The sequence below is a fragment of the Astatotilapia calliptera genome, chromosome 4, assembly GCF_900246225.1.
Source record: "Astatotilapia calliptera chromosome 4, fAstCal1.2, whole genome shotgun sequence".
NCBI lineage: Eukaryota > Metazoa > Chordata > Actinopteri > Cichliformes > Cichlidae > Astatotilapia > Astatotilapia calliptera.
In genome coordinates, this window is record NC_039305.1 from 22,132,408 (window position 1) to 22,246,331 (window position 113,924).

Sequence of the window (113,924 nt, forward strand, 5' to 3'; positions counted from 1 at the left end):
AGAGTTTTATTTAAACAAACTGAGCACTGCAGGCGTGAAAACACTCTTAGTGTTTCTTCTTCACTTCCTCACTATCTGCAGTTAAAATCTTGTTATTATTATCCACAGCCTGTCTTTGGTCTTTTGCACATGACTGCCCACCCTTATAACAGAATCGTCTTCCCTTCAAAAGGGAGTTTTTCCTTCCCACTGTCGCCAAATGTGTTTTCTTTGCATTATTGTCGGGTGTTTATCTTACAGTATAAGTGCCTATATAAACAGAGGTGAACTTAACTAAATTGAACACCATTTCTATTTCAGATTAGTTAAAGCGCGCTGCTTCTATTGGAGCTGCCACAGCAAATGAGATAATGTTAATAGTTGACGTCCCTCTCCCTCTCTCGCTCGCTCGCTCTCTCTGCTGTCAGAGCGCTTTGAAGAAAAAAGGAGGAAGCAGAGGGGAGGCAGTGTAGCGGCAGCCGTCTGCTCAACCGGAGGACAAGACAACTTAATCAGAGAAGGAAAAAAATAACCAAACTACCGAAAACTATCCATAAGCTGGTCCCAGCACCGCCGACAACACCTCCTCTCGGAACAACCCACGAAAGAAAGACTTTCCGCCTCTCCAGAGAGCGTCTGTTTCTGGCACCTGCAACTTGAGGTAGTTCATTTCCAACAACCATTAAGGCAGCTGCTTGAAAACACCGGGAGAATGGCAGACTCGGCGGCGGCCAACAGTGATGGGGAGGACGGACCCCGCGAGCCTATGCGGGGCTTCGCGCGCCAGGGAGCTCTCCGGCAGAAGAACGTGCACGAGGTGAAGGACCACAAATTCATCGCGCGCTTCTTCAAGCAGCCCACCTTCTGCAGCCACTGCACCGACTTCATCTGGTGAGGAGCTGGAACAGGGATGGACCTAGAGTTCATATTTATTTATTTTTTTAAAAAGAAAAAGTATTTAACTTAAGTCACTGCTTGTGTTGGTGCTGTTAAAGAAGACGGTAAATCCATTTACTGTGTACAGATAAGGCACTTTTTATTTATATAGGCTAAGTGAGTGGTGCAAAAGAAGGAATAAAAGGTAGGGATAAATAAAGTAGGGACAGAAGAATCGGTATCATGATGTATGCTGTTTTTTTTAAAGGAAGAAGAAGTGGGAGGTGGACTTGATTTAGTTTTCGCAAAAATAAAGACCGATTTCCGTCTTATTTTTGTACTTGTAGATACTATATGCGTTAGGTAGGGCAGAAAGGAAGCTAGAGAAATATATGTGGGTAGCTCTAAAGTTTTTTTTTTATATATAAAAAGAATAGCTGCAGACCACTGTTTGATGCTATTAAGTAGGCAGAGGAACTGAGAGAAAAGAAAGCAGGAAAAGAAAAAAGAGGAAGGAATGAAGCGCTGCCAGCACGGATAACCTGAGTGGTAACAAGAAAGTGTTGCCCTGACACAAGTCCAGCCTTCCGCCTCCTCCCACTCCTTCTCTTCCGCCTGCAGTTTCTTCTGTCAGTCACCTGTGCAGACAGGTCACCCTGCAGCCCCCCCGGGGTTTACTAGACCGTGAGCCCCATACTCCAGGGCTATTTATTATCTGTTCCCTAAAGCGTTTTAAATTTGTCAATGGCCAGATGATGATCTATCTATCTATCTATCTATCTATCTATCTATCTATCTATCTATCTATCTATCTATCTATCTATCTATCTATCTATCTATCTATCTAGGTCAATAAGCACAATGATAAAAGAACAATGGGAGCACCAAGTGATTTCAGGCCCTGAGAGATTATCTATTTCTAGTCACTGTATGAAAATCAGCTGGCCTGGGTGTGTGTTTGTGTGTTTATGCATGTGTGTGTCCACCTGTGGGAATCTCAGCGTTTCACATACCACTGACTAGGTGTGGTGTTTGTCAGTGTCAGCATGTAACCTCAGTACCTGCCCAGCAAACTGTTTACATGATAATTAAACGACCTCTGTGCTTGCAAACCTCACTGCTGTATGTGTGTGCATGTGTGTGGTTGTGTGTGTGCTATTTTGGGCAGAAACATCATTTTAAACGTTTGCTTCCATGGAGATATCTTAAGGTTAAGCGATTAGGTTTCAGTTTCTGTTCAGTTTTTTTCCTTTTCTGTGTGTGTGTGTGTGCGGATGCACATTTTAACTTCTCTGTGTGCTTGTTCTCTTCACAGGGGTTTTGGGAAGCAGGGATTTCAGTGTCAAGGTAGGACAATTAAATACACACGCACACATTATTTGTCACCGATCTACTGAATCTGAATTGAAAACTTTGTCACCCCTTCCTCTCTTCTGTTCAACTTTACCTTTTTCTTATTTCTGCCTGTCTCATCTTACAAGCTCCCTTTTTTCCATCTACCCTTTTCTCCTGGGTTTTCATTTTCCTTTCCTAGAGTAAGAGAAAATCCCAAGCTCTTGTTTGTGAAGGAAACGTCCACTGAAGAAAGTAACAGCAGTTTTTCATTGAAACAACAACAACAAAAAAACCCCAAAAGAAAATAGGAACTTGGTAAAGATATAAGTGGTACAGTGCATTATATTTTTTGCACCATTTCCAAAGCTCATTTGTCAGGTAAAAACTAGCTCAACAGGCCGGCCAGCCTCCCTGGTGTGCAGCTAATCAAAGGCACAGCAGTCTAAAGTCCTAGTATGTTGGGATTTCATGAGAGCAAAGAATAACACCTCGACCCTTTGGGAGTAAAAATAAAATCTGATGAACAGAATAAGCGGGCAAAGATAATTTTGACATTTTAAAGTATGTCATCTTTGTTGAAAATGTCCAATTTTCTGTGTAAACAAAGCTGCAGACTTGGCTTCTCTTTTAAATAGAATAACCTAGAACTGTGTTTCTGCTTCTTCATTTCAGTGGGGAAAAGATATGTAGACAGCAGGAAGGTGATCTAGACTCATGAAATATGTCCTTGCAGACTCTCACCAGAAAAAAAACAACCTTTTGTCACGTTTTGTCGTATGTCTGCATCAGAAAAAGTATGTAATTTTGTGCCATTTGACTTGTCACACTGGAAAAAAACCCTCCTCAAAGCAAGAGAGTAATGAATTGGCCTTATTTACGACCTTCTATGTTGAGGTTGACATTTGAATTATATGCAAAAAAAAAAGGCACTTTTCTTTCCTCTCTCATCCCTCCCTGCCAGTTTTGTCCCTCATCCTCACCTTGTCCGTCGTCTCCTAGTGTACTGTGGACAGACTCTGTGTCCGAGTTTGCAGCCTTTGCCACAGGAAATGATATAAACGACCACAGGAACGTGGCAAAAATGTGGAGGTGCTTTTTTGGCATTTATATTTTTCAATTTGTTTGAAGTCTGTGTTTTGTTTTTTTTTCCACTGTATTAACTGCCAACTGGATGCTCAAGGATTTTCACGTCTCCTAGCAACAGTGAAACATTCAGACGCAGCCCTCTATATGCTGTGGGATGGAAGAGGTGTGCTTTAGCATAGCAGCAGGTTATCTGGTAATTGTCCCATGTGTGTATGTAACGGGTCAATATCATCCGTGCTGCTTGTTGGAAGAAATGTTGCACTGCAGGAGCCCCTAAACGCCTCTGGAGAGGAAGGAGTGTGTGTGCTGCAAACACCTGTGTGTCCTGATACCAGAGCTGGGAGGAGATTAGTGGCTAAATGGATGATTATAAAAGGAAAAGATTTATCTAATGGAAAATATCATGGCTGCGTGTTGTTGTGAGTGAGAACTCATCGTTAGTTTGCACTTTCCTCCTTGGAAAAGTGTGTGGGTGTTTTTGTGTGTCCTGAGTTGCTCTCTGACCCTTTTGTCCGTCTGGAACAGGGTATCACTTCCTTAGAGCTCGGGGAGAAAGGGAATTCCTCCGCAAGGTCACACGCACTCATACACGCATGAAACACATCCGCTCACTGGCAGTGAGGATCAGTGTTTAGGTTGCGTCTTGGCCTTGCGTGGTCGTGCTTCTTTGACAGACGCGCAAAAACATGCAGTTTTAGAAGATTCAGAAGGAGAGAGCTCATGTGAATGAAGACAAGTATACCAGTCACAGTGACTACACGTTTTTTTTTTAGAGAAATGGTTTTTATGGCTCTCAAAGATAAATCACTATAGACCACAGTGGACAAGTTAGTTATAAGGACCCAGAATTGGCCCAGCAAAGACCCCAATAAAGCCCACAGGTTGGGTTTGGAAAATGTGAAAGAGGGCATAAATTTTGGATTTTTCCTGCCCATGAAAATATTCTAAGGAGCTTGGAAAGAAAGGAATCCTCAAATTATTATGACCTGGATGACTGAAAACCTACACAGACCCATGAAAAGTAATTAAATTATGGATTTCTGTGATTTTACACATTGCTCCTTACAAATTAAGCTCAAAGAGTCATGCTGACACATTTATTTCATTTGCAACACCAGCATTTCTTTACTTTACCTGTTGAAATTCTTTGTCTTATATTAAATATCTCACTGATTAAAGGCGTAATTAAACATCTCACACTGACACTGGAGTTTCACTGGTGCGGCCCACATAAGAACAAAGCGGGCTTTATAAAAGGAGTTTGACATTCCCGGTCTACACGGTGTGTATGAATCGATCTCCTGCTTCCATTTTTATGATTGATCGCTGTGATTTTCTTTTTCTCCTCTCGACTCCTTTGTTCACCTGTTCCTCACCTCGTGATTCTCGTCTCACAGACTGTCTGACCCTTGAACATTTATCTCCATATGATATGGAGGGTTTGCAGATATTATATATGCCTGTTTATTGCTGCAAAGCAGATGGTCAGATGACAATCAAAGAATGAGAATAGAGAGTGTAGCTGGTTTTAAAGAACAGCAGGCAGCAGCTTGCGGTGGTATTTATGATAACGAAGGATGTGGTATAGAGTCTGCGTCACAAATGATCAGATGTTTGGATGTTAGTTGGGGGGAGAGAAATGATATGCATCACTATCATTTCTCTCCCCCCATTAGCAAAGATAACTTTAAGTGCTTTTCGGCATTTAGCTGTTGTTTGTTGTTAACACATTATCAGAAGCGACTGGTTAGGGAAAGCTATCGTTAACAACATCAATTGGAACTGAAACTACCACCAGTGTTAGCACAAAGCTCCCTAAAAAATTCTCGACTCTCTTTTTTTGAGAACTGCATTTGAATGACAATTCAATAAGATTTGCATTATTTCCCAAATAATGTTTATATTTAATCTCAGTCAGCATCGTAATACAGCACCACGTAGTTACTGGACTGGTAGCACTGGTTGTGAGTGCAGTGCCAGTGCCAGTCTCAGCTGTGCTTTGTTGTGATGATAGTTGTGACATGTTTGTTGTCGGTGAGTGTGACGGCTGATTTAGACTTATGCTGTGAATTTTCTTGGGCCTACAGCATGACCTACTTGTGCTTGCGCTGGTGCATTACGTGTTACCAACCATGTGGTTGTGTCCTGGTGGTGCCAGCTATGATACAAAATAAAATGCTGGGACTTTTTGTCCTCGTACCTCACATCCATTCTGATAGTTTTAGCAATCTCTTTCCAGGAATTTCTTGATATTTGTGAGCCCTTATATTAATCCTATGATTGTTATAACTCATAAATTCAAAAACTGTGGTGTAAAAGTAGCCAGAAATGCACAGGAGTATGTCAGGTTACATCGTAGGTTACAGAGGGGTTTGAGGTTGCAATGTAGCTTTCCTGCTGAAGCATAAATCCTCAGGTAGGATTTCAGAGGGCTTGCAGGTTATAACCTACCTACGGTGTGGATTTACCACAGATGAATCCCCAGTAACACTGAGTAAATGCACTGAACATAGTTAAATACCACTGGGAGGCTCTGAAACCATAGACTGCATATAAGATATTCACACTCTCCAGGGGCCTGTACTATGAAACAGCATATCCTTTGTGAAATAAACAAAAGACATTTGTATAGTAAATATTGGAAACAAAGGAACCTTTCTGTCATTTAATTGTTTAACTATTACTTAATTACTTTATTATAGTATGAATGACAGTGGTGAAGTCTTTATCAGCAGGAAAAAATTATAAAGTTCATAAAAATACAGTTAAAAGTTCCAAATTGTTGCCCCTCCTTCTCATTTTTCAAAGCCGTCCAGTTTGACACCCTGCTCTAAATGCAGCTGCGGACAAAGAACCGAAAAAGAGCTGTGCAGGCAGCCAAAGGGGAAGTAAAGAACATATTTAAAAAATTAAAATGAGAAGTAGACAAAATGAGTTGCATATTTTATTTAAGGTCAGCAAGTGCAAAGGTTTGTTTTTCTCTGTTTTATGTCACTTTATAACTACATAAGCATGAAATGGTTTGGAAGTTATTTAATCTCTCAGTTATGGTAATGGCTTATCAGGAAAACCCAAAAGAGTTCAAATACTCTCTGTAAGCTACTGTCCTCTTCTGGGAATGCTGAAGTTATTTTCCATAGAGCAGATTAGTCAGTGGGTGGTAGTTTTGTGTATGCTGATCTCTTACCTGGAAGACAGGACTGATACCTCTACCGAAGCCACATTCACCCATTCACACAAGTGCTTTCTTCTTGTTTAAGCTTCTCAGTGCTTTCCTATGGAGGCATCGGATGCATTAGAGAGCTGGGGCAACTCGGGTTGCCCAAGGATATTTGGCTTGCAGGGATCGAACCACCAACCTTGCGTTTAGCAGATGACCTGCTCTACCTCCTGAGCTACAGTAACCCCTACTTTCACCTAAACCTGTCTGCTAAAGTTCGCTCAGGTCTGAGTGATTTAAATTTCATCCTCAGATGGTGAACGTTAGTGTCTGTTGGGACGTCCAGGTACCTCATTTAGCCGACATCCTGCTTCACAGTCCAGGACTCTTGTCTGACAAGTGAATCCAATGCAAACATGCCTTAAACCTGTGGTCTTATTAATTAATTTCTATTAATAAATTAAATAAAACTTATTTATATGACTTAATGGTCAGCAGAGGGCGACTGCCATAGCTGCAAAAAGATGTACGTTATGTACGATTATTGGAAAATAACCTTAAATTCTCACCTAATTTATTGTCTTTGTACACACTCTCCTTATGTGCTTATGATATAAATTGCCTGTCTTAAATCTTATTTAACACAGCATAGTGTTCATCTTGTAAATCAAAGAGCTCAATACAGCAGGCTTTGCTTTAGGGCAGGATTACCTTGTGATTGACAAGCCGCTGGCTTGTTACCCTCAGTTTCTCAGTGACATCAACCTCTTGCTTGTCAGGCCAACAAAACAAAAAACAAGACAGCAGTAGCCAAATTGCCAGAGCGGAGGGTTCATGGTGGAAGTTCACAAACCACATTACTGTGGTTATGCTCGGTCAGCTCAAGCTGGTGACTGTGCCCTGGCCCCTCATTGTTGTCTATCAGCTCTCGGCAAATGTAGACGAATATCCAAATTTCCCAGAGCCTAAATTTAAGTTAAATCCAATTAAGCCCAATTCCACGTTTTGTCCAACAGCAGTCCAAGCCCCAGAGATTTTGAGTTCGTCATCATGAAGGTAGAGTCAGGGTGAATCGATTATAAACAGACACAGGCTGATGAGACAAATAGAGCGTACAGTATTTTTTAATTCTTGTTTGTTTGTTTTTTGCTTTTTTCCTATGACTATTAATAAAGAATTAAACACCAAGGCACTCCCATCTGTTGGAATTGCAGCTAATATTACTGCACACATGAATAAAGAGGCTGGTTCTGTTTTGCATTTTGTGCGTCTCGGTATCAAGTGTTGCGGGTTGGAGCAGCTGACTGCCTCGGTAGTGTTGCTGCTGTAAACAATAAACTGTAATGCCTCAGTGGGATTCTGCCGTTTTGTTGTCCATACACTAGAGAGACTGTGGGATTCAAAGGGCAGCAGCAGCTTGTGTTATGCAATGTGGTATTTCTAAGAAGCGCGCTTCCACGTTTGTGCGATTTTTGAGCGTATTCCCTACTTCTTTGAGTCGGGAGTGAGTGTGCATGCACGTGCCTCGTGTTCCATTTAATAAGCTGGTGAGCACTTATTTCCTTAATGGCTGCTTGTGCAAAACTGTGCCTGTGCTAATGCTTCCACGTGATTGGTTTCTGCTTGTGTGTGTGTGTGTGTGTGTGTCTACACGTGTTCCTAAATGAGCATGTTAATAATGAGTAGGGTTTCAGTTTGTAACAGGCTGTTGAGTATCTTCCACTGTTTCCTCACAGACTTAATGGACAAATTATCCCTTTGGAGAGCTCGAGAGGGGTGGAAGGGACAGTGAGTGGCAGGAAGTGTGGTAAACATTGCAACTAGGGGAATAAGGAGGGAAAGACAGAGAATTAGATGGAGAACAGAGAAAACGGCTGAAAGGATGGAAGATAAGCATGATGAGATGAGAAGGGTGGAGGCAGAAGCAAAGAAAGGCATAATGAAGAAGTGGGGGTGGAATTCATAGAGGGAAGAGAAGGAGTCAGGAAAGGGGGAGACAGTGAGTGGGAAGGGCGTAGGAAGAGGAGGACTGTGTGTTTGCAGGGGGGGAAAAGTATGAAATATTTAGTTATCCTTCAGTTTTTGTAATAATGAAACCTATCAAGAATATACCGTACTCACTTGAAGACATGAAGCTAAGGCCAAAAGAAAGAGGAATTTATAAAGATAGAGGAAGGATAAATTAGCACAGATATAGAGGAGACGCACACCAAGTTCTGCATAATTTATTTAATGTTTATATTTAGCGTCCCGTATGTAATCATTTTGCAGTGTGACGCCTGGATACACACACTGCTGTGCTATTTGTGTTGCTGATGATATCATTAAGTCAAAAGTGAGGTTTTTTGTGTGCGTTTGATTTGAAAGAATCTGCTCTGAATAAAGAGAACTGCAAAGAGGTAAAATGGTCTGGTTCTGCACTAATCTACTCTAAAAAAAAAAAGTGGAATAAATTAAACCAGCGCAAATGGTTGAAAATGAGAGAAAAAGGTATGCTGGAATGACACTCCAGCAGATAGGTGGGAGATATTTTTTGCCAGGCAGAGAAGATAATGGACAGGGAAGAAGAGGTAGAAAAGAGGTGAGAGAGAGAGGGAAGATGAAATGGTGTAGGCACAGAGTGTAGATTGCACTTAAAACAAGCCCATAAAGGTGTTGTTTGCTGCAGCTATTAGCGCTTTTCAAACGGGGAAAAAAATGTATATAAAAAGCACCATTCAAGGGCTCTATTCAAGCTTCCCTTTGACTCATGCCGTCTTTTGTGCGCGAGTTTAACCGAGTGGTCTCTGGCTTTCACCATCTACCATAAAGCTGTTGTTGGGCACGGTGCCCGCAGTTCTTCTGGAATCACATAATACGTCTTCTGGCTTTTCATGAGTCTGTTCAGGTTCAAATGACTTAGTGAATATTTGCAAACACCAGTGTCTGTCGGCTATGGCGAATGCAGCTCAGGTGCTTCTGCAACTCCAACCTGTGTGGGTGGGAGGTCTCGGGATCTGCAACCTGCCTCCTACACACAGACACACACATATGCACACACGCGCACATATAAAAACACTGGGTTTTCATGCACGGACACGGATGAGCACGCGTCGCGTTGATGGTGAGATCACTGAGATCCTGCATGAACGAAAGTGGTTAAGAACATCTGTAATCCAGTGTGCTGTTTTTTCCTCCGTTAAGCCCTGTAGACGCCAACATTTTCTTTTCACCTACAGGTCTTTCCTCTCTAACTCACATCCTGTGCATTCATTTTTATTCCTCCCCTACTTACACATATCTCTAGCTTTCCGTGGTCCTTCTTTGCCCGTGTTGCTCCTTGTGTCTACTAGTCCTCCCTCTCTACCCCCCACCTCTTTCTCTATCTCCCCTTCTTCTCTCAAGTGGCTGTGTGCTGGAAGCTGTGGGCTTTGATGCTTTTATAAATAGCAAAAGTGTTCCACTGAGAGTACCAACAAATAGGATGGATGAATGGATGGATAGGTGGATGGATGGAGGGGGGAAGTGGTGAAAAGGGGTTGGAAGAGGAGGGAGGGCTGAACGCGTGGGAGTGTGAAGGGAGAACGGTGGAAATCAGCAGAATAAAGGTAAGGTTTAAAAAGTGACAGAGGCCGAGGTGTTTTTGTCGAGATAGTGGAATGAAGTGATCGAGCGTAAAAGACGCGTACCATTTTCAAGAGTTTCCTGTTATATAACACTATTGTGCGGGCTCTTGTGCCATGCCTCTGTAGTGGGTATAGCTCTGAAAGCGAGCCACAGTCGACTTATTGATAGGGCCAAAAATATTGCAGCATTATAGTGCATTGATTTCTCCATCATTCCCCTGTGTTATTCAGACACAACAAGCTTGCTTCCTAAACAGCTTAAGCCCATGGCACACTGCAACATAATATGAATCATATGTTTTAGGTGGGAAGTCTCACTCGGCTTATTGCTACTGGAGAAGATGCTGCTGTTTTTTATTTTTATTTTATTTTATCGAATTTTATTCTACTACTGCATTTATTTTGACTCCCGAGAATAAAGCGTTTGTGTCCAACATAGGTGTAAATGTAAATACAGGAACAGAAAACATGTTGAAAAAGTGAATTCACCAAGTGGTTATACGCGTGTTGTCATAATCATATCAACATTTATTGACTTTAAGAGGAGTAGTGCTGCTCAGATGTTTACATTTGAACACAGGAAATGCACAGAGGCTAAAGTCTTTTTAATTTGCTGTTTGAAATTTTTAGTTTCAGTTTTTCACTTGCAGTTTGGTAACTTTTGCACCCTAAGACCATGTTTGTAGTAAGTGTTCTCACGTAGTCATTTCACTGTAACACCCAGTATGTTTCCTCCCATGACTTCCTCTTCTCAGTTTTAAAGTTGAGCACATTAAAGAACCGACATGTGCGTGCGCGCGCGTGTGTGTGTGTGTGTGCACGCACGCATCTACCAATGTGTGAACATATCTGAGAGTGTGTTTCATGTCAGCATGTGTGTGTACCACTGCATGTTCAGTTTTATACAGAATAAGAGAGAAAGTCAAGAAGCTGAGCTTAAAATTGTGGTTTTTCATCAGCCTGTCAGAGGTGGCTATCTGCTGTATCTCTGTGAGTGCACATGTTATTCCACAGGTGTGCGTGTCTGTGTGTGTGCGTGTGTGAAACAAAGTCTAATTTTACTTGCCACTGAGGACTAGCTCCTTTTGCTCTGATCCACTTTCACACATCAAGTCTCTGATCACTGAGAGTGTGTTTGTTTGTATTAGTGTGTGTCTGTGTGTGCTCGTACTCACTTTCAGTTACACATTGACAGACGATCTCCTTCAGGGCTTGGTTGTCCTTGCTGCTGACATTTGCGGCAATTCTACACCCGTTGCCACGGTGACACCTTGGAGCCATATCAGGGCAAACCAGACAGTCCATGTGGGTCAGTCTTGTTTGACATCTTAAACAAAAAAAGAGACTGGACAGTGTGTACACAGTACCCAAATTTAGATCCTTCCTCTTTAGATTTGCAAAATAAACGAAGCAGCTTCATGGAAACATTGCAGCACTTTTGTGGTGGTTACTAGAGGTGGGAATCACCGAACACTCCACGATATGATGTTATCATGAAACATCACTCACAATACAATATTACTGCAATTTCTAACAGTATTACTGTTCATTTTTAACTGCAGTTTTTGCGATATGCTGAACAACTTTTCTGCTCTGTAAGAATATAACCAGTACAACCAGTTGGCAGCCTGTTGAGTCAAGCCTCCTGGAGTTGTGCTCATTGACAAAGACTTATTCAGACTGATGTGCATTTAGAAATTAGACAATAATTATTTGCAAACCTCCAACAAGCTCTCTGAGAGTGACTGCAGAAAGGTTGCAATCACATTGCAATCAAAAATGTTGTGAGTGAGCAATACATTCAGGCTCGGGGCAACCATGTAGTCAACACAAGGTGCAATTGGTTGCCGAATGTGAAAAAATTCAACTCAATCACCAGGTAGATATCAGGTTTTTTCTAGCTTGCTTTGAATTAGGAGGTAGCTTTGTGAACATTAGTGTGTTAGATGGTTTTTCAGTTAAATCTTTTGCTAATTTGACGTCATCTCAGAATGGCTGTGCATGACATGAGCTCTGTTATTTGTAGTATTTCCACAGTATTTAATTTATTTAATAAAGTACTGAAATTTGGTGTCCCTGCCTCCTGCGTGACCTTTGACCTTTGGCACCACAGTTCTTCCTTTAGTGTCACCTGGTGTAGTTTTCCTTTTGTTGTCGTTTTATAAGTAAATGTCAGACAAAAATCTAATCAGCTCATCAGCGTCATCTGAAATGTGTGCTAGCACAATGTTAGCATGCATAGAACATTATAACCATATGCCTAAAAGTGGATAGAGGTTTCTTGTGCCATCAGAGTAGCTCTAACCCACTGGGACATTGGCTCTCTTTAGGTTGTCCTGTGGTGACTGGCACTTGGACATTGAAAAGGGGAACCTTTATTAATCCTTTATTAATGTAGATTGTGGACTTTCTAAACATGCTCAATCAGGTCAGCTTCTTCCTGTGTGGAGATTTACAAAACACATAAGGATGAATGGTTTTATTGGAGTTATGCTTCAGCATCACCTTGGAGTGAATCCTTCTGTCATGCGTGCTACCTGAACATGATTTTACAGGCAACTGATCAAATAAAAGTTAAGCATGCTCTTATTGCTGTAACACAAATGTGTTTGCTAAGTCTTTCCACCCAATTTACTGCCACCACAAAACTCAAAGTCCTTGGCTCGTCTTTTTAAACGACTTACTCTCCCAACACTTGTCTCCTACATGATCACTGTCACGGCACCTTTGCATCGCTCATTGTTGCCTGACTGGAGCGTAGGTGATCTACGAATTGAACTCGATCTATTGCATTCAGGGCAAATTGGTGATGATGATGAGATGAGCTAAATGTCTAAAACATGAGTCATGGTGTGTAGGTGTGATAGCCCACCTGGATTACTAACTGCTGGGGAACAGAAGCTGCTGTGCTTCTATTGTGGGTTTGAAAGACTTTCTTTGAAAAGGGATGCAACTGCATGATGGTTTTGTTGCAAAACTGAGGAAAGTATGATATAATTTGGTTTTTGTTTTTGTTTTTTGACTCAGGACAGGAAAAAAGACTCAGGAAAAATAGAGAATGAGGTCCAAAATCCTGGACAAGCAAAGCAAAAGAGCATGCAAAGGACAGAGGAAAAAAAAGTAGTAGGCAATGGTCAAATGGGGGAAAAGAAGAAAGATAAACAAAATGTTGGAGCGCTTGACTGGGAAGGACCAAGACAGTGTGGCAAACAGGAAGAGCTACACATCAGGTAGAGGAGAGACTGGCAGGCTAATTGAAAGCAGGTGTCACAAAAAACTGTCAGGAAAACAAACAAAATGAGGAAGTGAAACTGACAGGGGTGCGAGACGAACTGGAATTAGAAAATTAAAACAAAAAATAAGGGATGAGTAATGTTCAGAGTCCATGCTGTTTGTCAGTTACACTTCATAATATTAAGAGTATTACTGCAAAAGCTATAGAAGGATAATATTAGGACATAGGGCTGCTCGATTATGGCAAAAATGATAATCACGATTATTTTCATTGAAATTGAGATCGCGATTATTTGACGATATTTATTTAACCCTTTAAGACCTACTATAGAACCAAGTCCGCCAGAGCTTATATTATTTTTTTACATGTTGTAGTGCCATTTGTGGGAGCATTTCAAGTTGCTATACAACTGTTATAGCCCATATTTTAATAATATGTATGCATTAAGTCCATAGTAACTACATTAATTGCAAAAAAGTGCAATAAACTACAAAAAAATTGAAAATTGTTTTTGTTTTTTAACATATATTTCTACTTGGAGAAATTTAAGAGGTTTATCCCTCAAAACTTTAAATACAAAAAAGTTTATTTTGAGTGTCTTCATAGTTTTATTTTGGAGATACAGCAATTTTTATATACTGCAGGAAAAACAAAAACAATCCTATGATGCAAATTTGCAAAGAAAACAGCAGGTGCATCAAAATAAACTATTTCCAGCAGTGCAATTCGAGTTCTAAGCATCCCAGAAACTATTCGGAAAAGTCAAACATGACCAGTATAGGCTTTTAAGGCCTACAAGTTAAAAAAAACTACATTTTCCGCGAAAATGACATCACTTCCGGTTTCGGGCAGGAAATGGCGGACATGTGATAGTTAGCGGTGACGTCTGTTTCAATGTGCCAAGTGTTACGAAAAGCTGATCGGGGGCCCGTTCTTCGTACGTCGCTTACTACATCCAAGATCAAATGACACATCCAAGACCAAATCATCGCGCTAACCGTGAGCTCGCTAATCCGGTTCTCCGAACACACCTGCTGTTGACGATTAGTACAGCTGGATGAAGTAATGTGAGATCACTGGGTGTCGTAAAAGGGGCTACGCATCGATAGTAGAAACATTGATCGGCAACCCTCTGATTGGTCGGCGAAAATGTCGAAGGAGAGCGCTCGGTATTTTTCGGCAGCAGAGCAAGAACTCTTGAGTGAGGGATTTCAGGAGTTTCAGAGTTTAATCAGAACGCAAGGGAACACTGCAAAGGCTGCAAAAGCAAGGAGAGAGGGCTGGCAGAAAGTTGCTGACAAATTAAACTCGTAAGTAATTTAATAATAACAATAATAATGGAGTGGATTTATATAGCGCTTTTCAAGGCACCCAAAGCGTTTTACAATGCCACTATTCAATCACTCTCACATTCACACACTGGTGGAGGCAGCTACGGTTGTAGCCACAGCTGCCCTGGGGCAGACTGACAGAAGCCAGGCTGCCATATCGCGCCATCGGCCCCTCTGGCCAACACCAGTAGGCGGTAGGGTAGATTTATTATATTACACTATATTATCCAATATTATCCAATATTATATTACATTATATTATATTATGTTATATTATATCCCCTTACACATTAGAGCCACAACAGGACCCACTAGAACATGGGAACAAGTAAAAGTGAAATAAGAATATTCTACAGAATGGTAATATTTATCACTTATATTGCTTTTCGTCTCTTGGAAAGAGACCCTGAAATAATCTGTTTGTTTGTTCATAACAGCAACCAAGAAAAGGGCAGAGCAAAAAAAAGACAGGTGGTGGTCCTGCACCCCATCGTCAACAAGTTGGTTAAGTGAATAATACCCTCACGGGAATATCGATATCTCTCTATGAGCACACTGTCGCGCTGAGCTAAAGGATCCTGTCTGTCCCGCAATATACGCTGGATTCTGAGGACTCTCCTTATCAATCTTGCACCTTCCGCAATGGGTGGCTCGCGTAAACGGACAGGACATGGCTGCAACAGACTTCCCAAATCCACCTTCGCTTTTATAGCCGTGGTCTCTCATCTTGATTACACGAAGTAATTTACAATTACTACTCTGAAATATGAATTACATCTGAAATAATCACATACATGTAATAGAATGTTAATAGTACATTTCCCTTTTTTAGGAAATGACCTGTATGTATCTGTGTGAAATCAATAAATGGATCAGGTGCTGCATTGTCTTTAGTTACATTGATGTTATTTATTTATGGTGAAACAGTGGTGGAATATCGCTGTTGCTTTCGTATAAATGAAGCGGACATACCTGCGTGGCCGCGATCTAATCCTGTTTACATAAAGTAAACCTGCTCCCGAGCAGGTTTACGCTTACGGCTCTGTTGCTATGGCAGCAAGTCCCGGATGAGCTTCGGGGAACCGAACGATCCAGGATCACGCGAAATCGTCAACAATCTAATCCAGCTAACCTACTTAGCGAGGTACGAAGAACGGGCCCCGGATCGGCAAAGCGTGTTTCTGGAATATTATGTTTTTGTTCCTGCAAGCGCTTTTTATGCAATTTATGTGGAAGGAAACCGTGACCGAGGACAAGCTGATGGCATAAGATGTAAGTTTCATATGCAAAACAAATTATTGCGCTAGCTTACACTTCAGGTTCTACAGGGATTTAAAAATAGTTACACAAAACAGAGCGTGCTGCTCTGACCGGCTTTAAAGGGTTAACAATAACAACGTATTGAATAATGACTTTAAAAAATAATATAAAATAGTGTGCAACACCACTGAAGTTTTTTTTACCTCTCTTTTCAACCAACGGCAGTCACTCTCCTCTCCAAATAACTTCTGCTTAGCTTTCCGAGCTTCCCTCGGGTCCTCTTAATCAGCGGTCTCCAACCTTTTTTGCGCCACGGACCGGTTTATGCCCGACAATATTTTCACGGACCAGCCTTTAAGGTGTCGCGGATAAATGAGGGAGGGGCTAATAATCGGCTCAGTCATTTTTAATGATCGTTGAAAGCCCAGATCGTAATCGTGATTAAAATTCGATTAATTGAGCAGCCCTATTAGGACATATGAATATTTAAGCTTGTTTACTGTGTTTTGTATCTTTTTCAGCCAATTATTTGCACTCAAAATATCAGTTTAAAGTTTGGCGAGTGTGAAAACAACTGCAGAAAGAGAAAAAGGAGCAATCACATTAATTATTTATATCATTAGGATATGAATGAATGAAGGGAAGGAAGGGCAGTTTTATGATACAGTGACACCACAGTATCATGTGACACTGTATTTGTATAGCGCTTTTCTAGTCCCTAAGGACCCCAAAGCGCTTTACACAACCTGTCATCCACCCATTCACACACACATTCACACACTGGTGATGGCAAGCTACACTGTAGCCACAGCCACCCTGGGGCGCACTGACAGAGACGAGGCTGCCGGACACTGGCGCCACTGGGCCCTCTGACCACCACCAACATATAGGCATATAGGGAAAGATTTGTGGCGATTCTTAATATGCTCTTACCCGGGACCTCTGCGCTCCTCTTTAAGGTCAAACAGGGTCAAACTTTGATAAAAGATCATGTCACATTTGACCTCTAATCCCACAGTGACATTTTTTCAAGTTCACAACAAAATGTGTTTTTCAAGTGTCAGAGAAAAAGAATGAGCTGCTTAGTTAGTTAGAAATATACTGTAGTATAATATTTGGTAGTAAGCTGAAGTTATTCATGTCTAGTTATTTATAAATCAGTACAGAATATCCATTACCTGCTCCTACATAGTGTTTATGCAATCAAAGTAAACATCTGTCTTGCTTATGTGATTTGTACTGCACTACTTAAAGTACATTTAAAAAGAACAAAGAAAACGAATTAAATATTCAAAATATAATCCTATTCCCGTAAAAGTAAATACTGAGAGAGAGTGAGCTGCCTCGGTGGAGTTTGTGCTCTCGGAGTGCTTCTTGTTATTTGTGATATTATTAGGAGTGGGAATGGCAGTGTTCTCATAGTATGTTGCAATACTGCATGCAGCATGGGAAAAATAGGACAATCATCCACACTATATCACATATAACTAAAGAAGAAAAGATAAACCTAAAAGGCAAATGCTAGGAACTATATTTATTCTTTGCACTGTTTCATTAGCATTTGTATTCTTCTTATTATTATTAAAACTACACTTATTTTCTTTATGTATTTCTTCTGTTTCTGTTTATTGTCTTTACACACATCTATTTTCCCTAATGGAAATGTTACAGTTTAATATTGTATATCGAGGTCTGCTTAAACATTTGTGCAAATGTGGCTCTCCTTCTGTTTGCATGGGCTTTTGTAGTGGATCAGCTTTTAGTAGTGGCTTTTTTTTTTACCACAAAGTGCATGTGCGGAGACCGTTTCGCTGGAAAAACCTCGTCAAAATATTCAGATAGTTTAAGTTTCACAATGTTACTGGAAGGTTTGTTTCACGGGAACGTTGTTAAGATTGTGGTACGTTATGGTTTTTAGTGACTCCATCGTGTGTTTATCCTATAAGCATGTCTGGCAGTGAAAAAAATCTGAACACATGCGTTCCCAGACTTGGCACAGGTTTCGCTCAGTCCATGTTTGGACTTTCTGTCTGTGGAGTGTTTATCTTCTTGATGTGAGTTTGTTTGCATGTAGATCTTCAGTGGCAAAATCTAAATCTAAATCTAGGGTTGCACACAGTTGCTCCATTTTTTGTGTGTGTATGGGCTGATGGAGATCAGCTAAACTATGTCACTGTCGCTCCTCAGATGCTTTAACCCATTCATCTACGGATGGTAACCTAGCAACAGGGGCACAAGCCGACAGGAGAGCAGTTATCCCAGACCTCTTTTTATGCCTCTTCCTCTATCTTTCTTTTCGTTTCCTTATTTGACTTTGTCCTTTTGTGCCACTCTCCCCTCACATCTGTCACTTTGTCTCCCTCATCTGACACGTGTCCCTTTCTCCTCTCCCCCTCTCTCTGATTTAACTTCAGCAGTCTTCTTCTTTCACTCTCTCCCTATTAGCTTCCTCATTGTTCACCGACCACCTAAGTTTGTGACTTTATGGGCTGTCACTTAATGACAGAGCCTCTTTCTTTTAAATATCGTCCACCTACGCTAGTGTCAATTTAGCATTATCGTTTTATTTCATGTACTCTTTGCAGATGAATGTAAACAACCTCTGTATAACTATAATGGCAATTTTCTTGTCACGCCATCAAGGGACATTCAAATTTTAGTTTGACAGTGAGAGGGAGAAAGAGAAAGAAAGACAAAACAAGTGATATTCAAGTATGTGTCATTGAGTTTTTTGTTTGCGGTCTTGGCTATAATTATTGCTAAATTTCTTTGTTGTCAAAATATGTGTATGTTTTGTGTAGCTCCTGCTCTGTTGCCCTCCAAATTGCGCAGTTACACAAGCAAGCATACATACACACACACACACAAGCTCTTGTTTTCTTTGTGCTACATATTCTACCTGTTAGCTAAACGCTCACATAGCACAAATTCTACTTTTGCTGAATCCTACTTTTCTAGCTGTTGTTTTTGGGCTTTCTGAATATTAGCACTGACAACTACATCAAAACAACATTGTACTGTTGCTCTCTAACCTACCTTAAAAGTATAGTGTGTAAAATCTCACTATTACCACCACTGACTGCAGTCAACTTAATTTTGTTTTCGTAGCCTTCCCAATTTAATAATTCAGAGTTAGAGGCTGTCTGTCCGCTGTTAACTTCAGCTGATAACAAAACAGAACCAGAAAACTTTGCTCAGCTGGTGTCCACGTCTATTTTCTCTGGCTGTAACAGCAGCTGCTGTTAGCTGCTGTTAGCCTGTATTAGCTGCTGTTAGCCTCTGTTAGCTGCTGTTAGCCTGTATTAGCTGCTGTTAGCCTCTGTTAGCTGCTGTTAGTGAAACCAGCTTTGAAGTGAATAACGCTGTTGGACTCTAACACTTGGTGAATAAACTCTCATATGATGTGAGAATGTAACCAAACAGTTTACTAGTGGGAAAGTGGTATTGTTAGGGCATTTAAGCCTAATGTTACATAGCATTAAATTAGCCTATAACCAGCTGTTGTTATTTCTTTAGCTGGGACTAAATATGCATGTTTTTTGTGTTAGAACCCAGACTTCAGTTCAGGAGGTGAGGCTCTTTGAAAAAGGTAACCTTTTTTGGGTGATAAAACATAGGTATAACATAACATTTTCCTTAATATCTTAAGTTGCTTTCACACCACGCGGACATATGTGGCTGGTCTTAATTTGGTCCTTATTTTTCAGTGATTGCCCGCCTGATCTTTGAAGCTAAAATGTAGCTTGATTGGTATCTCCCATTAGAGATGTGCGAGGAGGTTTTTGTCTTAACAGCAAAGTTTTGGCTTCAATAAATCTGGCCAAAAGCTGAGCCTTTCTTTACTGCACTCAGTTTTATCCCCCTCAGCCTGCTAGTGTTGCGCTGCTACTCTGCTGTACAGAAGCTGCATAATGCTGTGTAAATAAGCAGGTGGACATGACATTATCTGCCTGTATCAGCAACTATGATTTATGTCGTGAAGATCCAGGTTATCAAAATTAAGAAAATTTCCTGATTGCTAACTCTCTTATCTCGTCTCTCTTTTTGGCAGAGAGCAGTCGTATGTGAAAATACTGAGCAAGCAGCTACTCGTTCTTAGGTAGTGCTGAGCATCGCCAGAACATCCTCCAATAAATAATAACCTCAGAGGTTGTTTGAGCAAGCATTAGATATATTTTGTGGACTCAATTATGTAAGACAGCATCAGTTATTTCAACAAATTCTCCATAATGACAACAGTTTCATGGTCATGTGACAAGTGTGTATATCTATATATATATTTATTTATTATTATAACCATGACGATAGGTACTTTACACCTATATGGTTTCAATTGGAGAGCTTGCCTTTTTTTATTGAAAATACCAAACATCAGTGGTTGTGTCAGGGGTTATGTGTAGTTCTTTAAGCCCTTATCTATCAGGTCGTGTGTATTAATAAGTTAAGGAGAGTTATGTTGCAAATTACTAGTGGATGCAATCCACTCTGAGTTAAAACTGACACTGTGTGTGATCACGTGATCACGTACAGCGTACCATAAATATACAGCGAAAAGCTTTTACTGAGTGAATTATAGCTTTGTAGCACTGTGGCATTATAATGTCAGTCAGATCAATCATATTGTAGCTCTAAGCTGGAGATGTAGTGGTAGAGTTCACAACAGGTCCACAATATTTCTGCCATATTTCCTCCACTTGTATACTACGAAGGGAGTTCGGCACAGCCAGGGTTTCTTTGCATTAGCTGGGTCGGCAAAAGCTAAAGCCTCAGTTGGAGATGACAGATATTACAATCATGTTTAGCAACTTTCTCTGATAAGGCAGGCTTTTTACAGGTCAAGTGACTCTTCTTCCACACAAAATGATCCCTGTAAGTGCAGCCGACTCCAAACAGATGTTATCAGATGATGGTACCGTCAACAGATGATGATGATAAAAATCTATAAAGAAGATAAAAACACTTAACAATAAAATGCAACAGTATTGCAAATAGGATGAGATCAGCACACAGAGCGGTAAAATAAACATTTTATTTCAAGTTAATTATTTTATTGCTGAGTGCTCTCTCTGTGCTGCTGTTTATTTTTATCATGCACTTTGGAGCTCTGAAACTTGAAACTGGATGCATTTACTGTAAAAATAAAAGGTTACTGTCCCACAGCCTGTTGAAGGGGATGTGGAAAGCGCTTTAGATTGTCAACAGGTGAAAGTGAAATGAATTTGACTGATTGATCAGGTTTCTTAGAGAGTTTTTTTTGTGTTCTAGTTGTTGCAGTGTAAAACAGACTAAGCAGCAGATAACCATCGAGGATAACAAACTTCTAATTTTCCTTAATCCTGCCCCTCCATATGTTAATAATAAAAATAAACTGAAACTAAAGAAAAAACTAACTAAGCTGAATTAAAAACAAAAAGTCAAAATGGAATAAAAACACAAACTTCTTAGAAAATACAAACCTGTAGTAAATATGTTCCCATAAAGTTACCACGTTGATTTAGCCAGGACACAGAAAACTCTAGGACTTTAGTCTCACGCCGTAGCACAGCCCTCTGGACTGAGTTTAGCTCCGTATATCAACAACATGATTGGCTATCATCAGCTCATTTGTTGAAGTCACATTAACAAATCAAATTGCTGCCTGTATCGGTCTGAATTTTTGTGTTTCATTCTGTAATCAGTGCTGGCACATGTACTTGTATTTCATGTATTATTTGGTATTCAAAGCTGTTCATCGGCTCTCCACTCTCACCTCGATGTCCTCTCTCACCCACTCTTTCTCCCTCATCCTCTTCATATTATCTCTCTCTCTGTTAATGAGTAACCTCAGATCAGGTAAAACTGCATGCCTGCTCTAAATACAAGGATGTCTAATGTAAAGAACCCACACTGTATACACTCGAGCGTTCACTCTGCTTTTTCTTTCCTACCCGCAGTTATTTTCTTGCTGTCTGGCCGAAAACAGCAGGTACTGTTTGCGGGGGAGTTAAGAGAGAGAGGGAGAGAGAGAGTGGCAGTGAAGGGTGGAGTGAGTGAGAGATGAGGGCAGGAGAGTGAAGCATAGTGAAGAAAAGTTGATGTACAGTACAGGAGATTACAGGGTTACCGGTGTGTGTGTCTGTGTGTGTGTGTGTGTGTCGACTGGACATGCTCAGCAGATGCGGAGGTAGATGTACTTCTGCAGTGAGAGGACACGAAGAGCCCTCCATGTGCACACAAACAGGGAGCGAGAAGAGACAACAAGTGTTGGTGCAGAGATTAACAGTGCAAATGTCAGTGTTTTTTACTGTGCCGTGCAGCTATTCAGCACATCTTCTTGACAATATATTTTTAATCCAAACTTATGTTTCGTCGTTTAAGTAGATTGTTTTTACATACTCGATTTCTTTTAGGTTATTGGTACTAATATATGCATTGCACGCAGGCCTACTTACACCATCAGTGTTACACCCATTAGAAGAAACTGATACACATGGAAACGTATGCTTCCCCCATCTTAACAAGCTCTATCAAGGTGCACAAAAAGCAAGACACCTACGTAACGCCCACACAGCAGTGGCTCAGCTGCAGACTGCACAAACACTAGGAAGCTCTCAGATCTGAAAGTTTGCAGTTGCATGTATGTGATTAAAAAGCAAATATATTAACCGCGAGGTGGAGGCGAGCCAACTTGCTGAAAAATGTGATCGAGCGAGTAGGGGATGGAATTGGGTGACAGGATAAAGAGAAGGATGAATGAGCAGAGCCTGGGATAAAATGGGGAAAAGAAGGAGAGTGAAAGGCCAGAAATCAAGAGGAGGAGATGGAGTGAATGAAAGAAAGGGAATGCAGTGAATGAGCTAGAGACGGAGCAGATGAGAGACAGAGAGAGAGAGAGGATAAGGGTGGAGGTGTTAGCTGGACCACGTGAAATCACTCTGTGCCAAAACTTTTACAGCGCTGGCACAGAGCTGAAACTGAAATCGAGCGGCGCAAGAAGCCAGACAGACTGTAGTGTCTCCTGAAAAGGCAGTTTTATTGTTTTGTCACTCTGTTATCTTCCTATTTAATATTAGAATAGCTATTGAACGAGAAACAATACATTATTTTTTAAAAAGCGTCTTCCTATTATAGTTCTGCTGATATTTTATATAATTTATTATCTGCTATTCAAGGAGTAGTAAATGAAACGTAAGACAGCTGCATGTTCCTGCTTATGATGACTGCATGTTACCATCTACTGAAGTCACACAGTGTTAACGCTGCTTCTTTCTTCCCCCTTTTCAAAAGCTGTGGCCCGTTTGTGGCTTTAGGACTGATAGTGATTGCCTTGCAGTGGACTCCCCCTATAGTAAGCTGTCAAATCATTTATAGTTAACACGTGACTTGTTTTTATAGCAGATTTTTCCTGCTAGAGAAGAATCTCTCTAAATGCAGCCATAGTCACAGCAAACAGCCACATGCCACAAACACATATGGAGCATCCTAAGAGGAGTGAAATGAAAGGAGCAAGTGTTCAAGGACCACTTGAGCAGATGGACTCTGTTGAAGTTGCAAAAATAAAAAGAATAGATGTTAAATACGCCTGAAATCTAACAAATATAACCTTTTGATGATCTTTTAGGATTTGCCAGATTTCCTGGGAAGCGTTGCGTAAAAGCACTGGTGAAAGGGTCCTGTTGTGAAAGTCTAATTGATTGTTTTACTTTGTTTACACCCCTACTTGTCTTTATGAGCATGACCAACCCAAGGTCACATTTTCGCTTGCCAAGTGAAATCCTCTGTTTTTGTGTAACAAGATGAAAAATGATCGCTGGAGAGATGGAGGAGGAGGAGTATAGAGGAGAAGAAGAGCGGATGGATTGACGGAAGGGAGAGAGAGAAAGAGGAGGAGTGATATGGGTGTGCTGACTCACTCTGACCCTTCTCCCTGCTCCACCAGCGGCATCGTGGGTATTTATACATTGGCGTAGGCTGTTCACCTCCCCCTTATATAAGAAGTTACACACACAAACACGCACAGACATGAGGGGAGGTGCCCAAGGTGAATGGTGCTCCGTTTTGTTCACATCATTGACTTTCTTCTTCTTGCTTTCGATTCTTTATCACCTCGCTCTTCTTCTTCTTCTTGCCTTCCTCCTGTTGCACCAGCCTCCTCTTTGAGTTTTTCACCCCCACTCATGAGGAAGTTTCCTCTTCACTGAGACAGTAGGAAGAGCAAGAAACAGAAACGGCAACAGTAGTGCTCGCCTAGACCTTTCCCTACGCTGTTTAAACACTGTGCCAGGTCTGCTAGGCTGCAGTCAGGGAGAAGGTGTGATGCAGGTGTTTTGTAGCCAAATGAGTGAGCCAAGTCAGTCAGTATACATTCACTGGTACACCTGATAAACTGCTCCTTTACTCAACTAATTAGGCAGTCACGTTGCAGCAACTCGGTACATTTAGGCATGCAGAAGAACAGCGATTTTTAGTGGCTGGCATGGCAGTTGGTGCCAGATCAGCTTTCCTGAGTATTTCATGAACTGCCAATCTACTGGGATTTTCCAGTTCAGCCATTTTACAGAGATTAGTCTGAAAAAGAGAAAATATCCAGTGAGCGGCAGTCCTTCGGGTGAGAACGCCTCATTGATGACAGAGGTCAGAAGAGAATGGAAAGAATACTTTGAGCTTGTATAAACACTCATTACAACTAAGGTGTGCAGAAGAGCATCTCTGTTGCAGCAGAAGACCATGTACTGTCATTATAGGCTCGTTATGTCACTTTTGCATAACGTGTATGCTGAAAGGACAGTTTTATATCCAAAGCTTGTATCATTTGCTATAATTATTTTAGAAATTACAACAAAAGCTGTAAGATCCAGCATCAATGGGAGCAATTATGGCTGCTCACTACATCACAGAAAACTAAGATAAACATGCTCATTGTCAAACCAGACGAATATATACAAATAATTATTCAAGATTCAAGACCTTCATTCTCAGAAAAGAGTAAGTTAATCTTGATCTCTTATATTCAGCATGTTAATTCAGCGATAAAGGTAGTATTACTTATAGTAAGTGTCTGCAATGCAGGAAACGCTGTAGGTGACAGCCTACTATGGCTATAGATTAATAAATAGAAGTAGCTACAGATTTCTGTGTGGTGTAGCATTGAACCTGGATACTGAATCTGAAAGCATCTAAATCTGGGACATCGCTGCATGTCACTGCGTCTCGCATGCACACCAAAACAAACGCACAGGCGCACGCACGTTGGCAGCTCATTAGAGGGAAAGGCTGTGTACGACATCGTGTTCTGCCAACATTTCATAAACAGAATATACCGGAGCAAGTTGGAGAGATGAAGAGAGGAGAGGGGAAGAAAAAATCAAAGTGGAAAAAAAAGAGGTATAAATGAGAAAATTGAAAAAAACAGTAAAGTGCTTCACTGCATTAGAGCTCAGTAAATGCTGTCTCTAATAAGTGTTCCTAATGAAAACATTAATTGCGACTTGTTTCGCTTCAGTATGAGAGCAAATGATTTATTATCTGCGCTCAGAAAGTTTTTAGATTTCTGAGTAATCTTTCACAAAATGTTCTTCATGTAAGATGATGCAGTCTTACTGTAATGCAGTGTCTCTCTGTTTGATTCCTCTTTTGCACCGTATTGATGCACAGAGAGCCTGATGGGAAGATGATATTGACTGACAATAAGCTTTTATATAATCATGTCACGTGACTGTTGGGGAGGGATTAGGGCAGCGTGGCATACGTCAAAGAGCTGTAGTTGCACAAAGATATTTCAAGAGGTGTGTTTTGTATGTTTCTGTGTCTGCGTGTGAGCGGCCTAACCCAGCGGTTGCTGGGATGAACGCTTTCATTTCCTTTGCGATTCATGAAACTTTTAGCATTTTACTTCCAGTGGTTATATAAAGAACGGAACATCCATTAAAAGCAATTAGGGAATCGAATCAACGCTAATGACTGAATTCATCATAGATTCATCTGGTGGTTATTTTTTCTTCGATTAACCAGTTGTTTGCAAGCAACATTAAAAATGACCCAGAGCTCAAAATCTTACTTTATGCTTTTTGCTCTAAGAGAAACATTTATGTCCTACAAACTTATGCTATTATAAATGTATTTCTGTTGTGAAGTGAGAAGCTTTTTTTCTTGTTAAAGTAGTTACTGATGGGGAAAAGGAACGCATGCTGCGGACAGCTGACTGTGCATGTAATGACCCGCCCTCTCCTGGGAAAAAGGCCCATGAAAACCTTTGCATTGTGGACAACATGTTTGCACTTGCATAGCAGTGGATGCTTTAAATCATTTACCATTTTAGCTGATTTTATCCACCAGTTTCTCACTCATAAGAAGAAAAAAAGAGGTGCTATCTGCAACCAGCAACTTAATGCCCTGCCAAGCTCTGCAGGTGCTTTCCATTGCTTTAATATAAACTGAAGTGTAACAAATTAATGAGAGTTACTGAGATGGAGAAAAAACGAGAGAGATACATGGGAGAAACCTGTAACTGTGCCTGTTTGTAGTATGTGTTTCTGTGTTCTTGATGAATGTCATGAATATTTAATTTGTATGATAAATAATGAAGGCACGGCACGGTGCCAACTACACACGTGTGGGTGCACAGAGGGCACCGAGGGGGCAGAGATGTGTGGAGCAGGAGGACAAATAAAAGCACGGTTTGTGAGGGAGGTAGACAGGGAACAACCCTCAGTTTAATCCATGCAGGATTGCACAGTAGCGGCAGCTGTTGAATGCTGAGAAAATAATAAATCTTTTATTTTGGTTTCATTAGCAAAAACCACAACATCTACTGAGATTGTTTATGAAATATTTAGTGTGTTAGGGACTTGCAAAATGGAGGAAAGGAGCAGGATGGTGGTTCTGCTGGTTGGAAATCCTCCGGAAATATGTACCATCACTTCTGGGCTTGGCATCCCCTGAGAAATGAGAGAAAGAGAGAAAAGGTGGGGGGAGGGGAAATAGGAACAAACAGGTCAACAGGGCAGGAATACTTTTATATGAGCAGCTGAACCTCGGTTCCAGCTGTCAGCTTCCAAAAAGTTGGCCCCAGCCCACAAGTTGGCTGGATTTGGTTTGTTACCAACTGTTATTGCCCACAGCTCAAGATTACAGGTGAGGATTGGGATATAGATCGACTAGTAAATTGAAAACTTTGCTTTGCTTAGCTCTCTCTTTACTGCAATGGACCGATGCAGCCTCCTCACTGCAGCCACTGCCCCAATTTCCACTGTCAATCGCTTGTTCTCCTCTCCCCTCACTTGTGAACAAGATCCCGAGATGCCTAAATTGCTCCACTTGGGGTAGCAAGTGTACCCTTTTCAGGCTAAGGATCATGGGCTTAGATCTGGGTGTGCTGATCGTGAGGAGCTGGAGGCCACCCCCCTGATGAAGCTAACATCATCTGCAAAAAGCAGAGATAAAATACTGAGGCACCTAAAGTGAAAGCTTTCCACCACCTGGGTACACCTAGAAATTCTGTCCATGAAAATTCTGAGCAGAACTGGTGACAAAGGGCAACTCTGGCGGAGTCCAACACCCACTGGAAATCTGTTCGACTTAGTGCTTGCAGTGTGGTTCAAGCTCCTACAGTGGTTTTACAGGGACCAAATGGCTTGAAGCTTTCACTAAAGGGTGGCTGGCCTCTCACTGTCCCTTAGAGACAAGGTGAGGAGTTCAGTCATGTCAAAGGGGCTCAATGTAGCTCCTCCACATCAAAAGAAGCCAGCTGAAGTGGTTCAGCCACCTGACAGGTTTCCTCTGGGCGCTTACCGAGTCAGATATTCTGGGTATGTCCCACTGGAAGGAGACACCGGTGCTGACCCAGGACACTCTGGCGAGATTACATCTCTCAGCTGTCTGGGAATGCCTCGGTGTTCCCCTAGTTACACTGGAGGAGGTGGCTGGGAAGAGGGAGGTCTCGGTTTTTCTGCTTAGGCTGCTGTCCCCGCAACCCAGCCCTAGATAAGCAGGCAAAAATGCACGGATGATTTAAAAGCCAAAATATATAAAATTATAACGTTTCATTTAGTGTGACCTGAAATAAGTAACTGAATCCATATACTCATCAGGAAAATGTTTAATGAGTTCAAGCTAAATCCATCTTTGTTACTGTCTATGGTTCCCTTTTCTTTTTAAATCAGCTTTTCAACCAATTATCACTTGACCTATGCATTGTGGTACAGCAGTTGGGTAACCCTCAGTTGGCTGATTGGAGGACTCCTTTCAAGATGGCCTCCTTCTCTTAATCCAGCAAATGGGATCTGGGTTTGTGAGATTAGGTGATGCCCTTTGTCTTGCATGTGTTGCCTGTCAGTGTTTCGGGTCAGCTAAGTGGATGTGTAAATAATTGAGCAACTAATGACTAATTAACAGATTTATTGAGAAAAGGAGGGGCACATTTTAGCTCTGACAGTATTTTTTGGTGTTTGGTTTTGGCCCAAAGGTCATATGCTTGAATGGCATACAGCACTATTTTATTGGCAGATCTGCGTGTATGTGTGTATGTGTGTGCATGCATTAGTGTGTTTTCATTAGGGATTTGGCAGTAGCAATACTCGAAAAGAGCAGTTGCCTTGAAGCAATATGTGCGCACAGCTCACACCATTTCTCTCTGTACTCCCATCCTTCCACCCTCACACCCTGCGTATTCAATCTGCGATATCACTGGAATGAGTGGGTGGTCTTTGTGTGTGAGTGTGTGTGGTACAGTATCATTGCAGTGCGTAGGTGGTGTAACCAAAGAGAGGATGTTGCGTGGGAGTGAAGTACCATTGAGGTGGGCATGATTTATGTGTGTGTTGGAGAAAGTTCCTTTGTGTTAATTATAACCCCTCTGATCACCACCGGTTTGCCAGTAGGTACGGATTAAATAGAATATGACACAAAGATAACTGATCCCCAAATATGTAAGTGAGATCATAGTGATAAATGCACACTGAAAATATCAGAAACATTTTTGGAAAAAGTGAAAGATCAATTTGTTAAACGTTGTGATCTATCAATCACTCAGACTGTGCATTACACAATAGTGCAGGGAAAACTGTGCGCTTGTGTTCAAAGCCATGCTTTTTCATGCTTGTGTGACTTTGCTTAAATAACATGAAGTGGTAAGCATAATTTAGTTCTGTTTCTAAACAGGAAGCAGTCATTGTGGCTTTAATGATTTGAAAGTGTTCTCAAAAGTATTAAGGATGAATTTAAAAACCAACTAATCAATCAACACTTTAAAAATCTTTCACTAATATGGTATTTTTCATGTTCCAGTAAATATGTAGGACATTAAATAAGCACCGCAGCTGAGCATTTCCGTCTTGCTTAACATACGTTACAAACCCGAGGGCTCGACCCCATCAGCCAGGGAATGGGGCTAACATTGATCAAACACCAGCAACACGTTATTAAGCTATCAAGTCAAAGTTGTCGACGTGGACTCTTTTCATATCAGCTCAGCAGGAAAATGTCCTCTTATCTCTGTTTCAAGATGTGTGTGTCTGCGAGTGTGTGTGTGTCACTGTAAACCAGACAAACACTGCACAGTGGAGGAGACAATTAAAATAAAGATGATGTTACACAATCTGACAGCAACGTATGTTATTGCAAGTGTGCCGCGTGTCCCGGCAAGTGGTCGTTTAAGTGCTTCGCTTCTGATGACAGTTTTAATTTACACAGCTAGCAACTAGCTGTTTTCCAGTGTGCTCAAGGCAAGTGTTTGTTCATGTGTTCTGGGATTTTTTTCTTCTTTCCTTTCACCAAAACAGCACAGCACTAGATTTGTGTTCCAGGTCCTCCTGAGTTAAACATTTAGCACAGATCTTTTTCTATTTTGCAAGATAACTTAGGAAGAACAGGAAGAATGGAGCCTGCGTGCAAGTGGCTGAGCGGGAGGCACAAGGGCAGATTTGCATATTCATATTATGCATGCTAAATGAGGCAAACAAAAGCCCCACAAACTATGGATATGAAATACATAATTTTATCTTTTTTTAAATTTGATGAGCATGTTTTTTTTAAAATCACTCTAGCAAAGCAAACCTTCAGTAGAGTGGTGGCTGTTTTTTTTTAAGTAGTATTTTTGGTTTGACAACAGCTTTGTTTCACAAAACACTGCACACTAACTCATTAATCAATATGTTATTTTAGTGTGCTGTAATAGAGTTTCAGTAGTTGTTTTATCATAACGTGTATTTGGGCGCCTCTGGATCTTCTATCTGACATACACGCCATGTAAATATACTCTGGGGCACAGTCATAAGGACTGTGTATGTGAGATATATTTAGCTTCCTCTGTTAGTCTTGCCTGTCAGTGGAGCTGACATTGATCAGGGGGGAAATGACAGACTCACTGTGCGTCAAAGCTTTCACATGTTTCTGCACCGCTGATTGTTACCAACACAGAAAGTGTTACGCTTTTCATCACATTTGGATTCTTATTGTATAGGCTTTCCTTTGGTCTTTTTAAATGTGTGTTGATGTGTATGCCTGTTATTTAAAAAACAAAAAAACAGCAACTCTTCAACCCTGTAAAATGGCACATTTAGATTTGAGATATTTTAATTTGTTGACACAGTAAACTTTAGAAACATAGCAAATTATGTTGATACAAAGTCATTTTTGTACATACTGTACCATAAAGCAGAGGTTACATTTAACAGTACATCCAAGACATTTAGAAGGTGCTCTTATCCAGAGTGGCTGACAGTGATTCAACGGTGCTGGAGTGACAATAAAGAGAGTGTGGGTGTGAATCCCACTGTACGTTTATCACTGCTAAAGCTTTTCTTATGTTAAATAAGTGCTGCTTCTAACAGCCCAGGGACAGCAAAACAGCTCAGCTTCTATCAAACCTACTGCTAAAAATATCGGTGCTTTTGGTTGAATAAAAATTAAGTCAGTGAGTCAGTAAATGCAGATAATACTCCTGTGCCTGGGATCATGTTTTGATCTTGATAAAGATGGTTAGTGTACTTGTTCACCCAGTGCAGTTATATAATCTGTGTTAGCCATCGTCAGCTATGAGTATATTTATTATGTGAATATGCAAAAGTCTCGAGCCACCTGTCATTTCTTTAAATTTTGCCTCCAAGGAACCAGATTTTCTTATCATTTCTTTAAAAAGTGGTCTTGAGCAAAAGTTCTCCAGGCTTTCTGAAGATCCTTTAAAGGTTTTTCTTTGGTCATTGGCTGCTTTTTCACTCGTTTTCAGTCCAGTCCTTGTACAGGTTATTAGCAGAGGAATGTTTTTGTGTTAAGCCACTTAATGCTTAGATGTGAATCATTCAAATATCACCTAACCAGGGTCGTCAGTCTACACATAACAGACAACATAGCAAAGAAACAATTTTAAATTGCGTCCCTGGTACTTTGGTGTTAGCAGTCTGTTGCAAAAACACATTAATTGTTCCCATTTCCTTACTCAAATTTATGAGTGTTAGGGTTAGAGGTGGTAGGGCTAAAAAAGCTCTCAGCAGATGAAAAGAATCTGAAAGTCATGTGCTTAACAAATAGGAAAAAATCCAGTAAAAACCGGACACAAGACCTGAAAGATGAATCTGGCCTATCAGTTGGTCCATCTACTGTTCAGCGAAGCCTAATTCTGAAGAAAGGGAAACAGGGGGAAAGGCGTACGACAAAAGACACAAGTAATGGACTGAAATTCAGTGGTAACAGGTCTTATGGAGAGTAGAGCAGGACGATATGAAAGATATTTATCACGATATACATTTGAAAATTTGCGATAACGATATAACTGATGATATAATTGACACTAGACAAAATACTTTACAACTCCACAACTTTATTAGTGCAAAAAAACATCAATGAATTTTCACTTAAACAACCAGCTGTTTTTTATGTGTATTAAAGTTATATAAAAATGTAACAGTGCAAATTGACAGTTTAACCAAAAGGCATTTCCAGTGGAAACTGGCCGACATATCCTCAGCATAACCATGTATAATATCCACAAAACTTAAAAACTTAAAACGTATCACTCCGCGAGGCGCCTGCCTAATATAGCTGTAATGCTCCAACAATCCATCAAGCGGTGCGGGTTCGTAGCTTAGCAAAGTCATACTGAAACATTTGACAGATTTTCAAGCGCCGTGTACATAAAACCGTTTCGAGGTCAGTAAACACAACCAGAATTCATACATGAGGCACACGGGATTATAAGGGACACTGTCGATTTTCAGAAAAATCAAAGGATTGAGTTTAAGTGTGCCGTATTTTCCAAACAACGCGGTAATAACGACGGCCCGCTAGCATGCTCTACCAAAAATAGTGCTTTGTTGTGTATGTGACGGACGAAAGCTAAACCAGTTCCACACCACTGAAGTTGCAGCATTTTTACAAACCAATTCTGGTTTCATTCAACGATCCGCTTTCGCTCTTCTCATGTGCGCATGTAAACATAGGCGCTGCACATGCGCGTTTTACCCATATTCTATCGCGATATTTCATTTTTCTATCGTTGCCCAAAATCACGCCGGTATTACCGTGAACGGTATGATATGGCCCAGCCCTAACAGTCAGTGTGTGCAGGCCTGTGTAAAACACAGTGGAGGCTCTGTGATGGATTGTGGCTGCATTTCTGCTTCAGAATTTAACCCACCATGCAGTAACATCTGTAAAACATCAGATTGCTTCATTTTTCAGCGTGACAATGATCCCAAACACACTTTTAATGCAGTAAAAGCAAACCTAGATCAGTCGTGGATTGGCCTCCCCTGACCGTGGACCTCAACATTATTGAAGCAGTGTGGGTTCATCTTAATAGAAAACGGAACAAAAGGCAATTCAATTCAATTCAATTTTATTTATATAGCGCCAAATCACAACAAAAGTCGCCTCAAGGCAGAGACATCTAAAGAAGAGCTTTAAATGTTGGAGGTTTTTCCAAATGTGAGCTGATTTAAGCCCATTCACAGGTGCCAGACTAAGATTTTGGCTGAACAGCCTTCAAGTTAGCTTGAAACTAATGTTGACATCAGACTGTGTTTTTAAAAACAGCAAATACAAGTCAGCATGTGTTTACCGGTCAAAGCTAAAGAAAAAATGTCAGATTTTTAGACATTTTTAGATCGCAGGATCTCTTTGCTGTGTACAGAATACTGATGCTTTCTCTTCCTCTTTTTCTCTCTTCACAGTGTGTTGTTTCGTGGTTCACAAACGTTGCCATGAGTTCGTCACTTTCTCCTGCCCAGGTGCTGATAAAGGGCCTGCGTCAGACGTGAGTACAAATAAACGAATCATTTTAAACTGTGTGAGAGCAAGAGCATGCACAAGTAAGTGAAAGACACGTGGAAAGCGAGAGACACAGAGAGCACGTCGACATTTCCATTCATGAGCCCCCGTCACCTGTCGGCGCCGGTGTTACGCTTGAGCAGCCTCCATCTTTTTCTCGCTTCTCACTCTCCTTTTCCTGTCTTGACAGTTCAACCGTAACCTCCAGGAGTTTCTCTAGTAATTACATTTAAGTAAGTACAGAAGAAGTGATACCATAAAAGCCAGAAAAGACATGTAACACCTGGAGCTGCCAAATATAACCGCTGTATTACAGTAATTGCTCTTCATCACGCTACACGAAGAAAATGACGGCCTTATATTTAACCACATGGACCCAAAGTAGTGTTCTCTAACTGCTGCCTATGTTCACCTATGCTTCTTTTCTTCCTCTTAGAGGTTTTATATTATAAAAAACTGAAGCTCAGAGGTTCCCTTGATCTCTTTTTAGTATCTTTGAAGTTTGAAAACACCCCTCCTTGCTGGTTGAGTGTTTCTGTGGTGTTATCTGTACGAGCCACAGGTTGCAGTTCGCATTCTTTGACATGAATTCAAAGAGTATTGTCGGAGGTTAAAAGCTGTGCCACTCTCGTATTATTATTAATTCTCTTTAAACGTTCTCTTCACCTTCTTATCCGCTCTAACAACATGAAGTGCCGTTAAGTGGTATGCTGCTCTGTCAAGGAGCTGACGAGTTGTCTTTTCTCTGATTCATATTCTTAAAATGCAAATCTAGTCTCCAACCGATCCTCCCGAAGGAACAAGACGTTTGCCTTCTTTTTCTCTGTCTCTCATAAGAGCGCTCTTAGGGTGCCGTTTTTATCCTCACCGAAGCCCCTCCCTACGTTCCTCAGCCACGTCTTTACCTGCCTCTGGAGTGCCCTTTCAGCCTGACGAGCGCACTTAGCGTGCCGCCTTCAGAGGAAACGCTGTTTGGCTTCCTGTAGCGTGTTCTGTATAACTGATAATTCTCCGCAATGAATAAGAGGTTAATCTTTTTATCATTTACCCATCCTGCCTCTCCTTCTCACAGCAGTGCCACAAATAGTTGATGTTTTTATAGCTTCCTTAACAGGCTGCACCTTAAATGCCAAGCTGGACGCCAAAATTTGTAAAACTTTGCCCATGTTTTGTGTCGACCGACACTGATACAATTCTTTCTTTTGACCTTAAAAATCCATTCAGATTTCCTGTAAACTGCCAGTTTAGGCAGACGACTGAACTTTTTATTCTTTAGGAATCTTTCATTTGTCTTATATTCATGCAGCTGCTGCATTGTGGACATCATAGCCTTTTTATTTTACTGTTATCCTGCTGATAAACTAATGTCTCTTTTTATGATAATAACTTGATTTTGTGTACATGTTTTTCAAACTACTTCCCCTCCTCTCGGTCTTCTCTTTCCTCTTGAGTTTTCAAAAGCCATTTTCTTCATTAGCAACTTCAAATGTCATTCCATATCTCTATAATCTCCTCTCTATTTTCTCTAGATGTCCCCTTAGCTTTACTGGCACTTATCTATATATTTCTATATTTGGTGCACATGCAACTCTCCCATGTCTTTATCTGTCTCCCATTGTTTCCCACACCACCATACCAAACTCTGTCCTCTATTTAAATGCCACTCCACCCAGGGGGCCACTGCTCTTAATTACGGGGCCTCGCCTTCCCCACTATGTCATCTCTTTAATGAGTTCATGGCCTTACGACCTTGGTTGCAGCACAGTGGGAATGCAGGGTAGATCTTCTCCTAACTAGCTGCTCATTTAAATATAGAAGACAGGAAGGCAAGAAGCCTGACGATTACAAGAAAGGAGGGTGATGAGGCCTCTTACGGCACTCACTCACAGACCTGTTTTTCTTGAAATTGGCATTTTGTAGCATACTTATTTGAGGCTAACAGAAGTGCCCAGATTTTTTTTTACATTAGCATTATCAAATTCCTAAATTAACATTTTAATAACCATGTCAGATGTGACACAGTGTCTTCACCTGTACACACACACACAGATACTGCCTTTGTGAGCTGACACGGAGAGGAGAGCTTACTATTCCAGTTATTTTCAGATCACTCAGTCGAAATGTTCCAATATTTTTGCACTATATTAGCAAATAGAGTATATCTAAATATCACATATAGATAAATATACATCAGATATGAAAGACGTGCTCTGGCTGAGTGTGTCTTTTGACTAGAAAATCTCAGTGTTCTATGGGAACACCAATTTTTTAGAAAGATTGTACGATCAGAAATATTGCATCATTCTCTGCGGCGATCAGCCCATCGCTCCCTTTTTACCTTCTGCCTCTCTCTATGTCTCTCTCTCATCCTCTCTGTCAGCTGCGCATGTTTATTAAAAGACAAATTCAATTATAGATCTGGGTTAATAGAATGGGCTCCCCGTGGGAGAGGTCGAGGGATGAGCTTCTCTAATGAAACCTACATTTCAGGCACGCACCCTTACGAAGGTGTTGTGTGTGTGTGTGTGTGTGTGTGTGTGTGTGTGTGTGTGTGTGTGTGTGTGTGTGTGTGTGTGTGTGTGTGTGTGTGTGTGTGTGTGTGTGTGTGTGTGTGTTTGTTTGAGAAGCCGGTTGCATAAGAATAGCACCGCTTCAAAATAGCTTTACAAATTTGCAAGACAAGTAGACGGTTAACTCTGTGTGTGTTTGTTTGTTTTGTGGAATTTCCGTACTTCCTGTGATTTATTTGATGTGATGTATGTTTTCCATTCAAAAATATTAACTGCCTCTGTTACCAAAAAGTGGATTCTTATATGATAAAATGCAATGGAAGTTATGTGTAGGGGGAAAAATGTAAAAAAGGTCCAATTACATTATGTGAAACTAGGCAGCGTAGAAGGACGTGGAAGTAGCTCAGTAAATTTGATCATGGCGTTATCATATATCAACAGATTTTAAAAGAAATAATAGAAGCTAGTTCAGGTTAGTCATCTAATTTTGTCAGAGAAGATGAGTAGATGAAGTCCTTTTTTTTTCTCCAGAGTTAAATTAAGTTTATTTTGCATAATTTGCTCATTTGCTTTTTCCTCAAAAGCTGTTTGACTGGAGTCAGAATGTAGCATAAACACACCAAAGAGGTAAAGCTTTAGCTTCATCTGACTGACATACACTCTGAATATGTGAATTATTAGTTTTTATTAGTTTGTATTTTTAGAAACAACAAAATAAGCATTTTTGTTAAACTTCAAGGCTTTTTAAAATAATCTTGTTTCTTTGTTTCCAGTCTTTTTCTTATGCTAACATGCTGCTGGCTTCAGTTTTAGATTCTCACTTTGTTAAATTATTACCTTTTCTACCTTTTTCTGATGTTTTTTTTTTTTTTTTTGCAGACACTCCTATACAACAAGTGCACATGCACCAATAGCATGCATTTATACATGGTCATTCTCATTTCTGCACATAAACAATATAAATATGATTTCAACATGATGATATATTTATCAGTATGTCTGCACGGGTTGTTAAAAAGACGTCAAAGCTGTGAAGTAGCCTTTGAGAGGCAAAGAGAAAGGTTGATGGAGAGATTGTTGTTAAATACGTAGCACGGCCGACTCCGTCCCCTGTCTCGTTATTGCGCTGTCTTTCTTTCAAGGCCCTTCTCCCAAGCTCGCTTGAGAGATCTATTTTGCTCAAATCCTTTAAATAATATTTCACACGCTTTCACTTACATGTTTCCCAGAGGAAGGGTTATAAGCCTGAGTCAGGTAAACACTTGGCACAGCGTTTCTTTTATTGATCAGGGCAGCAAAAGCAGCTGTTGCAGCCTGCGTTATATTACATTTTACTTTTTCGGAGGAAAGTTTACAGCCTCTTATTGAATCGGAGTGGGTGGCTACAAAAGAATGTTTGCTGGTTAACTTTCACAGCCTTTGGGGAAGTACACATAGTTTTTCAATAACAGCAATGTGAGTCATACTAACTGAAGTTTTTCTAGATTTAAAAAGTTAATCTGTGTATTTATTACTTTGTTTTATGTGACGATGCAAGCTAAAATAAGTGCGCCTCTTAAAATAAAGGCAGATCAAACCAAACTCTGACTTACTGTTTGTTTTGTTTTCATTTTGTTTTACTTTTTTCTTTATCTTGATATTATTGTAGGATAAATAACGTGTTTTTTTATGTGAGCTTTGAGTGTGTTTCATTTTTCATGTTAATAAAACAGCTTACTCATTAACATACAGTAGATCTGCTGTAGCATATTTATGTATGTTTGCTCCGTTGCTCCTTCTTGATGCGTTCAACTGGATGAAACTTACTATATTAACTGCCTATTGCACCAGGATTATCAATGTCTGTATAGCTTTTGGTAATTATTGATCTAACACTCAGATCCTTATAAATCACATAATATATTTAGACCCCAAAACAAACAGTGACATTACGTCTACATTGCACATGTTGATGTTTGTAAATACAATCTGCTAACCAATTTTTAGTGCAGTGGTATTTTTCACTAAAATGTGACGTCGTGCATATGTGTAAACAACCGTTCATCAACACTAACACGCTAACAGTGCCTGTAATTCATAACTTTCTCTTACAACATGAATATGTAGCTCACAAAGATATATGTGTTTGTTATTCAGGCGTTTGATGTTTATAAACAGCTGTTTTTGCCATCTGACTATACACAATGATATAATGAAGATAAAAACAAGCTGACACACTTCTGTGTTTTAATGCACGAGTAAAGCAAAAACTGCATTTCTTTTTGGGAAGAAAATTAAGTTTTTCAGCATTTTTTTTTTTTTAGTAAAAAACTATTTTTGTTTTTCAGACTTGCTTGTAGCAAAACTTTCGAATAAATAATGCCTAACATGAGCATGTTTATATTGGTTTCAATTAAGCTCTGTGAAAAGTAAAAGCCACAAATAACCTTCGTGGTGCCCGTCGACATGACACGCAACGGCTTCATGACAGGTTTAGTCTGTGCAGCGATTTTGCCACCGGAGATATGTCAGAAAGTACTAGCTTGAGAGGAGTAAGTGGACTGAAGGCAAAATCGGCGCTGAAAAATAAAAAGTTTTCGTGTGAGTGACTGTGAGCACCGATCTGCCTGTCACACAGCATCATGAAAACATGACAAGATGTGTATGTAATTGTTGTGAGCTGACTGATGCTAATGCCAGGGAATTTAACAGACAGCAGAGTTTTAAAAAACAAAAGAAGAGCAGCGAGTGAGAGACAACACAGTGACAGGAAGGTGGTCAAAACAGCGCACTGAGCATGGACTAATGGCTAGTCACTGGCTGATTTTATGAGCAGGTTTTCAGTTTACATGCTAAAAAAAATCAAATTTGTTAAATCTGCTTTGAATAACTTCTTTTTGGGTGAAATTTGGCAACACTGTAGAGAAGATAACAGGTGTCAAAGCATATCTATGGTAACACACAAAAACAAATATATCAGCATAAAACTGGTGACAAGACTTTACTTTTCCCCCAGTGGCTCCATGGCATGAAGGAATATCAGGGCCAGATCAAGAAAATATTGTTCATTTTTGAGAATAACGTCAAAATGTGGAGATCAAAGTTGTCATTTCTTGTCAGACAACTGTCACGGCTGCTGTCCCCTCTACAAAACGCCTTGTTTAGATGAGGTAGTGAACTCGTGCTTGAGAATTGGTTTTAGTAGCAAGGAAATGATTTCTCCTTTAGCACATACACATCGTGGTGATAAGTATTAACACGTTAAAGAGATGGTGTAGAAAGTTGCATCTGGTCAGAAGGAAAAAAACACAGAAACTTGGAGAAGTTGGCAGTGGACAGCTGCAAGGATAGTGATGTTTACACCCTCGTGCAGTAAAGAGGATGTATGCTGTACCACAAGAAGATACCTGATCAAGTTGTTTGTAGAGGGTAGAGCAGCCGTGGCAGTTTTTTGGTTTTTCAGGATCTTTAATATCCACGTTTCAACTTTATTCTCAAAAAGAACAATAATATATATATTTTAATGTGGCCTTAGTACGCCGTCATAGCACAGTGGAGACATTTTCATGAAAAAGATCCCCTCTTTAAGTCTGGGAGGAGGCAAAAATCCCCTGGGAGGGGTTGTGTCAGAAAAGACTTCTGAGGTAAAGATCTGCCAACTCAAATATGCAGAGGCGTCCACTGTGGCGACTCCTTGTAAATAAGAGAGCGGCCAAAAGAAGCTTTAGTTTAGTGTAGATACTTTTTTTTCCCAGCATGCCCTCTCAGACACTGGGCCTGTTTGAACAGGTTAATTTCAGTACCGAGGTCGAGTTATTTATCAGCTATCAGTTATTAAAGTTGAGGACCTCTGGAAGACCTTTACAATTTCAGTAAAATGGTGGTAGAAGGACGGCAAAAAGAATGTGGTAAAATATTTTCCATCTCATAATAATAAAACAGGTTTGGCTATTTGAAGGTATAAACAGAATGTCCTGGCTCTGTTTGAAGGTAACAAAATCTCCTTAATGTTATGCTAAGGCTTACTAATCAAAATTGGTTATTTTATATTGAAATTATGACATGAATATACAACTCTAATGTCATTTTGACAGAGGAAGCCTCACATGCTGCTTGGTCTCTGTACCTAAACTGAGAAACTGGAGCCAGTGAAGCTGTGGCTGGATGCTATTAAATATATATACATATATACACAAATATTAGTCCAAACACTGAAATATTCCAATTCTGATCCTTTCACACTCAAATCTAAAAGTGTTAAACACAAAAGTTGGCAGAACATCCTAACACAGTCACGTAAACCTTCCATTTTAGGATGATATATTAAGCTGATTGTTGTTAAGCTGTGATTCAAACTTACATGTCTTTGTTTTACTTTACTTTAGTTTACTGTTCACTAAGTGGAAACATTAAATCAAGAAGACCTACCGGTGTTTTTCACAGCTTGTTTTGACTCATGAAATTAACATCATCCTTGAAAACACCGTCATATTGAAGCAACCTTATAGATCACAATGTCCACGTCCTGTAGGGAGGAGGTCAGGGTGGATGGAAGGGTTAAAGAACTTAACTTATTTTTATTCATATATTGACTTCTGTGAGAAAAATGACAGAAAAGGTATTTTTTAAAAATCTGTTTAAACTGATTTTACATCAAAATAAAGTTCATCAAAGAAGGGGGAGACAATAAAAGTGTTGTCTTTTTTCTCCTAGTCGCTGCTTTCATGCGTTCTTCTTAATGATTTTTCTTTCTCATTGATGTTTGAGTTTTCGCTGCGGATGCATTTAATCATTCATATTTATAAAGAAGCTGGCACTCTTTGTAATCAGCCCTCACACTGCTCTCTGTCTGCTGCTGCTCATCACTGGAGCTTCAGCAGCACAATGTTCCCTTGTTTTTATGCGGCACAAAAAAGAAACAGTAGGTGGTATTGTCCTCGAGAAAGGCGAAAAACAGCATTTGAAACAAATACACAAAGTAGCGCGTGGAAATGTACACGGAAATCACAGGCATCCACACATTCAGGCTTAGGGCAACACTGCTGAAGACACTGTGGGGACACTGGGTATAATTGACTGGTCACCTAAATTTAATGTTATTTCCAGGACAGGTGTGGAAGAGAGGAAGGCATCAATCATTCTAATTTTTTCTTGGCTCATGAGATTAAAAGGCACGAAGGCACGTGTGAAAGAAAACTGGCACTCGTGGTCTCCTTCTAAATTGGCTTTAAAGGAAAATTAACAGTAAGCACTGGTCTATTTGATGTCATCAAAGCACTTTGCGCTGGAGGAGATCCCTCACAAATCATATTAAATTCTGTATCTGCATGTTTGCTAGCTGCGATGGATCCCCTTGGCAGAAATAATTTAACTCCCACATTGAAGTACGCCCGCTTCGCTGCACAGTTTGGATCCTCCACAAGCGGTATATCGGATGTGCACGGCCTAGGAGTTAATGTGTGCGTGCGCGTGTGCGTGTGCGCGTGCGCGTGCGCGTGCGCGTGTGTGTGTGTGTGTGTGATCCAGGTGTGGTTGCAGGTGTCACACACATTAGGCAGAAATAGCCGTGTTTCCGCCCCAGTTATGATTCAGTTCTGAACGTCCATAAAAAGTAATGGCATCCATTTTTTTGTCAGTTCAAAGCACATAATTACTGTCAAAAGGACAAAATGACCAAATTGCAGATAAGTGACAGTTTTTCCCTTTTTTTAGCCTGGGTGCAGATGCCAGCAAACTCAATAAACCGATCCGGAGGGCCAGTAATGTTGCGGGGATGGAACTGGACTCTGTTAAGGTGGAGACGGAGAGGCGGATGTTGTCCAAGATAAGGACAATGCTCCATGACGTGCTGTCCAGTCACAGGAGAACGTTCAGTGCACACACTTAATATCACGTACAGTCTGAGAAGAGAGGCGTTTTCGTTTCAACCATTTACATTTGTGTTATATCCTGGGATATTTATAGTTGAGCAATCTGTATATTTTATTTTGCTATATTTTGTAACTTTGTAATATATTGTAACATTTAATTTAGTTTATTCAGCTACTGTTCTTATGGTCTTGTAGCAACTGTGACCATGTGACTATAAATTATTCTGATTCTGTTATTGATGCTCTTACATCATCGGAGCCACACCCAGATCTGTGTGCTTGACTTACCTGTGTGGTTAGGTCATCAATCTGTTTACACACTTAGACACGTTTTTGTGTAATGTCCTTTGAAGTAACACTAACCCAACACAACTGTGCGCAGCAGACCTGCACAGACAGCAAGTAGCCGTAGCCGTACGTTGTCTCTGCTATTCATTCGACTTTAACAGATGTCACGGGAGGCTGACTTCATGCAAACTTTTTGCGTCACTGTTGTTGCCTACAGACACACATGGATGTGCATCCTTCGTAGCCTTTCTAAATTGATGCCAACAAAGAAATTCAGAGGAAATGTATTTTGATCAGATTACAGTGCATGTGCCCGTATGTAAACCCCGCCTGTCAAAACTTTCCCCTGAATGCACCATTACCATTCAGAGCAGTGGAAAGTGGAAAGTCAGAGAGAGAGACTAAGATGAATGCTGGTGATAAAAGGAGAATATCAAACAGATGGAGGAGGAGAGGAACAGGCAAAGCTTCATTCATTCAGTTTTTTTGTTTGTTTGTTTTTAAGCGGTTGAACGGTGCACAGTTAAACAGCTGAACAACACAATCATTAAAGAAATGTTTAATTTGTAGTGAAAAAGTCTTTAATTCTCTGTTTTTGTCCTTTGCTCTTCAGGACCCGAGGTCAAAGCACAAGTTTAAGATCCACACCTACTCCAGCCCCACCTTCTGTGACCACTGTGGCTCCCTACTCTATGGCCTCATACACCAGGGAATGAGATGTGACCGTATGTAGTACACCCGCTGCCCATTTATGCATGTATCACATACTGCAGCCTTACGATTGTACCATCCATATTTAGATTGTACAGTATTTAGGTGGTATGCTCACACAGAGGGATGTACAATTAGGTAGAACATTATTCATACCTTAATGTTATTAAAGGGGAGGGATGGTGACTATATTGGGAAAAGGTGCTGGATATGTAGGCAGGAAGAAAAGAGGAAGACCACAAAGAAACTTCATGGATGTAGTGAAGGAGGACATGCAGTAGTATGTAATCATTTTATGGCACACATATCACTATGAATAATACTCTTGCATAACATTACAAACATATCTGTGGGTGTGTGTGAATATGTATTTTTCAGACTGTATGATGAACATCCATAAGCGATGTGTGGCCAACGTGCCGAGCCTGTGTGGCACAGACCACACTGAGAGGAGAGGTCGCATCCAGATCACCGCCGAGGTTAAGACCAATGTTCTCACTGTTACCAGTAAGTATATTCCAGAAGCATACACACGTTTACAGCCTACACACACCTGTGCAGTCCTCCGGCTCGCTTGTCATTTTAAAGTTTGAGAATACCGGTCTTCTGTCTCCCTCTGCTGTTGGCAAAGATGAAGGATGGAACTGAAATATGAGCTCACGCTTAGAAATCACTCTCGTTTGGTCTGCATTCATTTCCACTTTCATTAGAGGAAAGTGCCACACACTTTGGTCTGTAATAATGTAATAATTTATTCAGATACACCGATGTTTCCTCTGTGAAAGGAAAATGAGCCTGGAGTACAGTCAGTGTGTATCTTTGAAAACTAACACAATATACTTAATAGAAGCAGGTTTGCTTCAATCAGACTATGTATAAAAATAGTTTGTGGAATAAAATTTTGGAAGCCTCAATTTTAGGACTACGGCCATCTTGGATTTTTGGATCCGCACGTGACCACATTTGGACGAGTTATCGGCTAATGCCCACAGGCTCGGTTGGCAAATTGCAGACATGGACTGTGTGAATGCCTCACACAGACACACATTCTTGTAAATGAGTGCTCAGTGACACGCTAATAAAATACTAGAATTTCAATCACCATAACTGGGTTACACACTTATGATATTTGCTCTCTTATTGCCGAGGAGTTGCCACAGCTGATGGATCTGCATGTTTGATGACGTCTTTTATTCCACGCACAGTTGGTGTGGAGCACCCACAATTTCGTTGTATGTGCGGTGAAACTAAAAGGCTATTCTCTTCCATTCTAATTGAATATTTTAAGAAATCATCTTTCGTTCAGTTGTTGAAATATACAGACCAAAAGCTTTATTTGAACCTGGCTGCAAACATGTTTATTTCAGATCTAGAGTTGGACTTTTTTTTCAAAGCCTATCCTGTCAGCTCAGAATTGTGATCTGAACACACGTTTTGCTTTTCCAAGATGATCTTTACAGGTTCTGTTTGGTTATTTATTAACCATTTAAAGTGCTTTATTTATATTTATTACCACTATAATGGCGCTATGTCCAAGTAGCCCCACTGCAGTTACTGGTATTATTTCTGGGCAGACTGAGGTGTGACTGAACATGAAATCATTTACCATTCTCGACTCAGCTAGTGAGAACACGGCCTCATTTCTGTGAAGTGTCATCCCCAGGTCCAAAACTCACAAGATGCTGTCAGTGATTAAAAAGGTCATTTGGCAACTCTATCAGATGCTGGACTCTAGTGCTTAACCACACCACAACCTAGAAAACTATTAGAGTGATGCAATATTAGGGATGATGATAACAACTGCAATCTCCCTGCTCTCGTGGTCATTTGGCATCAAGTCATCAATCTGGTGTTAGAATAAAGGAAAAAACGGATTCATTAATTGTTAATTAATTCAGTTTTTTACGTTACAGTTGTTACATTTTCAGTTTCAGATTGCAGTGTGTCGCATATCAGTACGTTAATAGTCTCACTTTTCATTGATATCATGGCTGTTTAGCTTTCCTCCATCAGCTGACTTAATTTATGTGTCCCCTATGAAGTCGCTTCATGCACTGAGCCGTCCTTCACGCTGTGATTTAACCAGTGCATTCAGGCAAAGCTAGCTCTCTCTCTGGGTTAAATATATTGAAACGATGATGGGATACACTGGGTAAGCAAGTTGAGTCAATTCCAGTGTGTTGTGGACTGTGTCTCCATTTGTTCTTCGGTTTGTCTGATTTTTTTATTTGCCTGCCAGACGTTACGCGTACCACTGACATTTGCACAGTAGTGAAAAATGTTTGTGAAACCATGTTTATGTATTTGGCAGTCAGAAATTTCACCTGCTTCGCTCGGTCATGTCTGGCAGCCAAAGAATAAATAAAAAAGCAGGGTGCTGCTCAGAGAAATCACTATCTGCCAAGCTTTCAAAAATATGAAATATTAATTATTAATAAATTCATCTGGTTAAACTGTTTTTTTCTCAACAACTCAGAGGAATGTTTTATTTGTGAAATATAAGTTATTAAAAACTACAAAAATCTTTACTGTAAATTAAGTGATGGCTCTCATTTTGTGCACATATAAAAATGGTTATCGTGGCAAATGTTAGTATGCATGTCAGTACAATATGTAGACATTCATGTTGTATCATTTAAGCAAGTGTTGTTTCAAAGAGATATACTATTCACTACACTGTGTGCTCACATCATTCTTGGAACAATGTTTCTGTCTATTTAACTGAAAAAAAATTGGAAAAGTGGAGAGAAACGTCGTTACATTGATCCGCAGTGCCTTTTATGACCTGCAGGTGGCTGCAGAGATTTACATTAACGTTTTTCATTACCCTGATAATCACAGCTTTGCCTCAAACGAAAAAATAACTTTATTGAGGATCCGTACTCCAGCTGTGTGATGTGAGTTCCTAAACACGGCTGCATAAACCTGCTCCAGCTTCAGATGTGTCACAGTTCATACTCGAGCAGCAGGTGACGTAGTGATAATTAATGTGCATTTTTCTTCCCTTTTTTTGTCCTTGTCTTTTCATCTAAACTTCAGCATATGAATAAGCATCTCGTAAGATATCCTATCTCAAATCTTAAGCCATAAAACTCCTGTTGTTTCCTAAGCCATGCCGAGTCTTCAGTTCGCTTCATCTCTTATTTTTTGTTGCTCCTCCAGCTCTGTAAAAGCAAAGAGTTTGTAAAGTAGTTTTTGGCAGTGCATCTCCTTACAAAGCATAAATAAATGGTGGCTGACTTCTTCCTGATCTCCAAATGTATCCAGGCATTTTGCTGCAGTTATTGATTGGACCCATGAAAACAAACAGTGTCCTCACTAAATATTGCATAAATGTTAGCGAGAACTTGTAACAGCACATTCATAGGCCTGTTATTTTTGCATGTAGGATATTTTCCCTTTATTGGCTCTTGCTGGGTTTAATTCCTCTGCAGATTCCCCTCCTCTGTTCTCTTTTTCAGATTCCCACGCTCGTAGACTGATCATTAAGTGGTGGTTACTCTGGGAAATGATAAGAGAGCAGACTTATCACATGCAGACTGCTAAGACAGCAGAAAAGGCTAAAAATTCACTGGTGCTGCAAACCAGAGCAGATGATAGTTGAGCTAGATGGTAGAAAATGTCAAAGTACATTAACTAAAGCTATTTACCATGAAGTTTAGTCTCATCTATATTTCGGTCTTTCACATACACTGATTTTTATGTTAATGTGCATATAACTTGTGGTTGTGTTTTGCAGATTATAGTAAAAGGAGGATTTGGAGGAGTAGTGCTCGCTTTTGTCCACAGGGGTCAGTGTGGAGCTATGATTGGCGTATACCCTCTATGCAGTGAGGTAGAGGTGGGGGGAAATGCCACCACTGAGAATGAATTGCAGAACCACTAGGAATTATTTTACAGCTTAATGTAGCGGGATCTGGTGAAAACAGCTGCTACGCTGAGAAGTGCAATTGGGTTGTGGATTTAATCAAAGCAATTGACATTGGCGTAAAGTGACACTTTAATAATCAATTTTAATTCACCTCCGGCCTCTTTCATAGTCAGATTAGAGCTCAGGTCACTGGCAGTACAGTGCACATGGAGATGGGGGGGGGGGGCGTCAGCCTCCAGCAGGGAGAATTCAGTGGGACACTAAAAGGTGCCCTCTGTCTTTGGTACTCCACCCAAGCTGCCTAATAGTGAGGTAGGGGATCATTTACCTGTTTTATACAGCCTGTTGTGTGTCTCTAGCTGTTCTGAAAGGTGGGATGTATTGGTATATAACTACAAAGACTGAGGAGAACTGCATTAAAGTTTAAACCCTTTCCAGCTCCTCTCCAATCAGTGCATAGCTGGCCAGTTGTTTAGTGAAATGGCCTTCTAACTGATCAGGAGCTGGGAATAAAAACTTGATGCAACACAAACAAGGAATGTTGCAGCATTTACATTAGACGCTTTTACTAAAGTCTAATTTAAATCAGAGAATGAAAAGGGGAGGTGTGGGTTCTGTCCAGGTATTCCAGCTTCCTCCTACAGTCCGAAGACATTTTATGTCAATTGGTGAGACTAAACTGGCTGTAGGTGTGTGAATGTGGGCTTAAATAGTTGTCTGTCTCTCTGCATTAGACCTGACATAGGATGTGACCCACCTTTTGCTAACCCTAACCCTGTCCACAACCAAGAACTGGATGAGCAATTAAGAAAACAGATGAATGAATAGACATATAGGTGTAGATCACAGGAGCAGGAGGGGGGTGCAAAGGAAGTAGGCTTGTCCCAAAACATGACCATGTTTTTGATTTTTGTTTTTAAAAATAGTCATTATTCTGAAACTGAACCAGGGACAGATGGATAGCTGCAAGCATGTACGGTATATTGCATAATTCATTAGCTGAAAAGCAGCAGCCAATCAAGAGCAGAGAGAAAACGTGGGTCAGGTGACACTGCAGGCATTTGGAAGTACAGGTGGGAGTAGCAATGCCTGTCTGGGAAAACCACAGAGCCACAGCACATTATTTCCTGCTTTGTGAGGCTCAGATAAGATGTTAAATATCTAGACTCTTCAGACTTTGGGTTATTATTGTTGTCATCTGTTCAGGCATCCCAGACTGAACACTGTCAACATCCACCGGATGACATTCTCAGAAAAGCTTTTGCAAGCAAGAAGAAGGTGGATATAACCCAGTAATCCTACTTACCATCCTATGAAGCTGCTTCACAGGGGAAAAGGGGCACAGCCAACACCCACGCAGCACTTCACATGTAGTATTCTGCTGTAACTGCACTCTTATCACCTCTGCCTGCCCCTCACACACAAACACAGACCCGTACATGTGCCTTTCAGTTAGCACACACTGGATGCAAGCAAGAATTTCTCACCTGTGCATACACAAACAGGTCCATTCACTTCTATAAAAACTGCACGTCTTTACTGTAAGTGTCCTTTGAGACTCTTTGGCATGCTACCCTCTTTACAGCTCTCCTCCTCGACCTGCATTTGATGGTCACTTTAACGGGCATCATCTAATATTTATTGAGCTGCTTCACTGAGGGCTTAATGCTGGCCAATGGCTGTGTGCTGTGGTTAACCTCCTGGAGTTTAGTGTAGAGTAATGGTTAAAGAGCATGAAGACTTCATCTCTCTGACATCTTTGAGGTTTTTCTCACACTGTGAGTTCACTGGCAAGCTGCTCTAGTTTCTCCTCTGGCTATGCTGCACGTCCCCCAAAGGATTATTGAGTAACAGTGTGCAACACTTTTTGTCAGTATGCAAACAGACCTTTCACCAAATTTAGCTAAAATAAGTCGCAGTGCGTGCTACTTTTTCTCTCGCCCTCCACTCGTTAAATAGCACAAATTCTTCTGTGCTGCACTGGGAGATCAAAGCCGCTACTGAGTCTGCTAAAATTCACACGCTCAACCCAGATTGCAATAAATGTTTGGCTTAAAAGTGGCAAAGTTATGCACTTCTTTTATGGGCCACATTTGTCTTTGCCCAGGGTGAATCTGGCTGCCTCAGCTCAGCCAGAGGTCCAACTTATAAAAGGCCAGATATGAGATGTGTTGTGACATTTGAGCCACATCTGGCTCATCCTACATCTGCTGGTGCAACAACTGTGCTGTAAGTGAATAAAATAGGCAAAATTAGTATGTCTCCTATCTGGGTAAAGACCCATTGTCAGAAAATGGCAATATAAGATGTACATGTAGTCCTTTAAATGCACCTTTATAGTAGGGCTGTGCACTATGGCAAAATCTCATATCCCGATATAAGACATTTATCGTCCTGACAACAATATAAATCACAAAAATGTAACATTTTCTGTAAATTCAGTGAATCTCGGGCAACTTGACTTGTGTGAAGTTTTTCCAGCTGGGCGTCATGTACCTGGAGTCGAGTGTTTTAACCGATGCATGAAACTATACATTTAGACATAAGTTGTAACGGTCACCAGTTTCTTTCAAAGTTTGAGTCTAAGTTTTATTTTTTAGCACCTGATGGCTCCTTTTTTTCTTCTCATCCGTAAACTCTCTGCATACTCTTTCACTTGATTCAGTTTATTTTGAAAAGTCTCAACAGGATCTTGAGCTTTATTGTGAAAGGTTTATGTGGAAAACAAACAAGCGGACATCGGAGCCACGCGATGGTTTTACCGTCATTGTTGCTAAGGACAACACGTAAAAACAGGCTTGTCGTCCATAGTGTGGTTATTAGGGGTGGGTTTTTATAATCGATTTATCGATTAAAATCGATTCTGGCTTGGATAACGTGAAATCGATTCATTAAAATCTTGAATCGATTCATTAAAATCTTGAATCGATTCATTAAAATCTTGAATCGATTTTTTAATATAAATTTATTTTTCCCGAAATGCCAGAATCTCAGGTGAAACCTCACAAAATTTCAAGAACCACCAAACAGCTAAAACAGTAAATGAGAGCAGGAACACTGATTCTGCACAAAGACTTAAATACACAGCGGGACCCGCGGATCAGAATCAGTGAGATGTCACCTTTCTCACCGACGGCACGGACACAGTCGGGGCTGAAAGCCGACAGCTCGCAGATTCTGATCTGTCGGCAGGTCCGTGCTTTGTATTTACGCCCTTTTTGCACTGATTCTAAAGCTGTTAGTTTGATCTCTCTCCAAACAATATTGACCGAACCAGCAGCAAAAGAAGATCCAAACCAAACTTCACATAAACATCGTCATGGACTCGCTCCGACTTTTGCTGTTTTGCTTCCACCACAATAAAATCACACATCATGCACAGCTCTCTCTCTCTCTCTCTCTCTGTACTTTAAGAACAGTTTCCCGTCTAAAAATCTGTTTTCTGCATTATTCGCTTGCTTGTTACGCACAAGTCTACCGTTGTTTACAGCGCACTCGGCTGCTGTTTGTTTCCTTTTACTTACTTCCGAAAAGAAAACCTAATTTCTGCCGTTCAATACTGAACAAATTTAAACTTTTTAAAATTATGCAAAATGCAAAACGCTCAGCTGTGTCTCTAATAAAACCGCTGTAACATCAGAGGTAATGTTCATAAGTTGATTAATGGTTTTCTTTCGTTTTTGATGTACTGCAGAATATTTTTATAAAATCCCAGGCCAGGAAAATCACCTTCATGTTTTTCTGTATTTTATCTTCAGCTACTTTGACACAAAGGCATCTGCTGTGATGCTTACACCTTTGATAAAGTCTTGCGTGTGTCAGCTTCCTTTTTATAGATACAAAAATATGTAAATGCACTGATCCGAATAATAATATTTCTGACTGTCAAAATTTCCCAGATTCAAATCGAATCGAATCGAATCGAATTGAATCGTGGATCGAATCGATTCTAGAAATCAGTGACGATACCCAGCCCTAGTGGTTATATTAAATATAAGAGAAAGAGAGAACTTTAAGAAATTAATATAGCCACTACAGTGACCATCAAAACCATGAAAAAATATTGCTGTAAACAGTTTATTTTATGACACCAGGAAACAAACGATAGCGTAAAATGAAACGATAGACGTTTTTATATCATCATCCGATATATATCGTTATATGGAACAGCCCTACTTTATTGGTCAAAAGTCCAAAACAAATCCATACAGACAACCTGACAAAGAGCAAGGAAAAGACAGCACGATTTATACTCTCACACAACCGAGACACAACCGAGACACACAATCACAGGGGAGGAAGTAATAATGAATACAAAGCACAAGAGAAAAGGGAGTACCAAAATTAAACAGGAAGTAACCAATGCAAAGGTTAGACACAGCAGGACTTTACGATAAGGCAATCACTGGGAACAACTAGTAAAGCATAGAGTCCTGTGAGATCGATGAATGGAATGAAAGTGCTTATCTGTTTTCTTTATATTTAATTTTAACAGGATGTGATCATTTGCCCTGAAAGCAGTGTAGATGAAATATTGCACATAACACCTTAGTTTATCATGTTTTGCCAGGAGGCCCACAACCAAAATGACAGCGCTCTAACCAAACACATTTGTTTTCTGTGTGTGTTGCATGTGCAGTGACAAAGGTCTCGTGTGCTTTTGTGTGTCAACTGCTTTCCTAATGGGCTGCCTAAGACACAGCAGCCCCGCTTTTGGTAATTGGATGTGACCTCACAACTTGACCGGGAACTGTAACTGTGCGCACATGCAATTTAACCCACACTCTGACCGCAGGGGATTTTACACCACTGGAATACAATTACAGCCCAATAACAAACAGCCACATAAGAGGGATTAGTGTTGGAACTGGCAACCTTCATCGGTCTACACGGTCATTACAGACAGACTCTGTTAACCTCAAGGCTGTAGCCTCCTGTATAGTTAGGTTAAGCATGCCGAAATTTAATTTGTTGATTTCAGGGCAGAGTTTTGGTTTCCAATCTAAGGCTCTTATTTGACTGAATTGCAGTAACGAGTAGGACAAAACTGCTAAAACAAGTACGCATTCTCTGAAACACAATGTCTGGAAATAAATAAAGGTTGAAGTTGAACTGTTAACTTGGTCTAAAAGATGGAGTGACTGCAAGTTTTTTAAGGTGGCTAAACCCAACTTGGGTATGCAATATGTGAGCAACGTGTTAAGCAAAATTCCTTTAATTTTGCAAAATCATTTATTACTGATTATTTACAGGGTCAGTAATAAAAGCTACTGCTTTTGGCCTCGACTTCGTATGCTCCGTTTAAATCTGTTTGGTAATTATGACATGAATTTTATAAAAATGTCTGATGGGATTAAATGAAATGATGACCATTTATATCCAAAAAGTTGCTCTGACATTATGAGTGTTCTGCGGAAACTCCTGCCACAGTTCTGACCATATTTCACATAGTACCCACCCTGAAATGGTTGTAGAGCTTTCCTGCTGCAGGCTTGAAGACGTGTGTAAAGCACGTAGAATTTGTAGCCTGTTTGCAGCAACATCCAAATTTGTTCTGTCAAAATCTGCTTTATTGACCAAGCATGAATAATAAAGTTTCTCTTATGAACCAGCGTGGATGCAATACAACTAAAACAACCAATAGATTGGTTGGCATGGGTATTCACTGCCAGGCAGTAATTCTATTTAAAGCAATGTCAGCTCATTCATCACTTTAAAAATAAAAACAAATGCATATTTGCTTCAGCTTCACCAAGCAGGAAAATTCATACGAGGCAGCAGAAAAGTGAGTGCAGATATATGGGATTATAAATATTTGGCTAAAACCAGGTGGTGTGTCCTTAAAAGTTAGTCAAAAATTAAATTTGAATAAACATATTTGTTCTTTATTTTAAGTTTTAAGAATAGTAATAATTAAAATTATGTCTGCATTTATTTATATTCATAAATTCCCACCATTCCTAATTCAGCTCGTTTTATGAGAGTGATCATTAAAGTTATTTTAGCTACATTTAGTTACATTTATATGTAGAAATAGTTCACCTTCATATTAAAGCTGTGGTTTCTTACACGCTTGTGTATTTTCTGTCTCAGTGTTGTGCAGAGTACTTCTCCTAAAGAAAGGTTTATAAATTAAAACTTTCAATGCTGCTTTAAATTAGTGTCTATTCTCTTTTTTTCCTCCCTTCTCTCCCCTCACACATCTTGTTTCTTTTTATTTCTCCCTTCAGTCAAAGAGGCCAGGAATTTGGTTCCCATGGACCCCAACGGTCTGTCAGACCCTTATGTGAAGCTTAAACTGATCCCGGATCCCCGCAGCGAGAGTAAACAGAAGACCAAGACCATAAAGTGCTGCCTCAACCCCACCTGGAACGAGACCTTTAAATTGTAAGGCTTTATCACGCCAAGTGTGAGGCTATCTTATATATTTATCAGCCTGTCTTTCCTGTGTCCCTTTATCTCTTTTTTTGTCTTCTCCTCACTCGCTCAGTGCAATGAGTTGAGACCGCGTCGCATTATGCTCATCTTTCCAAGCATGTGTAACCGCTGGCGCTCAGTTAAAAACATCTGGCGCCTCATTTTTGTAAAACCTTGCTTTTGGGGTCGTTTGCCACAGTTGGCTCCAGTGACTTACTTAATAAGGCACATTGAATTTACTGTGGAAGTGCAGATGTTCACTCTGAAATGCTATCATTTCTATCAATGTGTCTAAAAGAAAGAAAAAAGTATGCACAGAAGAAAGATGGAAAGCTTTCCTGATACCTTATCAGAGGAATGATCCCAGGAATAAATGTGGAAGATGAAAAAGAATGAATTCAACACTGCTCCCGTGTGTCTTTAAAACTCAAACCTTTGACAATAACCACACCTACAGTTATCACTCTCAGCCATCAACTGTTGTTTGTCCTTCCTTCTCTCGCAGCCACCTGAAAGAATACGATAAGGACCGCCGTCTGTCAGTGGAGATGTGGGACTGGGACCTGACCAGCCGCAATGACTTCATGGGATCACTGTCCTTTGGCATCTCGGAGCTCCAGAAACAAGGGGTGGATGGATGGTGAGATGAAAAAAAGGAGGAATAGAAGAGGGTGTAGAGAGGCATGAGGCAGAGAAACTGTGGTGGTAGAGGAGGAGGAGGGAAAGGTGACCTTGTTCATTAATGCGCTGTAGGAGAAATACTTTAGTTAGAGCTCCTCTTTTTAGTCTGATTATACTCAGCGCCAGAGCAACTCTACCCCCATCTCTTTATCTCTGCTTCTTTATCTCCACCACCCTCCCTCCCTCCCTCCCTCCTTCCTGCACTTTCTATCTGTAGCCCAGTCTCTATATCCATCTTCCTCTCTTTTGTTTTTTGCTGACGCTGCCCTGTCAGGGTTTTTAATGAGATGCCAGGTTTTGAGGTGGAATGGTGGAGGTGGAAAGATGCCATTAAAAACCTGATGTTCAGAGTGAACCTGCGCAAGTTTTCCTCTATTCCGTCTTCGAGCAGCCCTCACACTCGCTGGCGAGAGGAGATACAGAGCGCGAGTAAAGCTAAAGCTCTGTGTGAGACTGTGGTATTTGAAATAATGCTAAAACATACTTGTGTCCTAATAATAGTTTGCAGATATGTACAGTGTGAACATTACTGTGCAGAAGTCTTGAGTCACCCCTGATTTATTTATTTTTTTATTATTCTGTATCCAAGGAGACACACTTTCTTCTGATTTCCTGAAGCTCTTCTAAGGTTTTTCATTGGACATTGGCTGGTTTTTCACCCACCTTCAGTCCAGTATTTTTCTTTATTGAACTACTTAATGCTGACCTAAGAGTCATTAAAGCATAAAAAAGGCATAAAAAAGGCATTCATAATTAGCAAAGAGCCGTATAATAGCATCTTTAGGTGCTTTGTTACTAGCAGCCTGTCTCATAGGACAATTGTATTCCAATTTCTTTACTTGAAACTAAAAAAAGATGTCAAAGTTTGACGCATAAAACAATATTTTTGCACCAACAGGGTGATTCCCAGAGTGCTATTAGCTGCAAACTTGGCACTCAGCACAGTGTGCAGTATGTCCCTAAAAAAATTTGAGGAAACTGGACAAGTAGAGGACAAAGGAAGAAGTAGCAGTCCTAAAAACTATCTACAACACATGACTATCAGCAGATGAAAGTTATGTCCTTAAGAAATAGGGAAAAAATCCAGCAGAGACCTGACACAGAGATGCAGCCTAATCCGAAGCCTAATCGGAAATGTACTAACTCTGTTTTTGTCTTATATATACATTATTTCCACATGTGATTGCACATGTTTCAATAAATTTCCCATTTTCCTAAAAAAAATATAAAGAAATGAGGGGCAGCCTGAGACTTTAGCACAGCACTGTAAATGTACACATGTAAGAATATGAGTTCATTATAGGATTCAAAGTTTTGGTGATACCTTTTATATATTGTTGGCAGTCTGAAGGAGCTAGCACAAACTCCATCAGTATGCAAACATAGTCGCTGTCATTAATAAGTGTTTATTATGAGATAAGCAACCATGACCAGCTTGTTATCATGTGTTAATTTCGGTAACAGCTCCACCTTGCTGCTTAAAGGGCAGATTTTTGCTAGTAAGTGGAGTACAGAAACCAGAAAGGTAGCTCCTGATAAACAACAGTGTCGCTTCATATCTGTTTCCCATGTCATTTTTTAACATCGATTAAAATCTTGCACAAGTGGTTCAGAGAATAGGGAACAAGCCAGTTATATTATCTACTTATGCTTCATCACTGCCAAAACAGGAAAATGAAGAATGATTTTAACAAAAAATAACTGTGGCATGAGACATAACTGCTTGAAACACAGCTCAGATCTGACAGTCTAACTGGCTGAGGAGGCATATTTCCTAACAGCAAAGAAAGTAAAGAGCAGGGATCTGTTTCCCTGCATCTATAAAGGCCAAGCACAAATGATTTGCTATTTAAAAATGTGAAAACTATATAGTATTGATTTTGTGGGACGATAAGCGTCTCCACTGTGTTTTGAGCCCATCTCAGGCTTTGTTAAAATACCATGAAGGGGAATGAATTGGTAAATAATGGCCTGATTATTCTTTAGGCCCTTAAATTGGTGCAGTAACTGTCAGCAGCTTCAGTTAATGGCAGCAGTTAAACACCCCAATTGTATAAACTAATTGGGAATTGATTTGACTGGAAATATTCTCTCACTTTAGGTTTAAGCTGCTCTCCCAGGAAGAAGGCGAGTACTTCAATGTACCCGTCCCTCCGGAGGGGGAGGAGGGCAACGAGGAGCTACGGCAGAAATTTGAGGTGTGTGTGCATTAAAATCTTAAAAGTTGACGTACAGTGCAGGTGATTAAAGGGTTACCTGTGTGCGTGCGTGTGTGTGTGTGTGTGTGTGTGTGTGCATGTGTGTGAGGACTATGCATCTGTGTGTGTCTGAGTGAGGGCCACTCTGGGAGAGCTGTTAGCAGTTGGCAGGCACACTTATAGCACCATCCGGTCTGGCACACTGCAGGCCCAGTGTGTGCGTGTGTGTGCGCGTGTGTGTGTGTGAGTAACAGCTGACCAGTAGGCCCATTCATTTGGCAGTGTTGAGGACAACCACTTTGTTTTTTTTCTCTCTCTCTTTTACTCGCCTCCTTCTGTCTTTGTGACACTCAGCCACAAACCTGAAAGACTTTTTGTGAATGTGTTAAAATAGTGATGTTAGTAGCAAATTTGCTTCTGTCACAGTTTAGGAAAATGTTCTTGCAGGGCATGTTAAAAAAAAGAAGATGAAAAATACACAGTTTGTTTGAAATACAGTCTTGTCCAAAGGTCTTTAACCCCACCCCCAATTTTTTCATGCATTAAATATTTTTTTTCAGGTCTGATGCTTCTATTGTTCTCAACTTGTACAGTTTCCTTAAATTTTTTAGAGACATGCTGCACACCTTACTGAGATCCACTCATTTTTCTGATTCTAGCTAATCCAGATGGTGCAAAAATATTACTTTTTATGTCTGTGAAGCTGCATTACCATTGGCATGTTTTTTGGCAGGTTCAAGTGAAGAAATGGAAACAAATGATGTATGAGGGGGATAAAACTTTTAAGGTTTTGACCAACAAACGGTGAACTAAAAATGCAGGACACAGAATCAGAGTTTAGAAGGTTGATTGTGGAGGGAAGTGTAGAGTGGAAAGTTCCAGGCAAGTGGCGTGCCCCGGAGGTCTGTGGCTGAGCTGGCGGGGAGGAGAGAGGCAGGGTTTGCAAACCTGAGAGGTGAATTGCAGGCGAGTGGGTTTAGAGGGCAGCTGGCTGACACGCACAAGGAGAGATGAGTTCACAAGAGCTAGAAAACTGTTAATGGATCGGACCTTGCATGCGGAACGATTACAAAGAAGAGATTTTCCCTTCATTAGATAGTTTTGCTATAATCTTCTTGATTGTGCCTTTATTTTAACAATCACAAGTTCAATGTAAGTGCGCTGCAGTATTCTTTATGGCTAATTGTTTGAATGTTGGCTTCATAGGGAAGCTATTCCTGCCTTCTATCCTTCCTTTCTCTCAGCGTTCCTCCTCCCTGTCCTCATTCAGCTTCCCTCTCCCTCCTTGACTTATCTGTTTTGTCCGCTGTCACCTTTGCAGCCCGCCTTGTGATTTTCTTTCTTTTAATCTGTATTTCTTTCCCATGTCTCCTCAAGGTCACGCTCCTCAGACGTTTACTGAGACAAATTCTCGGGGGGGGGCAGATGTCACACACGCACACACAGAAACATGCGCATCCACACAAGCTTGAATTCAACCTCTGGGGTGAAGCCTTCAGAGAGGTTGCAATGAGAAAGAAAGACACAGATGCCTCCATCTCATACACATGATGAAACTCAGAATAAGATATGAAGGAGAAGGCGATTTGACTTTTACGATAAATTTGCTCTCATTTTCCTGTATGCTGATTACATTCGGTTTACAGTTCACTGTAAATGTGTGGGAAAAGCATCTAGAACAGCTTGTTGGAAGACAGCTGGGACTTCAGCGTCACCACTGATATTTGGGGGAGCAGTGTTTGCCTGGTGTCACGGACTGATATCAATTGATTTCAAAGGAGTTTCTGCAACACACATTGGTACCATGTGGTAACTGTAACTTTTAGAGTAGGAAAACCACATCACTAACAAGTGCTTTAAATGTATTTTAGGGGTGGAAATCAAGACGTAATAACACTTTATTTTACCGTGTCCGATACTTTGCCTTTTTGAGTTCCTTCTTCCTGTGTGAGATTGGTAAACGCTCTTCGGCACATGTTCTGATCTAATTTGGCACCACTATATTGATAATTGTGTCACCAGAGAAGGCAGTAAAATATATTGGTACATCAGTATTTTGTCCCAGCCTTATTGTACTCAGCCAGTACCCAAATCTACTTGTAATTAAGAGGGCACAGAGTTTTGGGGGGTGGTTTTCAGTTCTGAGGACCTTTAATGACATCCTTCTGTTTGCATTCAGCATTTGTCTGGTGGTCTTTTATCATCTGCATGGCTTTAGCGTCAAACATAAGGCCTGCGTGCCAGAATCAGCCTGACAAAGACCCCAATCTGGCCCGCTGGCAGGCTTTGGAAAATGTAAAGGAGGGCATAGATTTTGGTCTTTTAACTGTAGTTTTAAATCTCATGGACATTGACAGTACAGCAAAGTAATTCAGTTATAGATTTACACACATTCTTCCAATCTAAGCTCAAAGAGTCATGCTGACAGATTTCTTTCATTTACTACAGCAGCATTTCTTTACCATGTAGAAAACCTGAGACATAATGTTACAATTGCTCTTCTTTGTCTTACATTAAGATCTCTCATTGATTGAATGCGTAGTTAAACCTTTTACACTGACAGAAATTGGAGTTTCACCAGTTCGGCCCACATAAGATCAAAGTGGGCTGTATGTAGCCCGCTGTATAAAACGAGTTAGACATTCCTGCTTTAGACAGAGTTAGTGCGAGAGAGCGGCATTACTCTGCAGGCTTTGCCTTCAGCATGCTCCGCTGCTCGCAAACACCTTGACTGTTCCCGCTTGTTTGTGTGTCTGTGTGTGTTTGCGTGACAACAGATGGAGACAGATAGAGGCTTTTATCCATTGATGAGCTGAGAACTGTATGGCGTGCACCACACGCAGTGCAGGGAGCCGCAGAGCAGTGGCAGTGAGGAAATTACTGCAGCGGCACAGGACAAAAAGTGCAGAGACCGTCAGTGTGGATCATCAGTTTAAGATAAGATTGGAAAAAGATTAGATGTGCTCTGCCTGTACCTCTGTTTCTGAGCGAGGAGGCATGTATTAATTAAGATTAATATACTAAGAGCATTTTAAAACTGAAGCGCGGCTTAACAAAGTAGAGAATACGATTAAAATTCTTACAAGGGAGATAAGACGAGAGGGAATGACAAGGTCGAGACAGAGAGATGGTTAGAAATGAAGAGCGAGCAGAGGACTGACAGCTGCTGATACACACGAATAAATGGAAAGTTAGAGACAAAGGCCAAATCTATAAAGATGAAGGTGAAAATGAAACAGAATAAATGATAAACGAAACACAACGAGGAAGATTTCTGTCTTTCAACACATTTTGATTGTTTCACAGTAAAATTTAAAGGCATGGAGTTATGTTTACGTCTGGGGCTTCAGTATCTTAAAGTCAGTAATTATTTGTGTGCGCTTAGTGGTTTTTATATAAACTGAAAAAAAAAGATAAAAAACGATCTTTCTGGTTTTTGCCAGTAAAGGTTGCAAATGCAAACACAAACAAATATCATACTTTACACATGAGCACTATGTAGAAGTCTTTTTGCCACACTGTGTTTTAATTTTGCAGTCAGACAAAGGAAAACAGTGGTACATGTCACTGAAACCGTAAATGCTTTACTTAGTCCCTAAGGACCCCAAAGCACTTTACACTACATTCAGTCATTCACACACTGGTGATGGCAAGCTGGGGCGCACTGACAGAGGTGAGGCTGCCGGACACTGGCGCCACCGGGCCCTCTGACCACCACCAGTAGGCAACGGGTGAAGTGTCTTGCCCAAGGACACAACGAGCCGGGGCTCGAACCGGCAACCTTCCGATTACAAGACGAACTGCCAACTCTTGAGCCACGATCGCCCCGTAAAACCGTGACACGATCACAATTACTGTGAGTGCGTGCAATGAACTCACAATCTTTGTTGCACCAAGACAGCAATAAAATGACAATAAGCTGGCAACAAGAGTCAGTCTGCTACCAGTTGTGACTGAATGGGGTCAATTTAGCAATTACATGCAATCTGTTCATGATAATACAGAGATTAAATGTGATAAATCAGGGAAAATCTCAAATATATTCACATTACCTCCTTCATTCAGAGGAAATTTCACCAAGCATAGTTATCAGAAAGAGGGAAAACGTGGCCCCAAGGAGCAGACTCACAGAAATGGAGGACATTGAAAGGGATTTTATTTACAGTGAATCAACAAATTAAAGTTAGTGAGGCACGACTGGTGCAGATTTAGTGGGATGATCTAAAAGAGGGAAAAAACTGAGTTAGAAATAAAGGAGCTGCTGTAACTAAATTAAACAAAGGGAAAAGCAAATGGTGCTTACTCGTCACACTGTTGTGCAAGAGGGAACAGAGGGGTTACCAAGAGAGGCCAAGATGGGGAGACGAGATTGCAGGCAGGCAGGTGAGTGGGGAAGCCAGGTGGGTTACTCCAGGAAGCTTAAGGTTTGTAATTCTTCCAAATATGGTTTCATGGGTCTGGAGAAAGTAAGACTAAACTAAAGTAGCACAGGAAAAACAGGTTTATAACTTGAAGCAAAGGAATAGGAGAAACACTAGAGATCCTAAAGGTTACCATAAAGGCTGCAATAATGATCTGGCAAAGAACTGCCGCTCCGTTGCCGCCCTGATAAGGGAGATCAGACACAACTATGTGAGGCAAACCATCCCCAGCCTGTCCAGACTCACAATGGTCAGTCTCAGGGCGTTAGGGCGTTTTCACACCTACAGTTCATTTACTCTGGATTGAATCAGTTGATGAGTTTGTGAACTTGTAGCTTTTCCCCATGGTTTGTTTTCTTTTTGCAGAGAGAAAAATCCAAGTGAACTCTAAGCAAACCAAAATGCGTCACCACTTACTAGATGAGAATATTCAGTCTGCTTATTGGCCAGCTGTGTCTGGGCCGGGAGCAACAAAAGTAAATACAGGAAGAAGGTTCGGTGTTCTGGAATACTACAAGCATGAACATGGAGAATGTTCATTCCACAGCTAGTTGCTAGCTCATACAGACGTTTGGACATCTATACTACCTCCTACATCCCAGAGTACAGAGCATGCATGGCTCCAGGAAGTTATTAGCTCAGACTTGAAACGTACACCCGGTAGTTGGTTTGGATCGAGGTCAGATCACATTCACACCATAGATAAACTGCATTAAAGTTCATTTGGAACCAAACCATCTAAAAGGTCTCAGTGCGGTCGTTTTGGTCCACACCCAAGTGCGATTACCGTGTTCACACCTGCACAAGTGAAACACACCAAGGGGGAAAACAAACCAGATATCAATTTAAACAGAGTAAACACTGCAGGTATAAAAACATCTTCAGAGTCGGACCTAATTGTTTGGTGACCTGGGGTTGAGGGTGTCGCATGTTCTGAGCGACCGGTAACTTGTTATAGTGAATGCAAAAAGCATTCTATGCAATCACCAGGAAGCCACGACAGCCTGGAAGTTTCCAGAAAACTAGAGCTACTGTGACTGGTCCATATTATGTAATTACGGTTTTAAATCATATAAACCATTAAGAGCAGATCTTTAATTCTCAGTTGTTAGGTCTTATAGTCATGCTTACTAATCTGTCTCTGATTTGATCTTTGTTTATGGCAATTATGCAAGTGTTTTCAAAATTACTAATAGTATTCATTAACATTAAAATGCTACAAAAAGCACTTCTTAATTAAGTCCAGATGGCTCAATAACACCAACATCCTCATCCTGACATTTTAAAAAAATATTAGCTCACTATGAAATCCTGGATTTCGGGTGCCAATTTGTTTTGCCTAATTTCTCCTTTATTTTCTCTCACCCCCATCTAGAGGGCTAAAATTGGTCCAGGGAAGAACACAGAAGGGAAGTCAGCCAACGCCGCATCCCGGTTCGACTCCAATGGCAACCAAGACCGCATGAAGTTGTCTGACTTTAACTTCCTCATGGTGCTGGGCAAGGGCAGCTTTGGCAAGGTAAGACGTGATGTTTAAGTGTGTGTGTGTGTGTTACTGTTTTTGATATTTAACACCATCGACTTGGTGGGGATGCCAGATGGAAATTAGCCTGCATGGCTAAATCTGGCACATTTGTATTATATACCCTTCTGCCAATTAATATTTTCACTTTTTAAATAAAGTAAACAAAAAATAAACATTTTCTATGGGATACAAGGTACAGTCAAAAAGAACAGTGGCCTCACCCTTAAAATCCAAAAATCAGCACAATCATAGCTTAACAACTTGCTATACGTATATTATGCTCCCTGTGACTTTGGCCTCTTAATTTACATGTAGTTTAAGTCGATATATGAGCCAGCTATCATGGACACAGAAAACCTTGTTTTTTTTTTATAACTTGTGTGCTATAGCGAATATATCTGGGAGGCTCTTGTTTGTCTGTGTGTTTGTTTGTTTGAGCATCAGAGCTTTGCTGTATAACTGCAAACAGAGCTTACAGCAAAGGAAAGAAAACATGGCCAAAAAGAGGAGATGGAGACAGAGGGAATCAAAGGTGATGAAGCACGAGTAGGGCGAGGTGGATGAAGAGAAAGAGGTGAGGAAGATGATGCGACAAACAGGTAGGCGATGGAAGAAGAGAGGCGAGAGATGTGAGGCATCGCGACAAGGTTGACGTGAATAAAATGAGCGAGAGGTAAAAACGTTGGACTGAATGAAAAGCGGGAAAAGGCGGGGGGGGATGTTAGAGTGATGTGAATGAATGAAAATCAAGGCAAGAAACAGAAAGAATGGGAAGATGCTGTGAAAGCCAGACAGAGGGGTAGAGCAGCAGGGTGGAGGGAGGCCGAAAGTGACATAAAGAGCACGAAAGAGAGAGAGAGAGACCATTGTCTGAGTATCAGACTTGTATGCCGGCTGCCTGTTTCCATGGTAACAAGCATTTAAAGCTACACTGATGCGTCATTGTAATGGAGCCTGAGTTGAAGCGCGATCATTACTGGAATACCCAACTCACACAAACGCAGACTGCTGAAGCATGCAGAGATGCACAGCTTCAGCAGAAGACAAAGTGTACACACACACACAAGCAAACACACACATGTTGGAAAGCACATTCCTGCAAATGTAAATCCAACAGTCATTTTAGTCTGTGCTATGCAGACGCACACACGCACCAGAACATTTTGTGAGACGAGTCGCTCACATGACGTGTGTGTCACTTTAAAGGTTCCTGAGTGTGCGTGGGAGGCTGGTAGGACCTGCTGCCACACAACCGGAGTAACACAATACTGCTGCAAACACTTCTCTGTGATTATAGGACACATGTGCAGTCAAGAGGGCACGCTTCATTTTGGCCTGCCTCATCATTCTTTATACGCATGCATCGCGGCGTAATAAGAGCTGGAGTTGCACAGACACACAAAAATAACTTCAAGTTTACAGCTGCTGCTTCCCAAAGGCAGTTGGTGTCTCATTTTCATACGGCGCCACAGCAAAAACAGGCATTGCTGTGCAGAATAATGAATTTTAGCAAATTTTATGATAGCCAAAAGCAAAAATTGTCATTACTGTAAGGTCAAGGGTGTCAAACATGAGGCCCAGGGACCAGAATCAGCCCAGCAAGGACTCCAATTCGGCCCACTATACAGCTTCAGAATAATGAAGGAGGGCATAACGCTTTTTTGGACATTTATCGTATAGTTTCATTGGTTCGGTCCACTCAAGATCCAAGTGTGCTGCAAATGGTCCACAACATAAAATACATTAAGGACTTATATTCTGAGAGTTTGTAGCCTTCTTTTTTTGAAAACACTGTAGAATAGACAGTAAGGCGTGAAGATACCACAGGGGGGACTGACACAGTTCCCCGGGTGGGCTCCCTGCAGTAGCCTTTGAGCATACGGGTGAGGAATTGTGTTAGGATACATGAATGTTCCCTTTAGTTTTTTGGTGGGACACAGTAACACAATACCAGCAATAACACTTCAGCTGAGAGATGCATGTATTTTTAATCGCTGTAAAATCATTTTTGTGTTGCCAACATCCTTGCCTGGATTTGTGGCAATGGCTACAGTGTTGAATTATCCCTGGAAGCACAACATCAGGAATTATTTAAAAAAAAACATCTCTGCACTTTCCATACTTTGCGCAGCCATCCAGTGGGCCTGGTTTGGAAGCTCTAATAGGCCACAAACCTCATGCTTGACAATCCTCTAGACCAGCTAAGACTGTGTGGTAGTGGGCTATTACACAACAAATTAGTTCTTGGTTACAGTTTCCCCCCTTTCTCCTCACAGAAGACACTGCAGCCTGAGATTTGCTGTACACAGAAGAATAATTATTGGAGTAATGAACAAACTGATGGTATTTAAAAAGAAATGTTCTTCAAGCCCACCACACAAACACTGTAACTAAAGCCACTGCAGACATGATCCAAATGCAAAAGGAAGTCTTAAAAGTTTTCATTTAGGTTTTCTTGGAACACTCAATGCCTCAGTGGAAACAACAGCTGCGTATACTATATATAATAAATGACCGTTTTTAATGATACACACAGCCCACTGTGATGCAGCACAGTGCAGATTCTTGCAGGGCAGCATTCATTTTGCCTGGATAAATTCACTGTGCAAGGTCAGCAGAGAAAACACAGCGGCATCATTTACGACACATGACAGCTAATATCCTCGAGACGGCTTTCTGGCAAACGACCCTGAAAAACCTCCCAGGGTGCAAACAGTGACACACATGCTGCAACCGGTCTATGAGTGGATCAGACACCAAACATCCTTGTGGTCAAGCACAATAACTGGGAAGGTGAATAAACAAGGATAATAAATGCAGAAGTTAAAATGTGTAATCGATGGTGGTGTAATGATGCCAAAAAGATCATGTTGTTACTGTCTGACCTGTGCGTTTTATGTCTTTCTCCTGTGCTGGTCTTGTCCTTGTGGTTGTATAAAATGAACTTTGGGCCAGATGGTGTCCTTCCTCTCTGTTTCAACTCTATAAAGTTTGTATTTACATAAAGTCACGCTGCCACCATATGCACACACGCACACACTCAGTTGTGTTCAACAAAGTATACTACCAGCTGAAGTTTTTAAAACTGGCAGCTGTATAACCAAAAACGCATATTAATACCCTGATACGTGCTCACGCACACACCCGTCTACATATATAACTGCGTCTCTTTGTCCATATGTGCTGCACTCCCCACAGAATACCGAACCCAGTAACCTCTCTGCATTATCATACCTGAATATTTATAAGACATAAACAGCAAAGTTGCTAAGTTTCTCATCTCAGAGGGGGAAAGCGGGAATAAGAGGTCACTCTTATTGCTCCATTCTTAAAGAATTTAGAGAGAATAACGAGTGTGACATCAATGTGTTTGCACCGCGAAGCTGATGCTCATTTCCTGCCTCTAAATAATGAGTAAGAAGAAGTAATTTTTTTTTATTTCTTACGTCTTTGTGGTATATGTTTCTATTTGCAGACATACAGCCTGTAGAGATCAAGCTTGTGTTCTTTCTCACGGCTGTGTCTGTTAGCCTCAGAGGAATGGTCAAGTGGAATTTTGGTGACTAGGTTCGCCCTGTGGTTTGTGCAAATTAAAATCGAATGTTTAATAATAGATATAAATGCACAATACAACTGAATGAAAAACAACTTCTTGAGGTCACAGAAGTCATTTGGCCTTATGGGAACTACACATGGCAAACACCGCAGCCTTTCCACAGCATTCTAAAATGTAAGTTGGTGCCTTTGCCCTTATTCCAAGCAAGAAATCATTGAAATATCTTCACTACTAAGCAGAGATGGGCAGCAATGCGTTACAAGTAACACATTACTGTAATCTGATTAATTCTTAAGGTAATGAGTAAAGTAATTATTGCAAAAAAGTAATTAGATTACTCTTACTTTTCCGCAACCACGCTGTGTTACTGCGTTACTTAATCGTGATTTTTGTTTGCGAGAGTGTCTCATGACAATGACGTACGAGCGTGTGACGCCCGTGGCAGCAACAGACGTGTGCAGATCAACAATGGATCATATGGAGTGCAGGAGATAGTACGACCATGCAGCATTTAAAGCGTGGAAGTACTGACATTGCTTTGAGTTTGAGTCCCTAAAAAGTGACAGAAACATTAGCATCCGTTGTACAGTCTGCGTGGAAAGAAAACTTCTTTTTACAGCGAAAAATTAAACTTCAAATCTGAGCAAGCACCTAGCACGCTTCCACGGGAATGTGAAATTCACAGAGCGAACCTCAGATCCCCCAACTGACATACCGCTGCGGCACCAGGCAAACCTCCGCGTGCTCCACTCTTGCTAAACAGGTGAAAACAGATTTAAGAGCAACAGGATTTAGTGCTGCTGAATCTTTGGTTTTATTTATTTTTTGCTCTGTTTTACTTGCATCTATTTGAAAGACACAAAAAAACGATTTTTATGCTGGAATATGCAGAAAATAGGTTTGAATGTTAAGTAATAAATAACTAAGTAATAAAGTAACTAATTACTTTTGGAAAATAAGTAATCAGTAAAGTATTGGGATTACTTTCTTGGAGAAGTAATCAGTAATTAGTAATGAATTACTGTTTTCAAGTGACCACCACTGCTACTAAGTCACAGTGACTTTCTGGAAAAAAAACAGACAAGTGTGAAAAATGAAGCACAACCTTATTGCTTCCATAGGAATGAGGGGGTAACATTAGCCAAATTATTAGCTGATTATTAGCACGTGGAAAGATAGAAGCAGAGGCTTTAGCAGTTTGCTGCTCTGTAGCATTCAGGTGTCTGTTAACACAATGCCACAATCTTCCCAGGAGTGAACGTCCCAGCAAATTCAGTTCAAGGTCAGGGTCAGAGAAACTACCGACAGATTGTGCAGACCTCAGTTAGCATGTTAAATGTAAAAGCTCATGACAGTACAGAAACAAAACTGAAGGAACCACAAGAGTTCTTCCACAATATGCTTTGAAAAGAGGAGAACGAAGCTGTTTGGCAACAAACAAACACAGTATATGGGCACAAACGCCTCATACCAGCTGTCAAGCACGGTGGTGGAGGGGTGATGATTTGGGGTTGTTTTACAGCCACAGGACCGGTGCATCTTACAGTCATTGAGTCGACTAGAGTCACATGTAGTAGTACATTAATATGCCTCTAGGTTAAAATTCAACATATAAGGAACAGTTAATTTTGTAGCTGTGTGGTTAGATAGGCTGAAACACACCAACTCTCTGCATTTCTCAAACTATCTCAATGTTACCTTAAACATGAATGCTGCACACACACCCTCAACAGGCTCCTGTAAATCCTTTCTTTCTTTGAAGGTTGAATTTAATTGAACTTTTGCTCTGGTCACAAGTCTGTGTGAACCTTTCATGACACCTGGTCCGCATTTGGCAACCACATAAAAGTAATCACAATTCAGGGTGTGTTTATTTTCATTTATGTGCATCTCATAAGTGGATTACAAGAAGCTGTCATCCTTGAATTCCCAATAAAAAGTCAAACTTGAGTGCTGCCAGGCAGTTTCTGAGTTCGCCCATGTGTCCCTCACAACACCCTGCCCTTCTTAAAATTTATTTAACCTTTTTTTCTGTTTTTTAATCCCAGTCTCTTCACCTATCAACCTTCCTTTATCTACAGTTTCCCCACACTGTGAACCATATGATCCAGGAAATGTGAAATAAGCCCTTTTTACTTTGATTTTTGTCTTCTTTGTCTTTTTTTCTCTCCTTTGCTTCATCCTTACTGTTCATGAAGGGCAAAAGGAAGTTGAACAGTATAAAAATCTTTGAGAAACTCTGACTAATATTAAAGTTATCACAAGAAGAACCACTGGCTAAGCGCTTTCTCCCCTTGCAGGGAGATTGCTGCAGCAGCTTTTAGGTTTTGCGTCCTCTAACGGCATCATTATGTTTAATACTTGTAAGAGTGGCGAGTTTCGAATTCATTATATAATTAATGTTTGTTAAAGCCTTGCTAGCCATCCAGCAGGGGTTATTGAACACAGATTTTGTGGCTTACAGAACAGGCCGTTAAAAAATGTCTCGATTACGATTAATTTTTGTTATCTCGCACAAATTGTACCCATGTAATGTATGTGATGTATAAAAATGGCTTTGAGTGACTCTGTAAGAGGCTTCACATCATCCAATTTTCCTCTTTCTCTCCTTTCTTATTCCCCTGGTTATTTCGCCTCCATTGGCGTCTTGAAAAGTGATGAATCGGTTTCTCTTTGTCTTTTTTCTCTTTATTTCTTACTTTGACTGTCTAACCCAAAACAGTCAGAGAAGCTTTCCTTCATCGCTCTGATCCTTTATCCCCGTCCTTCACAATACCTCCCCTGTTTCTCCTGTTTCTCCTTTTCTCTCTCTGTTTCTTTCCCTTCTTTGTTGGTACAGAGCCATGACAGCAGCTGTGAGCCTTAAAGATTTTGAATATTGATGAATTCATCTTCTCGCATTTCCCACATGTTCTTTGTTCGCCCTCTCTCTAAGGTGATGCTGGCAGAGCGCAAAGGAACCGAGGACTTGTACGCTGTAAAGATCCTGAAGAAGGACGTCGTGATCCAAGATGATGACGTAGAGTGCACCATGGTGGAGAAGAGAGTGCTAGCTTTATCTGGAAAGCCCCCGTTCTTAACACAGCTGCACTCTACCTTCCAGACTATGGTGAGTGGGCCGACATGTTCCCACCGAATATATCTCACTGAGATATATTCATTTTATTTTATACAAACTTAAAAGCTGCCCTGTTTTAACTTGTCACTCCTTAAATTTAATTGGCACTTTCAGAATATACTGTCATGTTCACCATCATGGATCTCAAACAAGTAATAGACATTAATACCAATGCTGAAGCTAACACTTTTTTAGGTACACCTTGTTTTCACCTTGAGAATTTCCTTCATTCTTCATGGCACAGATTTAACCGGGTCATGGAAACATTCCTTATTTATTCTGGTCCATGTTGACATGGCTGCATCACACATGTTAATCTCCCATCTCACCACAACTCACTGTTGCATTCAAGAAACCATGATTTGAGCTTTGTGACACAGTGTGTTATCCTGAGGATGGTGCACTGTAGGCAAAAAGGCTGCTAAGTTGGTACTAAAGGGCCCACAGTGTGCCAAGAAATACTATTACACCCCCACACAAGGCAGGAGGAATCTGAGGTTTCATGTTGTTTATGCTAAATTCTGACCTTCAACACTAATCAGACCAATGCTTTTCAAATATTTTAATCCAGTTTTGTTAAGATTGTGTGATTTGTATTCTCAGTTTCCTGTTCTTAACAGGAAACAACAAACACTCCACATTCAAAGTCACCTAAATCCCATTTCGCCCCCTTTATGATGCTCAGTTTGGAGTTCAGCAGGTCACCTGCACCGTGTCTACATGCCTGAGTGCATAGAGCTGCTGCCATGTGATTGGCTAACTGGATATTTGCATTAACAAGTAGTTGAACAGGTGTAGCTTCTAAAGTGGTGGTCTTTGTATTTGGAAGGAATTTTAGACCCGGTTTCTCAAAATGTAATTTGTACTTTAACTTTATATTGTGTATCTTTTATTTATTCGTTTTGTTATTCAGTCTACATGGATTATATTAACCTTTCAGTGGAAAAATGTGGAGTTTTTTGTTTTTTTAATATATCTGGTTACACATGCTACCAAACACAAGAACTACAACCTAAAAAAAACATCTGGAGTGACTGCTTACCTGTTGTCCCAAGTTTACAGCTGGAATGCACAAACTTTATAATGTGCATTAGTCCTAATGATGAGTCAGCAGAGGGGTAAATATAGCTCTCCTGCTTCATTAACACTCATCTCTGCATTCTCACTGATTAGTGATGTGTTGTAAATGCATTTGAATGACAAAAGTAAATAAAACCGATCTGATACTGACACACACACCTACACACACACACACATTTTGTACATCAAATTCAGTTATTACATGCAGGCAGTTACAATGCAATTACAATCATGCATGCACACATCCATACAGTAATATGGCGCCTATGCAGTGCATACGCAAGTACAGTTAAACCACACACACTCACACACACACACAGATACTATAGGCTCGCACACAGAACAAGCAACTGCTCATAAGACTTATCAGGGAGTACAGACTCTAACACTAAAAAACTTCGCAATAAACTCCAGAACACACAGACACACACACCAAATCCCTCCACATTTTCTCACTTACTGAAACTTATTGGCAATTTCTGTAGATAATGGAGGACTACAGGTCCCTAAATTGATGTCACCGTGTTCCCTCAGTTGAAGACTTATTGGATCCACCGACAACCCAATCACCACTTTTCTCCCCGTCCTCCTCACTTCCTCTGTCATATTTTCTGCATCTCTCCTCTGATCTTCTCTCAATTCGCGCATCAAACTCACAGCAGTCCCTTCCACTTCCACAGTATTTTACGCTCCTTTGACCTCTCATCCATTTTTATTAACGTGCACTTTGTGACCTGTCTTTCTCTGCTTGCCCTTCTACGCCCCCTCCACAGGACCGTTTGTATTTTGTCATGGAGTACATAAACGGCGGAGATCTCATGTATCAGATACAGCAGGTCGGCAAGTTCAAAGAACCTCACGCTGTGTGAGTACACACACACACACAGACAGAAAATCAGAGCCCCGTGAAAGCAGGTGTTTCACACTTTAGTAATACCTGTTTAAATCGTGGTGAATAAGCCATCATCAGCTTGACTGGTGATGGATGAGCAATCCCAGCAGAGCCCGGAGGTGAAATATGTTGTTTGCCCCCAATGCAGCTTGCTGCTCTGAAGAGCTTCAAAGAAATGAAAGTAATCCAGCAGCTCCTGAGAGTTTTCAGTGCATGGCGCAGTACCTCCAGAACTGCAGAATATAATTACGGTGGCTGGCGAGATCGCTGGTGTCAAGCCCAACCAGCAGGCTGACACATTTGACAAGTGGGGCTGTCGGTGTCGAGCGAGAGCTGTTGAGGAGTTAGCCCTTCATGTAATTCATAGAGAATTAAAGTTTCTTCCCTATGGCTGAAGGTTCAGACTGCAGAGGGGGTAAGTCGAAGTACACGAGGAACTCTTTTAACTAAGGCCATCAGCTTGTTCGCTCTCTTTTTTTTATTAAACAGGAAATCCTTCTCCACGGATGATTAAATTGCTTTGAACTTCAGTGTTGCAGAGTCTTTTTGTATATTGAGAGCTTCAGTATTTATTCTTTAATGCTGCTGCTCATCATTCTGAGCACAGAAAGAACATCTAATTAGCTCCAAACGGGCTCTGCACAGTTTTCACAACCAAATGACTCTTGCTGTCTTTAAAATGCGCTTTTTAAACGCAGAGAGCGCATGCACGCCCGCGCAAGCGTGGCCGACTGTGCGGTCTGTCCGTCCAGACCTCTGCCGCTGATCTTATCAGTTGCTTGCTGGCCTTGAAGAGACAGGAGTGACCTTTACTCTGACACGCGCATACACGCACACAAATGATCTGTTTTCCTGCTGTCCTTTTTCTCGGCCTCTGTCTAATTGCCGTTGTTGTTGCCGTTTGTGTTTTTTGTGTGTGTGTGTGTGTGTGTGTGCGTGTGTGCGTGTGTGTGTGTGTGTGTGTGTGTGTGCAGATTCTACGCTGCAGAGATAGCGATTGGTCTGTTTTTCCTACATCAAAAGGGCATCATCTACAGGTAACATCCATAACACAACCTACTAAACGCAGAACATTAACCAAATATAGCTGAGCTCACACAGTAGTACGTACCTGAAATAGTGCAAATGAAATCCACGGTGTGTCTTTTTTCCAGTTTCCCCCTGTCTGCTCCTCTCCAGCGTATGTCGGCAATTTCTTCCTGTTAAAAGGGAGTTTTTCCTTCCCACTGTCGCCAAGTGCTTGCTCATAGGAGGTAGTTTGATTGTTCGGGATTTCTTTGCATTATTCTAGGCTCTTTATCTTACAGTATAAAGCGCCTCGAGGCGGCTGCTGATGTGATTTGGCGCTATATAAATAAAACTGAACTGAACTGAATGAATTACTGCCATGTGCCAAATATACTCTTATACAATATGGAAGTTTATAAAATCAGGAAGTTTCAGAGTGAATTTGTGACTTGTCAGTAAAGTAAAGTTTCTTTCAGCACAGTATTAGCAGCTAGGATAATTAAAATGAACCTGTTGTGCTCATTTCCAGCACTGTTGTGTTCTTCTTGGACTACTAGAGAAGTTTTGTATGACTGGCAGTTCAAAATAGTCTTAATTTGTTAGAGTGATGTCAGTTTGATCACTACTGGTGTATTGCTACAAGCCAAAGGTGAATGTGAGCTATTCAGTACTATATATGTTTTATTATAAGGTACTTCACAAATGTAAAAGAAATGAGAAACAATGTAAATTTAACCTTTCTTCACATCTAACACATTGTTTGGACTAACGCAGGCATTCACTTCAACATGAGCTGGAAGTTGTACATAATGTAGATCCATCTGTAATGTTCAGAAAGGGTTGTACAGTCGAACTGATGCAGTCTCAATAGCTGAGGATCACATTTCACAAACCTTTTGAGCCTCTAAATTGAATTGTAATACAGATTTGCCGTTTCGAGTATCGATGCCAAGTTATGTTGATTAGTCTGTTGTTCCTTTTTGACTTTGCTTCACCCTCTCACAGAGACCTGAAGCTGGACAATGTAATGCTGGACTGTGAGGGCCACATTAAAATAGCAGACTTTGGCATGTGTAAAGAGAATATGAATGATGGAATCACAACCAAGACCTTCTGTGGCACACCGGATTACATTGCTCCTGAGGTAAAGTGTGTGTGAGAGTGATGGTGGTTGGATCTGTTGTATTGATCTCTCACTGTTCTCCTGCAGTAGCTACACAGCTCAAAAAGAGGCTAAATAAAACTTTTATTTTGGAAAAAACTTTGCTTTCTTGCAGACAACTAGAAGAGAATACTCTCGTGTTTGCATGTATGTAGCTGGAGCCATGCTTTACTTATTAATAGTACTTCTGTCCTAATGTAACAGGAGCACTTTCTAAAGCTCACTAAAATACTACATTAAATTTGTCTAATTTGTTAAAATACCCAAAGCTGAAAATGACACATTTCAGTTTTGCACCGGTTTTTGTGCCAGACTATTTCTTGGCCAGAAGCAGGGATTTCCTCAAGTCTTGCCGTCTTTTTATGTAACACTCAGCAGAAACGCCAACGAGCATCTCTCCATGAAAATAAACTCTCCCTTAAAGTGTCGGTGGTAGTTTGGTAGTTCTATTAGCTGGAATACATAATGATACTTTAATTGCATTTCAGCCTCACTATCAGTTTGCTCTCATGTCAGTCAGCCCATGTAGTCTAAACGTCCCTCAAAATTAACTGACTGTGTAGGTATTATATTTGGGAACATTATTACCTCCTGGATTCACACAATAAAAAAGCCTTTCAGTAAATTTACTGCACTCTGCTAAAGTAAATAGTTCTACCACTGTGAACTTGGTAAGTCAAATCAAAAATCAAATGAAATTCAAATTCAAATTTTATTTGTCACGTACACAGTCATACACAGTACGATATGTAGTGAAATGCTTGGACAACTGCTCGTGACCTAAAGAAAACAAAAAAGGAAAAGGCTATGAATAAGATAGGAAATAAATATGAAAAATTAAAAAGGGTAAATTTAACTAGGAAGGAATAAAATATAAATTAAGGTTAAAAATGAAATAACTGTACAACACAAATTAGAATGAAGGGTAAATTTAACTGGGAAGAATAAGATAAAATATATAAATTAAAGTTGAAAATAAAATAACTGTACAACAAAATACACAATATAGAACTATATAAGAATGTATGAAGAAATCTAAATATAAATAAATATATACACAATAACAGCAGCATATACACAATAACAGCAGCGTGATTTAAGTAATGAAGTGAAAACAATGTCCAGAATGTCCAGTGTGTGTGTAAGAACCATATGTGTGGGTCAGTACTGTGTGGTGGTGTGATTGAGAGACCGTATCGCCTGCGGGAAGAAGCTCCTCCTCAGTCTCTCTGTGTTGGTCTTCAGGGAGCGGAATCGCTTTCCTGACCTCAGCAGAGAGAACAGTCTGTTGTTGGGATGGCTGAGGTCCTTCACCATCTTCCTGGCCTTGGTCCAGCACCGCCTGCTGTAGATTGAGTGCAGGTCAGGGAGCTCGGAGCGGATGGTGCGCTCAGCTGACCGCACAACCCTCTGTAGAGCTCGTCTGTCCTGCATGGTGCTGTTCCCGAACCAGGTTAAGATGTTTCCCGTCAGGATGCTCTCTATGGTGCAGGAGTAAAAGTTCCTGAGCACCTTGGAGGGCAGTTGGAAGTCTCTCAAGCGTCTGAGGTGGTAGAGACGCTGTCGGGCCTTTTTCACCACGGTGTTGATGTGACAGGACCATGACAGGTCCTGCGTGATGTGAACTCCGAGGTATTTGAAGCTGTCCACTCTCTCCACTGGGCACTCGTTGATGACGGGGGTCTGGTAGTTCCTCTCCTGCTTAGTGCTGAAGTCCACTATCAGCTCCTTTGTCTTACTGACGTTTAGAAGGAGGTTGTTCCTCTGGCACCAGTTCTCCAGATTCCTAATCTCCTTCAGGTAGGCCGTCTCGTTGTTATCAGAGATCAGGCCCACCACGACGGTGTCGTCAGCAAACTTGATGATGGTGGTGGAGCTGGTAGTGGCCACGCAGTCATATGTGTACAGAGAGTACAGCAGGGGGCTCAGAACACACCCCTGGGGGGCTCCAGTGCTGAGAGTGGTGGAGGCTGAGACATGTCCGCCCATCCTTACTGCCTGTGGTCTGCCAGTTAGGAAGTTGGAGATCCACAGACACATAGATGAGGTGAGTCCCAGATGCTCCAGCTTGGTGGTGAGTGTGGAGGGAATTATGGTGTTAAATGCAGAGCTGTAGTCTATGAAGAGCATTTTAACATAATTCCCCCTTCTAGTGTCCAAGTGAGTGAGTGATGTGTGGAGGAGATGAGAGATGGCATCGTCTGTGGAACGATTTGGACGGTAAGCGAACTGTAGTGGGTCCAGTGTGTCTGGTAGTGAAGAAATGATGAAGTCTCTGACCAGGCGTTCAAAGCACTTCATCACTACTGAGGTGAGGGCTACAGAGCGATAGTCATTGAGAGAAGCAGGGTGGGGTTTCTTCGGGACAGGAACAATGATGGACTCTTTGAAGCATGTGGGGATCACCGACTGAGATAAAGAGATGTTGAATATCTCAGTGAACACAGGAGCTAGCTGGTATCTCTGAGGATACGACCTGGGATGCCGTCTGGTCCTGCTGCTTTCCTGGTGTTCACTCTCTTGAAGGCTCTCCTTACTTCATGCTCGGAGATGACGAGCACGTTTCCGGTGCTGGCAGTATCTTCCTGTCTGCAGCCGTTAGCGCCGCTAACACTAGCATTGTTGGAGTCAGTTGCAGGTGTGGTGCACACGTCTTACTTTTGATCCATAAAACTCATAAAGCTCATCTTGCACGTGAAGCAGGTGTTTTTCTAATTGATTTTTTTCTCATACAAAATAAATGTGGTGCACAAAAGTCTTTCACAAAATAGTATCTGCAGTGTTGTCTACAGTCCACAAAATGCCTGTACTGGTTTAAAAAAAATGCTGCTCTGCCCCTTAAGTGCTCGTTAAGTATCGGCAGTAACCCTGTGGGGACGCGTACTGTGCTTGTATTACAAATAACAAGAAAAAGTGAAGTCTAATTTTAAGCACTTTTAAAAATACAGCAGCTGTTGTACAAAATGAGTAAAATACATAAAAACAATTAAAAAAAAGAGAGCATAAATAAATAAAGCAGCACAAATACAAAGGGATCAGAACTTAAAAATAGATTTCAAAGCATCTAAAAGCCAAACCTGATCTCCTCTGGGTTTTAGTAGTTTAGTTTTGAGTATTTGACCAGCAGACCTCAGTAACCTAGTGGGAGTGTGCAAAGTCAAAAGATCAGAGAGGTCAACCCAACCCAGTGCGATGCATCCAAAACAAACAATAAAATCTTAAAATGATTTCTAAACCTGACTCACTGGCAGCCGGTGTAGGGGGAGCCAGTATGGGTGATATGTGGTCTCCCAGTTAATAGCCAATAACGCTTGATGGAAAGAACGACTTATCACTGTTGACTTTTTTTTTTTTTTTTTGACTGGAGCTATTGTTTAACAGATAGGATCATTTTCTTTAATGCTGACTACCTTTGTATCATAGACTGAAGCGATGACTGCAGCATTTCTGAACAATGTGTCTCCTATGCTCAGATTATAGCCTACCAGCCTTACGGGAAATCTGTGGACTGGTGGGCCTTTGGCGTCTTGCTCTACGAGATGCTGGCTGGACAGGTTGGTCTGTGTGTGTGTGTGTGTGTGTGTGTGTGTGTGTGTGTGTGTGTGTGTGTGTGTGTGTGTGTGTGTGTGTGTGTGTGTGTGTGTGTGTGTGTGTGTATTTGTGTGTGTTCCTGTGTCTGTGTGTGAGAGAGAGAGAGTGGGTAATTGCACAAAGGATTTATTAATCTTGGTTAAGGAAAAAAAAATATAACACCATCTTTGGATCTACATGAATGTGTGATTCACGCTCCTTTCAGAGCAGCGTTTTGTATTCACGGCTGAGTGTGAATAAAAACAAACACTCCTGATCTCAGCCTTTAAAATGTGACACTGTGTAATGAAAGGTTAGCTATTAAATTATATGCTATAATGAGATTTTCTCTCGTGGCATTAATAATTGTTAAGATGTGACATTTTGAAATTCTGAATATTTCATTTAGAGGCCTGCAGCTTTTAGATTCTTGGGAGAAAAAAGCTGCTTTTAATGAATGAATCAAGTATCCTCTATTTGTCCTGTGCTGCCTTCTGCTTCTCCTCACTCATTTCTCTCCTGTCCTCTCAAGCCTCCATTTGACGGAGAGGATGAAGATGAGTTATTTCAGTCAATCATGGAGCACCACGTCTCCTATCCCAAGTCAATGTCCAAGGAGGCTGTCGCTATCTGTAAAGGGGTGAGTGTACGAAAAACACACACACGCACAAAGCACGCTTTAAGCCGCGAGTCCTTGCCCGTCTCTCAAGCTCAACCTCGCTCCCTCCTCGCAAACTCACTCTCCCGCTTTCTGTCTCGCTTCCCGTATCCTCCTGACACTCTTCCCTCTTGAACACAAACATGCCGAGGAGAGAACGAGGAAGGGATTAAATCCGCTTGAGGAAAGGATGCGGGAAGAGGGAGGAGGGTGAAAGGAGGAAAAGAAGGAGACATCAAAATTATCTGCATAATTAAATCCATTGTGGTGGAACATTTATTTGGAGCGAAACAACATTGTTCCCCTCTCGCTATCTTCCCCACTTCCATCTCGCCCGCCGTCTCTGTCGTAGCGCTGTCCTCGTCCATCCTTCCCCTCGCGCTCTGCAGTGTCCATTGTCAAGCTATTGTTGTGCCTTTTTTTTTCATTGTACATCCCCTCTATCTCTTTATCACACACACATACACACACATTAGATGGCTCTAATAGCTTGAGCCTGTGCAGTTGGCTGTAGAAACCTTTTCAGAATAGACTGGCCAGGCCTGATTGCTGCACTCGGATTATTTGTGTTTTGCGGACACACAGTTTGTGTCACACACCCTTCGTCACATACCAAAAAACTGGAGAGAGAAAAAAATATCAATAAAATATTATGTTATCTTTTGAAGTTCTGCAGTACCCACAGAAAGCACCTACACATTAACATCAGTGTGTAGCGCGAGCGTGGATGAGGACACACACGCACACATTTGTTCCAGCATGACCTGAGTCATACATCCTCCTACTAAATTTAAAGGCAAAGGCATTCATAGGTAAATTACTGACAAGTACGTTCGCTGCATTACAAACGCCCACACTGGCTGTGTTATGTATTAGTGATGATTACCGGGTTGTAGTGCTGCAACAGTGCATCCTCAGTGGAGCATGAAAGCTCGCCTCCGTCCACCCCCAGAGCTCCCTCTGCACCCTGCTAGGACTGCCTGAGTTAACTCAGAGTGTGTGTGTGTGTGTGTGTGTGTGTGTGTGTGTGTGTGTGTGTGTGTGTGTGTGTGTGTGTGTGTGTGTGTGTGTGTGTGTGAGAGAGAGAGAGAGAGAGAGAGTCTCGGTGTGTATGTGAAGACAACATGAAGGCTTCATTTTAAATGCTACAAGATAATTCCATTATTCTGTTCATAAAGTGGATTTTTTCAGTGCTTTGCTTGATGCGTTCTGTCTACATGCTGGACGCTACCTTAAATAACCTGTTGTTGTAATGGGAAAATTACCACAGTTCAAGTAATCATTTTTAATAGAAGGTGATCATTTCTTGACAAGAATGAGAAGTAGTCTGATTAAAAGCAAGCATACTGATTGCAGTGTGCCTGACTCTCATCTGTTTTCAGTTTGTGTGAACAGAGATACAGGTCTCTCTGCCTCACCTCCTTCAAAACAGAAAGCTGAATGTCTTAGGCTTCAAATAATTGAAAATAACTAAGTCCATGCCAGCCAAATAAAAGCAACACTGCACGCCTCCGATCCATTATCAGATGATTAGCGCACTTTCAGGTATTAAAAGTCCAACTCTGCTGAAGTTGCGGCACGATTTCACAGCATCTCAGTAATCTGAGTTCAAACAAGAAGTAAATAGTTTAATTCTTGCCAGCATGCAGTGTTTTAATAGGCTGGTGTATTTAGATCAAATGCTTAAAAATTGTGTGTGTGTGTGGGTGTGTGTGAGGGGAGGTGGAGAGGGTTAGGACATGTGTGGAGAGGGAGTGATCATTTCCACTCCCCTGCTTCCACCCAATCAAGCATCCATATTTTATAGCCAGCAATGGGCAACCCGCACACAAACACACACACACATACTCTGTTCCAGTGTGTTTTGTAGCGCTGCAGTGTTAGGTACATGATTTGTTCAACTTCATTTGATTCTACAGCAAAGAGTAATTGCTCAGATGTGTCCTCACAAAAGCGAACACAGGTGCACACAAAAGCACAAAAGTGTTTTCTGCCACTGTTCTCTTTCTGCACTAACCACAGGAAGCTTTGTGAATGAAATCTCTGGGCCTCATGAGGACAGTCGCAAGTATGAAGTTTATTCATTCATCCATTTTCTTCCACTTATCCAATTCAGGGTTGCAGGGGGGCGCTGGAGCCTATCCCAGCTGCCATAACACAAAGAGACAGACAACCATTCACACTCAGATTCACACCTGTGGGCAATTTAGAATCACCATTTAATGTAACCCCACTAGCTGCATGTCTTTGGATTGTGGGAGGAAGCAGGAGTACCCGGAGAGAACCCACACAGTGTTGGGACAGTGGCAGGGGGAGTGTGACTGGGGCGGTACACCTGTCAAACAGCGGTCCTGAGATCAGAGAGGACAGAAACTTCCCATGGAGCAGACGGGCAAATGAAAAGCAGGGCCGCATGATCCGTCTGAGTTTTGGGGTTTTAAGTAGGAGGCGTCAGAAATGTTACCACAGTGATAACTGGCCTGTGGCAGCCAAGAGTTCATAGTGATGTCACCCTTGGTGGCACCAAGAACCTGCAACCTGGGAGCACGTGGCCCTTCTCTCCATCCATCCAGCACTGTGTTATTTGTTTGTTTGGCCTGGTTATTTTAGGTTTTACACCATACAACATTATGCATCCTTAACATTGAATCCCCCATCCAAATACTGACACATAGATAACACTCTTTAGCACACCTCATGAAATATTATGGTTTTTAACCCCATTCAGTTAATAAATTGTTTGTCATGGCCCTCGAGCCAGACTGTCACACTACTGATGATGTGTTGCTGCAATAGCAATCCTGCTCTGTATGAGAGGAACCGCGGGTTGGTGTATGTGTTTGGTGTGAAGCTACCCTCTGAAGGGTTATTACCGAACGCCTCTAAGTCAGAATCCTGCCTAGATGCATTGATATCGCAGCGCTGTGGATCTTCAGTTGATCTCAGTCTCAGATGGCCCATCTCCAACATTGCAATCATGTAAATGATTTCCATCTGCATGGGATGGGTCCCTTCTGTGCTTACATGGAAAGCCAGAGGCAGGGAGAGCAGCAGCAAGGTCCTCCATGCAGAAAAAATGGAGGCATTAGTGAGAACAGAAATGATACCAAGTCAAATACAGCATGAAAAGGAGCTGGGGTGGAGGTGGGTTGCAAAGTGGCTTGCGTGTATTCATTAAAGAAGTTAGCCTACCAACACACATACACAGAGCCCGCTCTATGTATGTTTTACTAATTGGATGCATACAAATGTATACATACAAATGCAGCCAGCTGTACTCCGAGATATTTGTGGAAACTTAAAATATTGGTGACTTATTGGGTTAAAACTGGAAGCATACCCTTCAAAATGAAGACTGCAGATGTACATGGTTAGTATAGGCAGATAACTTTATTCCTGTTGATCTATGAGAGTTTCAGGTATTTAATCAAATCCAAGGGAAATTACATTATACATTGACAGCATGTCAAACTAGTGTTTGCCAGATGGTAATTGCCCATTAGTATAGAGATGAGGGAAATCCTGTCATTTTCACATATGCCATTATTATCCGCAGTCAGTGGCCCAATTTTAGTTTGGCTGCTATGTGGTCGACTGAATACGATGCTCTGTCTTTCTCCTGATGAGTGAAAAAGGGTTCGTTCATATTCACTGCAGTTTTTCTTTACAGAAAACTAGCTGCTGTACCTGTACCTACTGTTCAATAGGTGACAAGTTTGGGGTTTCACTTTTAAAATGAAGTCACTAAAGGGATTTTAATCTACTGTAGGACAGCTGTGTTTTTTAAATGTGCCTTAAAACTGTTGCTACATGACAAGAGTCAGATTATAACACACTGATGTACAAATAACTGACAAATGTGATTCTTCAGGTCTTTGACACTGTCCAGCTGTCTGTTCATTCAGCCTATGACAGCAGGGTTAGACTCCAGTGCCCGGTGACCCTAAACCAATGGCCACAGCATCTGAATCAACTCACTTTCATACAAATCAGACAACTCCCAGCATTAGTGGTCAGGTACACCTGTATATATATATATCGCTATGCCTGTTACTTTAGGTAGAGAAAGTGGATTTGTGTGCGCGCCCATGCATTATGAGCTGCCAATGTGTTTCATGCAGATTCATGCGCATGTGCAAGCAGTGCAAGATTGACTGACCCCTGGAAAATGTTATTCTTGCTGCAATGTAATGAGTTATGACTGCTGCTCCTAAGGGAGGCACGCCCCACCCACACACACACTCACTGTAGCATCACTCCCCCATGGAGGTTTTGTGTGGACAGACATTATAAACGGTCTTTAATTACGCCTGCGGATGACTACTGTGGCAAAAGAGGAAAGAAAGACAACAGTTATTCATTTGTCTGCAGGCTGTTACTTGGTGGCTTGTATTTGCTCCCCAGGGAGAGGCATGCAAGATGACAGTAAAATGGAAGGATGGTTAAAATTAAGGATTAAGAAACTCTAATAACTATAATGAGCTTTTTCATAAACAGCAATGAAAGTGGAAGAATTGTGGTTTAAACCCAGGGCAGGAATCAGGAATAAATGAGATGAAACTTTAATGATTCCAAAGGGGAAATTTGGGGCACTGGAGCAGCACACTGTTGAGCACAGATCAGATTTAGACTCCTCTTGCAGGTTAGTAATATGGCTCCTACTTCCTTTATGTAACTGTGTGTACACATGAAAATAAAAAGTTGTAAAATCATGAGTTTCCTGAAGTGTAGTTTCCTGCAGATCATTTGTAACTTGGAAACGGTTAACACTTAAAACAACATTTTTCCTTTGGCAAAGACGAAATGATTAAACAGCTCGTTTAATGTTTTGGCAACACCAGAAGCATTGCTCCAGGGCTTGTAATGTTAGCTGTCGGATCACTATATCATTTTGATCCACACTAAAATATCTCAACAGCTCTTCAGTGGATTGCAGTGAAGTTTTTTGCAGACATTATGAGTTCTTGTATTCTAATTGCATTTAGACTAATGATCCACAACACCTATATAAAAGTCAAAAAGCATCACCAATTGGTTTTTGAAGCCTGGAGTCCTAGCTGCAGGATTATGACTGAACACCTCTAAGTCAGAATCCTTCCTACATGCACTGATGCCATATTAGCAGACTGGTCATCATCTTTGTGATTACTTTGGTCACCAGTAGTTTGTATGAAAGACGGTAACTTTTCTGCAAACACTCACCAGCTACTCGCCAAGCAGTAGTGAAAAAGTGAAAAGTGTGACACACACCATGAACAAAGTAAACCCTTTCAAAACACGGTGGTTGCAGCAGTAAGGCGCAGTTTCATTAGCACATGGCGAGTAGTTTGACATCAGTGATCTGCCATGGACCAAAGCAATCACAACCCACATAGCAGACACGTCTGACCCGGATCTGATGTCAAGCCAGCACTGCTGGCTGACTTCGGGCATGGTAAGTGGTATGTCATCCAGATATGGGCCAGGCCTGGCGTAGATGGCACTGTTTATGTGATGCCATGCCACATCTGGCCTGGTTGTAGTTTGGTGTATGTGGCCAAGGCTCATAGAAAACAGGTCTTCCCCGGATCCGGCATCAAGTTGGCACTTCTGACTGACCCTATGTCATGGCAGGGTGTATGTCAACCAGATGTGTGTCAGGTCTGGCAATGATGTCAATGTTTATGCTATGGCATGCCATATCTGGCCCGATTGTGGTTTGGTGTATGTGGCCCAGGCCCATAGAAAACAGGTCTTCCCTGGATCCGGCATCAAGCTGGCACTTCTGAGTGACTGGTGTCATGGCAGGGTGTATGTCAACCAGATGTGGGCCAGATCTGGCAATGATGGCACTATTTATGTTCCTATTTTCCTATTTTAGTTAGAAGACCCACATGCCATGTTGCAATACTATACTGCTACGGTGGCCAATGTTTCAAATGCAGGTTTGACAGGTTTGTGAGTGTACACTTTATCCAAAACCTAGTGAGGGTTTACTCATGTTTACCACTGGGTGGCTGTAGCTCAGGCGGTAGAGCAGGTCACCTACTGATCGGAAGGTTAGTGGTTCGATCCCTGGCACCTCCAGTTTGCCTGTCAAGAGTATGAATGTAGTTAGGAAGCACTCAGTTTAGAGGTAGTGTGTGAATGTGGCATGTAGAGCACTTTGAGTAATGTGGGGAGTAGAAAAGCGCTGTATAAGAATCAGTCTAAAGAGTTTTGTCTTTTGCACTATTATGTTCCGGCCAGACATGAAACTGTTCTGGACCACCACAAGACCACTGGTGTGTCTGCAACTGGCCTTGTGCTGGCCCATGTGCGGATTACCACTGGCAAACTTGATCTGGGCCACCAAAGGGCCGTCATTCTTTGCGGTATGTGGACCATGTGTAACCACATTGTGTGGGCCAGATCCGGGCCATACCAATTTTGCTATGTGGGAAGGAGGTTTTTGGTGAAAAACCCTCTTTTAGACTGATTTCACCTACGCTGCAGCCGGCAACTTAAACCAACCAATCAGGAACCACAGATTTTTCATTAGTTATCAAAAGTTGCCAGGGAGATGCCAACTTGTCTCTTGGCCTTGACTTTATTTTCTCAGTTATAGCTTAAATCTAGTGCCAGTTAGCAATTACAATGCACTGTTCTCTGAAACTATGACGGTGAGCGTGGTAAACATCATATTTGCTAAACATCAATATGTTAGTATTGTAAATGTAAGGTTTACTTCACAGCACAGATGCATGAAAATGCAGCCTCACAGAGATGCTAATGTGGCTACTAGCTTTTTTTGCAGTGTCAAGACTACCAGAAAGGTAGAAAGATGAATAAGCATTCACTTAAAAAAACAAACAAAAAAAAAGCAAGGTGGACACACAGTAATCGTTTCTCTTCTCCATGTCTGCACAGCTGATGACAAAGCATCCAGCGAAACGCCTGGGCTGTGGTCCTGAGGGGGAGAGAGACATCAGAGAGCACAGCTTCTTCCGCTACATGGACTGGGAGAAACTGGAGAACAAGGAGGTGCAACCACCCTTCAAACCGAGAGCTGTAAGTCCGTCCCCGCCAAACCCGACATGACCGCAGATAAGCATGTGCAAGTCACAAGTCGCACAATAATAAGTGCGCAAAATACTCTTTGACCGGAGTAGAGACGTGGAGTTTAATTCATTAGAGGTTAAACTCATAATAAAAACTCTCTCTTCTCTTCTTTTATTCTAATTTCCTTCTTCCTATTTTCTTTCAACAACTACCTTTCTCTTGGCTTACTCATCTTTTCACTATCAATGTGATGTTTCTGTCTCTTTCCTTTCCTTTAATTTGGGACAATGCACACAGGTAAGTCTCGAAATGGTGCTCATGATGTTGACAGTGATGCTGAAGGATGTGTGGCGATGAGGGCAGCGTCGGTGATGATAACAATGCCGGGGATGTTGATGGCGAAAACACTAAAAGAGGCTCAGTGATGAACGTGGGCTAGATGAAAATATACTGGACATTGACTGCACTTTTGGATGCACATGCAGAAAATTGGCAGCTACAGTTTGGTGCCGTTGAAATAAAAGAGCGTTTGGTTTCTCTGAGGTTAGCCTGAGTTTAGACTAAACCTCCAGGGGATAATAAGTCCGTACAGAGCAAATGTGTTTGTGTTGTTCGTTGTTAGACGACTTCTTTTTTTTTTAACTTACGACAAAACAAGTTTGATCATGAGCCGAGTCAGAATGATGTCATCTAATACTCACACAAACCCCAGCCACGCAGCCTGAGGCTACAGTGCTGCTAAAGAGTTTTTCAGAGTTGAGCTTTTCCTGCAGCCTGCGGTGTGTGTGCATGCGTGTGTGTTGGACCAGTAATACTGCAGTGTGTCTCTTTATTCAGGACGTGTACGTTCTCGTGTGGTAGAGGTCTCCATTAGGATCTGGCTTTTTTTTTTTTTAAGACTTAGACGTGTTTCTGCAGAGTCACACCGTCTATTGTCTAAGCTCTTCTCATCGCTACTTTTTCTCCCTTTCTCTTCATCTCTCTCTTTGTTCTGTTTGATCTCGTCTCTCCAACATCTTGTATCTTTCTCACCCCTGCCCCGTCACTTGCTGTTTTCTCTCTTACTGCCTTTGAGTGGCAATAATAAATAGGTTTGGAACCATTGCGTTTACGCCACATCAAAGTTTAGCTCGGTTTAGCATCTGAAGGCAGTTCTTTGATCTTTTATGGTGCTATGTTGCCAGATTTCTTTCAGTAACCTGTGATGGGTTTTGTCTCTGTGTTATTTTAAGGAGGCTCTCCTTTTATTTCTCACTAAAAGCCTTATCACCACGAAGATGTGCGGCAAAAAGAAAAACAAAACAAATTCCCTGAAACTTGAATTATTTTATCTTTAACTCATAAGAGTTTAATCTTTAATCTTTTGTACAGTACTGTGTAAAAGTCTTGAGCTACCCCTCATATATGGAAATACAATCTATAAACAAAAACAGAGTTTTAACTCTCTTAGGCAGCTTTCTTGTCAGTAGTCTTTAGGAATAGTTCTCCAGACTTCTTGAAGGACATTCAAAGCTCTTCTTTGGATGTTTGCTGCCTTTTCTTCTATTCTCTGCCAAGATGATCCCACACTGCTTCGATCATGTCGAGGTCTGGGCTCTGGGGAGGCCAATCCATGACTGATAGTGTTCCACTGTTTATTTTGCTCTGCAGGTTTGCTTTGGCTGCCTCTGAAGTGTTTTTGGGATCACTGTTAAGCAAAAGAATGAAATCATTTCCAATCACACGCTTTCCAGATGGTAGTTTTTTATGTTCATAATTCAATTTTGACAAGATCCCCAACCTCACTGGCTGAAATTAGGCACCAAACCAGAGCCTCCTCCATGTTTTACAGATGCAGACGCTCACTCTTTGAACCAGAAATCTCAAATTTGGATTCATCACTCCATAAGATCTGTTGCCACTAACTTTCAGTCCAGTTCTTGTGTAATTTAACATATCACAGCCTTTTCTCCCTGTTTCCCTTCCTTAAGAATCGCTTCTTGTCACCCACTCTTCCACCAAGACTATTTCCACCCAGAAATGCCAAGTTTTTGACCGATAGCTTTTTGGAATTGACCTTGCTGGTGCAAAAATACCGTTTGATGCCCTTCAAACTGCTTTATCTTGGTCATTGATGCTGAATGATGTGTTTTTCTAACAGGCTACTAACAGGAAAGTGCCTAAAATACAAATTAAAACTGTTTCTTTGTCTGAGTAGACAAAAGACTGATTCTTGAGTTGAGTAGTTTTTATGCTTGAATGATTCATAGGCCAGTATTCAGTGGTCTATCAAAAAAAGAAATTCTCAGAAAATGGTTAGAAACAAGAACTCAACTGAAAATTAGGGAAAAAGCAGCCAAAAAAAAATGTTTAAAACTTCAGAAAACCCGGAGAACTCTTGCTCAGGACCACTTAAAAAAAAGACAAGAGAAAAAACAATTCCTCTGAGTTTAAATGTAAAGAAATGAGGGGTTACTCAAAACCTCTGTACAGTACTGTATGTTTTATTTACAATATAACTCATAATACTAATCATTAGCATTATGATTATCTTTTACATTTTCCTTATGCAACACATTGTTTACTTTATTCATAATAAACAAAATTCTTATGCTTATTTTGCATTAAAAAAAATGTGAAAAGGAGCCGTTTTAATGAGGAAATAATAGCATGGAAAAATAATTTGTAGGAGACAGACAAACATTTATAGTAAGTTTGTTTCTTTGATGCTGTTTTGGTGTGGGTTGTTGTTTCTGGAGGATATTTGATTCCAATAGGCCTTATTGGTTTGATCAGGAATTAATTTGTTAATATTTTGTTGATTTTTGTCAGTTTGTGGCTTTATGTGCTACTGATGCTTTAATGAATTAGCTGACAAACAGGAGCTGATGAATTAATGAATGACTGACCGATCATCCAACAGACAGACTGACTGGCTGCCTCCTTCATCCACCTGACATCTAAAAAATGTTCCAAATACCATTTTGTTTGGTAGTTACTGTATCGCTGTGCCGTGTTTCCACTCATCTGTCTTTTCAGCAACCCAGTGTCTGTCTTTTTCTCCATCATCCTCACAAAGATATTATCCATCCATCCATCTTCCCACTACTCCATCCATCAAGCCATCTGTCCTTTCATCTACACATTTTATTTGTCCTCTATGTTCACGGTTTTTTCGTATATATTTATTTGCATGCTCTGTGGGAAGTCTCAAATGAAACCTGGAGTGCACTACAAAAATCTTACAGTAGTATACAGTTTAAACTATTACAACTTCTAAATAATATAGTAACTAATACTTTTGTCCAGTTTTTTTTTTTTTCTTCTAAACGGACAATTCCCAAAATGAACCCCGTTACCTCCATGGTGTCCCTCGGGTTGTGGCTCTTTGACTTTCCATAAACTTCTAAACTTTGTGGCACTCATTTTATTTCCCTTCTCGGCTGATTTTTCCCATCTGCCTCCCCAAACAGGTTAAACAAATGTGAGTAATTAGCTGCAAATACTACTGACCCTGGCGTATTTCTCATTTCACATTATTTCCCCAAACTATAAACACTTTGGCTTAATTTCATTAGGTTTTTTTGGAGTTGCAGAGATTTAATGAGTTTGTAGTTTTCCTCTGGGTGATGTTGTCAGAGGACACTGAATCCTTGTTGTGTTAATTAAAGCTCAGTGCAGTGATGGAGATGGGGGCGGGGGCAGGAAGTAGCTCAGCCCACCGTCCCTGTGAGGGATACTGCCGGGAAAAATATAGTTTTCAAGTTAATAACCAGTTTTATGTACTTAGATGGAAACGCATCTCAAGGGTATATAAGCTTGATTTGGCTTCCCAATGGTCAGAGGAAGGAAAAGGACGAGAAAACAGATTCCATCTGATGTAAATTGGACACTACGTAGAGGAGATGATTTCACTCTGGCACCAGTTATGTCTTTGTAAGTGCTGACTGTTGCCGAGACTCAGATTGGATCATGAAAGCCACATGTCAAGGGTTTCAGTTAAGTGTCACATGTAGGATATTGTGAAGGTTAGTAAATTATTTTGGCAAACTGCACATTTCCTAAGCAAAAATCCAGAGCCTTTTTTCCCCAGTCCTGATGATCTGATTTGGTCTATCAAATCTCTGCAGGTCTCCACGGCTGCAGCATATAATTAACCCACAATTACACCAATAATTATCTTGTGGCTTTAAGCCTTTTCTAGTGCGGCTGTTTAGAAATCCATTTAAATCCAAGTTTTGCAACCGCTGTCCTTAAAAGAAAGCAGAAAAATCTGTTTGTTTGTTTGTTTTTGCCAAATAAAGGGGAAAAGTCCACACGCCATGCATTAATGCTTGCATGGTCACCAGTTCGGTGTAGTGCACTTCCATAGGCTGTTTGAGACTTCAGTAACCTTGTTTGGAAGTTTGAGTTGAAAATGCTTCAAATATTTGAAAAAGGGAAAGCATACCTGAGGCGTGCTTCATTTATCTTCTCCAAGAAGTGATTTACTCTTTTCTTTTTTCACTTCTAATTAAAAAATGGCATTTTATGCATGACTAATGGAGAGTTAAATCAAGCGCACCCCAAGTACTGCCACTTGTTCTGATATTTGAAACCTTGTTCAAAGTGATGTCATCTCACACCCTGGTTCAACCTGCCATCCCCCCCTTCTTTTGTTTTCCTCTCCTTCTACCCCCCACCCAACTTTGATCCATCCACTCCTATCCATTCCCACTCTTCCCCTTCCCAAATCCCCCCCTGCCTTGTACTCCATCCCTCCCCGCCCTCCCTCCCTTAACAGTGTGGACGAGATGCCGAAAACTTTGACCGTTTTTTCACACGCCACCCGCCAGTGCTGACCCCTCCCGATGAGGAAGTGATTCAGAATCTGGACCAAGACGAGTTCCAGGGATTCTCCTTTATCAACCCAGAGTTCACAGGAAATGCTGCTGCCACCACTGCCACCGAGCAGGCTTGATTACAGCTCACGCATGGACACATGGACACACACGCAAACATACACAACTGTTTCTTCAGGATCAATCCCTACCTAACCCTGAGATACACGCACGCATGCGCAAACGTGCCATCTTAAATTTCTGATGATTTCTGATGATTGTGTCGTTAAACTGACAGACAAAGTAAGGTTTTATGAGAAGAACACACATTGTTCACACTGTTGCAGCTTGGATAATTTGTTGGCCCCTTCTTGAGATTTAAAAGCTTGATTTCGTGTGCTGTAGCACGATTTAATTACAGATTTCATTGAGAGCTTTGGATAAATGCATTTATACAAATTTGTCACGATTAAACACAATCAAATCACAGCTGTAACTTAGTACAGTGCAGCATACAGTATGCAGTTAGCCTTTTCTTAGCACTGAGAGGGTTATTACTATACATCAATCATCCGCAACATTAAAACCACCTGGCTTTTATTGCCTAAATCCCTCTCATGTCACCAGAACAGCTCTGACTCATTGCAGACACACAAGAGTCCCTGAGATGTCCTGTGATATCGAGCACCAAGATGTCAGCAGCAGATCGTGTAAGTTAGATCTGGGGAATTTGGAAGTTAAGACCTTGAGCTCTTTAAAAGCATTCCTGAAGACGTTTTGCAGCATTATGCTGCAAAGTCAAAAGCTGCTGGTGTGTTATTCATTTCTGCTGTCGGTGGTTTAAGTGTTGCGGATGATCGTTCTAAACCAGTTTAGAACAATAGCGTGCATGACACAGTACATACCAAGAAGCATCTGACGTGCTTTCTAAATCTGTCTTTTTTTGTATCTTGGGTGATTTTCAAATTGTGTTGCTTGCAGTGTGAACAAAGAGTTTGGGTTTAATTTAGCATGCGCAATCAGATAAAGGATTAGAAATTAATTAGGATCTTTTAAAGTTCATAAATCATGGATTTCGAAACCGAGGGACCAAAATAATTGGATTTCATATAGCACAGTTAGGGTGTGACTAAAAGGGTGATTATATTTTAATAAATGCATTTACTAAAACTTTTACAATCTAACTATAGGATTTCACAACTAAACAACCGCGAGACGTCCTGTGTAACATAGCTTTGGCACTCCATTTTCTAACTTTTATTCAGGTGGGAAATGTGATTTAGCTTTTCTTTTACCCATTCCTCAGCTTTTCCAGTGCATTTTGATAAGCCTATAATTTTAGTGTGCTTCTTAGTGGGCTTATATTAATAATAGTGTCTGTGTGTTTATACCTATAAACTGGAATGCTTGACATGCATGCATGAGTTTCTATATCAAGAGTAGCCCTGGACCTTATCTCCCAACTGCATTTTAGCATATTTGCTCATGGAGTATTATTTTAATAATTAATACTGTGAGTTTTCAGGTTTGTACCACAAATATCAGATTGCATGTAATTTCTGTCCATAAAAAATGCTGTTGGGAAATGTAGTCTTTACCGAGGGTTTGAGTCAGACAAATAGATAATGCCATTTCTTGTACTCTGATCTGATGTCTGTTAAGCAGTATTTAAGCGATGAAAAAGACTAGCAGTTATTTCTTTGTGTTTTATAAAAGCATGATTCCAATATCTGACCATTTGTTTACAGTGTGTGTGTGTGTGTGTGTGTGTGTGTGTGTGTGTGTGTGTGTGTGTGTGTGTGTGTGTGTGTGTGTGTGTGTGTCGGTATAAGCGTGTTTGTGTTAGGGAACAAGTACTGTCTATGCAAACACACTTATGTGTTTGCATTTTTGTGAGTCCATACAACCTTTTACTTTTGTTAGCGTGGTAAATGTCGGCAGCCCTCTTTAAATCGAGCAGTATTAATGTGGTAGAGGCAGAATAGAAAAATCTATTTGCATTTTAGGAAAGAAATAAAAGAAATTAGAATAAAATGTTTTACTAGCAGTCAAAAAGGTACATCTCTTTCTAGTCACAAGAGTGATCCAAACCCTTTAGAGACCAGTTGGCAACCTCTCGCAACCTCCGGTCACTAGGACTGGTTGGCAAGTGGTTGGTAACAGTTGCTAGGTGAAATCGGTCACAAAGAGGGTGCTACAACAAAAACTTGATCCTTGATTGCCACAGTCACCCACAGTTTGCAAAGAAGACACTGGCTTCTTTGCAAACAGTCTCCAACTACTTTCTGACTGGCAGTGAAACTTGAAGTAAATTTGCCACAAACTGGAGACAGTTTGGCCTTTCTAGTTTTGCATTGCACTTCTCATGGTTTCACTGCTTCAGTTGGTGAGAGTTTGAAGAAAAGTTTTAAAGGTGAGCAACGCAATCCCAAGAAGGTTTTTGGTGCAGCATCATCGTATACCTCTTTTAGATCAAGTTCACATAGCAGTGCATCAATCAATCTCTAGCACCAACCAGTTGACGAGTCTCCACTCATATCCACTAATATCTACTGGTATCCACTAGTATCCTCTCATCAAGTGGTTGATGCTAGGGGTCACAGGTTGGTCTCTAGGTCTGTGCGGCTAGGGCTTTAGAAAGTCCAAAAAAATTTTAGTTTGGATGAACAGTGATGCCAAATTCCACCTCTGTAGACCTTGGAAAGCACCACCTCAAACACACAGCTGATTTGCAGGTTAGGATTTCTTGTCTGAAAGTCAAAAGTGGGCCCAGGTCTCTGCTGTCAAAATGCATGTTTAAGTCCTTGAGCATCTTTAAAAGTCACTTAGCCTATGAAAAGTTTCTTTAAGGACAGAGAAACAGAAAATCAGAACAATATATCAGGCTTTCCTGGGTTTTTGGTCTACTTTTCTAGAAGTAGGAGTTGAGGTTTAACCCACTGTGATTTGCTGTCTGTGTTTGCCATAAGAATAACTGGGACAGAAGGTAATGTTACAGTAGGCCTGCTGAAGTAGAAAACTCTGTGTTTTCTCTTTTGTTTTCCCTAGCAAGCAATAATCCTGTTAGTGATTTACATATTGAGGTGGTGAGGTTAGCAGTACGTCTGTTCAGCTCAGGCTTTGTGTCTCTTTGACTCTAGCCACTTATTAAAGAGGGACAGTGGAGGAGGTCGTTGGGGGGGTTTGTTTGTCTGCAAAGTTGGTGCGTTAACACTCTGGTTCAGTAACTTTCTTCTTGTATATCTGCAGCTGATGGTTTTTGTTCTGGTGGCAGTTGGAGGTCTTCAGGCATCCACTTGATCAGAGTTGAATGGGATCTTTATAATGCATAGTTTAAATGTTAATTATTGTTATTGCCATCAAACGTAACTCTTTAAAATGAGTTTAGGAGAAAATATCAAGGTTTTTTTTTTTTTAATTGACCTTACTTGAGATTGGGTAGAATATATCCTCTATGTCCCCACCAAAGTATTGAAAGTCTTGGTGCAGGAGGTACCATTTACTTGCAGATCCACTTATTATTTGATAGCCAAAAAAGCAACTGCAGGAATGTTTAGATCCAGTATAATTATCCTATTCAAATATAATTCCCTTTTGTGAAAATTATTTGGCACACCTGGATGTTTGCTTAGGTTTAGGGGTTCATCATTTATACTGGGATTAGGTGATAGATTGCAATTATCCTGTCGGCTTCGGTCCAAACAAGCGATGCTAGCAGATTGTAGAGGTTTGTGCACTGCGTAGAAATGCTATCATACAGTAAATTCACTTGAATGAGTGGCAGCTATCAGTGATGCTAAGAAGCTTTAAAAGATAACAGTAAATTAATCATATGTGACAGCTATACTCACAGTAATGTCTGATTTAGCTATAGTTGCACATACTCTGGGCTTCTTCAATGATTGTAATTTTCTTAATTCATTACTTTTTTTAAAAAAATGGTAGATATAAAAGAGCCCTGTCGCCTACAGATAGAGTTAAGGTTGTGTCTAAGGTGAGGAAGGGTTAGCAGGAAACTGACATCGCTAAGATTTTTTATCATCATCATTTTGTCGCAGAATACTGTAACACACGGTCCCTCTAATCCAATCAGATGCGAGCAGAGACAGAGGCCTATAATATACCGTAATTTGGCTTTTGATTAAAGCGGTCTCGTTTGGATGTCTTTTGAGTTTAAATGCTGAGTTCAGCAGGGGAGAACATTTCAGTTTTCTATCGTTTTTCTTGAGTGTGAATGAAAATGTGTTTTATGACTCGATGTCGCCTGTGTCTACTTTCTATGTCGAACCTCCATTGTCAGTATTTATTTCAGCCACTGAAATCTAACAGCAACAGCAACTATAGAAATATATATAATGAAACATATATATTACTGTTAAAAACTGATATATACATATAATTATACATGTGGAGGGGAAGAGAAGTCTTGCTCCAGGATTTGTGTCTGTTTCGATGATTCCTTCCTGCTGAAGGAGAAGCAAAAAAGGACTGTGCATGAAAAAAACAACTTTTTTTAACCTTTTTTTATTAGTTAGATATGATATATATTTAACATATTAGGATGATCCATGTTTCTGTGTCAGCAGTGCTTCAAAGACTGTGTGATTCCAGCTACTGTTATTAACGTTATGTATGAGCATAGGTATATACTGAAAAAAGGAAAGAAAAAAATGCTTTAAAAATGCTTTCCATGTGCCATTCTTTTTTCTTTTCTTTTTTTTTTGCTTGTTTTTCAAGAAAAGCCGACATACCCAAAATAAAGAATTTCAATGACGCATTACAAGATGTTTAGTGTGTTTTCGAGTGCACTGTGTACGTTTTAATCTGCTGCAGGAACTGTCTGTGGCTCCGTGGCTCCATGCTTTCATATTTTTTATTTCAGCCCCTCATTTACTTGCTCTTTATTCGTGTCATTCTCACACAAACGCACGCTCCGTTTCTGTCCGTGGAGACCGAACTGATTTGATTTTAAAAGAGAATGACGGGACGGAGGACAGTGAGAGAGAGCAAAGGAGGTAAGAAGACAGAGAGATTAGAGTGATGAGGGCTGACAGACGGGGGTTTTGCTGAGCAATTGGAAAAGAGAAACAATATAAGATGAAAAGGAGAGGGCGGCATTGAACAACAATGAAGGGAGGCAAGAAGAAAAAAGCATTAAGAAGGGACAGTGGCTGGGAGAATAAGATGGAGGGAGGGGACAAGGAAGCGAAGCGAGGCTCCACGAAGCAATGCAGGCGGCTACGACAGGCTGTGCATATTTCATGGCTGCCACTTATCATAAGAGCCTTTTCCTGATGGGGGAGCGTAGGTCTGATGACTTCAAGGAAATAACATGCAGAACACGGCCTACATATACACAGCCCTGCTGAGCCACTCAGCCGCTTCTCACCGCCTCTAAAGCTGCTCGCAATCCACTGTAGTCAAGCAGCTGCTGCTCCTGCACATTTACTTTTAATAACTGTATCGTGCACCGTTTATTTCTCTTAGTCCATTTCAGTGTCAACAAGTGTGGAGACCGGCTAGATGCAGAGTTTGTGAACCATGTCTGACCTGTGCTAGAGTGTGATGGGAAAACAAATACAGCACCAGGAATGCTTCTGGCTGTTCATAAACCCAGTGAAGCTTCAAAATCCAAGAATGAAGAGTAAAATCAGGCTAGTTAGGCTTAACGGTTAATGAGAATGGTAAAAAAGATGCCCGATGTCCTGTGAGAAACATCAATGAATCATCTACATCGGTTCTAGTTTTTGCTGGATCGAGCATTGAACATGTGACCGGTGTTCCATGGTAACAACAGCTGCTTTTTAGTGTTAAACAAACCTGATGAGGCTTTCACCCGACCTCAGATATGCATAAAATACTGTATATGTATGGGCTCAAAATGTGGTCATAAATATTTTGTACTTGTAAATCAGGATTTGTATGTGTAAAAAGAATTTGTGTATGTATAAAAAAGATTTGTGTGTGGACTTAGCCAAAGAAAACCCTGTTCAAAACCCAAAACCCAGTTCAAAAAAAAGCGCCCCTCCAACAGCCAAACCCATCTGTTCTCTGATTGGATTGTTACATTTGTGATTGACATGACATTGACCAATCAGATGAAATGAAGAAAAATAGGGTCAAAATTTGTACTTGTAACTTGCAGGTTTTTTTTTGGCTAAGTCCACACACAAATCTTTTTTACACATACAAATCCTGATTTACAAGTACAAAATATTTATGACCACATTTTGAGCCCATACATATGAGAGTATCAAAAGAAAGGTATTTTTCATTGTCAGTAATACATCTACTTTTGAAGCAGTCTCCAAAAAAAGGCAAATGCCTTCCAAATTACCCGGGAACACAGCGTCAAGTCTGTATGTAGCAATTTACAACATACAGGTATAAACGTCTACAGCTTCAGCAGTTAACCTGATTTATTTTGCACACGTACAGTTCCACATTTATACGCTGATGTTAAAGTACTTTGGCTCAGGCAGCAGCCATCGGCTCTGTGACTCTTGTTGACATTTTATCACAGAATGTCCTTAATTTTTTTAAATCAATGTTTCCTCTACATAAACACATTTGTAATGTTGTTTTCCCCAAAATGATAACTAGTTTGACATTTATGGAAATACTCAGACTTGTTTCCCTGCTGAGTTAGATAAGAAGAGTGATTCCACTCTAGCGTCTATCCATATGAAGCTGGAGTGTAGCTTAAATATTCAAAACAGCGTTTTCTCCAAGGCTAATTCTTCTACCAGCACTACTGATGCTTCTTAATTAACAGGTTACACGTACACGGGGTCTTTTGAGGCCATGTTCTCTGTGAGGTGCAATACATTTTTGGTTTAAAGATAGAGGCCATGCAGGGCTATAAGCATGAATAAATCTAATAAAACAAATTTTTAACTTACTATACAGGACAACAGTAACCTCTCACTGAATCGTGTCGGACTGATGAATAAGAGGACCGTGACTCACTGAACATTCTTTTATTTATTTATTTTAAAGAATGAAAGCAAAAGATATTTTATTAATTGTGAGTTGTTGGGGTTTTTTTTATATAAGACTTGTAAAAAAAATTAACAAGGACATTAGACAAGTGCACATAAACACTTAAAAAAAATAAAAGACTATAATTAACACATATGCAAAGACTGATTATAAGTTTGATTGAATTGTTAAAACAAATGTTAAGGCTCCACAAAGACAAACCTTTGCTAGGAACTTGTTGCACCATAATTTTGCTTGGATGTGTTATGAGCTGATTCAAGCAGCAGAATTAGACTCAAAACTGAATAAACTAAAGTTGGAAAATGCTGCATGATAAAGTAAGTTTAAACACTTTTTATCCATATTCTTGAATCACAGGTTTACTTTACAAAATGTCATGCATCTTTACAGCCCTTTCTTTATAGTGTAAATTTATAGTCACCAACCACTTCTTCAGGTCTTTGGTCACTTGGTCAACTACCTGTTAACACAAATGATTAAACAGCCAATCACAAAGCAGCAACGCAGTGTATTTAGGTATATAGACATGGACAGAACTGGCTGATCTGCTGAGATTTTCCCACAAAAACATCTCGAGGGTTTACAGAGAATGGTCCAAAGAAGCGTCATTTGTCTGAGTGAAAATGTCTTGTTGATGTCAGCAGGCTCATAGCAAGGCAACAGTAATTCAAATAACCACTTGTTACAGCCAAGGTATGCAGAAGAGCATCTCTCAGCACACATTTCCTCTAACTGAGGAGAGTGAGGTTTCAACGAAACTGGATAATAGAAAATTGGAAAAATGTTGTCTGATGTGGTTAATTTCAATTTCAACTACAACATTTAGATGTTAGGATTAAAAGGTTGAAAACATGGATCCATCCTGCCTTATATCAACGGTTCAGTCTGCTGCTGCTGCTGGTGTAACGATGTGGGGAATATTTTCTGAAAATTATTAAAACACCACAATCTAAGTATTGATGATCATGTCCAAACCTTTATAGCCAACATCTGATGGCTGCTTCCAGCAGGATAATGCACAAAACTCACAGAGCCCAAATAATCTGGTTTCTTCAACATGACGATTAGTTCACTGTACTCAAATAACCTCCACAATCACCAGATCCCAATACAGTACATTTGAGATTCACATCACGGATGTACAGCAGACAAATCTGCAGCAACTGTGTGATGCTGTCGTGCCAATATGGAGCAACATCTCTGAGGAATTTTTCCAGCACCTTGTTGAATCTGTGCCACAGAGAATTAAGGCTGTAAAACAAAAAGGGCTCCAACCCAGGACTAGCAACCTGTACCTAATAAAGTGGCCGTCAGTGCTGTAATCATTTATTGGAGGACAAGAATCATGTTCGCTAATTTCAAGTTTTGATATGGAGCTAGGCGAAAACCTTAGCTCTGACATTGAAAACAAATGATACTGTGTAAAGCACATTTCCCTGATTATACAGTATAATAGGCTACATACATTTTAATGGTCAAGAATAGTGTTTTCCTGTTGCCTTAGCCCACAGCCAGAACAGAAAATATACTTTACCTCACGTCCCTCTGTTAACTTTACACTAACGCTGTAGTGCAGCTGTATTTTATGCAAATGTTTTTTATAAAGCAAGTCAGATTCCTGTGTAACAGCAAGTTCCAGCACATAAGCTGTATAAAGTTTGTATTGGAGTGGATGTAATAGCCAGTGTACACAGTAAGCCACAGCAGTGCTGGAGTATGTATGATAATTAATTCCAAATGTTGCGGCCCCCAAATTAAAGCCAGTGGCTTTAGCACAAAGCAGTCGGCGCTTATCAGCCCAAAACAGGTCAGCGTTCGATACCGCCTTTCATTCACCCTCCTCTCCTCTTCACCTCCCCTTTCCCGTGCCTCCCACTCTCCCCACAACCTCAGCTGACATCGGCTCGTCTCCCACTAATCCTCTTGTTACTGAAAAGAGATGGGATGAGAGAGAGGTGCAGGGGAGTCGGGCAAAGGGAGAAGAGGAGGAGAGGAAGGGGAGGAAAGGTGTAAGGAGGCAAATACAAAATTCAAGATTCAGCCATGTTCCTCCATTAAAATCAATGCTACCAGAACACAGTCGTGTGTAATAAAATTGTGTGTCTTGCTTAATGTCACTGCATATTCTGAGCTTTCTAGCTATGTATCTATACCAAGAGCCACTGATATTTATCTCCCTCTCTGTCCTTTGCTGCATCTCTTTCTCTCCCTCTCTCTCTTTTTTTCTCTTCATATCTCTGTCTCTCTGCCTTGCAGCATTAACTGCAAATGAAGCGTGTTGAGATGGAACACATTATGAGCTGGCCTACATGGCTGGCAGCTGTGTGTGTGTATGTGTGTGTGTTCATGTTTGGTAAATAGCTGGAATGCACACAGCGGACCATTTTCAAGGTTTTGGGAACGTACACACGCATGCATCTTTTCATATGTGTTTGTGCTTCCTGTCTGCATAATTCTATTGAAGGATGCTCAGTGCTGTCAACTACCTACATACACATGACTCCAGATAAGCAACTTACAATAGGAGTTGAAGCATCTCACTTATGGAGCTTCAGAGACAGGACATTTGGCCTTTTATTAAAGAAAGTTAAATGTGTTTGTAAACTAAATCTAAGAATGAATTTGAATCAGAGGGCCTTACATAGCAAACCCATACACAGGGTGGCAATTTTCCTAGACCACTTAGGGAGAAACGATAGACTATAAAACTGGTGGGTTCAGCAATCAAACATAAGAAACAGATATCACTAAAACAAGAGATGCCTGCAAGAAAGGCAAAGGATAAGAGGACAGCGAGGGAAAAGAGGAAACTACAGAGGAAATAATACACAAAGTTAATAACATGCTGTATTGTTTATATACTATTTACCCCAGTAAATTCACCTGAGCTAGGCCTAATAAAAAGCTTTATCAAAAAGAACAGTTACCCGATAGCTGAAGGCTCTGCATCCCATTCCCAGTTTTGATCACATGATTCTGTGTGTTGTAGATTTTTAAAACAACAACAACAACAATGGATTTCAAATTCCATTTGATTTTAAATGCAACCAGTGAAGAGAAACTAATATGGGAGAAGTCTCTACTTCCTAATCTATATTAGGAAGCAGAGACTTATATGTGTGTGTATGTCCTCGTGTATATATATATATATGAGGACAGGCCCCTGCACGGTATGTACCACCGGCAGATAGCGGAGGTGGTTGATATCCAGAAATCCTACCAGTGGCTGGACAAAGCTGGACTGAAGGACAGCACAGAGGCACTAATCATGGCAGCACAAGAACAAGCTCTGAGCACAAGATCCATAGATGCTGGGGTCTATCACACCAGGCAAGACCCCAGGTGCAGGCTGTGTAAAGATGCCCCAGAGACAATCCAGCACATAACAGCAGGGTGCAAGATGCTAGCAGGCAAGGCATACATGGAACACCATAACCAAGTGGCCGGCATAGTATACAGGAACATCGGTGCCGAGTATAACCAGGAAGTCCCGAGGTCAAAATGGGAAACGCCCCCAAAGGTGGTGGAGAATGACCAAGCTAAGAGAAGAGCTCGAGAAAATGTGGAGGGTGAAGGTAACAGTGGTCCCAGTGGTAATTGGAGCACTAGGTGCGGTGACTAGGCGAGTGGCTCCGGCAGGTCCCGGGAACAACATCGGAGATCTCTGTCCAGAAGAGCGCAGTCCTAGGAACAGCTAAGATACTGCGCAGGACCCTCAAGCTCCCAGGCCTCTGGTAGAGGACCCGAGCTTGAAGGATTGACCGCCCGCAGGGGCGAGCGGGGAATTTATATATCTATCTATCTCTCTATTTCTCTCTGTCTCTCTCTGTCTCTCTGTCTCTCTCGCCATATATATATAGATATATATATATATATATATATATATATATATATATATATATATATATATATACTCTAAATGTAGTAACTTCAGTTTTCTATAAATGCAAAAGTAGCTGGGTGGGTGGGTTTCAAATTCCATTTGATTTTAAATGCAAGCAGTGAAGAGAAACTAATATGGGAGAAGTCTCAATGATAGAGAAGATACATTAACAAGGTAATATATATTGGGCCGAGTTAAGAGCCCTGTGGAACTCCATGTCTAACCTTTCTGTGAAAGACTCCTCTTTCACATGAGCAAACTGAAATCTCTTGCAGATATATGTCTCAAACTAGCACATCATGTTAGCTTCATCACAGTGATATGCTCCAGTTTATGATCACTGATGTAAATTGCAGCAGGAGGAGGGGTTTAATAACAAAGAGGTAGCTGGATATGTTCAACTCTGGACCATTTTATCCAGTGGACTAAAATACATTTTTATTTGTACTTGAATATAATAAAACTTAAAAACAAATGGTACCTGTAGATCAAATATGATCAGGATGATCACATACAGTGGAAGTTTTGGTACTACTATAGATTAAATATTTGTTGAAATTAGCTCGTATGTTTTAGAGATATGACCTCATTTAATTTGAGATTAGCAGCTTTCCCATTAACATGAGTGCACATAAAGTGCTCGAGGTACACTGTTCTAGATGTCCTTTGCAAAAACTTTCAATTCATTGTTTTAAGCTGTTTGCTATAACTCTGAATACACCTTTTAGGACTGTAACAGTGCTTAACCTCACAGTAGTATGTATTGAGTGTGGAATGAGGGTTAGATAAAACTTAATCTCGCCATCGGATATTCTACTTGGAGAGCAAAACACACGTGCTCTGTATGGGTTTTGTACCCACCAGGCCTCTCCTGAGAGGAGACACTCCAGTGGGTATAAAAGCCAGGAACGTGAGGTGGACCTCAGCCAACTGTGGCAGGTGTGTCCCTGTAGCTAGAGGGAGCTTATCTTAGGCCATGAGAAAGCTGGAAGATAAAGGTATGTAACACTTATTTGTAGTTTCCCCTGTGTTAAAGGCCCTCCTGTCCCTCTCTGTACTCCTTCTTCATTCTTCCTCCACCATCTTGTATCAACTTTCACCCTTTATAAATATTGGTTCCACTCTTATTTAATTCAATTCTATTTATATATGACCAAATCACAACAACAGTCTCTCCAGAGCCTACAATAATCAGATGACCGCCTTATGAGCAAGAACTTGGTAACAGCGGGAAAGAAAAACTCCTTTTTAACAGGAAGGAACCTCTGGCAGAACAAGCTCAGGAAGGGCCAGCCATCTGCTGTGACTATTTGGTTTAGAGGGGAGGACACAAGGCTAAAGACATGCTATAGAATAGTCAGAGATTAATAATAATTAATGATTAAATGCAGAGTCTTGCATAAACACATATAGAGTGAAGACAGATGAGTGCAGACGAAACACTCAGTGCATCATGGGAAGCGTCCAGCAGCCTAGGCCTAAGGGAGGATTCAGGGTCACCTGATCCAGCCCTAACTATAAGCTTTATCAAAAAGAAAAGTTTTAAGTCTAGTCTTAAAAGTAGAGAGGGTGTCGGTCTCCCAAATCCAAACTGGGAGCTGGTTCCACAGAAGAAGGGTCTGAAAACTGAAGACTGATTTTTAAATAGCCTAGAAAGCCAGCAGTCCTCTCCGCCTAACCCTGTCTCTTTTTCTCTTCCTTTTCACGTTGCCACTGTGTCTTCATTTATTTGTGTTTTTCAGACTTACATGCTGATAGATCCTCACACTGTTGACTTTATGGATGTATTTGATAAATCGCTTGCTGTCTTTTTAATCAAAATATTTATGATTGTGGATTTTTCTGTGGATTGCCTCTTATAAGCTCTTCCCCGCTACCGCTGCTTTCCTGGTGATGTGAATATTTATGTAACTGCTTGATTTTATTTTTTCTTCTCTCCTTCTTTGCTATTCACTTCATCTCACTGTGACTCTATGGCTTTTTAATATTACGTCTTAAACACTGACTATATTCTGGTCATTTTTTTGCCAACTCCAGATGCATTTAAAAGTACATTCAGCGACCACATCACAAAGGAGTCATCAGATTTCAGTCTACAGGATTGAGATCTGATGACTGTAGAGGCCATTTGAGTTCACTGAACTCAAATGAAATACAGAAACCTGCTTGAGGTTAACCAGCTTGAGCTGGAAGCAGCCATCAAAAGATGGGTACACTGTGGCCATAAAGGGATGGACATGTCAGTAACAATACTCAGGTAGACTGGAAGGATGCTCACACTAAATTCTGACCCTAACGTAGCAGCAGAAATCAAGAGTTATCAGACCTGGCAACGATTTTCAGTCTTGTATTGTCCAATTTTGGTGAGCTTGTGCCAATTATAGCCTCAATGCCCTGTTCTTAGCTGATGAAAGTGGCACTGGATGTGGTCTTCTGCTGCTGTACCACATTTGCTTCAAGGTTGGATGTGTTGTGTGTTCAGAGATGCTGTTCTGCATACTTTGGTTGTAACAAGTGGCTATTTGAAGTAGCGTCATCCTCCTTTCAGCTCAAAGCGGTCGGGTTTGATTACATATGTGTTAAAGAGCACTTGAACAAACATATTTAATGAAATGGCCAGTGAATATATATTTTCCATATTATTATATAGCATATTATTTGTGAATTAGCTCATCAAAGTTTGCGTTTTAAGTATGTGATAACGTCGAAGAACGCTGAAACATGCTGATGAAGGCATGCAAAGTTTTCACACTTATGTAAATGATCTGGCGACGTGAGACCCAGGGAGTGACAGTAAGTAGGACTCATAATTAGAAAAAGTTAAAAGCTGATAAAGAGCAGGTGAAACACAATGTGATATCTGCGTTATAGAAATCAGCCTAAGGTGTCTTTGCTTTTGATTAAAGATGGAAATGGCCACACTGGAGATCATTTTAAAGTTTGTGCTGTTCTGGTTCCGTCTTTACTTCTATTTCTTTGGGGAACATACTTGCCAGCGGTGAAGCTTGGTGTTGCCTTTCATAAATCTATACATAAAAAATGAGCCAGGTTGTGTGTTAATGAGCCTCTGCCCCAGAGAAAGCCCCTCCTGCTTTACTACGAGTGCATCCACCCAGGATCCTTCACCTCCTGCAGAAAGTCACAGTTGGTGTACTCGACCCCCTCAAGTTTGTCTCTTTCCTCTCTTTGCTTAGCACCTCTCAGCACTCACTCCTCTCTGCAGCTCTCCTTTACTGTATGCAGTTTCCCAGCATATCCATAAATTATACTGAAAATGGCTTGATCTCCTAATATCCTATTTCCTTATGAACAGCCTGACTCACGTTTGTTCTAACTGATTATTTTCCACATGTTTAAGTCCAGACTCAACTTTTCTTTCTACTTGCACTTGTGTGTTTACTAGCAAAATGTTATTACATGAAGATTGGAAAAGCCCTAAAGGAAGGGAAGTGGGGGTGCTATGCTTCATCCAAAAACTTTCTGTGCAATGCAAATGGACTGAATACACCACTGTTCTGTTTTGTTCAGTGCTGAAAAAAGAGAGATGTTTCTTATTTTCAAGGCTTAGCAAGTCCAACCAGCTACAACGCCTTTTCTTAGATGAAGGTCAAGAAGGTCTTCTGTATTCTTGTGGGGCAACATTCACATTCTTCTTAACATTTAATAATAAAGTTTAAATACTTTAGATAGTGAAACTTAACTGGAAAGATTAGATGTTCAGGTGAGTTTTTCCTAACATACCATGTGACTGCACACAGGATTTTGTGCCGCAGCAGGTGGTTTCATTTCAGGGATCACTAGCATCAACATTTCCACTGTGAGAGGCAGACAGCAAATTTTTTAGGGTATCCACTTTGATCTACAAATGTAAAGAAAATACCAGAGTTTTGTGGGTTTTGAATGAACAGTCTCTGGTTATCAGTTCAAGCACATTTGATGCTGTTTCTTGTGTTCTGTGTTGTTTCTCATTTGTAAGCCAAAAAAGGAAAAAAAGCAAGTACAGGTTTTGGAAATAAAAATTTTTTAAATAAGAATTGATACAATTCACCTGTGTGCAGTAAAGATAAACTTTCTGCAAACAGCAAAGTAACCTGGCTCATGCTACAGGCTCATGCTAGTGGCATAACCAAAATTACTGCTTCTGTGTGCACTGAACTTGCCTTTGAAATAATTGCTTTGAAGACTTTGAGGACCAGGTTTGTGTCCATTCAAAGTCAGTTGCCATCTTCAAAGCACCTTGACAATAAAAGTGCAAAAAGACAGATCCTCTGCTTTCCGTTGGCGATTGAATTGGGTCAAGCTGACAATTACCTGCAAAAGTTCGTCATGATATCGCAATCAGCTGTGATAAAGTCTTCATTCTCAGCTGACTGCAGGTTTCCCAACCCTATAAACAGCACATTTGCATACATATGCTTACTCTTGGCCATTGATTGGTGCTCGTAACAATTTGCATAGCTGTATGAGAGTGACTGCAGTCAGTTTGAGTTAGCCCACGCGTGCGAGCTGTCCAATCACCTTGCAATTGAACGGTGATTGGACATGGACTATGCAGAGGTTGGCAGTGTTGTACACTATGTAACATCTTATAATCAGTCTCCAACACCAAAGCTTTCACTGGGGAAACACCGATTTTTTTCCTAGTTGCAAGGAGGCCGATGTCCTATTTTTACTGTATTGTGACTGAGCAATAAGCATAAAGACTTGAAACAGAGGAAGACAGACAGACATGAGAGTGAACAGGATTTATTTGACCTCGGGTACGAAAGGGAAGCGCTTCCTAATCATTTGTTCGTTGCACCATCACAGTACAGAAACTGAACAATATTGCAGTTTCTTTAGTTCAAAAGAGCTTGTGCTTTAAGTTGATTGTCCGCTATAGGGTGTTTAACAGCAGTGGATTCTCTTTTCCATCCCAATCCATCCCACTCTCCTCCAACAATATTTTTTCTGTCGTTCCTCCCTCTCATCACATCCTCTCCCCTTCATAATCTCTGAACCCCACCTGCAGAGGAACCGTCGGGACACCTGCAACTTTGACAAGGAGTTCACTAAGATGGCTGTGGACTTGACGCCAACAGACAAGCTCGTCATCATGAACCTGGACCAGGACGATTTCCTCGGTTTTTCCTACATCAACCCGGAATACGTGGCCCCCGCTAATTAACACCGATGGACCGATAGAGGAGGTTTCAAAGCAGTAAATGTGTATGTTCAGTAAATGTCTGTAGTTCTTTTAGGCCATACTGGGGTATCTCCAAGATTGCAGCCCAAAACAGGAATCACAGCACCAAACACTGGATACCAAAGACGTTGAAGTATTGAATCAAAAATGTCCGAGGTGTCAACATCTGCTTTTTGTGCAGGGCAGGAACAAGAGAAAATATCAACCGCATTAATCCAACCAGTTTTATTCAGTGTAGAGAAGCACAAGCTTACCGCTTCACTCGTGTCAGCTCACTCTTTCTTTATTCAACGATAGAATTCCTGATGTGTTTATGGCATTGTATCTGCAACAAGCCTTTCACCGCTCTTAGTATTCTTAAAGTGAAGTATTGCGTTATGTTCCCTTGTGTTATCCCACAAGTTTCACAGCATCATTGTGACATCTACAAAGCACCATCGCGCAAATCCAGGCTCATATTTTCCTGCCATTGCTAAATTGGCCGCCATCGATGAGCGCTGATAGTTCCAGGTTTAACGCTGGATCCCTGTCATGCACAGTAAAATGGGACCAAGACCTACGAAGCACACTGGAATGTAGATTTGGTGTTTATGAATGTTTTTACAACATAACTGGCGTGTCACGGTGTTAGCAATGTAAAGTTTTATATATATTCTAATGTTGTTACTCTTGTGTCTTTGTAAAAATTGTATAGGAGTAAAACTTTCTAACTTCTTGAACTGTATGCACATCTGCATTTCGTAATATCAACCGTATCCTCTGCATTCATCCTGACACACACCGCGAGCAGTACCGCCAACCACTTCCACTGGGCCATTGTTCCCATCCCACTCTCATGAGGCTTAGCGTCTCACACTTAGCGAGCTTCACAGCCTTTTTAGGGTTTTTTTTTTTACCCCCTCTTTTTCTTTTTCCTCTATTTCCTCCTTTTCACCCTCCATCCGCCCCTCTGATGCCTCTCTTATTATTATCAGAATTGTTTTGGCTCTAGCCCGTATGTCTGCCAGGGCTTCAGTGGGAGCCTGGTGCGATGAGTCGTCGCAGGAGTTGGCAATGCAGCAGTCACCAGTGGGGCATCCACACGTGCGCAGACGGTGAACGCTGAGCTGCTTTGACAGCCTCCAAGGGAGTCATTTCACAAACAGCAATAATAAAAAAGCAATGCTGCTTTTTCATATTTTTTTTTATTTTAATTTAAACCACCTGCCTGTAATTTATTTGTGTATGTGTGCATTTCTTGACAGTCATCCATATATTAGAATATATGTACGTGAGTGTGTGTGTGTGACAGACAGAATTACATGTATGTATTTTGGGTCACACACACAAGCACCCATACCTGTGTACACCCACGTAGCCATACAGTCAGATCCTCGACTGAGGGTTGGAATTACTAGGTGAAGCGTAACAAGGCGGACAATGACTAAGAAATGTTTGCACCTGGAGGCACACAAGACATATACTGTAGGTCCGTTGCACAGGCCTAGATTCCCATCCTCCTCCTTCTCCTGCTGCTTTAATCAGCACAAACAGCATCTTCATGAAAGGACGCACGCCTGTAGTGTCTTCAATAACGTGCACACAGCATCTTCGAGCTTTGGTGAAACTTTACTCTGCCGTCCTTATGTTTTGCTTCTTTGCTGTATAATATAAAATTAAAAAAAAACAACAACTGCCCTTTGTGTGTCAGCCATATATTTCTCTGGTCAAGGGTGTAAATATCTCCTAATATTAATCACGCCCAGTCTCAGCATCTGCTGTTGACAACCCCACACCCCAAAGCGCTCGATAGCACTCAGCCAGCTGTCTTGTGAATTTGTATGGCCGAGTTAATGAGTGAGCACGGCACACTACATGCGTGTGACTCAGATATCTTAAGCGCTGCTCAGTTTTAATATAGGTCTGTCTTTAAATCTGATAAGAAATGTTCTCTTCAGCTTCAGCATCGTTTGACTAAACAGCGCCAACATGAAAAAATGACCGTAACACACGCACAAGCTGGTTTAAGAAGCTAGCAGATATGTTTCACATTTTTAAAAAAAATTACAGGACTATGAGGAAGTATACTATGCATGCATGTGACGATCTCTCTTTTTCATATCTTGTTCCATATGATATGGACTTATTCTATATTAAGTGTTGGACTGGTGTGTGTGGGTATGTGTGTGATAGTTTCTTTATTAGACAGTAAAAGGGTTTTTATGTCGCTTAATTTATGATATGTCTCGTGTCATTGCTGCACATTTACTGAATATTATTGAAAGACTGTGTTTTGCTTTTATTTGTACAGATATAAATATTTTTGAAGTACATAGGGGTAAGAGTCTTCCATTTCCATAGTTGTATTTATACTCAGAAATCAATGTGTTTAGGGGTAAAAATGATGTATGTAAGTTGCAATAGAAAACATGGAGCGAAAACTAGATATAAATATACATCTGTGCTGACTGAAATCCAGCAAGATCTAGATGTTTAGTGCTCTGCCACTCGTATGTGGACTGTATTGGCCTGAAAGTGTCCTTCCCTCCTGTCTCTCCTCCCGACCTTTCCTTTGATCACGCCTTTCCATCTGTCATTTTATTTTCTGCTCTGACCTTTCTCTCCCCTTCTTCCTCTCTTCCTCTCCCACTCAGCTTCCTCGTTGTCTTTCTCTTTCTTCGTTCCTTTCCTCTTGACCTTTATCCCTTCCTGCAGCTTTTTCCCTTGCTTCTTCCCTCGTCTTCTCGAGGCATTTCAGTTTCATTTGCCTCTCATTATCCCTGATTGGTCCCGTTCTCTTCCCCTTTACCCTTCTCTCTTACGGTTTGTAGCCTTTCAAAGGCTACATGACACTAAACATAACAACCGAGGAGCTGCTGCTAAGGTTTAATTAACATTTGATGGCTGCATTTTGACCTTACTTCTGCTTTGATTTAGGCTGGGCTTACATTCTAAACAACAAGTGATTTAACAATAACCTGAAGATAATTTTCAGTGTTTAAATGCAGAAAACTGCAAGAAAAGAGTAAGGATGTGTTTTATGAGATAAGATAGTTCACTGATTTAATAATAATAACAATAATAATAATAATAATAATAATAATAATGTTTTGTGATGCTTGCGGTTGTAAAGTAATAAATTATGTTGCAAAATCACATGTTGGCTTGTTTCCTTGTTTTTGGTCTGTTTTGTTTTGAATGTCTTTCTTTTTTCTAGATCATCTGTTATATTCTCACTGTGAAAATATGATAAAAAAAAAAAGTAAGTGGAGCAGTTATAGCATCACAAGCTGTTGCATACAGGTCAAATCACTGGTTAAACTTTGCCATCAATATATCAACAGTTCATGGGCTGTTGTGTTAATGATGAAATTTGATTTCAAAATCTTTTATTTTTTAAGAACTGATAACAACCATTAATTAATCTGAAATGATGCAAAATGCCACAGGAGTTTAGAAAACCTTTTTATTACCGTAGTAAATCTGTAAGAATGTGCAGAAATTAACGAGGTATCTCTTCATAATATTTTGTACAGCAAATGCAAAATGTGTCTTTATCATTACGCATACTTTTTAATGGCTTTCAGCAAACAGGTATAGACAAACACCTCTGAAGGCACCACGTATATGGCCCTTTCTCATAATGTCAATATTAATGTAACAGTGATTAATATTTTATTTGAAGGAAAACTGATGAACAAATATGAAGATAAAGGGTTAAAAAAAAAAGCCCAGAAGAAGAACAAGTAGGACATGGATTTAAAATTACATATGAGGATAAACTGAATACTGGACCTTTCTAAATGTCTGTGCAACATATACTGTTGTATATATAGAATCAGTGATAGACTTTGTGACCTTATCTCCGTGTAGTTTCCCTCTCAAGTACAACAAAAGGCAAAAAACAGGAGCTCCACAGATTAGCCACAGGACAGAAGTTGCAACTACAGTATGTTCAATACTAGTTCATGGTCAAGTTTATTTATATAGCACATTTCCAAACAGTCCAAATGTTTTAAAAATAATGTAGATTTCTATTTGAAATTCATGCTCTTAATATATACTGTTATTGTCACGGTTCTGGGTCATTTTGACCCAGCATTTTCAGTTTCTTGTATTTTGCTGTTTATTCTGTATTATGGTTTACTTTCAGATTCTTTAGTTGTCCTGTTTTGAATATTAAAATCCTCAGTTTCAGTGTTATTCTGGTTAAGAGTTTCGTTCTTAGGTTTAGTTCAGTGTCTGTCATGTTTCTGGTTTTACTTTGAAGGTCCGTGTCTCGTGTTAGTGTGTGCAGTGTTACTCTCCCCTGCGTTGTCATTATGTTTCATTCGAGTCAGCTGTGTCTCCACGTCTCCTGATCACCCCATGTGTGTATCTAAGTCCTCAGACTCCGTGTGTTTAACATTGCGTTGTCTGTGTTACCCACCCCATTTTTGGTCATAGTTTATTGCCACAGTGTGTTGTCATAGTTCAGGTCTTAGTAGTCAGTTTTTCATGGTTGCTCTTAGTTTCCTTAGTTTTCATATTCAGTTCCTGCTACCAGCCAAATAAAGGCTCGTTTTTGGTTCTCAGGTTCCGTCTCCTCGCCTCTGTCTGCTCCTGGGTCCTCAACACAAACCCACACATGGTCTGCCTCCGCAGCCCGTGACAGTTATTCTCTATGTGCCACTGTCTAGATGTACTATGATATACTTTGAGGGTCTTTAGAGTAATTTTAGGCTACTTTTGCACAATGGTGCTGAGTTTGCATGTCTGAATCCGGACTGGGGATTCATGCTTTGCATGGGAGTTTGCATGTTGGCCACATGTCTGTATGGGTCCCCTCGGAGTACTCAAGCTTCCTCCTTCAGTCAAAAGATGTGCGTGGGGTTGTGAATGGTTGTCTGTCTCTATGCATTAATCCTGCAACAGACTGGCCACCTGTGTACCCTCCATGCTGGCTAGTGACAGCTGGGATAGGCTCCGCCCTCCGGATGATGCTGAACTGGATAATAAGAAGAAGGTGAATGGATGGATGGCTAATAGGGTGAAGGATTCAGGTTAGAAATTTTATTTGTATTCAATTGCAAGTCATTTGTTCTTTGATCTCTGGGCCCCTATACAGAAGAGGCTCCCATTTAACAAGTGAATACTTTATGCATAATCATGATTGTGACTGCATTTTGTGGATAAACTGAAAGTGAAATAAGCATTTGTTCTATATGAGAGCACACAGAGAGAACTGCAAAAGTAAATTATGTCATGCCAAACATGAACCTTCCCTGAAGACATGTTTTAAAAAATCATTAAAATCACTGTATGCTAAATGCATATAGGCATACATATGCAAACACACTGGCAGCATGAACTATGACAGAAACTGGAGCGACCATAAATAAGTATAAAGTGCAGCAGAGGCTTTCACACTTTCAAACAAGGGAACATAAAATTAGACTCAATAACTGTTTATTTGTTTGTTTGTTTGTTCCCCTTAGGCTTGCAATGGTGAGAGAGCGGGGTGTTGATTGGAGCCTGCCCCAAGGCAGTGACAGAGGAAGCACTGATTTTGGTATATGCATTTTAGCTCTGTGCCTTTCAGAGCATGCTGAAGCGAGGAAGCTACATGCTATTGCTGAATGAAAAAGAAAAAAAGATGATGGGGGAGTTTTGAGGTAAAAACGACGCTCTCTGCAGCAGACTGACGAGAGATGAAAAAGGAAAACTGACAAAAGCAAAAGATTCTCTTATTTTTTCATTCAGTGGCTCTTTAAAACGCTCAAGAGGGTAGCATGACAGAGGAGCTTATTGGATTTATTTCACCCTATCTCCTTTCTTGCCCTCTCTTCTACCACCTCTCACTCCCTCTCTCTCATACAGCCGCACAGACGTTTTCATTAGGCAACCATATTAGGCACACCTTCACACCATCAGACATGTTTCTTCCCAGCTAAAGTGTCCCTCTGTTTCTCTGTTTCTCTATTTCATTCACACCACACCTCATTCTTAATCAATCAATGTCAAAGTCTGTTATGTTTTTACCTAATCTGACACACACACACACAGTCATGTTCCCATATCTTTATGAGACATTCACTGACCTGTTTTCCTGTTTGCTCATAACTTTAAACCAAGTCTTTAAAGCCTCAGTCACACTTATAGGAAAAATAAAACAGCTAGGAAAAACCAGTGGTTGCTTTTAAGTATTTTGGTGTTGGGAGACTGACATTAAGTAGTTCCTGGTTGCCCAGATGTTCATCATGAAAGACCATCAACCTCTGGGCAACTACTTTCAATTACAAGACAATTACACAGGCAATTGAGAAGCAACACGTCTAGGAAAAAGTTGCCATCCGACTTGGACTGATTTCATTCAGACAGAAGAATTTAAAATAATTGCAAATACTTTACAAATGCAGACAGACCAACTCATTGCAATCAACTGGAGTCAGCCTGCGAGCGGTCCCAAATTAATGGATAACACCTCTGCTTAATTATTTATATCACTTCCACTGATTTTTTTTAAAGTAATTTGCACCCTGCATGGGGTAATGTAGAGACGAACGACGTGATGGGGACCCCTCCAGAGCTCCAAGGCAACTAGCATCAAGATCCTGACTCCACTGCAATAAATATTTAAAAAAGTAGACGGCAACAGGTTTGCAAATTTCGCTGCTCTATCACAGTTACAATTATTAGCATGAAGCAGACTGGTTTCATCTTATTGCTGTATCACCATCTCGACACATCTTGAAGACACCAGGTGACAGCGAGTGGAGACTGCAAACGATTGCCGTAATTTTGGTGATGCCATGGTCTCTAGCCACTGTTTTCGCCAGTGTGACTGTAGCATAAACTAAACTCTTCAAGCTAACATCCATGTCCCTGCACCATGAATTACATAAAGGAAACATTAGAACTCATTAGAAACACTTTTCATGTGACAATGAAAAAAAGTGTTTGTCATGCACATTACAATCACCCAGAAATGAATGATTACTTCACATTTGAAGACCTACCACGTACAGAAGACTGAACTCTGGCCGTGCCAGAGGCAACACACACATCTGAAAAACTCTGATTTCTCTCCAACGCACTCACTTGTATACATCATTAAATATACGAGCACAGTCACACAAAAATGCAACATCACCACTAGCTGCCCCACACTCCCCATCTGTAAATCTATCCAGCTCACCCTCCTTACGGCACATTTCTCTTCCTCCAAACAGCTTATCTTTTGCTCTCTAATTTCTCTGTGGTTTTCAGTTTCTTCTAACTTCTTCCTCCTCCTCCTAATCTCTGAACACTGGCCAGAGGTGTGAGAAGGTTCCAGCTCACCAAGCAGAAGCCCTGCAGTCTTCCTCCTCCTCCCCGCTTCAAGAACCTCCCCATCTCTCTATCCTCATCCTTCTGTTGCACTGCCAATAACTGAGGAGAGGAGAGAAAAAGAGAGCAGAAACAGCTCTCCCAATGACAGAGAAAGGGCAAACATAGGACATTTTGGTGATTGCTAACGTCATGTCCCAAATGCCTTTCCCCACAAGGGCCTCCTCGAGTCCTGTCTCTCTCTGCTGCCTACCAACACCATCACTGTAATCACACTTTGGTTAGAAGTTAATAGTTTGTCGTTATAAAAAGTTCCTGTCAGTAGTCTGCACTTTATGCCATATCTAAGAGAGCAAAAGGGTTTTAAGAGAGGAAATTAAGCCACAAGGTGATGCTGATCTTACAACAATCTGCATTACTCATGGTAAGAAATCTGACTGCAGTTTTTTAGTGTTTCTGCTGACATCCTGAAAGAAACCTAAGATTTACTGTTGTCGATATTTATAAAACACGTGCCTGCTGTGATAAATATATCACAACTGCAGTGTTTAATTCTTAGTAGTAGTACCTCTCTATATAAAATATACTTACCTTACCTATACCTCATGACCACAGAGTAGGAAACCTGAAAGTATATTTTCAATTCAATTCAATTCAATTTTATTTATATAGCGCCAAATCACAACATAAGTCGCCTCAAGGTGCTTCATAGATACAGAGAAAAACCCAACAATCATATGACCCCCTATGAGCAAGCACTTTGGCGACAGTGGGAAGGAAAAACTCCCTTTTAACAGGAAGAAACCTCCGGCAGAACCAGGCTCAGGGAGGGGCGGGGCCATCTGCTGCGACCGGTTGGGGTGAGAGAAGGAAGACAGGATAAAAGACATGCTGTGGAAGAGAGACAGAAGTTAATAACAGATATGATCATTTTATATACATGTTGCCAATGCTGCATTCTGTCAGTAACCTTTTTAAATAAAATATATACCCAAGAGAGTGGCTCATGGGTGCAGTGGTTAACCTTGTCACAAGAAGGTTCTGGGCATGTTCGTGATTGTCTGTCTCTGTGTGGAGCTGGTAGATCCACAGGCGACCTCTCCTGGGTGTACCCTGCCCCTCGCCCTATGACAGCTAACCCCTGTTGAACTCCATAAGCAGAAGAAAATGAACGAATGGGTATCTAAAAGTCAACTCTCCGCAATGGAGGGGGGGGGGGGGGGGGTCTCAAAGTTTGGGCTCATGTGAACAAGAAAAATGCAAACATCCAAAAAATTGTAGGTAGCGTTCGTAACCTGCCCAGAGAATCTTGTGCTGCCTTGAGTTTACCGTTTTTAACCATCAGTGAGGCAGTGTTTGTTGACACCAGCTCCATGTGTTAATGTTAGGAAGGGTTAGCCATGTATGATGGATAGAAAGAAGATCTGAAACTGAAGAGAAATGCTCCCTCAGTCTTTCTCTGTGCTGCTTTATAGAATGACACAAACTGTTGGTGTTTCATCTTTTCTTGACACGCTTGCAGGCTGCACAAAATGTTCCCTCGCTGTGCCACTGGTCAGACTTTGGCTCTATAACTTTTATGCTCTACTCAAAAAACAAGAACATTTCATCTACTGAAAAATGCTGCTTGTATTCTGTAAACTGATTGCATCAACATGTCACCATTCAACCATTTCTTTTTCTATATCCTTTCTTCATCTTCTTCCACCTGTCCTTTCCTCACTTGTTGCCTCCTCCATTGCCTTTTGCCCACCCTTCATTCTTTTTCTTCCTTATCTCTCCACTTCTCTTCTCAGCCACCATCCAAACTCACTTCGACATCTCCTTTCCCGCCCTCCTTCCTCTCTTCGGCTTCCCTGCTTTCCGTCTCTCACCAGAGGTGAAACGCTGTACTTCTCTTCCTAAAGTCATTTCTATGTTAATGAGTCTTCTTGTGAGATAATGCAGCCGAGCAAGGGCCTCGGACACACACACACACACACACACACACACACACACACACACACACACACACACACAGATACACAGAGGAAGAGCAAGTGAGAAGAATGATAGGACCTGTCACTGCACTCTCTGGTGATCAGTTCATGGATTTATTTATCTGTAATCCTTCTCCCCCCGCTCT

At 40.8% G+C, this 113,924-nt stretch overlaps 1 protein-coding gene across 2 annotated transcripts; it reads left to right on the forward strand.

Annotated features, from left to right (window-relative positions):
- Window positions 1-377: 377 nt before the first annotated feature.
- prkcbb (protein kinase C, beta b) lies at window positions 378-105,702 on the forward strand. 2 transcript variants are annotated; one of them, XM_026165483.1, is made up of 17 exons: window positions 378-870; window positions 2,171-2,202; window positions 33,012-33,094; window positions 42,369-42,480; window positions 42,845-42,973; window positions 52,568-52,724; window positions 53,260-53,394; window positions 55,537-55,633; window positions 61,430-61,573; window positions 68,071-68,244; window positions 70,107-70,198; window positions 71,200-71,262; window positions 72,239-72,377; window positions 75,869-75,949; window positions 76,498-76,605; window positions 83,512-83,652; window positions 104,339-105,702. In XM_026165483.1, exons 1-17 carry the CDS (start codon window positions 692-694, stop codon window positions 104,492-104,494), a joined length of 2,022 nt encoding a protein of 673 aa, XP_026021268.1. In that variant the 5' UTR covers window positions 378-691; the 3' UTR covers window positions 104,495-105,702. The 2 variants fall into 2 exon arrangements, with proteins under 2 accessions (XP_026021268.1, XP_026021267.1); XM_026165482.1 differs by lacking the exon at window positions 104,339-105,702 and adding an exon at window positions 88,406-93,222 and having other exon boundaries at window positions 379-870.
- Window positions 105,703-113,924: the final 8,222 nt, after the last annotated feature.

What these genes read in the sequence shown, in the direction of transcription:
- prkcbb (XM_026165482.1), top strand. Translation starts at nt 692, where the DNA reads ATGGCAGACTCGGCGGCGGCCAACAGTGATGGGGAGGACGGACCCCGC. An exon ending in CAATGTTCTCACTGTTACCA is followed by an intron (nt 42,974 to 52,567) that starts GTAAGTATATTC and finishes TTCTCCCTTCAG; the next exon opens with TCAAAGAGGCCAGGAATTTG. An exon ending in ACTCTACCTTCCAGACTATG is followed by an intron (nt 68,245 to 70,106) that starts GTGAGTGGGCCG and finishes CCCCCTCCACAG; the next exon opens with GACCGTTTGTATTTTGTCAT.